General features: G+C 46.7%; 2 protein-coding genes across 3 annotated transcripts; both read right to left on the reverse strand.

Annotated features, from left to right (window-relative positions):
* Nucleotides 1–3940: 3940 nt before the first annotated feature.
* On the reverse strand, nt 3941–63254 carry LOC121062149 (neuronal acetylcholine receptor subunit alpha-7-like). Its single transcript, XM_040541812.1, has 11 exons — nt 62649–63254; nt 62447–62550; nt 45120–45259; nt 32025–32069; nt 30751–30860; nt 27684–27763; nt 25304–25471; nt 24085–24279; nt 22684–22770; nt 9875–9984; nt 3941–5004 (listed from the first exon to the last, which is right to left on the reverse strand). The coding sequence occupies exons 2-11, from the start codon at nt 62523–62525 to the stop codon at nt 4483–4485; spliced, it is 1536 nt and encodes a 511-aa protein (XP_040397746.1). The 5' UTR covers nt 62526–62550; nt 62649–63254; the 3' UTR covers nt 3941–4482.
* Nucleotides 63255–100399: 37145 nt separating this feature from the next.
* SLC49A3 (solute carrier family 49 member 3) lies at nt 100400–120135 on the reverse strand. 2 transcript variants are annotated; one of them, XM_040540197.1, is made up of 10 exons: nt 119892–120135; nt 113671–113829; nt 112527–112746; nt 108274–108350; nt 108019–108156; nt 107333–107449; nt 106244–106396; nt 104986–105143; nt 103850–103962; nt 100400–102370 (listed from the first exon to the last, which is right to left on the reverse strand). In XM_040540197.1, exons 1-10 carry the CDS (start codon nt 120018–120020, stop codon nt 102219–102221), a joined length of 1416 nt encoding a protein of 471 aa, XP_040396131.1. In that variant the 5' UTR covers nt 120021–120135; the 3' UTR covers nt 100400–102218. The 2 variants fall into 2 exon arrangements, with proteins under 2 accessions (XP_040396131.1, XP_040396132.1); XM_040540198.1 differs by lacking the exon at nt 119892–120135 and adding an exon at nt 116769–117369.
* Between the last annotated feature and the right edge of the window lie 23408 nt (nt 120136–143543).

Raw genomic sequence — 143543 nt, forward strand, 5'->3', positions numbered from 1 at the left:
TAAATTCAAGAGACATTTCTACTCTTTCCTGCGCAAAACCTGCGCAAAAGCACAGTAGACACATAGCGGCCTCCAGCCTGTTCAACATGAGAGAAAGGGAGCCAGTTTTCTGAACATATGCATTTTTACTAAATTGAAATGGGGAATTTTGTATGTTTTCGGTACTTTCTCCCTTACTCTGCATGCAATCAAGAGGAAAAATTATAAGAAACCCTTGTTTTGCTAATAATTCCAAACTGGATGTGTAATTCTGGTAAGGGGAGGTGTTCCAGGAAAATTTTCTTTGCTGAGCCCTTAACACAGACATATTCTCAATAAAAGTTTTACAGAGGTTCAAAATATTCTTCCAAATTCCAGCAAGAGGAGATTGACAGAAGAGATTTTAATTGAATCATAGAATATCTGAGATGGAAGGGACCCACAAGAATCATCTAATGGCCTGGGTTGAAAAGGACCTTAAAGATCATCTAGTTTCACCCCCCCGGCTCTGGGCAGGGTTGCCAACCACAAGAGCAGTGGTTCTAACTAGTTCCCTGAGCAGTCTGAAGTCTGCTGTCCCCAAATCCAGGGTTGAAGTTTTGGCAGCTGTTTTCCTTCTATCACCAAATATTATGAATTCAACTACCTTGTGGTCGCTATGGCCAAGGCAGCTACCAATGCCACTTCACCCACAAGACACTCCCTGTTCACAAGCAACAGGCATAAGAGGGCACCTTTCCTAGTCAGCTGGATTCACTTCTATTTATTTCTGTGGTGGTTTCACAATATTTGACACTCTTGCAGTATAAACCCCCCAATTAGCCATGTTCTTCAACAATATTCAGCTGATTTAAACAACTCTCTTACTCAGGGAGTGTGGTAACTTAGTATAAGAAAATGTTTTTAGCTCAAAATCCTCTACTTCTTTATTATTATCAATACTAAAAAGTTAATGTTAGTTCTAAAGAACTATATGGTTTTACTGTAGTAAATACATTCTTGATATTCACTGATAGAAGTTATACAGCCACACTTCCCATGGTGGTAGGCAAAATAGCAGATTTCAAGGGTGACTGCCAGTGTTCTAAGAAGACTGAAAAACTCATTATTCCAGGTATACTAGGTATTTGAGTCAAGATAGTTAAGACACTTCAGAAAACACTGTAACCCATGAGTCAAAGTGAAAACTAGGCATTGATGGTATCTATTGTTTTTTATGCTTCATGAACAAATCAGGGCAGACTCTCATCTTCTTATGCTGAATACCACCATACCAGAAACCTACCATGCCTTCTAAGAAATAAGGCTCTCTCTTTAGCAAGAGACAATGCATAAGGGCCTTTACTGCCATGTTTCTGTGTTACCTGGGAACGGTAAGAGGATCAATGCTCTTCATGTATCACTTGTGTAAGTGCCTCGACATTGTAAGGGACATTGTGGGCTAGTTCCTTGTTGCCATTTACCCTTCGTAGTCATCTTGGGATTTTTTCCATCTCTTAGAATTATGTAGTACTTTGGCAGATACTCTGTGACACTATCTAGCCATGTCACGAAGGGCTGTGAATCAGTATATACAGATAATGCATCAGCCTTTCCAAGGGTGCTGTGGTTCTCAGAAAAATCTTAAATGTATTGGCACTTTATTCTGCATTGCCTTGCGTGTATAGTAACTATTTTCTGGGCCATTTTAAACTAGGTCATTCTACAAATTCTGTGCTGATGGTGCTATTACCTTCCAAAAGGTTAAGTGACTACTGAATATCAAAAGGATCTGCTCTACTTTGTCATCTTAACAAGTAAGCAGAATGCAGTTTCAGTCTAGTATAAAAATTTGTAAACTGCATAGAGCTAATATAATTTGAGTTTTAGAACACTTCTGTAAGAGACAGTCCAGCCCTGCTATATAACAGTATTAGATAGTAAACTGTAAATTGGAGTTTTTATTTGCACTGACTTAATAAAACAAAAATGATTGAAATTAATTTCCTGTTGCTGTTTTCAGACAGTTTCTGTCCTTTCTCTGATCCTAACATATACACATCCAGTTAAAAATACTCTTATACAACAAATCTACATTTCTTGTAAAAAAAACGTGCTTTGCATTGGAATGCTAAGCTATTCTGTGTGCTTTAACTTTAGCTTTTATCTTTTTATCCTGTCACTGGAGATTACTTTCAAAATGGAGATCTTCAAGCAAAAATATTAGTGGTCCTTGAGCAAGTGTTCCAAAGGTCATTTAGCATCCTGCATCATCAGCGGCAGAAGTAAATGATATTTAGGCTTTTTATTTGTCTATTGTCCCTGTAACTAAAGCAGTAATCTACAGTGAGCACTTCAGCTGTAGTCCAGGAGCAGAGCCTGATGTGACTAACCCAAAGCCCCAGACCAGTACAGCAGTTCAGTTAAGATATTTCTATTAGGTAAACTGCTCTTGAATTGCATTTTGCAAGGTCAATTTCATAAGTAGAAGCAACAAAATGGGCAGGAGAAAGAATCAGAGATTCAATTTCATAAGTAGAAGCAACAAAATGGGCAGGAGAAAGAATCAGAGATTATGGCAGTTTTGTCTTGCTGACCCAGAAAGAATTACTTAGAGCACTAGAGCTCCTGTGGAGGAGGAGAACAAGATCTCAGAAATATGGATTGAATTTTCAGTGGAGGTTTTTACCATAAGTCATTGTTACCCCTCTGAGCTGCACCCAGAACTGAAGAAACTTCCGTAAGTACAGAGCACAAAAGCTACATGAAATACTGAACAGGCAGCTGTGGTCAGAACCATCAGGGTGCTTTTTTGAACATAACTCCAAGTGGTGTGATAGCTCCATTGGTGTGATGATCTAATTTCAAAGCTACTGAGGTAGCATTCATAACAGTGAAGTCTCTATCTGAAGGGAGCCATCACACCCGTAATAAAGAGCAATAGAGGAGAAGCTCAAGAACCATATCCCAAAGGAAATAGTTGCATGTTCCTTCAGTCTGTATAGCTATCAGCTTCACCGTCACCTTTAAATTAAATGCTTTCTCTTGAATAATAGCTCTCTTGCTAATTTCCTTTTTTTCTTCAATACTGATAGTGAGAAGGATCCATCAAGCAGATATGGGATATGTTAATTCTGGTGCACTAACACTTGGAAGAAAAGGAAGGTGTAGGCTAACCATAGAAAACAGTAAGTTGTTGTTTTCTTTTAGTGAACACTCAGAAAAATGCTATGTTACCCCACAGAGGGAAGATGCCTCAATCAGATCATATCCTTTTGCAGGTCTGTGGTGATCAGTTGGCAAAAAAAGTCATACCAAGAAAGGTGCATTGCCACTATACCAGTGAATGGAAAGGTGCTATTGAGAAGAGGGTTTTATTGCCAATATCTTCCAGCCAAATGTCATGATAGAAATATTTTTTTATTAATTGATACTTTGATACTTTAATTGAAACATTGCTGCATAAAAATTTAGCAAAATAAAAATAACCTTTTACACAATCTTTTTAACAAAGTCATATTGACCAAGCTTGCAAGTGGACAGTACTAAAAGAATTTGCAAAAAATATTGCTTAAGTGTGGTATAGACCAAGGACAATAAATATGGAATCTGACACCAGTGAAATCATTGGCAAATTTGCTACAGATTATGCAAAGCCAATATTTTTGCCCTAATTACACAGAGTTAATCACTCTACGTTGGCAACTGTGGCCCAAGAAATCAGAGATATCTCAGATTAAGTAAAGATGACAGCTACAGTTAAGCGGCAAGAGCACCGGGGGTGTTGTGTTAATGGTATGTATGATTGTCAGCATGAATTTTCTTTCCATCCTCAACAGCCAACATTTCCTACATTAGAAACAAACTAACAAACAGATAATATCCTGGCAAAAAATAAAAATAATATATATATATATATATATATTAATAATTAAAATCTGAAAACATATTTACTGATAAAACATTCCAGACACTGTAGAGGTAAGAGCTAACAAGATGATAGTTTATTTTCTTATATGCAATATGCAGGATCGTAAAAGTGCAGAGAGATGTCTGTCAAATGTGAGGAGTAAATTTCACAACCACACTAAACAAAAACGATAAAACATAAAGATATTGAAAACATTAAAATGCTGCAAATTTTACAGTCATGAATGTATCATTTAACTTACTAACAATATTTAAAAGTTCACGAATACATAGTAACATGTTGACACTACTGTTAACTTGTAATAAATGTATTGTGCACTTGAATTCTTGTCTATTATTTGTAACAGATGATGACATAATTACGTGTGGAATTAGTCTAGGAAATAAGTAACAGAGCTCAATATGTATACTATTCAGTAACTACAATTACTAACATCAGTAATAATTATCTCCTAAAATTAATTTTATCCCCATCAGTGTATGTTAGCACATAAAAGTACATTTCTCTCTTTTCAGTTAAATTACTTAGCAGAATTACTGGTAATATACACTTTTAAGTTACCTTTCTGCTCTTTGTGTTTATCTTTGAAATCCTTATGTAAAATCCTTTGAAACAGCTTCTATGAAGTTTGGAGCAGACATGAGTATTGTAAATGTGCAAATGATGGCAAAAAGGGTAAATGCAACCAGGCATAATCTGTCTATAACTGCAGCTGCAAACTTCCACTCACTGCAGATCTCTTCACCCTCGTCTTGCTTCCTGAAGCGCGTTGCTATGAACTGAACTTCCTCCAGGATCTTCACAATCACTGGGATAGTATCCATTAAAGCTTTCTTTTGAACAAGCTCATTATCTTCTGGCAAGGGGCAAGAGATCTTTCCACTCTTGCTACCCAGATCATTGTTCTGGGGGCAGCATGGATTCTCCATTGCATGGTAGCTGTAGATCATGTTGCCATTGCTGGACTGATGCCCAGGCAGGACATTCATCTCCATGCTCTTCATGCTTGGATGGTGCTTGGGGTAGCTATATTTGCAAGAGAGGGGCTTTAGGTTTTCCCCGGGTTTTTTCATACGTAAAAACCAAGCACACCAATTCAGCAGAACGACACGGACCTGAAAGAAAGTGATCATAACATAAAAAAAAGGGAACTTTACTGCAATTTATCAGGTTTTGAAATATTCAGTGACTGTTATAGTCAGTCTGTATGTTCTGCTAGAATGACTGCCTGCTGTTTCTCCAGCTATCTGCTTTCAAATGTAGTGGTTTTGGCTCTGGCTTATTCCCAAGATATACTTTTTTTGGATATGTTTTAAAGATGTCTACCTAGTGTAGAAAGCAAAAGAGATGTAAGATCTTATTTTAAAAAATGATTTTTGAACTCCTGTATTTTGCAAACAACCCTGCATCTCTGTAATTGAACGCAGTGGATAAAGTTGGCTGCATTGTTTTACAACCACTTCCCAGGTAACATGGAAGGAGACAGAGTTAAGGATCTGAGGAGCAAAGTTTCAGATTACGCTGAAAAAAAATAATACATATACGCAGCAAAACAACAGCTGTTTTAGCACTATCCTCACCCATATTGTTTAAACCTAAATAACCTTTTTTTTCCTTTTTTTTTTTTTTTTTTTTTCACTTGAGTAATCTTAATAATCCTGTGAAGTTTAGCTGCATAATACAGAAGACCTTTTTCTAACGAATAACAGCAAATCAGTTAGACTGGGCAGTTCAAATCCAAATGTTGTTGTCAGCTGCCGTTGGCTCCCCATGGTCTGGTGTACAACTGCTTGGAGCATTGTGAGAATGCTCTATCCTGCACCTGGCAGACTGTGGAGTGTACATTTCTTGTCAGGGTCATCAGCTGAGCCAAATGCAGAGAGTACATCCAGCTCTTTTTCCTTGTGAATTGGTCTTCTGATGTTCTGTCTGAAATCTGAGCCTCCAATGATTCCTGGAGTTGATATGTTGCAAACTAAATCAGTAAATCTTGTAACTGTAAAGTCCTTCAAGCAGTATGTATACAGAATGGACATTTGCAAGGTGCTCATGGGTCACTCCAGGGAGAGAGAGGGCCTCTGTAATGACTTTGTCATTCTGGCTGCAAGTCAAATAATCTGCTGTTTGGTAAAGAGCAGAAGTGACCACTGGTTTCAGGAAAAACAGGACTCTTTCTGCATTTCTGCTGCAGTCACTTCAGCCACACAGAGCTCAGCACCACCCTCTGCCTCTGTGGTTGTTTTAGATACAGGTTGAGTTGTCTCCTGTGTTTGCACAGTGCAGATGCAGGGATGGGGAAGTTACAGCAAGCACATCAAGTTGCTGCTGTAATGACAAGCATAATTTCAGAAAGGAGAAACCATTAATTACCACAGCTGGGAATAATACTAATAAAAACCCCAAGCAGTAGCAAGTGGAAGATGGTTACACAACTGAAATTCTACAGTAAGTGTTCTTCTGGTTTGCAGTCTCGTACTGTTTTCTGTGAGCTTTTCTGCTTCTCTCCTACTAATGAATCACTTACTCCTCATCCTGGAAGAATATTTCCTGTGTTTCAAATTGTTGTGCTTTTCCCTGTTTCATTATTTCCTCCATGGTCACCACAGACAAACAGAAAACTGTAATGTAGCAGCTTAAAAAAATCCATCCTCGATTTAATTGAACTTACTTAATTATAATGTCCTCTGATAGCCTTTAGACAGAAAATGAAACATCATTGAACAAAATAAGGTCTTAATTACTAACAGTATTTTAACAGTGTTTGTGGCAAAGGGGAGAAAGATAAACTTATTCTCCAGTACCATGAAATTCCAAAATACTGCTCCAGGCAAACTTTCCTATTAGAAAATGTTAATATGTCTCTTAGCTCTGGAAGGAGACATGAGGTGAAAAAGCTTTACTCTACAGGAATGTTACTTTTCCTCTCAAGACAAAGTGTTTGCTCCCTAGGGAAATTAGATTTATAAATATAGCCAAGCCCATTTCCCATAGGAAAATAAATATGTGCAAGAAAGCAACACAGCTTGTAATTTGCTTGAACTTTAAAATACAATATTTCTTTGAAAACAGAGATGTTCAGGCATCAAAATGGTCTGTCATGCCAATTAATTCAGGAGACAGATACAGCACAGGAGCTGTCAGAAAACAGCCCGGATATGATGGTATGAAACTACATTCTCATCTGTACTGTCATTTATGGGTTTCTGTGGAGGAAGGGCACAGGTATGCCACCCTCAGAAGTTAGCAGCCTGCCGCTGTTGCGACCCTGCCACCACTGCAGCCTTTCTGCTCTCTGTGCTTGATCTTCCTATATCTGTCACCTATCCAATCGTTTTGGTTGTCAGCAGAGGTGGGTTGGTGGAGTCGTACCTCACACCTGATATCATCCACTCCCAAATTGTCAGCTAGCTGGACTTTGCCTCGTGCTATTTCAGCAGATGTTTTAAAAAGTGCCACATTGCCATCAGATCCCACTTCTGAGCTGAGTAACCAGTAAATACCATGACTGAACACCTCAGATTTAAGCTTCTCTCTTGGAAAGATGTAGGCTTTACTAAATCATCAAAGATTAATAGAAAGGAAGGCACAATTCTCGTCTGTGGAGTAAGGGAAGAAGCAAGAACTTGCAGAGAGCTTAAAAACTAACACTCATATCTCCTCTCTCGTCTGGCCCAAAGGCCAAACACCAAGCCCTTGAGAGACAGGCAGGGAAAAGAAACTGCTCAGTTGTGAAAAGTTTAGAAAGCAGATGTTTTGGCAGTGCAGTCAGTTATACCCTCTAGGTTTGAAGCTGCTTCCACACAAACCCAGTGCCTTCCCCTGGAACTTACCCCAGCACTAATTGCATCGGAGCAGGAGGCGAAAATAATTGTGTAACGTTATCCAGTCAACTAGGGCAAGAGCTCTGCAGTACACTGATGTCTGGCTTTGTGAGGAGGAGGAGAGTGTGGGGAGAGAGTAGCTGGTAGGGGAATCTGATGAGACTGGAATTGCAGAGGAAAAAAAAAACAGTATTTCCTACTTTCTGCAGACAGATGTAGTATATCCCAGTTTTTCATTGAGCAAAAGTCTGTAAGGCTGTCTGCGACAGAAAAATGTAGCATGCCCTGAAATAGGTGGACAGGAAAAAATGAAAATAGAGAAAGTGCCATGAATCCTAGTGACTGAGCCTTGGCCATGTATTGCAGAGGACTAATGCCCAATTTTGTGGAGTTAGCCTCTTCCATGCATACCTGGCATTCACTTTTTTTTTTTTTTTCTCTTGAGATCTCACAGCCCTGTCAGCTTGCGTGTTCTGCAGATTTCAGTCTTATCATCTGCTCTTCCCAGCAGTCCGTTAAAGAGTTTTTGCTTCATAATTGATTTTTGTTTGTTTGTTTTTATTGTTTTTTTGTTTGTTTGTTTTAATGCATGCCATTTCAGCAGTTCAGCAGTCAGGGCACTGAACCATGTTCATCTGGAGTGATAATTCTTTATACTCAGTGTTTCCAGACGAGAGGGTGGACCTCAGCAGCTCTTGTGAACATATTTAATATTAGCTATTTTGTCCAGGCTCCTCAAAAAGCAAGATGAATAATAAAATTGCTCATGGGAGCTGTTATGCTGCTACATACTCTGTCCAGGTACATATCTGAAGCATGTTTGCCCAAATTTGTGCCCTCAAGTCTTGCTTGCATGGAGGCTTATCCACAATTCCCATGCTCTGGTGTCTTGAAAGTAAGGTGATCTTAAATGATATGGCACTTTAAGAAATAGTTATTAGAAGGCTTATTAGCTATTGGACTTCTTTTTTATTTATTTATTTTTTAATTTGCACTGATGCTGCAGTTTATTTTTAGAGAAGCCAAATTAGAAAGCATTTCTGTTCTCAGGCTGACATTGGTAAGCATAGGACATTTAACATTGTGTCAGGATAATTGTCTAGCATGACAAATGTGGTGAATGAGGTATTAGAGGATGCTATAGGAGCAGACATCTGCAAAACCAAGGTAGGCAGATGACTATTTGTATCTGCTTATGCTTTCATTGTTTTTCTTTTTGCAATAGCAAAGCACAACCTTCTTATTCTAAAACCTATTCTTAGGGAAGGGAGAGAGGAAAAAGCATACTTTTGTTTTATCTGGAAAATCTAAAATAAACACATTCCTCCTGAAAGGCATCTGGGAGAGGTGCCAGACCTCAGTGGGAAAACAGTCTTCTGCTGTAGAGAAAAGAGGGTCCACATGCTAGCTGAACTGAGAAGTGATCAGACGGAAACAGACAGAATTAATTTTCCACTCAGAGCAGTGGAACCTTCAGCAAAGGGCAGATATTTGAGCCAGTGATGTCCGGGGATCTACCTGATGCCAGAGCAAGCCCAACAGTATTGCCTTTCTGTTTCTGCTGATGGTGCATTAGGAGCCGGATCCAAGCTGTGAGAAGTGTAGCTGTGCTCAGTGTTCAGTTATGAGTTGTTGCTGTTCCTGGTTTTCCAGCAGCTCTGGGAGCCAGCTCCTAATTGGGGCAGTTGCAAGACAAGATAAGCAAATTGGCTTCACCTCCTGCCTTTGTTCTGGAGGATTACAGCTCTGCTGCTAAATTCATTGAGAATCTATGAGGGAGCAGAGCAGACAAACTGCCCAGCAGAGACCAGTAAATGTTTGCTGGTGCTTTGTAATGTCACGTTTTATTGGTGTCTGCTGGATAAGAAATCAAAGGTGCTGCCCACAGGGTTAGCGCTTGCAAAGCAGGTGCTGAGAGAGATTACTCTTACCTACCCCTGTTTAAAGTTTAAATAAAAAACCTAAATAACAGATGTTTTTAATGGAAACCCCAGTTTAGTATGTTTGTTCTTTCACTCCAACAACAAATGTAACAGTGTAAAACAGTGTCCCTATTTGACACTTGGGGTTAATGGGGAACAACTTCTTCCCCTCATCAGTTTGCCACCACATTTAGATTTTTCCATCAGTAGGCTGTTGAATATTTACCACCAGAGCTACTTACCCATCTGGGCATCTTTCCGGCTTGTGGGTCATGATGGTGAAACTGCAGAACCAGCACCGTTACAACCACAGACAGCCCAACAATGACCATGATGCTAGCGAAATACTGAGCTGCAATTAGAAGGAGGATTTGGTTAGGAGGGAAAAAATAATAATAATAATAATATTCCTTGGCCAGGCCCTGAGAGCTACATTTGAGAAGCACTGCATCTTATCCAAATATCCTCTTCTCTGATCTTCCACATTGGAGCATCTGAGGCCTTTTAGGTTTTCAGTCTACCTGCTCAGTTCCCTCGTCTCCACCAAGGAAAGGCCAGAACTGGTGAAGGGCTTATGTTGATCAGCTTTTATTCCCAGAGAGGAACATACAGCCCCATGCCAGGGACCTGCTCCGTGTCTGCTGCCAGGACAGCAAGGTGCCTGCAGAGCTCACCAGCACACCATCACCCCTTGCCCTGGACCTCCCTGCCATGCAAGCAGAGGTGCTGGAGAGAAAAGCTGTCTTTGTGGCACCAGTGGACACCCCAGGAAGAGTGGTTGTGTCACCCCTTTCTCCTCCTTCATGCCATCATTGCCCACGAGGGGTTAGGTGCATTTTTTCAACACCCTCCTCAGCCCTTAGGGCCACCTCTCTTGGTTTCTTTGAGAACAAACTACACACTTGCCTAAGTGCTAAATTTAAACCTTCCATGCAGGAAAGAAATCAAGATCCTGAAAGCCAGAACTAGGACCTGAAACCGAACCTCAGTGTCAGTAGAGCCTCCTCATGCCAGCAGTGGGGTTGATGCACCAGGGCGTACAGAAGAATTATCCACAGGGCTAATGACATTTGAGGGCATCTGTGTCAAAACACCAGGGACCATTACAGCTGGGTGATAGGGAGAGTTGTGGGAGAGAACGTGACACCACCACAGGCTGCAGCGTCCTTCCATCATCACCCCTCCCTCCTGCAGCTTGCAGAAAAAAGTGAGAATCTAATTAAGACTCCGAGGCAAGTTTTTCTATCTCAATTTCTTAATGTTGCTTCCACTGCCTCAGCAGAAAAAAAAAAAAAAAAAAAAAAAGCTTGTTCGTAATAATGAGGTTCTGAAACCTTTCTGAAACCAACGCTGCTATTGCTTCAAGAGGCAGGTGTGGGTTTCTGAGGCAAGACGAATTTCACAGCTGAATGCTCCTGAGAGTGAGGTGAATTGAGAGGTCTTTGCTGCACCTACTCATAAGAGAGCAGACCCAACAGCCAGGCAGAAGAACAGCAAACCACAAACTCGAGGTTGAAAGAAGATGTCTGATTTGATTCCAGCATGCCTCTTGCCAGAGAAATGCAACAGTGTTGATATCACTGTTTTAATTACTGCCATAAATCACTAAATCCTACAATAAATTCCGTGCATTTTGATGCCTCCTGTAAGACTACCTGACCTGAAGTGATCCACTTAAAAGAGCTTTGGCTTGGATTTTTTCATAGAATCTTACAGAATTACCTGCCTTGTTGAATTTGAAAAGTACTTGGTATTACCTGACACTATCAACGTCCAAGCTAATGATTAAGATAGGAAATCAGTCTTAACTTTGTGTGCCGGAAACCCAGGAATTGAGGTCAGGAAATTGCTGTAGAGATCTACTGATAAACAAGGAAAGCAGTTCTCTCAGGAACAGACTGGGAATTGTAGGGGACCTGTGGAGCCATAAAGAAAGATGTTTTTTGTTTTTGCCTGCCTAATGATAGACAAAAGAAGATAGATAAGAAGAAATGGCTGGGTGAGCATCATCTGTATTTGTCAGGAGGCTTCAGTTCAAGGTACAGTTAAGTTTTCAGTTGGAAAGTAAGGATGGAGGAAATAGGGAATTGTACTTCAGCCCTGTTGCCAGGGTCAGGCAATGAAATGTCACAAGAGTACCTATGAGATGAAAATTGGCAAAATTGGCATGGGTAAACCCATGCAGCCCAGGTGCTGAGTTCATCTCAGGGGAAGAAAGCCCCAAATCCCTGGAGCAGCCCAGACCTGAAGAACCAGCACTGAAAGGGGTGGAAGGAAGTATCAGCTGGTGGCACATTTTGCGTGTTAGCCTTTCACAGCTCCAGTATGCAACATGATGAAGGCTGTTGCCTGCTCTCCTGTGGCAAGACGAGTTAGATGAGTCATTGTTCACGAATAAATTGCTAGATCTTCTGCCCATGTCTATCTTTGATCAAAAACATGATTCTACCTACAATCCAAGTCCTGCACTGGGACAGAGACGCAGGTAGAGATGGCCAAGACCAAGCTGGGCCTGGGTTCAGTGACAGTTCATGTGGAAGGGAAGGAAAGACCCCAGGATGCAATGTTAAATTCTGCAAGGCAAACAGATGCTGACTCTGAAAAAATATGTGTACTCACTCTGCATTTCCTAATATTACCTTCCAGAGTTTAATCTTGCATCCTTCTCTTTCCTTGCTGAAAAACATGATCCTTCTGCAATAGTCAGGAGAACTGGTGAGGAAGACTCCTATGCTGTCTCCCATGCACCTCCCCAAAAGCATTGCTTAATGGTTTGAGAACGTTACAGCCTGCTGACTTGGCATCTCTGCCCAGCAGGTTTTAGCCCTCACAACAGATGGATGAACTCCCATCACCTGGTGAAAGCAACAAGGGCTGATATGCCATTTCACACCTAGCACACCCTCTGCTATGACTGTGACTTTCTCACCTTTCTTCAGCCACCCTGCGAGGAGAGGACTGCAGTCTGCAGTCACCCCCCACTTGTCCCACACGGGCCCAAATTAGTGAACCCTATTCCTGGGGCACCACCCATGTTGCTGAGCACTGCCACTGAAATAGAGATGCTCTCCTATGAAATGTGGCACAGGAAACAAGTGACACTCACGGGCTTAGGGCTTTGAAGCTGCTGCTCTCACCAGCCCCCTACGCCTGTGTGTGCCTGTTGGCAGGAATAAATGTGAATCTGATTTCACAAAACCTCATCCCCTCTCACTGAAACAGCAGAAGGGAAGTGCTCAATCTCTCCCACTAAGTATCTCTCTGTATCCTTCTTAAGAGCTCCTGCTTACTGAGATCTTCCCTCATATAAATGGGTCATCCTGGAGGCTTTAACAAATCACCTCCCAGTGGGTAGTGTCAGCCCTCGGATTAACAAAGAGCAATCCCAGACCAGAGTGTGTTAGAAAGAGCATGGGACCAAGTGCTGTACGTCAGCTGCTCTGGGGCACACCTGGGAAATGACTGACCCATTCTGGAAGGCAACTGCTTCGTTTGCATTCTCTGCCCTGGGCAGCTGCCACAGTCCAGGGAAGGGAGATACCCACGTCTCCAGCTCCACCATATACCTGCCTTACACAGTGGCATTTCCCAGGAACACCAACGCCTGCTAGATGCTTTCCATTGATTTCAGAGCTGCATGCCGCTCTCTTTAGCAGTTGCATGTGACAAGGAAAGCTGTTTAAGATTGTTGGCTGAGCTCTTTCAAGCATGAAATATTTGCTCTCCTACAGCTGGTATTATTCCCTTTGCCAAAGGAGGCATGATGTAACACGCTACCTGGGCAGCTGTTCTAACATCTGGGTGTTGTCAGTCCCTGTCTCAGCACTGTCAGAAGAAGATCAGGTGCTGCTGTCATAGCAAATACAGATCTAATATAGGCACAGAGGCCCAGAAGCTCTTTAAAATATCAGTGACAACAGCTATTTGTTCTTACAGACATCCTCTGAAATTGCCTATATCAAAAGGACGGCACTGACTTGCAATTCATAACTCGAGGAGCTTCCAGCATGATTTATGGACCTTCTGTGCCCTTATCTGATGTCAGGAAAGCACCTTAGGATTATTTTAGAAATTATTTGGATCTGCTGCTTGAGTGGAACTGGATTAACTTTAAGGGCTGATTAGGAGCAGGGTAAATAAAACAGAAACCCTGAGGGGCAAAATGATTCCAGATGGATGCTTCACTTTGTTGATTTTATCACTGAACACTGACTCAGAAAGCAGTATATTACCCAGATTTATTAACACAGCTAATCATAGGAAAGAAAGAGGTTCTCCATTGTGGCCAGTCTTGCTGTTACTATGGAAGAGGGGGGACAAAAGAGAGTGTCGTGGTCAAGTATTTACAATGATGAAGTTGGATACTTCTCACTACCTTTTCTGTTTGTATTCCTTCTTTCATGGATGCACCAGTTTGTGCAACTGAAATGCGGGACTGGTTTAGAGCTTCTTTAAGTCAGGTCATTTCAATCATTTAGTGCTGAGCACTTCTGGTGAACTCTCATGAAATGGCAGAAACATCCCAGAGAGAGCATGCACAGAATGAGATAGACACTGCTCTTCCCTCTGCAATGGCTCCAGGTTAATAAACTGAAGCCTGTGGAAGGTGCAGAAAACCTCAGATGTCAGCACAAGGACTTCCAGCCATCCTCCTTCTTTCCTTCTACGGCATGGAGCAGGACTGGTGCTGGTCTAACACTGTCGCAATCTATGGCAGGTGATGGCTGTTCACGGGCAGAGTTTCTTGGAGACCAGGGAAATCAGAAGGTGGAGGACAGACTGCCTTGCTGGCTGACTTACTGTTGTACTCAGACATCAAAGAGACAGGAACGATGACAAGGGCAAGAAAAAGTTGTCCATCATTAAGATTTACTGTATCTGGGACACCTTGTGTTAACCTATTAGGTCTCACTGGCAGTAGAAGGCAAAAAAAAAAAAAAATTGTTACTGGTGCCTCACAAACATGAAATATCTTAAAAGACTGAGAGACTTCAGGATTAGACCCTATGTTGACCTTCTGATTATGGTATTTGTAAAGGGCATAGATTTTCTATCTCTTTTTCCTCCCACATGCTGTTGAAACAAGTGTTTGAGGAATAAAACCGTTCTTATTTTTTTTTTCTTTTTTTTTTTTTTTCTTTTAAACAAAGTGCATCCAAGAGTCATGGATTTCTGCAAAGCACCATTGATCACTGTAAAGAACTGCTGCAAATAAGAATTTCTGTTGGGTGGAAGAGGATGAAAGGAGACCTGGCATCAGCAGGTCACCAGGAAGGACCATGAAAAGGGAAGGAGAAAATCATTCCACAAAACTGGAAAGAGACAGGGAAAAATGAAATGGCAGCAGCTGAAGACATGCAGGCAGATGTCAAAAGATGCAATAGATTACTCTCATTTTCTCTCTCTAGTCAGAACCATTAATAATATCTTATGCTCATAGCTTAAACAATCTGTAACTCCTGGAGGTGGCAAAGCACCACATTGCTTCCTTGTCTTAGCAATTTGCAGTCTCATTTGCTGTATGACTAACTGCAAGAGTTCACCCCAAGCATCTGCTGCAAACATACTTACCCACAGCTTACAACCTTGATTTGTATTGAGATAACGTTGGCAAGATAATGAATGGCAAGGAGGGGAGAAGGCTGAAAACAGGTTAGCACAGCAGAGCCCTGAGCTGCAAATTCAACTGTTGTGGATTTAGAATAAGCAAGCAGATGAAGAAGACAGAGGAAAATGCAGTTATGTTATCTGGAGATGAAGGTAACTTGAGGGTTTTTATGCAGCATTTGACACATCCAGCCAAGGTGTCAGGCAGCATGTGGATGTTGATCATAGGAAGTGACAGTTCCTTATCTTCACAAGCCCTGCTGTCCACTTCCAAATGCTCTCTGCACATGTTAGCTTTGAGGTGTTTCACACCTTCTGCAATAAGAGTCCTTTCATAGAAAATACAGATTTGGTTGTGTTGTTGTGGAGAGAGAAATAGTGATTTGCAGCATTTTGGAGATATTTGGCTGTGGGGAAAAAATCTGACATGATTGAGGACTTCTCCTGAGCAACAGGATGCTCTCTGACTGGTTTCAGAACATTTCACCTGAGGATTTCCCTTTTGGGCAATCTGATCTGACTTCCTCAGAGCAGTGGCTAAGACGGAGGGAGCGCAGCCGACTCACAGCTTATTGCAGATTTGGTTTCAAGCTAAAGCTGTCCTGCTGTGAGTGCCCCCAGCTGTTGCTCTGCATAACTGTACTTCTCTGCCACCCAGGACCTGACCTCAAAGGCTCCTGGTCTGCTGTGAGCTGTGGACCAACAGGAGAGTAAACAGCCAGATGAATTGCAAAGTGATCATTTTAGGGTCTGTTTCTCCACTGCATTGCCCTGTTCTCACAGTAGTGGGACAACACTGCAGTAAAACAAAGGTGGGCTCAAGGCAGATGCAGGAAGGTGGCAGAGAAACCTTCTGAAATTGGTGTTTTTATCTGTTGCTGGAAGCAGCCAGCATCATGGAGTGAGAGGGAAGAGTGGCAACAGCTACAAAACTTTTCAGTGCTTCAGGGTTTCTCCCCTCTGGAGGTGATGTCCGAGGTGGGGAGGAAGGAGGTCAGGAAGCTGGTCCTGATCATGCCCACAGCCGTGTTGCTCTGAATTTTCCAGTGCAATGGGTTTGGGGTTTGTCCGACTTTAACAAGGGTTGTGGACTGATCTGTCTTTCTGAAAGACTGGTTGGTATTTGTAGTACCTAAACATTACATTAGAAGCTACATTTTTTATGGTTTATAGATCCAAACCAGAAGCTTAAATTGAGACACTGATTTTTGAAGACATGCCTACAGCAGTATAAGATTAATTAGATTCTGGTCACTGTTTTAGCAGGTACTGCTGGATGTGTGTAGGCATGGTCAACAGCTGTGACATCTTAAGGAGTCTCTACTCAAAGGACAGTCATGAAGGGACAGAGCTACAGTCAGGAATCTGTCTTGACATAGGGGAACTTGTTCCTCAGTGACTTCTTAATGCATGGTTTACTAGCCTTAATTACAAGGTTGCTTCCAAATGGGAAACACAGCTTAACAAAACAGATCAGAGATATGGAGACTGTAAGTAGGGAGGCACAGAGCTCTTTAAAAAAGAGAATTCAGTCATATGTCTATTGCCAGAGGAAGGAACTGATCCTATCTCCAGAGATGGTCATAAAAATATTATCAAAAAATGGACTTGATTATCCATCCCTGTTTATCTGAATAAATTTATCTTTATAGTGATTAAAAAAAAAAAAAAAAAGACACTTCCAGTTTACATCTGAATGACTCAAATGTAGTTCTCAGATGAATTACCTAAGCCTTTAGTTTCAGTGGATAGGACCTGAGCTTGTACAAAAGATCTAATTGAAATAAGTGCATTTGCTTAATTTCAGTGTGGTCACTGAACTGGGAAATCAGCACAGTGGAATGCACATCCATGTAGATATACCTTCTTATATAATGCAGTAGGCTGGGTGCAATGGTAGGGACATGAAACCCCTTTGAAATTACTGGCTTTCATTGTGTGAGACAAATCTATGCATAACTGCATAGGTTTTGAGAAGTGGAAAGAACAGTTGATGTATACGTGGGCTGTATCACACAGGCTTCAGGATTTTAGCCAGTGATCAGCACACTCAGACCAGCCATTTCAGATGCGCAACACATCTGGAGTACTTTGCATTTCTTCATGTTCCTTCTTCAAGTAATGACATCCGTCTCTCTCTACTTACATAGACTCTTCATAAAATATTGTCAAAGAGAGAAATCAAAAGTCAAAGCATGTGTGCAGCCAGACACATTGCCCATGAGGAATGACTAAGCTACACCAGGGAGGGAAAGTTTAGGACACAGCTGCTGCTGTATGGACGTGGTCTGAAAGTCTTTTAAGGAGCTACACTCCAGAGCTTTGAGTGCCAGGAGGGACCTCCAGGACCCAGAAGTGAAACAAGCCTTGTGTATAGCGTTGACTTGTGTTGGGCTCTGGCCAAACCATTGTGTTTGTAGATGTCATGGGACTAAAATGCTCTTCATCCAAATGGCTGAGCTGGTTTCTGTTGCTAGGGGTAGTTAATTTTTTAAGCAGAAACAGAGGCATCCTTGCTCTGGTTCCCAGGCTTCTTTCTTTGGCATCACAAATGACTTTGCAGAAGGGCAGCATACAACTTTTGAATGGTCTCTGTGCCTTGCTTGGCACGTACTCATGCTGCTGAAAATTGTGTTTTGGAAATATTTTTTTTCCACCAAACATGGATGCTCTCCTGGAGAAGGATGGGAGCAGATGTGCTGCTATTCAAGGAGAAACTAGCTTCTGATATGAATGCAGGCCCCCAGGAAGGCTGGGCGAGAGCAGGGACCAAATGTCATCATTCAGACTACCCAGACAGAACATTTGGCAGGGAAATAGACTGATCATTGTGGAAAAGAAAGTTCCTGTAAACATAACCCTGCAGTGCAGTGGAGCATCAGGATTCTGGTGTTGAAAAGTGCTGAGCAGCCTGCTGCTTATATCTAGGCCAAGCTTTGCTGCCTGCTCTTTGCAGAAAAGATGTTTGCTTGTTTTTAATGTGTATTAACACAGCATTTAGAGGGCTGTATAGAAATGGGCATCCATTGTGAGGGGAATTTGAACATGATGAAGAACAGCTCTGGGCAGCTTTATAAGCAGACAAAGAAAGGGCACACACACCAAGGAACCAGGGAGCAGCTTCGTGCAGAGGTAGGAAAAAGCAAATGTCTTGCCCTGCCTGTTTTCTTGTGTCTATTTAGGCTGAGTGGTGCTTTATTCACTGTAAATATAAGTTGAGGACACAATGGAAGTGGCCTCAGCTAAGAAGAACCAGACTATAATTTCCACATTTCCTTTCAAACAGACCAGACCTGAGAAGCTAGTTCATTCCCAGGTGTCGTATTAGAGCAGCATTCCTTTGTCTCCTCAACAGAGACACTCCAAACAGCAGCCATGAGAATTTCCAGCATTATTATCTACTATTATTTAAGTAGTTAAAGCTGAGGTCAGATGGTGGAGAAAAGTAAAATGTACAGCATGTTTGGGTTTAGTGTTTATACGCTAGCAAAGGCCAGAAGTGTTCAGCCATGTCCAGGTAGCAGTGGGTGCATGGCTGTTTGAAAAATAAAAATAAAAACATTCTAGGAATAAATTCAGATTTTCCAAAGCACGTGGGGTCATGTTTTCCCACAGCAACAGTGGCTTTTCTGCAGACTAGCAATGGATTTTTTCAGCTGTTGGTGACTTTGATAAGAGGATAAGTGTGCTCTTCATAGAGTCATTTAGGTTGGATAAGACCCTTAAGATTATCAAGTCCAATCATCAACCTAACACTGCCAAGTCCACCACTAAACCATGTCCCCAAGTGCCTTGACTTCATATCTCTTAAACATCTCCAGGGATGGTGACTCCACCACTTCACTGTGCAACCTTTTCCAATGCTTCAACACCCCTTCATGAAGAAATTCTTCCTGACTTCCAAACTAAACATCCCCTGGCACAACTTGGTGCTGTTTCTATCACTTGTCACCTGAGAAAGAGACCAACACCCACCTCGCTACAACCTCCTTTTGGGTAGTTGTAGGGATTGATGAGGTCTCCCAGACCGGGGAGACGAATTAATACCTACAAGGCTGAACTATTTGGAGGAAGGGCTGACTGAGGCAGCATGCAATTCAGGCCAGGGCTATAGGCAGCCCTGGCCCTAGGCAAGCAGAGCCCATCAGGGGTCCAGAGGGCAGCTCTGGGAGATGGCACAGGGGGCACAGGGCTGCACAGGGGCCAGCCATGTGCTGGGGCAGAGTGGACATTGGGTGAGGAGCCAGGAGGCCCAGGGGGATCCTTCCCTTCAGCAACAGCCAGGCCTCATCTAGGTGCTCCTTTCTGGGGCCCTGGGCAGGGCGGATGATGGCAGACTTTCAGAGAATGATGCCTGAGTGGACCCCACCATGTGGATGGGTTGGTTTGATTTTAGGCTGTTACAGGGGAGCATCAGATGAGAGTAATCATGGGGTTGTTTTAGGCAACCCTCATCTGGATACCTAAAGTCAGTCTCCAGTGTCTTACAAAGTATTTGTGTGCTGGCATAATTATATTATAATGTTTCACAATGCAAAATTTGACTAATGAACGGATGAAAGAAACGGACTGCATTTGACCTACATGACAACTTTGAGATTCCAATATATTTAATATGCTCTAATTATTTAGGCATTAGGAAAAACTTGTAACAATATGTGCAGCCAATGAGGCATATTTAGTGTATTAGTTGTGAGAAGAGACTCCTTCATCATCTCCCTGTCTTTGTGATCTAAAAAGGATGAAAAGTTGTGAGAGGTCCTAATATAACATTTACCTGGAGAAACGGGCTGTTGCATAGTCAACCTCCTTCTCCACAGGTAGATCTGATTTTTTTCGCCTTGAAGTTAGATAATGAGATGTCTGAGTAAATGTTCTTTTGTTATTTTTATGATACAATTCATGTTAGCCTTTAATTTTACAATGACGAAGTGCACCTTCTGTCAGCACTTAGATACAATGTCGAATGTTTTGTTTATTTCAACTGTCTGGAATGTGTACCTTAGTCATGATTTATATGCAAATATTGACCTTAGCTCACAGGAGAGGATAATTTAACAATTTCTGAGCTTTCCTTTGGTGTTCATACTTATTTCTTTTGCAATCCAGAACAGCTTTATTTTTCCCACCCTGTTATGAGGTCAGGACGTTATGCTTTACCCAGTTTATAGGAGAGAAACTGAGTCCTCATGAGATCAAGATAGAGTGATGATCCTATGAAAATAAAAGTAATAATACCTGTCTGGATCACTCAAATCAACTTCAGGATAGAAATGACTTAAATAGCCATGCAGCAGGTGTTGTTAGCTGGGTCTTGCAGAACAGCAGAGTCCCAGCCTCATTTTCTCCTTTTAAAAGCCAGCTCCAAATTTAGCAAAAGGAGGACCAGGAGATAAGGGACTGCACTGCACAGGTCACTTAGTCCCAGTGAAAAAGACAACTACTGGTTGCTTTGCCTGTGCCCACAGGGTGACTGTCATCAGCTTCTCCTTCAGCAGGTGCTGGTAGTAACTCAGGCTCTGCACCCAGGTACATGTGCATCCAACAGAAAGACAACAAAAATACATGTGTCTTCACTGATCACAACTTGCCACCCAGCCTTCTGCCTCTCCCATCCAATTTAGCCATCACAGCTCTGCTGGGTTTCTGCCTCCTCAGCCCAAGAGAGGTGGAGAGCCACCTGAATCTGCTGGCCTTCTGACCAGCTTCAAGGCATTCCCTTCTGCCTCTGCTTCTCTGAAGGCACAAGGGAGCTTCTCGCTGCTTCTCCTTCTTGTGCTGCCAGTGACGATGCAGCTGGCAGAGAAATGTGCAGCACACAGAGGTGACTTTCCCTTCCTGTAGTTTATGTCACATGCAGCCTCAGAAACAAGATGCCATCAAGTCCATCTTTCTTACTTTTTCTGTTAAGGTTCATAATATCCACGTCTTTGTGTGTTAGCACCTTGATATGACAGTCCCATAACAAACAAGCCATCTCTCCTCCCACATCAATTTACCTCGTAGAATAAAAGTGAATCCCTCACCTGACTTGTTATTTGACACTCCAGAAAGAACAAATAAATAAAAAATGATTACAGCCCTCTGTCTTTCTTGTATGACCTTGGGCAAATCATTTAATCCTTCATAGTGTCTTCACTCCTTGTCTGCAAAAATGGGAAAATGTCATTCCTTCCAGCTGTTTCTTTATACTTCCCATCCATTGTGTGCTTTGTGTGCCTAACCTACTGATCTGGAGACTTCTGATACCACAACAGTGACAACGTGAGTAACAAACTACCATGTTAAACCCACATAAGATATTTTTTAGAAGTTTCCATGGCTATTTGCTAACTCATAATAAAAATATTTATCTAGTATAAGTTTCTATTTCTCGTATTGTCTTTGGAGGTATTTAACATCGGTCAATGCCAGAAAGAGAATTGCCTAGAAGGATCCTGGTTTGGATTTTAGAGGGCTATATCTAGCTTTGGAGATTTTAAGCCAGTTATGATTGTGGGCTTTTTGCTCTCAGTCTGTGCAGTCTCACAAGCATTTCCCCCAGAGGGTGATATCCTATCCATTTTGTGTCCGTGTTAACTTCTCTATCTGTAGGTTGAGTCTTGCTGTTCAGACAGTGGTGGGAATTTCTTGAGTCGTTTGTGCAAGCCTCACCACTCTGTTCTTACCTTCATTCCTTGGTAAGGACAAGCTCCCCTGCAACAGCATGGCAATTTAACTCACACTGGTTATTTCAAAAGAACAACTCATGATTGCACCTATGGGAGTTCTGTGTGTAGCTTGGTGGGGATGACCACAAAGAGAAACTGAGACTTCAGTGAGGTTTAAAGGCTCATGACACAGACTCCCTGTAGATCTGCATATGGTGGAAGGACTCTGTCCAGTGCATTGTTCATTAAACTTTTTTCATATTTAAGCAAAAAGATGTGTTTAATTTACATCAGGTAGTACAATAAATTCCCAACAATGCATAAAAGGATGGAGAGCAGGTGACGTGGAAGAGGAAAGGATTTTCTTCAGACAGCAGCACTGACATCTTCAAATGGGCCCAGCTTCATCCAGAGAGATGTCAGAGTAACTGTACCAGCAGACCCAATGAGCCCAGCACCAGGGCCAAGTAATATTCCTGTATCCCACCCACATCCATGTACTGGTGGTGCTGTCCTTTGTAGTCTGCCTACCCAAACCTCCACACCGTGTATTGATTCTTTGTCCCCTGAATCATTCCAATTACCAGCTTATACGATACTTCCAGAGCCCCTTTCTATCCCTCATGCAGGCTCTCTCTGCATCTACTCAGACAGCAAAACCCAGACAGGGATTTACTTCTGACGTTGCTGAAATGTAAAAGTGTGGTAAGACAAAGAGTCAAACCTCCAGCATGCATTGAAGAACTCTTGGAAAGCATTGTACTTTATGCACAGAGCAGAGAAAATCAACCTACCTATTAGTGGGACTGAGTCAGAAGTTGCAGGCATGATCTCGGCCACAAGCAGCATGAATACTGTCAGGGAAAGCAGAACAGTGATACCTGCAGGGAGTGAACATGTAGGGGAAAGATGAGGAACATGATCACTGCAGCTCCTCCTATGATGTCTTTGCTGTTAAATATAACTTTGTCCTGATCTATGGGTAAGCCAAAACCATGACTTAGTGCTTGTCAGAGCAGGTGAGAACTTCTACCAAGTGAGAGCATCTTTGGATGCACCTTTATCTGCTCCCTTTCCACTTCTCAATTGCACCCAAACCTTTGCTCCTCTGAAAATAATGGATAAATCTTTGCAGGTCAGTAAAATGGAGCTTGCAGATCTCATGAAATACACTGTTCTTGCAAAACAGAACTCATACAAAACCCAGACAATTATTAAGTGCTAGGAGACACTTGAAGAGTTTCGGCTATTGCATGTTATATAACACCCTCCACAGAGATGCATGCCTGTTTCAAAAGGAGCTCTTTGTTATCTTGTTCTCTCTGGAAAGGCTGTTTGCAAAACCTAACTACCCTAAGCTGAGAAATTGCTTTTTATTTCGCATGTTTAATGTATGAACATTACATCCCATTTTTGTGACAATATTGTACTTTAGCTCAGATAATCCTTTTCCCTGCCTGTTTTTCACAGGCAGCAGTCATATCCCTCACAGCCGGTGTTTTGCTTCTTGTAAGACTGGCTGCTCAGTAGAACCCTGATGGTTCTACCAACCAAGTGCATTTGCATAATTTAAAGGTTTCTATCCTGATTGCATCTGTGCACAATTGACTCTAAAGGTCTCAGTTGGGTCACTCTTACATATTTACTTTACTTTTATTTATTTTACATTTTATTTTCCCTGTCTTTTCTTGGAAGCGCCCCTCCTGTCTTTATTGGTACACATGACAGTAAATCTTGTTTAGCTATTCCTTGGCTGTTGCTACTTTGCATTGCTTGGGAACTCATGGTTTGGAGGTTTGGGAGCTGTACTTGGAAGGCAAAAATAAAGTGCCCAGCTGTTGCTGCTCATGACTCTTCACTCTCTGTATGTCAGCATGTTCTATCTGAAAGAGAGAGTTAATCGGCCGTGAAATCCAGTGAGACTTGCTGAGGAACAGGACGACAGGGAAGACAGAGTACTATCACTGCTGCCTCTGCCAGAGATGAGTTCTGCCTCATCCCAGGGTAAATGCAAGTAGAAGTACTTAGCACAGCGTGTGTGAATGCTGTACAGAAAGCTGTCATACAAGTTTCTGCAACCAAACAAGTGCTTCTGTTGTTCCTCCAGGGAAATCTTTATTTATCAAGCACCATGAGGCATTATTTGCCATTTTATGGGAATCCCTAATGAAGTAAATGAATTCTTGAGCACTTACCTAAAGAAATCTTCTCTCCTGAATCAGCTGGCAAGAGGAAAACAAGCAGAGCCAAGCCAGATATGAGGACACAGGGAATCAGTAGGTTCAAGCCATAGTAGAGGGTGCGTCGGCGCATGGTGATGGTGTACGTCACATCTGGGTAGGGTTCTTTACAGCACTCATAGTACATCTCATTCCTTTTTCCTGGGACACCTACAGAAAGGGAGGTCAGAGCAGTGGGGAGAGGTGCAGGACTGCCCAGCATCCATCCCCTTGGAAGGGGCCAAGAACAGATGTCTTATGAGCCAGTGTGTGGCTCATAAGGGCCTCTCACTGGCACCAAAAGGTTCTCCAGAGACCCTCTAGTCTGTCCCCCAGCCACAAGCAGATCCAGCTTTCTGTGCAGAAAAATGTTTCTTATTTCATGTTCTTATGAACGAAATGTTTCTTATTTCATGTTTCTTATTTTATTGTTTCTCAGATGCCCTGTCTGGTAGAAATACTGTCATCAGTTGTTCTGGGTCAGTTTTTCCTTGGCTACATATCTGGATTAGAAGACAAAATGTCCTGCTTGCAAGTTCTCATTAAAGTGGTCTAAAACCTGTCCATTTCTACAGCATTACTTCTGATTTACCCCTACTTAAATGAGTTCAAAATATCTCACTGAGATCAAGCTACGAATAACCAATTCTGGACATGGGTTCTGCTTTTAAAAATGCAGGTACCTTCTGAAGCACAGAAAAGGAGAGAGACATAGTGAGCTGCAGTTATTTGCAGATATTACTGACTGGAGAACACTTTCATGGTTTTCTGGGTGAGAGGGATTCTTTGCAAAAGCTCATTTCAGTTTTGCTGAAATAGTGTTTTTTGCACCAATCATTTTTTGGCTGATGTGTTAGAGTAGATGTGACAGTAGTGCTCAGTGTGTCTACATGAGGCACATCTAAGTATAGTATTGGCACACTGCTCAGATGCATCAGCACCAGTAGATTTCATCTATGCACTTAGATTTAGGCAATTGCTTCAGAACACAGTGTTTTCAGACACATTTCAAAGAATGCATTTGAAAAGTTGTTTCTGAACTCTTTTTTTTTTTTTTAATGCTGTTGTTTTCATGGAAACTTTTAATATCTGTATTTCAAATGTCTCAACAGGATTGATCATTTCTATATATTTGGGTTTTGCCTTTGAAAATTAGACTACTGAAAAAAAAAAAAATTTAGGCCAGACAATTTACCCACTAAATCCCACTCTCCATTTGAGATGTAGTTGGAAATATCAGCGTCAAGCATCTGTAGGTCAATCAACCAGCCGCTGTGAGTCCAGGAGCCAAACTTCAAATCACACTTCTGTACATCGAAGGGGAACCAGCGGACATCAATGTAGCAGGTGCTCTTCAAGATGCCTGTGGATAGAAATCAACCAGAATCAATCGTGTGCAGGGTGCAGTTCAGCTCCACCCTTATCTGTCCAGTTGATTGTGAGCACCTTTCTTCTGCAAAAGCCTGTGTGATGTAGTCGTGGGGTAACCAAACAACTAGCACAGGTGGAAGATGTTGGCATGTGTGGAATATCATCCCCTCCTGGGGCACCAAGGAAGAGCAGAGAAGATGACCTGTGCAGCCCATGCCACCAGCAGCTGGTGGCAAAGCACAGATGTCATCCCTGCAAACCCTCACCCCTGCAGGCCTGTGGCTCTTCAGCCCTCACCTTACCTCCCCACCTCCCCTGGGCCAGCAGCCATCTCAGAGGTGCTGTGCGATGGAGAAGCAGCTCCTGCTTCATTAGAAAGTTATCTCCAATGCTGTGCCGAGGTGACCTGTTTGCAGTAATTGTTTCTGTGTGCTCCCTAAAACACCAGCTAACACGAATCCTACCTCTGATTCATCTAAACAGAGTCTGATGCTTTGCTGTAAGTACTCAGGCTGTGACTTTTCAAGATTAAAATCCCCAAAACAGAGTTACTGTGTTGCTGTTTCTGCCTGCTGTTGCAGAGGCTGAGGGCATTCTGGCATAACTGCGTAGTATGTGCACAATTACTTATTTCCCTGCACAAACACTGATGCTCTGCAGAGGCTAGACTCCCTCCTTTTGCTCCGTCACCTTCTGGTTGGTCTGCCTCCCACTGTCACAGCCATTGTGGGGTTGGTTTCATGGGCGTTTTCTCCTGGCTTCTCCCGAATCTTGGCTCTGCTCTCTTCCTTCTCTACAGACAGCTGGCTCCTGCTTGTCCCCTCTCTCCACTCCTCCACCAAGCCATATGTAACAGATCTTGTTTCTCTAATGGAGAGCAGTAGCGGGTACAGCCTGCTCTCAGTCATGGGAAATAAAACTTTCATGAAGCCTTGGAAACAACATCTTTTCCTCCTTTCCATGTTTTCCAGTCTCTTGATTAATCTAGCTGTTTCTGTGAGCACTTGTTGCATTAAGTAGGCTGATTATCAACATTTACCTTCTAAATTGGGTTGGGCAAAGCAGTTTAGCAGCAGTTAAATTCATTTAAGGAATTATTTCCTGTGCTTTGCATGAGACATTTCTATTACTCCTTATTCTCTCTTTTCAATTTCCTTGGAGTCTTAAGTAACCAATTCTTCACCACGGAGTTTGTAGCTCACCATAGATGTACTCTGCTTGTGTGGTATGCCTTCTCCTCTGTTAGGTGAAAAGAGACTGGCAGAGCACCAGATCTGCCCACACAGACACCTTTTCCATCACCTACTTGTGCAGACCATTGAGGAATGAAGAAGGCTCTGCTCTGGTGCATCCTGATTTAATTCCTGTCATCTGTTTCTCCCTGGAGAGCAACCATTCCCATGGTCTGCCGCAGAAAAAAACATAAAGTTCATAAAGATTTTTGTTTGTTTGTTTGTTTTTTCATTTGCTTGTTTGTTTTGTTTTGTGTGTTTTTAAAGAGGTCTCAGAGGTAGGGATCAGTTGGGGATCAGCCACCAGGGAAGACCCATTTGTTTCCTGGTGTCCCCTGTGGATGCGCTGGCATCAACAGGCCAGCAGCTGTGGCACAAGGTTTGGACTTTTCTTGCCCACCAAAGGGAGTGACTGCGGAGCTAGCCTGTGTGTCTTCTGGCAGGTCCTGGCTGCTCGGCCCTCTGGGCACAGAATCAGCAATACAGACAGAAAGCGGGATGTGTTCTGGGTCTGGCTGGCCAGCACTGGCCTCAGTTCAACTTTTCACCTGAATCTGGAGGTTCAGCCTCACGAGATGGACTTGGCTGCAGAAGGACTGCTGCTTCTGGGTGCCTCCTCTGGTCACAGCTCTTCTCACTCTTAGGAAAGAGCTAGTTGGTTGACATGAGAAACTTCCCTCTGTGGTAATGTGACCTGTGGTGCGTATCACCTTGCTTTGGGCAATACCTCAACTGGGCCTCTGAATGATCAAACTGTTCAGGAGAGAGACTTACTGATTTATGAAGTGGAAATATGCTACTAATAATGGACCTAATTTACTTCACTGGGTCTGTCTAATAATTAAATTACACAGCTTGCAAAATTTCTGCAGACTGCTTCTAAACACTTTGAATTCGTTTATGAAGGAAAACTGCTTGTAGTTATTCGAAGCTACACATTCACTTAAAACAAACAAACACACTGCATCCTACCTGGAGGAATATATTGGCAGGATCCAGAGTAATTCACCAGCACATTTGTGTGAAATGCTGCATCAAATCTTTCATCCGCACTATAACACGATATAAAGAAAACAAAAGAAAAGAAAGAAAATGTAGGCTGATGTTTGAGTTAAGATGTAGCAACTTCCTACAGAAAAAATAATCTTTTGTGAGAATTCAGTGCACAGAATCAAGGTCTGGCTTACACCTAAGTTAAGAGCACACACTTCATTAGTATCTTGCCTTCTGATAGACATTATTGGCCTGCTCCCAGACATGCTGGTGACTTTCTTAAAGTCCTCAGAGAATCAGAGAATCATATCATAGAATGGTTTGGGTTGGAAGGGACCTAAAAGAGCATCCAGTTCCAACCCCCTGCCATGGGCAGGGACACCTCCCACCAGACCAGGTTGCCCAAAGCCCCATCCAGCCTGGCCTTGAACACTTCCAGGGATGGGGCATCCACAGCTTCTCTGGGCAACCTGTGCCAGTGCCTCACCACCCTCTGGATAAAGAATTTCCTCCTAACCTCTAATGTAAATCTCCCCTCTTTTAGTTTAAAACCATTCCCCGTTTTCCTATCATTATCTACCCAAGCAAAAAGATGCTCTCCATCTTTTTTAATAAATCCCCTTTGAGTAGTGAAAAGCTGCAATGAGGTCTCCCCAAAGACTTTTCTTCTTCAGTCTCAACACCGGATGTCACAGGGCAAAGGCAGAAGGGAAAGGAGCAGAAGTATCATAGTTTTTGACGTTTCTAAGTGGTTTTCAAAGACTGGACTGTAGGCAGGATGATTTTTTTTTTTTTTTTTCTGGGGCTGCTGTCAGAATCAGGCAGCTCATGGTGTAAATCAAGTTATTTTTTACCTATATATCTGTTGTGAGAGAAAAGGTTTCCTGAGGCTATAATTCTGCAGTCTCTTAGGATACATGGGGGCCAAAGGTTTGCTTCAGGCAATGGAAGAAGACACTGGAGAGAAGCTGTTTCAGATCTGGGGTTCATAGGACAGTACTGATTGAGACTGTAAGAGCAGAAACCATGCAAAAGGGACCAAGAAAAGAGAATTTATTTAAGATTCCAGCAGTTCTGAGAAAAAGAAGGGAATAGTGAATATCACTAAGAAAGGAATTGGGAATATCACATTCTATGATAGCGTGCTGAGCAAAGGCGAGCATTCTCCAAGGGAGCAGGCATGGGGACCTGCTCCAGGTTAAATACAGAAGGTTCCCCGTGCTGGTGCTACAAACCCTTGCCTGTCATGGCTACGTGCAGGTCTTTGTTGCATGACTCCACCATCTTACACACCCTGTCATACAACCAAACAAGTAAAATTCACATCCCCCGTTCCTCTTATGACCTGCTCTCTGTTCTGGTCTGAGGAGTCCTCAGGCAAGACATGCTGGAGGAGACTACATACAGGACACACAGACAGCCTACTCTGATGGGAAAAAGTAAATCACAGTGTCTGCTGCTTCAGGATCCTCTGCATCGGGGCTTGGAAATCAAGGCATGAGCATTGAAAACATGGGAGCAAGATCATATGCCTCAGGATAAGATTAATGAAACAGAACAAACCAATGGGGATGAAATTGAAAAGACCAAGGTGCAGGACAAGTGATGACATAAAAAAGGCTTTCATTAATAGAAGAAAACAAGGAAAAGTCAAACAGGACAAGTCAGACAGGATAGACCCACTGCTTGCTGTGGTACAGAGAGCTGCAGTGTCCTGTACCCTCTGCACTTCACTCTTCACAAATTGTGGCTCACCCCAATTAATTCTCACACAGTGCCAGGAGTCCAGGGCAGGAGAGGGGAGGAATAGGTTAAAGAAGTGTAGATAAGAGAGATTCCAGTTGGCAGCACTGATGAAATTTACTCTCAAGTACTGAAGGGACTGGCCGAAATACCCTCTGAAGCATTAACAATTATCTGTGAGAGCTCAGGGAGAACAGGGAAGGGCTCAGTGAATTAGAGAAGATCAAACAGAATTCTGACTTTTTTTTTTCTTTTTTTTTTTTTTTTGTAAAAAGGTGAAATTACAGACACATCAGTCTAACTTCAAAGATAATGAGGTGAAAACAGCTGGCACAGATTTGTCAAGGGCCAACTGGATCAAATCAATCTAATTTTCTTACTGACTAAATGAATAAGAGGAGGTAGGAGATATATCTGAACTTCAGAAAGCCTTTTCCATGTCATGCTCTTATAAATAAACTAGAGTGATATGGACCATACTGTATGCTTCATTTTTGGTGACTGAAAATGAGTAGAGAGACTGTAAGTAGTAAAGCTGGAGTAAAGAATTATACTTTAAAAATTTCCAGGTCACTCCAAGTCTCCTTCAGATATAGTGGGGACTTGGAATGGAAAATGGATCTTGGTAGACAGTGAAAAAGAACAGAATGAAATTCAACCCAGATAATTAGAAAATATTTGCATAAAACTGACAGAAAAAGACAGATCAGTAAAAATCTAGCCAGACAGCAAGACTGGAGAACAAAATTAGTCCAAAAGTAAGATGTTAGAGCAAAAATAAAATCTCTCCATCCTGGAAAGAATTAAAGAAAAGTGTCTAGAGAACTTTCACTCCAACCAAAACTGCAGAAGTACTGTCCAGAGTACTGGACTCTCATGGAAAAGAAAAAAAATAATCTAGAGTGTTAAGAGGAGACAAGGAGTGACAAAAAGGAATTTAGAAAATGTGGGTGATGGGTAATGTGCAAAGAAACACAGATTGTTCAGTTCAGGCAGGAAGACTGTGGCAGTGGTAATTTTCTAGCACAGTTGTGTTAATTATGAGGAGAGTATGGATTGTTTGCTCTGCACATTCACTGGGATAAGGCAAATAAGACACCTGCAAAACAACAGCAAGATTTAAACTGGCTATTAGAAAAATCTGTTAGCTGTTGCTTGTTTTCTTTTTTTTTTTTTTTTTTTTTTAAAGTGTAGGAGAAGTCCTGGATGGAAAAAGCCCTGAAATATCAGTGAAGCAATGTTGTTTTCCATCACCTAGTGCTCTAGTGTTAGGCTCTCACTGGGTATTGCGCACCTTGCTTACCTGTTATACAGAAGAATGTCTGGTACCCAAATCTGGTCAGCTGGAAATCGTAAGTTCTGCACTCCTGGGTATTCGTACTGATCCCAAGACAAGTAAATATCAACCCAGTACTGTTGGAAAATACATACATTACATTATACAAGCTGGCAAAAGACTTTTAAGGTATCTGGAATATTTAGGGAACAGAATGGATGTTGTCAATAGCAATAGCAGTAGTATGATAGTATGGCTAAAAAGGTGTTACGTGTGCTATAACTGAAGACACCCTCTGCAAGTGACAAGATACACATAGGCTGTGCCCTGACAGTCCTGTAGTCCCGTGGGTTGGTTTGTGTTAGTTTTTCCAGTAGACTTAAACCCATTCTTTCTGCAAATAGCAGCAGGTAGCTGCAGAAGAAGCAGCCTGTTTAGTTGCACCCATTAACTTGACATAGTGTTCAGCTGCTTAAGTCAAAGCAGAATTAGCTCAATCATTCAAGTCTCCCGCAGGCTTTCCCCTGCAGAGCTGCATCTTTGTCGAGCACAAACCATTAAGGAGATCGGTTTATGATCCATAAGAATAGATCATATCTCTCACCATATGCCACCAGCAGCAGACGTGGTGGGACGCTCTCTCCACCGCAGCCCTAAGTGAAGATCAGTTTTGCTTATCCTGCATGGCCAGCACTGGTCACTGCTCAGCTGGAGAGGTTTGCAGGAAAGGGAGGAGGTGCATTTAGGGATGAGGTTGTTCAATTGGGAGGGAAGGCAGTGCTCCTAGGAAGCTGTCCCACCAATGAGCCTGGGCACTGCTGACAACAGTGCAGCACAGGACTGCACGTGGTCCTCTGCATTTGGGAGTGCGTGCTGGGGGGTTCTTGTACAAGCCATGAGAGCAGGGCACCCAGGTCTTACTGTGCCTTACTTCACCACAGGTCCTCATCTCTGCCCTTGGAGGGGCCCTGAGCCCCTTAAAGAGTCTCTCCTTCACTTGTGGTGGGAGTCTAGCTTTGGGCTCTCCATTGCAAGACCCCTATGCCCAGTGGTCTAACTATATAGGTTGGTATTACCTCCTGAAGCCAACAGGTCTGCCCAATAGATTAACTCAGTCTCCTTCTCTTTGTTTCAAATGCTAAAAGGAACATCAGAAAAATTTCAGAGGACTCAGAACATGCACTAATTTCACACTGCAGACAAATTAAAAGGCAGCAATCTTGCTTTCCAGGTAAGAAAATGCATCCAGTAGTTTGCTATTAGGAAGGGGGGGTTGTTCTTTATTGACACAGGTTACTCACCATCTGCAGCCAAGCGTTTGTGATCAACACCTGGTTCTTCTCATCCTTTGAATGAAAGGGGAAAGGAAAAAGGGAAAGGGAAGAGAAAAACAGATGAACCACAAATTACAGATAAATTACAAGTGGAAGAGTTCTTGTTCTGTTTCTTTGAAAACCCATGCTCTTGGGGTAAACAAGAACAAATGGTATGGAGTAGACTGTGAGCTCAGCACAGAACCACCCAGCTGCTTTGCATGGCTCAGACAATAATGGCTCTTTCTACCCTTTAAAACTACAGACCTCCTGAATTTATCATAACAAATCACTATCAAAAGTGAAAATAATAGACAACAGCTGTTATTTTGCTGGAGACAATTGAAGAGCTTACCAAATGCACAAGCTTTTCCTTTTGGCTAGCTGGGCAGAACAAGTTATTTCTAATACCATGAAGCATGTGGTAATTGGAGCAGGTTTATGTCTTCTCTGCTGCCACTGCAAAACCGTAGTGAAACGGCACTGGAAGCACTCTTCTTTTGGAGTCTGCAGAACCCCAGATCCACGTCCATGCTTTGCATAGCTTCAGATACTGCCACAGGTGTGCCCTGCACTTATGGGGAGCTAAGGCTGGGTACTCAGTGGTGCTGGCTCACTGTATGCACAGTCCTGTCCAGCTTGAACTGAGGTGGATCCTTAGGCTTGGGTTTGATGCTGTGCCTGGGGGCAGGTCTGACCAACGTAGCCACTTTCCAAGTAAATTACGTTCTTGGCCAAAAGGCATGCCAGAAGCCAGCACTTGTCCTCTCTGCTTCAGCTCAGATCTCTTGGAAGGAACAGCCATGGCCTGGCCAATGTGACTCACTTGTCCGCAGCAAAGTGGGAATGCTTTCAACCTGTCATACCCCATAGTGCATTGACTTGCCTACCCCTCCTACAGGTAAGTTAGTATAAAGTACAGCTTGGGCTCCTGAGACATGACTCTTCTTTAATTAGAGACAGTTTTTATGATTGATTGTGTTTTTTCCTATTCTACCATAGCCAAAGAGAAACATCAGACAGAACTCATGCAGAGACTAGAGCGATTAGCGATATTACAAGGAAGATGTGGAGATCTCTGAAGGAGAGCTAGATGTTTTATCATCAGACAAAGCTGCTGTGAAACTCTGCAGAAAACCCTGTGACTTCACTGCAGTGATCAAACCTCAGGGCCCAGCAGAGCAGCAAATACTCATGGACAGTATGCAGTAAGAGCAGACAGACAGAGAACTTCACCAAAATGCAAGATGATGTGTTGTCCTAGCAAATTTCTGAGGAGAAACACCCATTAGTCCTGGCTGTCACCTAATCAAGTTACTTCCCAGGCTCATGGTGACGACCACGTGGTGCCAGTGCTCTGGACTCCTGAGCTACCAATTAATGTGTCTGTGTGCGTGTGCACGCCCTACGAAGCATCTGTTCTGTAGTGTTTGGAGTGGGACACACTGCAATTGCAGACTGCTCCAGCAGGCATTAAAACCCTACAGAGCATTCCCTGATCATGTTCTTAATGTTGAAGATAAGTGAGCGTGTGTCTGTCATAGTTCTCCATGCAAAATTGTCTGTCACACCACTGCCTCTCCTGCTCCCCTCAAGTCCATGCCACTTGTACTTTTCATTGGCAGTCAGCATCCAAAAATGCTTGGTCTCCAAAATTACAAGGTAAACCACAGTTCTGAAGTAGCCTGGGCTTTTTGGTTAGCCCTGATCCATAATTACACTTACTGGTTAACATAGGTAGTGAAAACAGAACTGCCTTAATCACTTTGGAAAAAATACCAGTCTGCTCATTTTACCTCATGGGGAAAGTGAGGAAAGTACCTTACACTTTTTGTTGGCTACCCGAAAGCCACAGTGGGATGCAGTAAAGGGTAGTGTGGATCTGGAAGGCCTGTAAGTTTACTCCATGTGGAGATGTCTCTGCTCAGGAGCCTTTAACTCTTGACAAGCAAACTTCCTTTCACTTGACCTAGTAAGTTTATTCTCAATAAACTCCATGATTGCAAAGAAAAACACCTAGGGCGGACCTCTGTACTTCACAGAACTGCCTGTGGCGCTTAGCTGCTCGCCCTTTATGAGGTCCTTATTCAGAGTGAGGTGCTAATGACCTTGGCAATCAGCTTTGTCTTCAAGCAATTCATCAGCCACCGCACAGCATGTGGATATTTCATGTAGCATTAAACACATTACCGTGGGTACAATTTGCCTCCTTGTCACAAGGCCACAGTGTTCACCGTGTTTGTTCTGCTTCTCAGTTTTGTTTTGCAGTCAAAGTTGAACTTTTCTATTAGAGTTGTCACACATTCATCTGGAGCGTAAGCACGCCCTGCATGGTCTTCCTGCCTTGCTTTTTGATAACCACCGTCAGAGAGAGCACAAAGTCTAACCAGAGCTTTGGGCTGCTTATGACTCGTTCAGCCTTGGGGGAAAAAATGTCACTTCGGGCTCTTTTCATGGCCATTCAGAGTCTGTCTATTCTCATCCTCGCCTCCAGGCTGCTAAGCTTTCAAAGGCTTTATAGACAGCAAATGCTATTTCCGTATTTAGCACTGATCAAAAGAAGCAACCTGATGGGTCCTTCTTATCACAGGATGGAACAGAAAGTTTTCTAAACAAGGATCTGAGTTTGGAAAAAAAAAAAAAAAGAAAAAACAAAAGCCTGTTCTGGGGAGCAGAGGAGGACAATCGCCTCCCTCCACCTGCTGGCCACCCCTCTGTTGATGCAGCCCAGGATGCAGTTGGCCTTCTGGGCTGCAAGCACACACTGCTGGCTCAGGTTGAGATTTTCATCCACCAGCACCCCCAAGTCCTTCTCTGCAGGGCTGCTCTCGATGAGCTCTTCTCCCAGTCTGTCCTCATGTCTGGGATTGCCCTGACCCAGGTGCAGTACCTTGCACTTGGACTTGTTGAACCTCATTAGGTTCACATGGGCCCACTTCTCCAGCTTGTCCAGGTCCCTTTGGATGGCATCCCTCAGAAGACCCCTCCTCAGAAGGACCCCAAGGAGCCAGGCTTTCCAAGAATGCATCCTGAGGCTGCCCAGGAGGTGAGGGCTGTGGAAGTCTGGAAGTCTGAATCTATCATATCATGTTAGTGCAAGGGGCTTTTAAGGCCTGAGATATTTATGGAGCTTTCCATCTTTGCAAGTTTGTTGTTTTACTGGGCTGTGCAGCTTTGTAACCTGTAAGGAAATAGTTTGGCCTTTGGAGTGGGCTGGTTGCCTGGCCTTTCCAGAGCTCAGGAGGGATCAGGAAATATGGACAGAAGTCATCGCTGAGATACCTGGGCATAGGAGGGACCATATTTGTCTGCTACAAAGGTACTTACAGGTAACCAAGAGTATGTATGCCTTACCTAGTCCCAGGAGGTCAATGGCAGGCACTGTTTTGCCTAGATGAAATACAATTCTCCCACTTTGGAAGCACTGGAAACAGTTCCCTCATTGCATGTTGTGGATTTGTGCAGAGGGATCAGTTGTGAAGGTGCCTTTCCTTCAGGAGAAAGCTTGAATAACCCAGCCCTTTGCTTTGCCTGTGCATGGTCTATACCTCGCTTGGCACTGTCAGCCCTGGGAATGACCTTCCCTCTGCTTTTCACTCTCAGCTCTCCCTATAGCAAAGCAACCAAAGCAGCCCAGCCAAGATCCCATGTGAGACTGGAGAAGACAAGCACCCAGAGATGCTTTTTCAGCACTCCTCAGGCTGTTCCCCTGGGCTGCAAATGTTCAGCTCAAACAAATCAGTTTGCTTCTGGTTATTTAAAAATGCTGGGAAAGCTATTTCTGTGGTCAGTAGCCAGTGCAACAGTTGCCCTCTAAATCCTTTATTTCTTTATCTGGGTCACATTCTCCCCTTTCTATCTTCAGACTCACCCCAGTTAATCCTCTCTCTTGGACATCTGATTATTCCTTTAGCCTTTGACCCATTGATGTTTCCTCCAGTTCACGTGCTAGGACATGTGTGAGTTTTATTTTTATTTATTTATTTTTCCCTGCTGCCAACTCAAAGCTCACAATATGCGTAGGTCTGCCTTTCTTTTGCACCAATGCCTATCAGTAGACTCCCTTGCCAGGCCAACATCCAGGCAAACTATGCCTGCCTTCAACTACATAATTATATGGGTCATTACACCTGGATGGAAAAATCCAAAGGCCTTCCTGGTTTAGTAGCCACATCCTATGGTGATGTGTCACCTCTGTAACGAGGCATTTACTAACAGGTGACTGACTGACCTCATTAATCTTTGCACTTTTGCAGAGGGAGTTAATTCTGCCATTGATTTATCACAAGATACTGAGCAGAAAAGTCCTAAATTGCACAGGTAACTCTTAGCAGTGACCAAAGGCCATATGGGGCTACTTTGGTTAATTTCTTTTCTTTTTTTTTTAATGCTGCTTTTGTGTCTGAATATGTAGGAGGGTAATGGTCAAGAGAGAACACCATTGACCTTGAGACTCAGCTTTGTTAGCAGAGGCATCATTCTCCACACTGGATTTTGATCAAGAGAATCAAAAGGAAACAGTAAAGCTTTCAAATGCTCTTAGGCTCTCTCTATGTCTGCAGCAGGCAGTCCTTTCCACTGCCGAAAAACGCTACTACCCACTACCTTGGGATGATTAAGTAAAAGAGCTTTAATGCATTGTATGAATGAAGCCCCACAAAACCAGACAGCTTGGGGAAAGCCTGGGTTGCCCTGGCAACAGTCATTAAGCATAGCTGGAGAGCCTTTATACTTTTTTTCAGTGTTTGTTAACTATAAGTACTCGTACATCTACAATTTGCCTTCTGAAAGAGCATTTAAAACGTTGGAATGAACGTTGCCATAGTAACATCAAAATTGAGGAGATAACTGATGTTTAAGTACTTCATCTCCGTACTTTCAAGAAGGCACTTTCAAGAGGAAATGGGAATGGGGTGATATCCTGGGGTCAAGAGGAAGGGATAATGAGGGACACAAATATACACTGGAACAACAAAGATGAACAAGCATCTACTGATGTCTGCTGAGCATTTCTGTGCACATCAAGATGGAGACATGGTGAAGTTTGTCAAGCCAAAGATATAGTTAAGAGCTCATAGCTGAATATCCACTCCCTCATGCTTTTCTCATTTTACCACCTTGGGCCTTTACTCCTATGTACAGTTAAAGGTGTTTTCTTTAACACCCATGGGATGCAGACTTAGTCTCACACCTTTCATAATGCATGGCATTCAACGACAGACTGTGGCTGTAGGTGCCTCGCTGGTGAATATCTTTAATTTTTTGCTGCAATGCAGCCACTCACCAGTGCCTGAAGACTTGGACTTCTGGGAAGAGTGCCATATTAGAGACTCCAGAGCTGGTTTGATGGCCATTTGGCCTCAAGCCCTTCAGCAGAGACCTGCACATTCAAGGTACTCCATCCCCACACTGTGGCAGGGTGCTGGGAAGAGTGAGGGTTCCTGCTTTGTCCTGCCACTTCACAGACATTTCCCTGGGAAGCCCCAGGAGCTGGGACAACAGGCCTCACGTGGCTTTCCAGCACAGGGCTGCTCTCTCATGACTGCTTGGATGAACTGACATGCCTGCCCAGTTCCTGAGGGAAAGGATGTTATGTCACAGCCTAAAATCAGCCAGCCCTCCGCTGAAATACCAAGCCATCCACACACAGCATGTAGGTGGTTTGTGTAATCTCCAGGGTGGGTTCCTCATCCTGAAATAGCCCTCTGTGTGTTTTGTGCACAGTTGGCAGGTGTTTTGATAAACAGGACTCGACAAAAATAATGTTATTCCAGCGTATTCATTATTCATTGCCTTTTTCAGAATTTGAAATCACAGGAAAAGCAGTGGGAGGGGGGCAGAGAAAGGTCACAAACAGGCCAGCCCTGAGAACTCACCAAAGTCTCACTCCCAGGACACCTGCAAGGGTGCCTTTGCATTTCCTCCTCTATCTACATGCTGTCGTGACGGGACGTAAGTCTGTTCTGAAACACAAGCAAGCACTTAAAACCTTTTGTGAGGGATGGGAAACAGGGGAAGAGGATTTTACTTAAGAACTGAAGTGACTCTCAGGAGTTACGCTCAAGGATACAGCACTAAGATACTAACCTTCCAAACACTAACAAACTAAGAAATGGACAAGGACACGCTGACAGCTTTGGTTTAAATGCTTTATTGCAACTTGTGGATTTAGAAACGTGACCATTTGCAGTACCCCTGTCCTGTGCCAGTTTCCACAGCCCCTGGGCAATGGTGAGGCATGGCCAGAAGTCTGATTTGTGAGGACTCTGCTACCTTTACCGGAGGAAAGTGTCATGCATTTCAAGCAGTTGAGTGCTTCTCCAAAGGACAAGTTTCTTTCCCTGCCACTGCTACCAGGCTCCTGAGTGATAATCAGGCAAATCTCACCTTAAATAATTTTTGCTCCTTTGCACCTTGTCGAGCTGAAGTAAAAAATGATAGGGACTCCTAAGAATCCTAGATGACTCAAATAAGATTAAGGAGTATCCATGGGTTCAAAATCTAAATTCACCTGTCCTCAAATGGGATAGTACAGGCCTTTTTGCTACACAGGCAGAAGACTGGGTAGTTATTGTGAAATGCCCAATCTGGATCAACATCACAGGAAAAATAAAAATAAAAATAAAATAAAATAAAATAAAATAAAATAATATAAAATAAAATAATATAAAATAAAATAAAATAAAAATCAGTGTATTTCTTGTTAAAACCACAGCCACCAAGCACAGCTTGGAGACCCATGCCGAATAACAGAGAGCAAACAAGCTGTTGGATTGCTTCTTACTAGGTGAACCCCATCCACTCCTTACCCTGAGCCATGCAGAAGCCAATGAAGAAAAGCTTTAGGTTAAGAGGCGGGTAATTAAGACTTCGTGACAATGGTTAATGCAAGTGTGTGGGCAAAGATGTATCAGACAGGAAGCCATAATTCCCATGGTGCCTGACTTCATTGTGCTAGCAAACTCAAGCGTTGCGTGTTTAATTGGCTTAGTAAGACTGACATTTTGATAATACCTGACACTTATAAGGAAGCCAAAATACTAATTCATGACTCAATTAGCCCTGCCATTCCCACTGTTGAAGCTTCAACCATGCTAATGAAGAGGCCAATTTATTTAATTTTTCTTCCCAGAGTTCAAAATTGGTCACAGTAAGTGAGCTTTATGACCAGGAGAGAGTTGTTGGGATTTAACTTTAATGAATCTATTGATCTATCAACCTTTCCATAATTTTCTGCTTGGAATTTTAATGACTACTTTTCATGATCACTAATTACTGATTTTCAGCTTTTATAATGATGTCCACTCTGATTTCCTTCTCAGTTACACAGTTTTGAATCAGTCTTACTGCACTGGTCTCCATGAATTTGCTCTTGCAAGATGAGAATGCAGTTTTTGGTGGAGAAAAATCTTTCTAGAAGGAGATGGGTTTTTGGAGGGTAGGGCTGTACAAGGAGAAATGGAGCAGATATAGCTCACAAAGACTATGTAGGAAGCCCAAAGATAAATAATAAATGCAAAGACTTGAATAGGGAACAATAACAAAAATAAAAATATTTAAATGCAGAAGAACTGAAAGGCTGAAAGAGTTTTTCTTCCTACCTTTTTTCAATGTTTTGTAAATAAATAAAATACAAAATATCTGCTTAATAAATATTTCCTTATGGTATCTCTTTCTTTTATATACTCTGTGTTTCAATCTTGAGTAGTCAAGCTTACACTTTTCAAGTTATCTATTCTGAAAAGATTTGTACAGGATGTACTATCAGGATTACGGTTTAATCTAGTGAATACTGATGCTATATTGGGAATAATATGTGAATGGGTGCTTATGTGTTTGACGTATTTATATTTATTTCATTGAATCATTTGTGAATTGACCTGGGTTTGCTGTGCAGATATGTGGACACATGGCAGTGCCAGGAGGTAGGGTGGGAGGGAATGACTTAGCCACTATAAAGTAAATTTAGGAATGGAGAGGAGAATTAGAGCTAGAAAGATAATATTTGAATTTTCTGATTGTTTGGTTCACTTGCAGAACCAGTGTGCCGGGCTGCCACCCTGCTCAGCACCGCTGGCAGGACCAGCACCACCACCAGCAACACCAGCAACACCAGTACCACCAGCAGCTCTTGTCCTCAGCCAACTTTGGAAAAGGGGAAAACAGCACCTTCACCGCGTTAATGTTTTCAGGAGGGAATAAACACATTTTCAGATTAGAAAGCAGAGCTTCTTTCATAAATCATCCGAGTTTACAGCTTATGAAACACAAGCACTTAAAAACAAGGGGATGACTGCTAAAGACGTTCAGATCTGACAGAGGGTTTGCAAGTACACTGCCACTAGGAGGTCTGCTTCAGATAGCAGGTGCCACACAGCTGGCCTTCATCATCTTCCTCCTGCCTTTTTACCTTCACCTTGTGGCACGGTCTACTTACGGGCAGCCTTGCACTTCAGCAATTTTCAGGTGAATGCAGCAAGCACCAGCAAAGAGTTCATCCTATACCAGCTCTTGGGGGCAGAATTTGAGGGTCCTGCTAACTGAGGAACAGATCACCGAGGAACTGAGCCAGCAGTTGAGGACATCCTTCCTATAAAAGCTGTCTGCAAGGTAAAATTGTTATCCCACCAAGCACTTCCTTAAAAAAAATAAAAAAATAAAAAAATAAATAAAAAAATAAAGACTTTTTGGGGCTGCAATCAGATTTAGAGTGAAAACAACGTGAACTAAATCTTGAATCTGGAAGTCTGATAAGTTTCTGGTAGATAAAGCTAAAACTGCTGTGTTGCCAAGCTAGCACACTGCTTATAGCAGTAATAAATGCATCTGAGTACTCAGGGAAAACATGCACATATTTTCACCATAATTTCCCTGCCCAGCAACGCACTATATGCACAGTTCCAGTTTTCAGGATACAAACTGCATATTGGCTCTTTACTGCCCCATTAAACTCTTCTGTGATCTTGTCTTGCTACTTTACACACCAATCAAGAGCTTTGAGAAGCACCCAAATCTGCAGTTTAAGTGGGATTGTTTGCAAGCATGTGATCCGGTTTGGGATGATCCTGCAATCTGTAGAATGGACAATCATTCTACACACTGTTCAATCAAATCAAAACATCTTACAGTAAATTTTCCATATATAATGTTTGTTTGGGGTTTATAGCTACAGCAAAATGATGGATTTTTTCGCTTCCAGAAGTTGCTCTTGGGTGGCAAGATTGGTTTTAATATTTTTGTTCCTTCCTAGTGGGGGCTTGCAATCCCTTTTTCTTATTATTTTTCTTATTGTACTTCCTCTGAAACAGGAGGCTATTGCCACAAAAGCAGTAACAAGACTGTGGTGTTACAAACTTGGGCAGCCTTGCTACTCCTGGTGTGGTTTTCTGGATCAATAGCAACTGGAAGAGTGAACACAGAGGAGAAAAGCACTACAGGACTTTGCCACACACGGGGAGCTGTGCAGCCAGACCTTCAGGGTGGCTCTGCAGAAGACGACAATGTCAGAGACAGAGTGATGGCAGGGCCCGCCCTTCCTTCTTGCATGAGGCTAATGAGCGTGCTTAGCAGTGTGTAGCCTCTGAAAGGAAACAATGCACTTACTGGAAACCTCAGAGCTGTGTTTGCTTTTAGAAAGGACTTTTGAGTCATTTATTACTTCTGCAGCTTTATGCCACCTTGCAGCACTCTTCTTAGAATGTGGCTCTTTAAATCACTTTTTTTATTAAGTCTGTGAGAATTGCTGCAGTTTTAGTCATGATACACTTCTATTGGTTGTCTGTCTGGTTTCTTTTTCTCTTTATACATTTAACCTCACAGTTTGGAGAAACATGTGGCCTAGAAAGCTAATCAAACAAGGTTTTCCTGTGGACAACCAAAAGCAGTGTGTCTATTGTTGCAGTGGCATTGATGCACTGACCCAGAGATAACGATAAATAGTATCATTAGCAGAAGGAAAGCTAAAAAAAAATACTGCATTTTTTTAAAATGTCTCACCAGGGCTTCATCATAAAGGATGTAGACCCCCTCAGGTAAGGTCTCCTGCAGATGCCAGCAGGAGCAATCAAAACCACTATTCACGATGACAAATATTTTCTACTTAGCAGGCTCCTATCACAGTGAGCCAAAGGGAAAATGCCAGCACTTCCTTTGCTGTGAAAATGCCTTATTTCTTAATTTGTCTAGCCTGGCTGACAAGCTGGGCTTTTAGGCAAATTAAGAAGAGGAATCTCATTCCAGGTACTCTTGGATGTGCTGTACACTTGCTTGGGCTGTCAGGGTCTGCCTGTGCTCCTGGGAGAGTTCACCACTCAATTTCCCCACTGGTTGTGCCAGGGAAGTGCCCAGCTCCTCTGGGAAAGAGTGTGGGACAGGCCCCAGGCAAAAGTGACCCCAGGATGTTGTCCTTATACATTTAGGACATGGCAATTTAAACTGAGTCCTGATGCTAAACAGGGAGTGCAACAGCTCCCCTTCCTACTCATTCATTTCCTGGATGTGAGAGGTCTGGCTTGGCTGTAGATGTGAATTAAGACCACTTTGGAAAAATCCTAACCCTAATGACAGGATGTTCTCCAAATCATGCATTTGTCTACTGGTCTATTTGTTGTCTATTCGTACAACTGTGAAAAGCAAAGAACATGTTCTTCAAGGCTTTGAGTATGGCAACTGGCTTTGGGCTTTGAGTGTTAAAAAAAAAAAAAAAAAAAAGGTAAATAAATGTTGGTGGCTGCAGAAAATTCAGTCCAAGCGAGTCATGCTATGAAATTCTCTGAATGGATGAGAGAAGAGAAGGTGATACTTTAAGTCATCACTATTTGGCAAACTACAGGGATCTCAGAGCTGTCTTTCCTCTCTGCATAGCAAATTGTCATCAATGCTGTTCTTAGAAGCCTGGCTGCAAAAGATGAATTTAGATTTGATTGTATTACTGTACAGTTTGTGTAGGGAACAGACTTCAGGAGGCAATCCCTGTAAACATGTGGTAGATATGATGCCAGGCCTTGGCAAGGGTGAAGAGTGAATTTTTGTACCAGTGACACGCCCTTACTCCTTCCATGCAAATATAAAACATGGAACTTTATCTCTTCTTCTTTACATTGCTTTCTCTCATATGGAAACCAGTCTCGTGCACACTACCTCGACTGTGGTGACAGTACTCCACTGGCACTGTCCCTGGCACGGAGTCTTCATACAGGCTGCTACTGTATGGTGTGAATGAAGAAATTTTAGCCCCTCTACAAAGGATTTTCTGTTCTTCCCTGAGGGAGACAGGCACCTTTTTTACATTGTGTAAGATACACATTTCGGGTCAGTACAGATGTTTTTTGAAAACACCATTACTGAAGGTTGCAAGACCATGAGCCTAGGACAAGTCAATAATGCTCTGAGCTTAGCTTCTAGTATCTGTAGTGTGTGCTGAGACAGAGGGAAGCAAAGCTGTGTTTATATGTAGGCATGACCATTTAGATGACCTCTTTCTTATTGCAGAACACCAAAAAGAAACAGAGGAATTAAATGTGTTGCAATGGACATATACATAAGGTAGATAGAGCACTTAAAGAAATGTCTGCTGAAAAGATATATTTCACTTGCAAATGTGAAACCCAGCTGAAAAAAGGTTTTATGTAACTCTTCCCTCCTCCTGACTGAGTGACTTTGAAAATGTACAGTCACAGCCGGAAGGCTAAAAAGTCCTCTCTTCTACCCTCAACCTTCAAATTACTGCATGAAATACCAGCGGAAAAAGAAGGTTTGAAGCAAGATCTTTGGAGCTAAGATTCCTCTGCTAAACCTGGAACTGCTCGCTGAAATTTACTTGAAAGTAGCTGGAGGATTTCTCTGCTCTTTCGTTCATGAAGAGGACTGTGAGCTCCTGCTGTGAATGAGTGACTTCAGCTAAGGGTACTGATCTCCTCTCCCAGCTCAGTGCAGTCACTAATGTGTCAAAGGAGAAAGCTGCTTATCCTGCCTGAGTGGTTGCTGCCTGCCCTGGGGGAACCACAACTGGCTGGTCCTGCCACTGGTGCTGCACTGTGCTGGGGGGCTAGGCCTCCAGGGGCTCACTTGTCCCTCCAGAAGGAGCACATGGTGCACCACACATTTCCACAAAAATTATGGGTACTATAAGAACTTTAAATATTTGAGACCTCTATCAAATTAGTCTGCAGTTACACCAATGTTTGCAAGTTTCTCTCTCTCCTCTTCATTCCCTCCTCACAATCACAGTGTGTTGGAAACCAGCCCATACTACTGGAAATAGTAGGATGAAGGGAGAAGCACTGATGTGTTCAGCTGTTTGTTGCACTGACCTAAGTGAAGGCGGTCAACAATTTTTTCTTGTCTGTTTTTTTTTTTGTTTGTTTGTTTGTTTGTTTTCCATGCACGTGAAAGAAATTCTCCCCATACAGCATAGCTTATCATAGAGAATCATCCTCGGGATGAAAAAGAGATTCAGGTTTAGATTATAGTATTAAAATATTCCATGGCTCAAATCTCCAGTTCTGGAAAAGTATGTTGTGGAGAGATTGGTAAAGACAATTAGAGTGCTGTGCCTCCAGGTTTTGTTTTTATGTATATCTAACCTCGTCTCAAGACAGGCTCCTTCAACTGTCTGGTAAAGACGTGGTTGGAGAAGAGGTCAACACCATTATAATGTCTAAAGAAAAAGTGTAAATGCAGTGATGCTAGCTCTTAATGCTTCACATTCTCTTCAGTTATTGCATCCTGCATGACACTGAGAAGAAGAAATCATTAATAATTTGTAGTGACACATAGCTTCTGAACTATTTAATTATTTTTTTCTGTTTAAAACAGAATTATTTTCTCTGTTTAAAACAAATGGAAAAACTACGTAATCTTGCAGCTCATATTGTATCAGAGATGACTGTGATTCTAGAATGACATTCACTCTTTCAAAGTGTAAAAGCATGTACTCAAGCATTTTTTGAGGGTGCTCATCCAAAGACAGTACGCTTTCATCTCTGATAGCCTGATTAAGAGGAAATGTGTGGTACCTACATGAGAGATAAGATTAGTTATGCTGAACGAGTGCCGTAGAGAACAGAGCAGCCAGTGACTTACCACGTCGATTATCTGCAGCAAAGAAAGCTGAAGCTCAACTACAAGGGGCTGGGAGTCGTTCATGACCGGTCGCTCAAGACGATTGTAGTTTCTCAGCAGCTCTCTGTACAAGCGCCTCTGGCTTTCACCCTGCAGAGAGACTAGGGGAAAAGAAAGAAGGCAGCTGTCACTGAGGCTGGTCCCATTGTCCTCATCGGTTGTCTGTTTAGCTGAAAAATCCCTCTTAATATGTTGGTAATTTGAAAGCAGTTTTCCAAAAACTAACTTCCCCCAAACTCTGCATGTAGGTGTGACAGACACAGTTTTTCTACATATGTGACTGATGAGCTCCTAAAGAAAAAGAAAAGAAAAAGAAAAAAAAAAAAGGAAAAAAAAAAGACTATTAACACTTTAACTGGTTACTAACACTCAGAAACTACCAAACTGCCTTTTGGACTCAGAGTAAAAGTTCCCCACTGCTCGGCCCCCTCCTGATGATGATCAGGACTCCAGAAGTGCCAGACAGCTTGCTGGAAGGCAGTCAGAGCACTTTCATTTGCTTGTGCTTATTCCCTAGAGACGGGCTGCTGTGTGCCAGTGCTGGTATTACTTGGACACATTGGGTGTTTACTCAGCATGAGTAACAGGTAGCCTCATAACTCAGGGCTGATGCATCAGCCCTTCTCTGAGTGTGCTCAGGAAGCAGGAAAAAGCCTTCTAAATACCCTCCTTGGTTTCGTGTGGAAGCCTGTACAGGCTTTGGGTTGACATTTTTCCTTCAGATGGCAGCACGCTTTGCTGGCACCAAATGAGGTGGTGGTTTGAAGGCCAGAATGTTTGGCAGGTATGTGTAACAGTGAAACTGAGCTCATGGTGTCAGATGCTTAACTTGTTTTCCTGGGGGAATGGTCCCAACACAGTGGCTGCCACGCAGACACAAAAGCTTGTGAAAGACTAGCAGGACTTCTGTCTGTGCTTAAACTGAACCATGCTCCTGTGTCCTGTCACCCTGGCTTTGTGATGGGCATGGAGCACGTTCGTGTACCTGGTGTTGCAGTGTTTCCAGGCCACAGCAAGCATGGTTGAGGCCCTGCAGCAGTGATTTCCCCAGTTTCTTCCTATGGTAACGCCAGCACCTCACTGGGATTTGCTGCCCAGGAGCTTGGGTCCCCTAGGACCATGCAGGTGTTGGTGCTCTGCCCGGTGGCAGCCTGAGCTCGACCCAGAGTGGCATCAAACAGAGCGTGGGCCACGGGCTGCAGGTTCCCTCAGGCCAAACCAGTCCTGTCTACACCAGTGCACAACCCCTACGCTGTAGAAATGCAACGCCTGGCAGGGAATCTCCACACTAAATTGTTATTACTTGGGGCTGAGGCATTTTTAATCCACTGCAGCTCCTGCTCTGTGTGACTCTTTTTAACTCTTGGGCAGAGGTCTTCACACTGAGACCAGGAATCCTCTCACAGTGGTTGTGATGAACACCTTTTTGACAGTCCAAGCAAACTCTAACAACTAATTCTCCTTTCCCCAGCATTTTACTGTACTCAGCAAGCCCTGCAAGCCTGGAACAGGTATCTCCAACACAGCAGCCATGACTTTTAAAGCTGATAATGTTGCTCAGTTAAAAAATCTGTTTAATTCATGTTTGTTTCCATTTTCCTGATGCTGAGGGGAGTTTTGTGGCTTACCAGTATGGCAGTGCCTCGTGAACAAGGAGAAAGAGTATTTTTGTTTATTTTGGTGAGTTACACTGACTCATCATCTTCATGGACCCTCTCTTCTCTTGAATAAAACATAGCATGTTCATGGGGGTCCAGGGGAGCAGATGCTGTAGGGCTGCTCCAGTAGCCCTTGCTGAGACGCTGGACACTATGCTTTATCATTTGCAATGACAAGCTCTGGCCACAGTTTCTCAATTCAACAGCTTAAGCAAGCTTCATTGCAAGTCAGTGATTAAAGTTCTCTTAATATATTGATTTCCAGTGCCTCAGCAGGCCCCAATTCCCTTTTAAGATTCTTCTGTGGGAAGGAAACCAGTGAAAATCACAAGACATTGTTCTACGCAAAGAGGCTCTGTGTTTTCAGCAAATCTGCTGTCCTTTGACTCACCTAACACACTCCGCCTGCTCCCCTCTCCTGTTCCTGTGCTTTAGGGAAGGAATGACTGCCTGCACTGTTGCCCTCATTCTGAGTGCTTATGTAATGGTTGCCTTTAACATCCCTTTTAAACTGTCTACCTCAGCTTTTTGCAGCAGAGAAGTGCCCTTCACCAGGCTCGGGAAGTTGGCTGGGCTGCAGGAGTGCCCTGGTACCATCACTGTCATGGTGCATTAACACAGTTCACCGAGGGAGGTCTGACTTGGAGAGATCTCAGCACAACCCTTTGCGGTTTGCTCCATGAAAATGTCTTTGTACTGTGAGCTGAAGTAACCCAGCAGTGCACTTTTCATACCTGGTTTTTCACCCGATCTTCAACTCTCCCCTCTGCAATGGGGTCCTACTGCTTTGCAACCTCTTGTATCCAAAGTTGTTAACATAACCTTAGCTGATCTATACTTAGCCTGCTGAGTCAGCAAGAGTAGCCTCATGTTTGTGTGCTGTCTGGTTATGTTGACAAAATTACACAGATTCAGAAGCAGAAGAGCTTTTGGGTTCTCTCGGCATGTTATCTTGGCGGCTATTGGTATCACAAAGAACTGGTAAGTCTAATCAAACCACCTTCTCTCTGCTATATTTTGGAGAAGAAACTGAGCAGGCTGAGAAGTCAGACTTGTGTTTTCATATATTTTTTCTTTAAATTGTAATTTTCAAATACTGAATGTTTCCTACTCCAGAGAGATTGCTGCTTTTTTTCCCTCTGATGCTTGTGCTAATGCATTGTGACACTACAAATCTGAGTGCTAAATGGAGTGTTTTCTGGAGATGGGGAAATCTGCATCTCTCAGGAATAATGGTAGAATAAGCTTTACCATTGCCTACCCCTCAGCTGCAGAAATCTCGCCAAAAGCAGTGTCACTGTGAGCTCACTGGTCCCTAACACAAAGTTTCATCTTTTAAACTAGGCTGGAAGTTGAGCGTCAAAACTTCAGGTTACAAGGTCAGTCTCCCAAATGCCAGACTTGCTTGGCTATGTATGTTACAGGGAAAGTACAAGCAATGGTCATTAAGGATGATGCTTGCTAGATGCAACAACTTTGAATAAAAGAGAGCTTTGTGTGTCACACTGCCTCAGCCAGTGTCCCCCGTGTTGCTGAATTATCTTTGAAGTAGTAGCAAAACATGCTGTCTTCACTAAAATTTGAGGGAAGCATGCCCAGCGGATGATGTTTATCTTGAACTTAGCAAGGCTTTTGACACTATTTCTCAGATCATCCTCAGAGACAAGCAGATGCTTTTCAGGCTAGATAAGTGAACAGTGAGGTGGACTGTCAGGTTCAGAGGGCTGTAATCAGCAACATGAAGTCCAGCTGAAGGCCAGTCAGCATCAGAGTACCCCAGGGTTGGATACTAGGGATACTAGCTAGTTAACATCATTGATGTTAATGTCTGCACACTCAGCGAGTTTCCAGGTGACACAAAACTGAATGGCTGATGCACTACATATTTGTGCTGCCTTTCACAGGGACAGATTAGAGAACTGGCTGACAGAAACTTCAGAAACTTCATGAAGTTCAGTTAAAGGAGGTGCAAAGTTCTGCATCTGCAGATGAACAACCTCAGGCTGGCAGCCCATTGTTTGCAAAGCAGGTTGGCAGAAAAACCTTGGTGGGCTTTGTGGACACCAGGTGACCATGAGCCAGAAATCCACCCTTGCAACAAAGAAGGCCACCAGCACCTTGAGCTGTATCAAGCAAAGTCTCACCAGCAGGTCAAGGGAGGTTGTCCTTGCTCTCTATTCAGCACTGGTGAGATAAGCCTGGAGTGGTGGGTCTGGTTCTGGCCTCCCCAGTACAAAGGAGATGTGGGCTTTCTAGAACAAATCCACCAAAAGGCCATAAAGGTGATGAAGGGACTGGAACACCTCTCCAGTGAGGAAAAGCTGAGACAGTGTTCTTCTGTTCAGCCTAGAGAAGAGAAGACTCAGGATCTTATCAATGGCTACCTGATGGGCAGAAGTAAAGAAAAGAGAATAGGGGAAGGGGAAGGGGAAGCGGAAGGGGAAGGGGAAGGGGAAGGGGAAGAAAAAAGGGGAAGGGGGAGGGGAGGGAAGGGGAATAAAGGGTTATGGGATTATGAAGTGAAATGCAATATTTGAGGTAGGCAGAATTTTGGAGTGGGTTATTGCCTAAGTTTTACTCTCTGAGTAACTTAAATTGGTTCTCTAAACTGTTCCTGCAATTTGCAGACATTTGGAAAGCACAAGACAATTAATCCATGGAAGAGATAGAGTCCCTTTATGGTTTTGTGAAAAGCTTTATGGATAGCAGGGGTATTCATGGACTACGTTCATCTCTTCAGTACCTCTCTGAATCTCCTCCTATACAGCTGCATGTGGAAAGAAGTCTGCAAAAAGCCCGTACTGTGATGTTCACTGATTGATCAACACGATCTATAAACTGCTACCAAATCTTTTGGGAATACATGTTATAATGGGATTGCATCTTTCTTTCTAGGACAGAGTTGCTGAGAACTGCACTGCAAGGTAACCTGCCCTGGAACTATTTCTCTATTGCAGCATGCTACCATCTCCTCCCGCAGGAGGTGTGAGAAAATATGGGTCTCTCTAAATGCATTACCAAGAGATCGGGGAAAACCCCTGTGGAGGTATGGTGTCCTCTCTGCTGGATCAGTGAGTCCTGTGATGTGAAGGAAGAGCCTGTACCAAGGAAACAGAAGATGGCAGCCTCCCTATGGGCTCATTTCTGAAATGCCTCTGAACAGCTGTCTTTCTCCTCCTTCATTCCCCTACAACATGCTCGCCTTGAATTATTTCTGCCGGAGATAAAGCAAGACGCCTTGGTGTTATTTCACAGTCTGGGCTCTGTCTTTCTTTGCACACACAGAGTCTGCATGTAAGATTTCATCATTGTTAAGTGCAGACATGTTGTAATGCCCCAGATAGGTTAGGCAGAGACACTAAGGGTGAAACATGGGATAATTGGATATCAAATAAACATCTGCAGAGCTTTAGTAGCTAAACAGCAGAGATCTCTTCAGGGCAAATCTAGAAGCAAGAACATCCAGGTATTTGGATAATGTGTGGCTTAATAGCTACAGGGGGAGAGGCATGTTTGATGTGGCCAGCACAGATGGTGTCTAATACTGACTGTATGGTATCTATAAAGGGTTTTGAATTCTCTGAGACGTTGCAATTAAATTAGATCAAGCTGGTGCTGGATGATGTCAGCTCCAAGTCAGCAACTGTGTATGCTTAAGCTCAAGTTCAGAATGAACTCCGCATGTCTTGTTGCCAATGATGGCAAAGAGAGCTGCCTCAGTTGGCATGCATGCTTTGTGGTAACTTAAGACACGCTGATCTTACTGTGTCTCAGATATCTGTGAGTGCAGCAAAACTAAAGATAAATGTTTAAACAACCCCAAACCACTGCAAAGAGAGGAAAAAAATTAAAAAATAATAATTAAAAAATAAAGAAAGAAAAAGACATAAACCTGACTAAAACTGGTGAAGCCATTTCCCCTGACCTGTGTGCTGCATGTGGTTTGTTGGGTTGCACTGGTTTCCTCACTTAACATTTTGCTTGGCCTGCTGAAGAAACAGAGCTCCTGACATGTGGCTGTGGGCTGACCACAGACCTCTTCCACTTTCTGTCTGCTTGGGTTCCTCTGGGCTTGACTTGTCTCTTCTATGTTTGAGTGGCAGCCTGATGTCCCCAGTGTGTCCTTGCACCTTCTGTGGGTTTGGGTTCAGATCTGGTTAAGAGTTTGTTGGGTCTGGAGGCTGTTCAGTGTTGTCTGGTAAGAATGGCTGTCAAAATTGCAGCTATCTCTGGCCAGACTGTCCATATGCTATCCCCAGGAAGACCAGATGCTCCCTCCTTTCCTAAGAGTAGTGCTGTCATATCTTGGCTCATAGATCCTACTGCTCTGCTTTGCATGCAGAGCTCCCTGAGCTCCAAGGCAAGAGCCCAGCCTTGCCAGCTTCCCAGGTTTGCTCCAAAAGGGGTCAGCTTCTTGACCAAGCATCCCTGGTGTGGGCGATAGGTTGGCTTGCTATGTACAGTAAAGAATAAATATTAAAGCGTAAATATTAACAAGAGAGTAAGTGGACTAACAGAGATTTCAAAGCTGGTCTGAGACATATTGTTTGTGTTTATTGATCACTCCTCCTATTTTTAATGTTGTTCCCTGGATTTATTTTGATAATTTCTTGACTTTTTTGTTTATATTGTGCCAGCTTCTAGCTAAATGCTTTCTAGTTGTTGCTCATTTCTTTTGGCACAGGCCTGAGTCTTACACACAAGCTATTACTTTATTCATAGAAGTTTATAGTAATTTGTACCTAAATAATTTCAGTTCAAATGTCATATTTTTCCTACATCACTTTTCTTGACACATATGCATGCTAATATGTTTCTGAATTACAAAATATGCCTTTATTTCTTCCTTTTTCAAAAACAGTTCATAGAAGTATTTGCATATAAACAGCACAGTAAGTTAAAGTCAACTGCGTGTTCCTCATTCATCACTGTTGCTTTCACATATTTCGTCCCCTGCTACTTTCAGAAAGGGTCCAAAACTGCAGCAATATTGTGGCTGTGGTGTTTATTCAACATCCTTGCACTTTCTGCAGGTATTTAACACCAATTTTTGCAGTTTTTTTTCCTCTTTGTTTCTTTGTATACTGTGTTTTTTTGTTGTTCGTTTGATTGATTGATTGATTTTTTGCCACATTCCTTGTTTGGTTTTTGGGTGTTTATGTTTGGTTTGGTTTGTACTGTTTTGCAAAAGAAATTGCGTGGAGTTCTGGCCTTTTTTGAAAATCAGTGTCATTATACTGGTAGGTATTTTTATATTTCATTGTTCATTGCCTACAATGTCGGTGTGATTGGAACATTTACACAGCAAAAGACATTAGGAAAACATTTGTGCAGCAGAACTAACTCCCAGAACTTTCACATACTTTCCTAACAACCTGCAAACTCTTCTGGAGTACCTCATCTTCTACTAGTTATTTTCTCTTTAGTTTATCGTGGCATGGTTGCAGGGGTTTTAGCTATTTCCGAGTGAACACAAATAGAATGATCACATGAAGATGCATACTGTACACAGTTAGGAATTATGGGGGAAGTAACAGAAGTAGTATCAGAGAAAAAAACAACATGCAACTTCACTGATATAAATAATTAGAATGACAACAGCACTTGTTAAAATGTGGTATGTTCTACTGCTTTGGTAGCTATAAAAAAGCATCTGCCTAATTTTGTATATTTTGCAGATTTCTGAGAATGTAAAGCATCCCACTGCCATATGTCACTTAATCCCCAGAGACACAGATGTGTCCCATCCGCTTTTGTTCTTATGTGCAGCATTTTCACTTTTGTCTGTGGCTGCAAAAGCATTATTTCTTTCAATGTCTTTTGATTTAAAATGCACACCATCACACCTTCAGGGAAGAGTACTCACATGCTAGACAATGGAATCATATCAGCTGCCTCAACCCTCTGTGTGTTTGTGTGAGAGAGTACTGTGTATTTGAATACGTCTGTCATTTAAAATCTCTTTTTAATCTGCTTCCCTTCTGGGTAATGTTTGACTCTTATCTTCAGCTCTCGCTACGCAGATTGTTTTTGCATCTTACACTCAAAACTCATTAGATATCCAGAGGAATGTGAGAAATGCCTGGTTCTCCTATGCAAAAAAAAAAAAAAGAAAAAAAAAAAAAAAAGGACCTAATCTTCCTGATACTGGTCATTTCTGCTCTTTTATACCAGATAAAGAGCTCCCAGCAGAGATGGGTATTAAAGGGTATGTGAGGAAAGGTTTCAACTCAAAGACTTTAGGCACATGACAACATGCTAAAAAGAGTATATAGGCCATTATATAATGAAAGGACGGGATTATTTTTTTTCAGTGGTCCTGGTGGCTTGGTGCAGATGTTTTAAAGGCTGAGATATGTGTGTAAGGTGAAGAGACATGCGTTAGGATATTAACAGTGGGATACCTCTCAAATTCATGGCAGTTATCTAAACTACCTCCTTGCTCCAGATCAGAAACATAACTGGCTGCAGCCAGAAAGGAAAAAAAAAGCTGTATTCTTAGTGTTATGCTAGTTTACGTCAGCTCCGTGCAACATAAGTGTAGTTATTACAATCATAGATGTGGAGGAGCACAGGCAGAGGGAGTTGGAGCAGGGGTGAGGACTGGGACTCCCTTGCCAAGACGTATTACAGAGAGCTGTGGTTGTGCAAAGGTGACTCCTGATGGCCTTCCAGAGATCACTGGGGTCGAGCGGTGGTGGACGCCAACGGAAACAAATAAAATCATACAATAAAAGTGAGGCACTGGGGACACAGCCATCAGCATGCTGGAGCAGGCTTCTGAATTCCCCACTCACACTGGCTCGCAGAGCAGCATTCTTCCACATCCCTTCACCTCAACACAGTCCAGTACCCAAGCCAGTAAATGAAGGGAAAGCCCTCTTCAGGAAAGCACTATGTACCTCACTAATCGAGTGCTGCTAATAAGGTAGCCATGGCAATCTGCACCACATTCACAGATGTCTCTAAAAAGGAGCCCACTCAAGCCCACAAAATACCATTGCTACTGACCATAACCACTGCAACATGTTTGGGCACACAGAGTGGTTCATTTTCACAACACGATGGTTGTGTGCAACATTTTTCACTCTGACTTGTCCTCTGCATCATCCAGAGCAGTTAGATTGTCACTGTTGCTTCAGCAAAATCACGTCAAGGCAATGGTTTTGAGGCAAGGTCCCTCTGTCACCCCTGAGCTGTGAAAAAAAAAAAAAAAAGGAACAGCTTTCTCTGCCTAGTAGAGGTAAGTTTGTGACTAAGGAATAACACCTGGGAGAGTGATGCCTGATTTTCATCTTTGCTTTCTTCACATCTTGGGAACTTTTTGTCGTCCTGGGAGATCAACTCATTTTTCTCTTCTTCTTCTTCCAGGGTCCTGCTGATCCTGGATTGGGCTTATTCTATTTACATTGTGATATTTTTAGTGTAGGAAGTGGAGACTGAACAACTGGTTTGCACAATAAGCTGAATATGTCATTGCAGCCTCCAGCACTGTTATTATCTACAATGGGTTTAGAAAAAAAATCTCTTCCTAACTATCATCTCCTCAGCCCTCAGCAGATTTACTTATTTGTTTCCTTTTCTGAAATCATATTACACCTGCCTGTCCACCGAGGTTTTCCCAGATCTGAGCAACAAATGATGAACTTTTGCCCTTTCAGCCTGCAAACTGCACTTGCATAGCAATTCTAACCAGCAAAGGTACTGAGGATGCAAAAGGCAAATTCAGTGATGGCTTCTTCTGCCTTCTTCCTGCGTCGCTCAAGACTCAGCTGTGGCCTTGGAGCACAGTGGGAGGGCTGCACTGCCATGGGCAAGGGCACTAACGGTTGAAGTCAACATGGACCTGGGAATGTAGAGAAAGTTGCAAGCATGTGTTAGGACCCTGTGTCAGAAACTCAAATGGTGGATGACAAGAAACATGATGTCAGGGCCCCGTGAAAGGGTTGTGGGCTTCCCTGCCGGGAATTTTGACAGCACCTTGAACAGATGCTCATTTCTCATCCTTTTCAGTGCTGCACACCTGAACCAGGAAATATGAATATACATCTTTTCAAGATCCAAAATAGTTTACTGTGAGGGAACCAAAACTTACATAAAACATCTGTGGATGAGAATCGCCCCTGTTTTAAGCTGTGCTGCTCAGGTTTCACTAGGCCAGGCTAAACTTGCTGCCCATCTATATGAACGATGCTGTATTGCTAGATAGCTGGTTGTAGTTTGGAAGTTTGGGCAGCCACAGTGGCTGCAGTCAAGCAGCTTTGCTGAGGGAAAGAAGCCTAAGTCTTTAGTGGTCCAGGTCTTCAAAGGCAAATGGAGCTGTAAATACAGGCATGAATATTCCTAGCAGGGAGTCTGAATCTATTTTGCGCTGAAGACAAAAGCTGCCTCTAGGAGTGTCTTGGTGAGGGAAGTGGCTGATTCTTAGCAAATTAGACTTGTGACCAATCAAACAAAGGGTCTGTGGAGATCTGGCCTAGGACACTTGAAATTGTAAGATGTGCTTTGATTTGGCTCATTTCAGCACAGATTTGCTTTTGCTTATATCAAGTGGCTGAACTCAGGCTGTATCACGAAGGATACAGCTGTTTTCTTCCATACTCTGAGTGTCACAAGGTCTCAGTGGCACATGTATGTTTATTAGCTTTGATCTGTCTCCATTTCCAGGATGGTAAATACTTTTGTCTTTCTCTCATGTCCTGTTTTTTAGGGGATCAACAGGAAGATGAAATGTTTTCATTGCTGCCTTCTGCCAACCAAAATTGCTTCAGCTGACTAACTCTGATTCTGAGTAAGAGGAATGAACTACAGTGAAAATGAGGTACTCCCAGGCAATGTTGGTCTGGGAGCCTGATTTTGACATGATTTTATGTGCCGATTTTAAAGGCTTGGTAACCTCAATGTATTGTTCCTGAGTTATGTCAGTGCAATCGCGTGTCCAGGTGGAGCAAGGCAGTCATCTTGTGATACAGTAGCAGACACCTGAAGATGTTGGGATGCTCGATCTCTGAGAGACCACAACTAACTTGAAAAGCAGAAAGTGAGCCTATGTATGCTGCCTTGCCTGACCTCTTTCATGCCCCAGCATAAAGACTTCCTGAGTCTGTTAGAGCATTTTGACCTAAAGGGAAAACTATTTTCCCAGTTGGAAGGAGGCTTCCTCTGGGGAAGGATGGCTCCTCTCCTTACCCACACACATGTTCCCAGTTAATCCATCCTTTCCATTAGCCTGATCTCTCATTGGCATTTTTAGCGTATATGAAGTACTTCAACTTCTTATTGCAATATCAGCTAGAAGGTCCCCATTGAGGTCAGACACCTCTACTGTAGTAGACTTTGAACAGACACTTGGTGAGAAGGTGCTATATACTAAAATGGGCAAGAGGTGAGAGGGAAACTGAATATGTAATCATGAATGTAAGCACCAATATCACATCTGTTAGAAGGCTGGGAAGGTAACCTGGTCTGGAGAGGAGGGAAAAAATCTGCTTCACAGGTAGTTTGCAAGGATCTTGCAGCTTTCAAGCATGGCTAATGCTTTTTCTTTTAGCTTGGGGTGGGCTAGTTAAAATTTCATTGATAACCTGTGGTTCCTTCAACCCAGTGCCTGCTGAGGTGGAGAGAATCTGTAGCTCTGAGAGATGATTTTAGCCCTGTGGTTTGACAATTCCTGTTTACTGGAATGCATGAGCAAACCAGGCTTTTGTTTTGTTGGGAATCCATAAGTAGGTTGACTTTGGAGAGCGTTTTTTAATTAGCTTTCTAGCTGACAGCTGTGGAAACAAGCCATTGTAACAAATTATTATTACAATTATTACAAAGACAGACATCCAGTGATTTGCCCCGTATCATTCATGTCTGTCTAAGCAATGCTTGTGTGAGGGGATTCTTCCTCTCCAGCATGGGGTTGCCTGTGGAGTGTCTGACCTACTAAATTCTTGGTCTCTTCTATAATTTGGGGATGAAGCCTAAACAAGAATGGATACAATTCAAAGTCACTGCCTGGGTGAAAGCTGAAGCACTGACAACAGAAAACCATCTAACAAATAGTTTTTTTATTTTTTCTCTCTTCTTGCTGTTCTTACAGCTGCTCCTTCTCAAGCTAGATATCAGTGTGCTGATGACTTTTCTAAAGTGGAGCAATATTCAGAAGATATACCCCTTCCTGTGTCATGACCTGCTCTGCCACTTTGCAGGCCCAGGGCAAGAAAGTTCTTCAAAAAGAGCGAAGGATGGGTAAGAACTGTAGAATGTTTTTTCCACATCATTATACACCAACAACAAAAAAAAGCTTTTTTTTTTTTTCCCTAAACTTACTCAGAGATGAAAACAATAAGTAGCATCCTACTCTACAGCCAGCCTATATTCATCATCAGTGAGGCCCACTGTATGACACAGTTAGCTTTGTGCCTAACGAAGCCTCCCTAGCGCAACTGAAGACACTGACCCTATGGAGTGAGTCCAGTGGGTGTCACTGAGAGGAAGGGCTGCTGGAGCACAGCACATCCAGTGAGAGGTGGAGTGAAATTGGCTTTGTGATGAGAAATCAACAGGGAGCTCTTCTGGCTGCCCCCATCTCTTGCAGGGGAGGGCTGTATCATGATGGAGTCAGAGTCTCCTGTGAGGTGCTCAGGCACAGCATCAGTCAGACAAAAGTCACATCATGGGGCTTTTCCAGGAGACCAGTGCAGCTTTTTTTCTCTGAAAGATGCTCACCATAAAGGAGGCCACCATCCCTGAAAATCTTCCCAGACTGACTGCACTAGGATCAACTTAATTGAGCTCCTCTGAGAAGGGGTATTGGATTGGGCAACCTTTGGAGGTCCTTTTCAGCTGAATTACTCTATAAGTCCGTAATCTACAAGTCTATTACTCTATAGATCAAATCCTCTTACCCCAACAGCCACAAATATATCTTTTCCAATTTACAGATTATATTTTTTCTCTTGCCATTGTGGAGATCAAAGTGACCTAGAAACTTTTTTACCTAGTCACAGTTGAAGTTCAGGGAACACAGGGCACAGTTTTGTCAAACCAACCTGCAAATTATGGCTTTAGGTTGTTTAAGCAACAACAGACTTCCCATCTACCATTATATGGTCTTCAAATTACCTGCTAATAAGAATATCATGGTTCCCTGTCTTTGGTCAAAGGGAGGGGAACACAGTCCCTCTTGTCCTAAGTGGTGGTGTAAGACAGAAGGCTTAATGTGTCTCTAAGAGGGAAGGAGGAAGGATGAACTCCTCCCTAACCTCAATGTGAAATGAGATCTCAAGCCTACACCTTCCCTCCAAGTCCTTTGTTTGTCTAAATCTATGCTGCGTTAAAGAGATAAATAGGGACTTTGGCTTTCTCTGTTAACTAACCTGTCCTCATGCAACATCCTGGAAGACAATAAGGAATGTAGACATCTATTTCTGGAAGTCAGTAAGTACTGCAGACATCCATTTTAGTTCTCTGGTAACCACAGTTTCTCTTAGCTGAGAAAGGCCAGTAGATAGCAAGGCAGGACAGGGCCACCTGCATCTCGCTGTCGACAAGCATAAGTACTCATGCTCATTATGTTATTTTTCTATTGCAATTCACTGACTTAATTGTGAGCCATAGGCAGGAAGACTGTTATTTCCACTTACATCATCTGGTTCAGGTCTCTGCCTTGTTACCAGCAGCTTTGCTCAACACAGAAAGTACTTGATAAGCAACACATTTTCTTCAAGCTATATTTGCTCAGCAATAAACTCCTGCCTACCTGTTTCACTCCCTTGGGTGCTGCTGATTGCCACTGCTAGCTCTACCTGTCTAAGGCAGCTCTGCTCTCTTCCTTTATTAGATTACGCAGGCAGTAGGTGTCCTTGAACAACCATGCCAGGAGTGATGCAAAGATTTTGATCTACTTTAATCACACCCTAGAGCTGAGGAAACTTTCTCTCTCCCTCCTTGATTACCACATACAACATCCAATACGTTACTGCCATTACTAACTCATCCTCTCCTCCATCTCTCTTTGGAGAACAAACCAGAGGGAGAAAAAAAGGTCTGAATCTCTCTTTAGAACCTGAATCTTTTGCCTGAAATGGGAATTTCTGCTCTGAGGTCATCAGATGTCCTCCTGTGCTGGAGCAAGGCTGAATGCTCTTGAGGCACCATCGGTCATTCTCCCAAAGAACACTTGGAAGACACTTTCTTGTGCACTGTACTAACTGCTGGAATGATGCAACTCAGAGAGGGTCAGCTCAGAAGACCTGGGGAACTGGGCTGAATGTGACATTCAGATCTCAAATTAAGAGCATGAAAAACTCTAAATAATCTGATTTTCATACCTGGTTCTAGTTGGGTAAATTATGAGATCTAAAGTTGAAGATCTTCCACTGACCACCCAAACTACCATGAAAATACACCATATTCTGTTAAGGCTCAGGACTTCTAGCATCTATTCAAAAATGCCTCCTTGGGCTAAACCAGTTTGATCTTCACAGCTCACAACTTTTCATCAGTCCTATGCAACTGAGGCCCAAAGTTTAGACTTCATATATAAACATTTAAATACCAGCCTTGATTCCTCCTGCTACAGAGATCTCTAAACTCCCTTCGCTTCCATTTAACTAGTTCACATTAACGAAATTGTAGCTTGGCAGCAGAATCTGGCCTTTTGAGACTGTCTTGCCAATGATTTTGCTGCTGCAGAAACAGCACCTGCTTACATGGAAGTGAACCAAAACCAGTATCCTAGTGAGGATTTGCTCCTAGAGATCACCAGCTGTTTTCTGATGTGATCACCAGAGCTCATCTAAATCAGCAGAGCCATGAAAAAACAAAAAAGGGGTAGAGCGTAAGAATTCAACTCTGTACTGTAAGTGAGACAAAGAAAAGTTGTTTTTTTTTGCACCAGCTCAGTAAGCCAAGTCAGGTTAAATTACTTCATCATTTACATCTTCTAGGTGGTAATCTTGTTTGCAGCATCCTCTGCCATAGGTTTTGTCCAACCCAGCTTAGCCCTCCATTCCCACTGGATCGCAGGGTATGAGCTCAACCCTTACTTTGCGTTTGGCTTGGCTGAGCTTTTCAAAACACACAGCCAGAGTAGGGCCCTGATGTCAGCCTGGACGGAGCAAAGAAACTAAGAGGTCTGACTCTGCTCTGTGTGGTGTGTGTGGCACTTTTATGCCTTCACTTTAAAAAAATGTACATAAAAGTACAGTAGTTAAAATACATGGGTTAGCTGGAGACTTTCAGCTCAATGTGTAGCAAAGCGTGTGTTTAACTCCTGGGTTGTTCAAAGCCAGCAGGTGCCCAAGCACTGCGCTGAAGGTAATGCTCTTTGGGGAGGCTAGGTGCCTGTATGGTCAGTGAGGTACATTTCTTGGGAGGAGAACTCCCTTACAAAGTCATTTCCAGCCTGGCTCCCCAACTGTGCCATGCCTGAGGAAAGCAGAAAGGTCTGATCCCTCCCTTCCCATCCTTCTCTAGAACAACGTTTTCTAGTCACTCTGCTTGAGATTACTGCGAATCTGATGGACTCACAGGGGACTTCCATCCTCTGGACGCTCCTTCAGGAAGCTGATGACCATTTTGCCTAATTTCACTAGGGCATATATCCCAAGGAAGCATCACTAGCTCCAGGTGCTTTGGGAAGGAGGGATGCAGTGACCTAACAATAAGGGCACAGCTCCCAGCAGTAGCACCAGCAGAGCCAGGACGAGGTTGCTGAAATGAAAATTCATGGGAAAAAAAAAAGACTTCTTGTGGTTTTTTGGTTGTTTTGCATTTTGTATTTCTTTTTCTAGTCCTTTTAACAACTTCCCTGTCAATCAGCCCTACAGGAATTTTCAGTAGTTGAGAAACTGCTGTGAATTCTGTTGAAACAACTCAGCACCACCTGAGAGTGATGTTAGTTATGACAGGCTTGCTGTGAATTCCACGAGTAGTTTTGTGGGAGTCCATTTGAAGCTTACTACTAAGAAGGCTCCACTATTGACAACATGTTAAGATCATCTTGGTTTTTCTTCTGTTCTGCCCCAACTGCCCAATTTCTGTGAATTTTCTCTTTTCTAGAAATAAAAATATATATATACCCATAGAGCAGAGGGTAAATATGGAGCACCTTCATTACAGGTTCATTTTATTCTGTATTAGCTGTTGTCTATAAAAGCATATACTTGTAAACTTCTGGTAAAAGCACCTAACAAAAAATCCTCTGAATTATTTATAAAAGATGTTTGAGTCTTCATGTGCTACTCAGAGAAACTGAACATCCTCCTTGGTGAATTAGTGATTACTCAGTATTCAAAAGGCCATATTTTAAGTGTTTGAAATAGGACTGCACGTAAGCTGAGTTATATCAATAACTAGCAGCCATCACTTCGATGTTAGTTCAGCTCTGAAGTAGCACAGAAATGTCTTACCAACAAAGATAACAAGGTTCTTAATTAAAATGGGGGGGGGGGGGGGGGGCAAAATTTTCTGCAATACCACTGCTACATCAGGCAACTGAAATGTGGAGCTGTAATAATGGCATGCATAGTTGTTTTGAGGGTTCAGATAAACTAATGAGGAATTATCAGGGTGACTTGTATAGTCCAGTGCAACAACACAAATATGTAACTTTCCAGTGCACCTGCATGTCTGAAGTATGTGGACTACATTCTCTGTTTAAAAAGGCAATCCTCCTTTCTCTATGTAGAAACCATGGCTAACAAAACATGGTCCAACACACCTGCAATACTCCATTTTAAAATTCGTATTTGCTGCAGGCAGGAATGTTTCACATAAAAAGCTGTTAGGGAGCAATAACAGTGTATTTTGTGTAAAACCCAGAACATCTTTCAGGACTATGGCTATTTCAATCTCCCTTCTCATTTAAAAAATCTTTGTCATTAGCCTTGCATTCCTCCATGTTTCGAAAGAGTCACACAGGTACTAGTTTTGTTTGTAACATGACAAAACTTCAGAAGACAGCTTGGTCACATATGACAGCTTAGACTACAGCAGCCCATTAATATTTTTATTAGATATTTCCAGCTTACACCTGTCACTGCCTGGAAGGACTCTTTTTAAACAAACTCAAAGGTAGAAGAGAGAAACCTTAAACCACAAATAGTAAAGTCATATGTTCATGCACCTGCATATCTTACCAAATAATGCACAGAAAGTAAACAGTTACTAATTTTCTTCTGGTCATATTTTCTTTGTAGAACAACATAATTTCAGCATCACACCTACAGGGTTCTCACAGCCATCCTGTCCAGTCTGGAGTTATAATTTCTTATTCCCAAAATAAACGCTGATAGAATAAAATTATAAATGAGAGAAAGAATATTTTCCTCTCCAAGTGCAATCATTTCTATTCATTTCTGAAAGTGAAAATGGCTCAGCTTTCATTAAAAAAGCATACCTTTCCCTTCTTAAGAAAAGGTGCACAGTAGTATAAGATACACAGACTTAATCAAACTTATTACAAAACTTTTCTTAACATCAGTACTGCATTCTGATGAAGTTTAAACTACATGCAGATACAAGTCCTGAAAAAGAGCTGGGGTGAGTGTGACTGGTGTTTATGAAAGAAATAAAAAGAAAAAAAAAAGGGGGGGGGGGGGGGCGGGGGTGGAACGGAACAACCACAGATGAACTTACCTTTAAAGAAAGACAGGAAGAAGGATGCCCAGAGGCATAGTCCAGAGTAAAAAAATCCCAAGCACTTTTCTGTGAGCATTGTCGAAACTGGCTGGCTATCGCTCCTGAGCAGAAGGTGAAATAGGATCAAGTCTTGGCGAGAGCCTGCAATGACTGATGGATTTGGCAATTACAGTAATAAGGCATCAAACCAGCTTCCTACCAGGAGAGAGAAGAGTATTTGCCTGTGTGCTTCTCCAGTCCCCAGGAGCCAAATCAGCTCAGTGCTGGGTCAGTAAATCCAAACACAAAGGAGCTGGCTACTTTGCTTGGGACTCACATTCCCAGGCACTCTGAGCCTTTCCTTGATCAGAAGCAAATGCCAGCAATCCCTGCACACAGCTGTGTGTGTGTTGCAAGGAGGGGGAGCAGTGCTGCCTGGGAGTTGCTTTCCATATCCCCAGATTGTACCTAACTCGAGACAGCACGTCTGCAGCACTTCCAGTGCTTGCACTCGAGTGCCTCTAGAGCTGCTTCCCAGAAAAATGAGTTTGTGTCCCTCTCTGCTCTCTCTCAGCTGCCAGTGTGACTTGCAGCATGCACCTGTGGCATGGTGTTCCTGCAATCCACCTGCCCTATCTCACAGGAGAAATGATCCAGGTGCAGAAGCTGGAGATAGTGACCCTGGACTGTCTCATGCCCTCTTCAATTTTCCCCTTTCCTATGAGCACATCCACTGAAGGCAGGCAGCTGCCCTCAGTGCCCCTTGCCCAGCTGCCCACTGCTTCTGGCTCTGCACTGGGGACTTTTGCACACGTCGTGGCTCCCCTGGGACAGTTTCTCTATTTCTCCACTTCACTTGGGCAAGACAGAGAAGCATCTAGTAGTTCTCGGGCAATTTTGCCAGCCTGTGGTCTGCGCTGGATTTCAGCAGTCACTACCTTCATCCTGGCTTGCTTGGGGGTAGGAAGGTTGTCTTGCACTTTTCTGTCCATTTTAACCAATACCAGCTGGGCGTTGTGGCTGAGATTGAGATTTGTGCCCCCTCCCCCTGTCCTCAATTCTACTATGGGGCGACGAGTCTCTCCTGAATGCACACCCAGTCCCTGCTTGTCTCTGCCCACCTCTGAATTGTATTAGGTTTGGGACGCAGATGGAAAGGAAGAGGGTTACATCTTCCATGCTCTGTGTTGCCTAGACGGAAAGAGCAGTTGCACCCGCATATGTTGCTGTCTGTTAGCACTCTGTCCCCTTTTCTTCTGTCCAGCAGACCTCCTAAGAAAATCCCACGCTGACACCTCAAAGCAATACAGCTCTGTCATATCCTAGAGTAAGGCATGGCAGGGATATGCAGATGTAGAGATTTCCATTGGGCAGATTTGGACTACCCATAAAGACAGATAACAGGAGCCTCCAGGGCCTGCCTTAATTAAAGACCTCACCTATTCACTAAGCTCTCTGCTGGTACTGAATGACTTACACAAAACACAGCCTACCCCTTAGTGCTACACCTGTAACTAAGATGGGATTTGTCAGAGAGTCAAAGGATCAAACAATGGTTGAGGTTGGAAGGGATCTCTAGAGGTCATCAGGTAAAAACTCCCTGCCCAATCAGGGCCACCTAGACCATGTTGCTGAGTATCATATCCAGATGACTTTTGAAGGAGGGAGACTCCACAGCCTCTCTGGGCAACCTGTGCAAGTGCTTGGACACTGGCACAGTAAAGAAGTTCATAGAATAATCAAGTCTGGAAAAAGACCTTAAAGATCATCAAGTTCTCGCTGACATGCAAGAGGAACCTCTTGTGTTCCTGTTTTCACCCATTGCCTCCTGTCCTGGCACTGGGCACCACTAAAAAGAACCTGGCTCCACCCATTTTGCACATTATTTTCAGGTATTTACTGATGTTGATCAGATCCCCACGAGTTTTGTTTTCTGCAGGCTGAACAGTCCCAGCTCTCTCAGCCTTTCCTCAGAGGAGAGGTGCTCCAGGCCCTTCATCACCTTGGTGGCCCTATGTTGACACCCCCCAGTGTACCCATCTCTCACACTGGGAAGACTAGTCCTGGACACAGTACTTCAGCTGTGGAGTGCTGGGCAGAGGGGAACGATACCCTCCCTATTGGCAATGCAACCCAGGCTTAATGCAACCCAGGACACCATTAGCATTCCCTGTAGCAAGGGCGGATTTGTGGCTCACATTCGATGTGGGGTCCACTAGTAATCCAGGACCTTCTTTGCAAAGCTGTTTTCCAGCTGGGCAGCCCCAGCAGCTCCTGGTGCCTGGGGCTGTTCCTGCCCAGGCGCAGAGATTTGCCTTTCCCCCTGTTGAAGTGCTTGGGGTTCCTGTGTGGGCAGGGCACAGCCTGGCTTCCTGCAGCCAGCAGCAGCACCAGGCCGTGACTCTGCGCACCGGGTATCTGGGCGCCACCATGGCCAGGCCATGCCCAGCAGGCCAGGCTGGCAGGAGGACAGAGCCCCGAGGCGCAGGGGCACAGGGGGCGCTGAGCAGGAGGCCAGGCCTGGGGCGATGGGCGTGGGCACGGGCTGGCCCCGGGCACTCCCTGGCACCAAACGTCTCCCTGGGAGCAGCGGCAGAGCACGCGCTTTCAGGGGGAGCACGGCAGTGGTGCCGGGCACCTGGGGAGGGAAGCACCCAGACGAACACCCCAGCCCTCCTGGCAAAGGGCGGCCTCGCCGTGCCCCAATCCCCCCAGACCTCACTGCGGGCATGCGACGACGCGGTGGGCACAGCAGCAGGAAGAGGGGGAGACGGCAGCAGGGCTGGGGATGGCGACACCACATAAATTGTTAGCTACACTGAGACTTTTTATATTTATAAAATGGCTTTATTTCCTACGTTGTATAGATTTATTTGCTGAGGGCCTTCCGGTGCTCCTAGGTGCCGGCGTGTGCCCCGTCTGCTGGCCGGGCCCTGTTTTTGCCAGCTCCTGGGGCACTGCCCTAGCGTTGCCGGCGGGGTGGCCTCTTCTTGGATGGCGATGCAGAGGCCTGGGAGGTGGGGGCCGTCCTCTTCGGGGCTCGCCGGGGCCCCCTTTGTGGATGGTCCCTGCTCTGCTCTGCTGTGGAGGGTCCCGCCACAGCCTCCGGAGGCTCCTCCTGGGGCTCTTCTTGGTTCCTGGGGACAGGAACCGGGCTGGATGGGGGGTGGCCGGGACCCCCTTGAAGGGCAGCAGTGGAGGGGCCCGGGAGGTCCTCCGCGCTGGTTCCACTGGGGCTGCTGGAGGGCTCTGGGCTGTGGGCAGGAGTCCCTGCTGGGGAGGCTGCAGGGCCTGGGGCTGCTGCGGGGTTGCCCTCCTGTTCCCCAGCAGCACGGGAGCTCCCCAGGCCCAGCAGGCGGTGGGCCTCCCTGCTGCATCGCTGCACGGTGACGGCAATGAGACGCCGCACAAAGCTGGGTGCGTGGCTTTGCAGGGAGGTGCGCATGAGCAGGGTCAGGGCCCCCTGGTCGAGGCCAAGGAAGCACAGGCCGGAGATGACCAAGTTCAGCGCTGCAGAGGCTTCCCTGCCGTCAGCCCCCAAGAGCTGTCCCAGCTCCTGGCACACCCAGGGCAGCAGGGGCTGCAGCATCTCTGGGTGCAGGCGGAAGAGGGAGGCCCAGATGTAGGGGTGGAGGTCGCCCGCAGGAGCTGTAGGCACCGGTCCTGCAGCCTGTGGTCGGGAGGCTGCTGGGCGACGGAGTCTGCGGGTGGCTGGGCGGCCGTGAACTCTCTGTGCCTGCTGGGCGATGACCGGTGCCTCTGCAGGTGGTGGGATGACGAGCTCCTCGAAGCTGTCATCGGCCCGCACCGAGTGCACGATGGAGCTGACTCTCCTCTTGCAGAGGGGGCACTCGGGCTTGTTGTCCACCCACTGCTGGATGCATCGGAAGCAAAACTGGTGGAGACATGGCATCACATAGCTGGCGTTGTCCCAGGTGTCAAGACAAATGGTGCAGCGACCGTCCAGCGCCGTGGCCATGCTCTCCAGCTGCGGCAGCGGGCTGGGTGGAGCAGGGGATGAGGGGCTGCTCCTCCTCACTGGCGCTGCAGCAGCAGGTGTCACGCTGCAGAAGGCAGAGAAGAGGCCGTGGTCATGGGCTGATGTGGGGGCTGCTGGAAGAGCTGTGCAGGTCCCTCAGGGAGGAAACCCTTGCAGCTGCCCAGGGGGAGGTGTCCCTGCAGTGCTCACCTCTGCTGCTGCGAGCGCTCCTCTTGGGTCTCCTGACGGCCCGAACGAGGCAGGGCCGCGGAAGAAGCTCTGATGGCTCTGGGAAGGGCACCGAGAGCTGCTTCAGCAACTCCCAGGGCACGACACCAGCACCAAGGCCAACCTTGCTCCTCACTCCAGACCTCACGTAAACGCTCAGCCGGAGTGCGGGCACTAGCCGGCGGGGTGGGACTCTGCGCCTGCATATAAGCAGTGAGGGCCACGCAGTCACAATCCATTGCACACAGACATCACAGTCCGTCGCTCGGAGACGCCACCAGCCACCCGTAGGAGATATCATAATGGGCCACCCTCACCCCGGCAGCTCTCTGGCCCCACATTCTGAGGCCTCCTGTAATGTTCGTGTCCACTCCATGCCCCCCAGCTTTTGTCTTGTCCTCGGCATCGGTGCTCCCCAGCAGTCAGGGGGGCCTTGGCTGTGCCTTCCCAGGGCCCCATCCAGGTCACCTTGGCTACGGCATACATCTTCAAGCACATACAGCAAGAGTGTCCATTCGATAAAAGCTCGGGCCTGCCTTCGAGGCTGCACCACACGGTCCCTCCAGTCGTCCTCACGCTCCAGCACTGCTGGCCAGCCCTCTGGGCTCCCATGCTTCCTCCCACGCTGGCTGGAAGTCAGCCCTCTGCTTGCTGCCAGGGATTTTCTCCGGTCTGTCTTTACTCGCTGGGGAGAGCAGGGGTGATGCTGCCCTCTGCTCAGCACCCGTCATGCCTCATCCAGGCACTGCACCCTTTGTAGGGTCCCGGGCAGGAGACGCACGGGGAAGCTGGAGGGGCCCTGTGGGGAAGGTCTGTGCAGCCCGGGCTGGGTCAGCGTGGGTCAGAAGAGGTTTAGGGGCACCTAACAGCACGCTCTGGTGCCTTTGGGGAAGGGGCCTAGGAAACGGGGCCTGGCTCTTCCCAGCAGTGCCTGGTGAGAGAGGGGGGGGCAGTGGCATCAGATGACACCGGACAGGTTCAGGCTGGACATCAGGGAAACAAAATCGCAAGGATCATTAAGCACTGGAGGGAGTGGCTGTCCAGCAAGGCTGCGGGACCCCTGGGCTCAGAGGATTTCAAGACCGGAGTGAGCCCGAGCCCGAGCCTCCAGGTCTAACTTCAGTGCCGACCATGTGGCGAGCCAGTGGGGTGGAGCAGAGACCTCCTCAAGCCTCTTGCAGTGGGAGCGCTTCTGGGCTTTGGTGATTGCTATGAAACATGAAAGGTAACAGCTGTGTGTGGAAGCCTCTGGAAGGACTGGCAGAGAAAGCCCCACGAGGACGAGGACGGCAGGTATTGGTGGCACCCACACTACAACTTCATCGAGATCACAGCACACCTGTGTGCAGCTTCTCAGGACGCCCCATCAGGGAAATAAAAGCACAGACGAACACACAGGCAGAAAAGAGTGTGACTAAAGCAAGGGGAAACTGAGGCCTGTTGCTGACTAGAAGCTACATGCTGGAGCAACCGGTGAGCCAGCCAAGGAGATGGAGAAACTGCCAGTGAAGCAGAAATGTTGTCTGATGACCACAACCACTGGCAGGTTGTCAAGTGTACAAAAGGCACATCTGTCAACCAGCTCAGACTTCCACCTAAGATCCAGGAGATCTGAAGGGACCTCCAAAGCTTAGGCCTCTTGGCCTTACGTGATTCTGTCCAGACCAGGAGGAAATACACTTTGTGCTGCTTGCAAATATGGCACCGGTGCCGTTTAACATCGTTGTCGGTGACATGAACAGTGGCATTGAGTGCACCCTCAGCAAGTTTGCTGACGACAACAAGCTGTGTGGGAAGGGATGACAAGGTGGAGGGAAGGGATGCCATCCAGGAGTCCTGAGGACAGCCACAAAGATGATCAGTGGGGTCTGTGAGGTGCTGGACATCCATGTGCTTTCCCTCTGTGGCAAATGTTGACCAGTGCCACTGCAGGTGGACCAGCTCAACACAGTTGTCATCTGCCTGCACTGAGTGCAAGATGGAAATCCATCTCCTATTGCAGAGGGGACACTTGGTCTTCTACAAACTTCCTGAGGGCACACTCTGCCCCATCATCCAGATCTGTACTGAAGATTTTCAACAGGACTGGACAAAGCATTATCACATGGGGGTATACTGCTGGTTTCTAGCTTCCAGTGAGACTTTCACCACCGATCACCGCCCTCTGGGCTTGGCCATTCAGGCAGTTTTAAAGCCACCACACACTCAGCCCCTCCATACAATTCATTCATTCAATAAGCCATCTAGCCCGGGACATCATAGGCCTTCCCTCTGGCAAGGGCTCGCTGCTGGCTCACATTCAACTTGGCGTCCATCAGAATGCCCAGGACTTTCTTAGCAAAGCTGTTTTCCAGCTGGGCAGCCCCAGCAGCTCCTGGTGCCTGGGGCTGTTCCTGCCCAGGCGCAGAGATTTGCCTTTCCCCCTGTTGAAGTGCTTGGGGTTCCTGTGTGGGCAGGGCACAGCCTGGCTTCCTGCAGCCAGCAGCAGCACCAGGCCGTGACTCTGCGCACCGGGTATCTGGGCGCCACCATGGCCAGGCCATGCCCAGCAGGCCAGGCTGGCAGGAGGACAGAGCCCCGAGGCGCAGGGGCACAGGGGGCGCTGAGCAGGAGGCCAGGCCTGGGGCGATGGGCGTGGGCACGGGCTGGCCCCGGGCACTCCCTGGCACCAAACGTCTCCCTGGGAGCAGCGGCAGAGCACGCGCTTTCAGGGGGAGCACGGCAGTGGTGCCGGGCACCTGGGGAGGGAAGCACCCAGACGAACACCCCAGCCCTCCTGGCAAAGGGCAGCCTCGCCGTGCCCCAATCCTCCCAGACCTCACTGCGGGCATGCGACGACGCGGTGGGCACAGCAGCAGGAAGAGGGGGAGACGGCTGCAGGGCTGGGGATGGCGACACCACATAAATTGTTAGCTACACTGAGACTTTTTATATTTATAAAATGGCTTTATTTCCTACGTTGTATAGATTTATTTGCTGAGGGCCTTCCGGTGCTCCTAGGTGCCGGCGTGTGCCCCGTCTGCTGGCCGGGTCCTGTTTTTGCCAGCTCCTGGGGCACTGCCCTAGCGTTGCCGGCGGGGTGGCCTCTTCTTGGATGGCGATGCAGAGGCCTGGGAGGTGGGGGCCGTCCTCTTCGGGGCTCGCCGGGGCCCCCTTTGTGGATGGTCCCTGCTCTGCTCTGCTGTGGAGGGTCCCGCCACAGCCTCCGGAGGCTCCTCCTGGGGCTCTTCTTGGTTCCTGGGGACAGGAACCGGGCTGGATGGGGGGTGGCCGGGACCCCCTTGAAGGGCAGCAGTGGAGGGGCCCGGGAGGTCCTCCGCGCTGGTTCCACTGGGGCTGCTGGAGGGCTCTGGGCTGTGGGCAGGAGTCCCTGCTGGGGAGGCTGCAGGGCCTGGGGCTGCTGCGGGGTTGCCCTCCTGTTCCCCAGCAGCACGGGAGCTCCCCAGGCCCAGCAGGCGGTGGGCCTCCCTGCTGCATCGCTGCACGGTGACGGCAATGAGACGCCGCACAAAGCTGGGTGCGTGGCTTTGCAGGGAGGTGCGCATGAGCAGGGTCAGGGCCCCCTGGTCGAGGCCAAGGAAGCACAGGCCGGAGATGACCAAGTTCAGCGCTGCAGAGGCTTCCCTGCCGTCAGCCCCCAAGAGCTGTCCCAGCTCCTGGCACACCCAGGGCAGCAGGGGCTGCAGCATCTCTGGGTGCAGGCGGAAGAGGGAGGCCCAGATGTAGGGGTGGAGGTCGCCCGCAGGAGCTGTAGGCACCGGTCCTGCAGCCTGTGGTCGGGAGGCTGCTGGGCGACGGAGTCTGCGGGTGGCTGGGCGGCCGTGAACTCTCTGTGCCTGCTGGGCGATGACCGGTGCCTCTGCAGGTGGTGGGATGACGAGCTCCTCGAAGCTGTCATCGGCCCGCACCGAGTGCACGATGGAGCTGACTCTCCTCTTGCAGAGGGGGCACTCGGGCTTGTTGTCCACCCACTGCTGGATGCATCGGAAGCAAAACTGGTGGAGACATGGCATCACATAGCTGGCGTTGTCCCAGGTGTCAAGACAAATGGTGCAGCGACCGTCCAGCGCCGTGGCCATGCTCTCCAGCTGCGGCAGCGGGCTGGGTGGAGCAGGGGATGAGGGGCTGCTCCTCCTCACTGGCGCTGCAGCAGCAGGTGTCACGCTGCAAAAGGCAGAGAAGAGGCCATGGTCATGGGCTGATGTGGGGGCTGCTGGAAGAGCTGTGCAGGTCCCTCAGGGAGGAAACCCTTGCAGCTGCCCAGGGGGAGGTGTCCCTGCAGTGCTCACCTCTGCTGCTGCGAGCGCTCCTCTTGGGTCTCCTGACGGCCCGAACGAGGCAGGGCCGCGGAAGAAGCTCTGATGGCTCTGGGAAGGGCACCGAGAGCTGCTTCAGCAACTCCCAGGGCACGACACCAGCACCAAGGCCAACCTTGCTCCTCACTCCAGACCTCACGTAAACGCTCAGCCGGAGTGCGGGCACTAGCCGGCGGGGTGGGACTCTGCGCCTGCATATAAGCAGTGAGGGCCACGCAGTCACAATCCATTGCACACAGACATCACAGTCCGTCGCTCGGAGACGCCACCAGCCACCCGTAGGAGACATCATAATGGGCCACCCTCACCCCGGCAGCTCTCTGGCCCCACATTCTGAGGCCTCCTGTAATGTTCGTGTCCACTCCATGCCCCCCAGCTTTTGTCTTGTCCTCGGCATCGGTGCTCCCCAGCAGTCAGGGGGGCCTTGGCTGTGCCTTCCCAGGGCCCCATCCAGGTCACCTTGGCTACGGCATACATCTTCAAGCACATACAGCAAGAGTGTCCATTCGATAAAAGCTCGGGCCTGCCTTCGAGGCTGCACCACACGGTCCCTCCAGTCGTCCTCACGCTCCAGCACTGCTGGCCAGCCCTCTGGGCTCCCATGCTTCCTCCCACGCTGGCTGGAAGTCAGCCCTCTGCTTGCTGCCAGGGATTTTCTCCGGTCTGTCTTTACTCGCTGGGGAGAGCAGGGGTGATGCTGCCCTCTGCTCAGCACCCGTCATGCCTCATCCAGGCACTGCATCCTTTGTAGGGTCCCGGGCAGGAGACGCACGGGGAAGCTGGAGGGGCCCTGTGGGGAAGGTCTGTGCAGCCCGGGCTGGGTCAGCGTGGGTCAGAAGAGGTTTAGGGGCACCTAACAGCACGCTCTGGTGCCTTTGGGGAAGGGGCCTAGGAAACGGGGCCTGGCTCTTCCCAGCAGTGCCTGGTGAGAGAGGGGGGGGCAGTGGCATCAGATGACACCGGACAGGTTCAGGCTGGACATCAGGGAAACAAAATCGCAAGGATCATTAAGCACTGGAGGGAGTGGCTGTCCAGCAAGGCTGCGGGACCCCTGGGCTCAGAGGATTTCAAGACCGGAGTGAGCCCGAGCCCGAGCCTCCAGGTCTAACTTCAGTGCCGACCATGTGGCGAGCCAGTGGGGTGGAGCAGAGACCTCCTCAAGCCTCTTGCAGTGGGAGCGCTTCTGGGCTTTGGTGATTGCTATGAAACATGAAAGGTAACAGCTGTGTGTGGAAGCCTCTGGAAGGACTGGCAGAGAAAGCCCCACGAGGACGAGGACGGCAGGTATTGGTGGCACCCACACTACAACTTCATCGAGATCACAGCACACCTGTGTGCAGCTTCTCAGGACGCCCCATCAGGGAAATAAAAGCACAGACGAACACACAGGCAGAAAAGAGTGTGACTAAAGCAAGGGGAAACTGAGGCCTGTTGCTGACTAGAAGCTACATGCTGGAGCAACCGGTGAGCCAGCCAAGGAGATGGAGAAACTGCCAGTGAAGCAGAAATGTTGTCTGATGACCACAACCACTGGCAGGTTGTCAAGTGTACAAAAGGCACATCTGTCAACCAGCTCAGACTTCCACCTAAGATCCAGGAGATCTGAAGGGACCTCCAAAGCTTAGGCCTCTTGGCCTTACGTGATTCTGTCCAGACCAGGAGGAAATACACTTTGTGCTGCTTGCAAATATGGCACCGGTGCCGTTTAACATCGTTGTCGGTGACATGAACAGTGGCATTGAGTGCACCCTCAGCAAGTTTGCTGACGACAACAAGCTGTGTGGGAAGGGATGACAAGGTGGAGGGAAGGGATGCCATCCAGGAGTCCTGAGGACAGCCACAAAGATGATCAGTGGGGTCTGTGAGGTGCTGGACATCCATGTGCTTTCCCTCTGTGGCAAATGTTGACCAGTGCCACTGCAGGTGGACCAGCTCAACACAGTTGTCATCTGCCTGCACTGAGTGCAAGATGGAAATCCATCTCCTATTGCAGAGGGGACACTTGGTCTTCTACAAACTTCCTGAGGGCACACTCTGCCCCATCATCCAGATCTGTACTGAAGATTTTCAACAGGACTGGACAAAGCATTATCACATGGGGGTATACTCCTGGTTTCTAGCTTCCAGTGAGACTTTCACCACCGATCACCGCCCTCTGGGCTTGGCCATTCAGGCAGTTTTAAAGCCACCACACACTCAGCCCCTCCATACAATTCATTCATTCAATAAGCCATCTAGCCCGGGACATCATAGGCCTTCCCTCTGGCAAGGGCTCGCTGCTGGCTCACATTCAACTTGGCGTCCATCAGAATGCCCAGGACTTTCTTAGCAAAGCTGTTTTCCAGCTGGGCAGCCCCAGCAGCTCCTGGTGCCTGGGGCTGTTCCTGCCCAGGCGCAGAGATTTGCCTTTCCCCCTGTTGAAGTGCTTGGGGTTCCTGTGTGGGCAGGGCACAGCCTGGCTTCCTGCAGCCAGCAGCAGCACCAGGCCGTGACTCTGCGCACCGGGTATCTGGGCGCCACCATGGCCAGGCCATGCCCAGCAGGCCAGGCTGGCAGGAGGACAGAGCCCCGAGGCGCAGGGGCACAGGGGGCGCTGAGCAGGAGGCCAGGCCTGGGGCGATGGGCGTGGGCACGGGCTGGCCCCGGGCACTCCCTGGCACCAAACGTCTCCCTGGGAGCAGCGGCAGAGCACGCGCTTTCAGGGGGAGCACGGCAGTGGTGCCGGGCACCTGGGGAGGGAAGCACCCAGACGAACACCCCAGCCCTCCTGGCAAAGGGCAGCCTCGCCGTGCCCCAATCCTCCCAGACCTCACTGCGGGCATGCGACGACGCGGTGGGCACAGCAGCAGGAAGAGGGGGAGACGGCTGCAGGGCTGGGGATGGCGACACCACATAAATTGTTAGCTACACTGAGACTTTTTATATTTATAAAATGGCTTTATTTCCTACGTTGTATAGATTTATTTGCTGAGGGCCTTCCGGTGCTCCTAGGTGCCGGCGTGTGCCCCGTCTGCTGGCCGGGTCCTGTTTTTGCCAGCTCCTGGGGCACTGCCCTAGCGTTGCCGGCGGGGTGGCCTCTTCTTGGATGGCGATGCAGAGGCCTGGGAGGTGGGGGCCGTCCTCTTCGGGGCTCGCCGGGGCCCCCTTTGTGGATGGTCCCTGCTCTGCTCTGCTGTGGAGGGTCCCGCCACAGCCTCCGGAGGCTCCTCCTGGGGCTCTTCTTGGTTCCTGGGGACAGGAACCGGGCTGGATGGGGGGTGGCCGGGACCCCCTTGAAGGGCAGCAGTGGAGGGGCCCGGGAGGTCCTCCGCGCTGGTTCCACTGGGGCTGCTGGAGGGCTCTGGGCTGTGGGCAGGAGTCCCTGCTGGGGAGGCTGCAGGGCCTGGGGCTGCTGCGGGGTTGCCCTCCTGTTCCCCAGCAGCACGGGAGCTCCCCAGGCCCAGCAGGCGGTGGGCCTCCCTGCTGCATCGCTGCACGGTGACGGCAATGAGACGCCGCACAAAGCTGGGTGCGTGGCTTTGCAGGGAGGTGCGCATGAGCAGGGTCAGGGCCCCCTGGTCGAGGCCAAGGAAGCACAGGCTGGAGATGACCAAGTTCAGCGCTGCAGAGGCTTCCCTGCCGTCAGCCCCCAAGAGCTGTCCCAGCTCCTGGCACACCCAGGGCAGCAGGGGCTGCAGCATCTCTGGGTGCAGGCGGAAGAGGGAGGCCCAGATGTAGGGGTGGAGGTCGCCCGCAGGAGCTGTAGGCACCGGTCCTGCAGCCTGTGGTCGGGAGGCTGCTGGGCGACGGAGTCTGCGGGTGGCTGGGCAGCCGTGAACTCTCTGTGCCTGCTGGGCGATGACCGGTGCCTCTGCAGGTGGTGGGATGACGAGCTCCTCGAAGCTGTCATCGGCCCGCACCGAGTGCACGATGGAGCTGACTCTCCTCTTGCAGAGGGGGCACTCGGGCTTGTTGTCCACCCACTGCTGGATGCATCGGAAGCAAAACTGGTGGAGACATGGCATCACATAGCTGGCGTTGTCCCAGGTGTCAAGACAAATGGTGCAGCGACCGTCCAGCGCCGTGGCCATGCTCTCCAGCTGCGGCAGCGGGCTGGGTGGAGCAGGGGATGAGGGGCTGCTCCTCCTCACTGGCGCTGCAGCAGCAGGTGTCACGCTGCAAAAGGCAGAGAAGAGGCCATGGTCATGGGCTGATGTGGGGGCTGCTGGAAGAGCTGTGCAGGTCCCTCAGGGAGGGAACCCTTGCAGCTGCCCAGGGGGAGGTGTCCCTGCAGTGCTCACCTCTGCTGCTGCGAGCGCTCCTCTTGGGTCTCCTGACGGCCCGAACGAGGCAGGGCCGCGGAAGAAGCTCTGATGGCTCTGGGAAGGGCACCGAGAGCTGCTTCAGCAACTCCCAGGGCACGACACCAGCACCAAGGCCAACCTTGCTCCTCACTCCAGACCTCACGTAAACGCTCAGCCGGAGTGCGGGCACTAGCCGGCGGGGTGGGACTCTGCGCCTGCATATAAGCAGTGAGGGCCACGCAGTCACAATCCATTGCACACAGACATCACAGTCCGTCGCTCGGAGACGCCACCAGCCACCCGTAGGAGATATCATAATGGGCCACCCTCACCCCGGCAGCTCTCTGGCCCCACATTCTGAGGCCTCCTGTAATGTTCGTGTCCACTCCATGCCCCCCAGCTTTTGTCTTGTCCTCGGCATCGGTGCTCCCCAGCAGTCAGGGGGGCCTTGGCTGTGCCTTCCCAGGGCCCCATCCAGGTCACCTTGGCTACGGCATACATCTTCAAGCACATACAGCAAGAGTGTCCATTCGATAAAAGCTCGGGCCTGCCTTCGAGGCTGCACCACACGGTCCCTCCAGTCGTCCTCACGCTCCAGCACTGCTGGCCAGCCCCTGGGCTCCCATGCTTCCTCCCACGCTGGCTGGAAGTCAGCCCTCTGCTTGCTGCCAGGGATTTTCTCCGGTCTGTCTTTACTCGCTGGGGAGAGCAGGGGTGATGCTGCCCTCTGCTCAGCACCCGTCATGCCTCATCCAGGCACTGCACCCTTTGTAGGGTCCCGGGCAGGAGACGCACGGGGAAGCTGGAGGGGCCCTGTGGGGAAGGTCTGTGCAGCCCGGGCTGGGTCAGCGTGGGTCAGAAGAGGTTTAGGGGCACCTAACAGCACGCTCTGGTGCCTTTGGGGAAGGGGCCTAGGAAACGGGGCCTGGCTCTTCCCAGCGGTGCCTGGTGAGAGGGGGGGGGGCAGTGGCATCAGATGAAACCGGACAGGTTCAGGCTGGACATCAGGGAAACAAAATCGCAAGGATCATTAAGCACTGGAGGGAGTGGCTGTCCAGCAAGGCTGCGGGACCCCTGGGCTCAGAGGATTTCAAGACCGGAGTGAGCCCGAGCCCGAGCCTCCAGGTCTAACTTCAGTGCCGACCATGTGGCGAGCCAGTGGGGTGGAGCAGAGACCTCCTCAAGCCTCTTGCAGTGGGAGCGCTTCTGGGCTTTGGTGATTGCTATGAAACATGAAAGGTAACAGCTGTGTGTGGAAGCCTCTGGAAGGACTGGCAGAGAAAGCCCCACGAGGACGAGGACGGCAGGTATTGGTGGCACCCACACTACAACTTCATCGAGATCACAGCACACCTGTGTGCAGCTTCTCAGGACGCCCCATCAGGGAAATAAAAGCACAGACGAACACACAGGCAGAAAAGAGTGTGACTAAAGCAAGGGGAAACTGAGGCCTGTTGCTGACTAGAAGCTACATGCTGGAGCAACCGGTGAGCCAGCCAAGGAGATGGAGAAACTGCCAGTGAAGCAGAAATGTTGTCTGATGACCACAACCACTGGCAGGTTGTCAAGTGTACAAAAGGCACATCTGTCAACCAGCTCAGACTTCCACCTAAGATCCAGGAGATCTGAAGGGACCTCCAAAGCTTAGGCCTCTTGGCCTTACGTGATTCTGTCCAGACCAGGAGGAAATACACTTTGTGCTGCTTGCAAATATGGCACCGGTGCCGTTTAACATCGTTGTCGGTGACATGAACAGTGGCATTGAGTGCACCCTCAGCAAGTTTGCTGACGACAACAAGCTGTGTGGGAAGGGATGACAAGGTGGAGGGAAGGGATGCCATCCAGGAGTCCAGAGGAGAACTCCAGGTGAGATTCTCTCGTGCCTTTGGGGAAGGGGCCTAGGAAACGGGGCCTGGCTCTTCCCAGCAGTGCCTGGTGAGAGGGGGGGGGCAGTGGCATCAGATGAAACTGGACAGGTTCAGGCTGGACATCAGGGAAACAAAATCACAAGTATCATTAACCATGGAATCATTGAACGGCTTGGGTTGGAAGGGACCTTAAAGTTCACCTTGTTCCAACCCCCCTGACATAGGCAGGGATTCCACCCACTAGATCGCATTTGCCAGAGTCCCATCCAGCCTGTCGTTGAACACCTCCAGGGATGGGGCATCCACAACCTCTCTTGTCAATCTGTTCCAGTGCCTCACCACCCTCTGAGTGAAGAATATCCTCCTAACATCTAATCTAAATCTCCCCTCTTTCAGTTTAAAACCAATACCCCTTGTCCTATCATTATGTACACAAGTAAAGAGTCCCTCTCCATCCCTTTTATAAGAAAATTATAATTTATATTGTCCTTTGTGAAGCCGTGCTGGCTGTCTTAGATCACCTCCGTGTCCTGCATGTGCCTTGACATTGCTTCCAGGAGGATCTGTTCCATGATCTTGTCAGGCACAGAGCTGAGACTCACCAGTCTGTAGTTCCCCCAGGTCCTCATTTCTACCCTTTTTAAAAATGACAGTGGTGTTTCCCTTTTTCCAGTCACCAGGGACTTCACCTGACTGCCAGAACTTTCCAAATGCAATGGAGAGAGGCTTGGCAGCTCCACCAGCCAGTTCCCTCAGGACCCTGGGATGCATGGCACCGGCCCCACAGACCTGTACCTGTCCTGTTTCATCCTGTTTCATCAACCTGCTCTTCACTTACAGTGGGAGGGACTTTGCTCCCCCAGCCCTCGCCTACAGGGTCAGGGACTGGAGACGTGGGAAATGAATGGCAGTGAAGGCTGAGGCAGAGAAGTTGTTGAGTACCTCAGCCTTCTCCATGTCTGTCATTACTAGTTCTCCCTCCTCATCCATCAGAGGAGGTATGCTCTCCTTGGCCTTTCTTTTTTGAGCAATGTGCCTGTGGAATCCCTCCTTGTTATTCTTTGCATCCCTTGCCAGGCTCAGTTCCATCTGTGCCTTGGCTTCCTGATCCCATCCCTGCACATCCAAACAGCATCCCTGTACTCTTCAGCCATCCTGTTTTTCTGCCCTCCCTTCTTGCTTTCTTACACAGGGGGAGGGAGAGCTCTAGTGCTCTAAGAAAAGCATCCTGAAGAGTTGCCAGCTCTGTTCAGCTCCTTTGTCCCTAAGGCAGTGGTCCAGGGAATCTCATCCACTAAGTCTTTAAATGGTTCCAAGTTTGAGTATTGTTAAATGGCGGAGCAGAAAAGCAATCCAGATATTCCCAGGGATTCACTTTTAGGATAATTTTGTAAATTGAGGAGATGAGGAGTACAGAAAGCAGCTGGATCATAAAGCCCCAGGATCCTGGCTGCCTCTGTGTGTGCCCAGCAGCACCCTGCACCCTCCCTACCCTCACCAAGCTGCCTGTCTTTGCTGCCCACCTCTCCATGCAGTCCCTGGGGCTCATCACCTCCCTGCCCACCCCAGAGACCAGAAGCCTGTATTTGCAGCTCCTCTAACACATAGAGGGTCATTCCTGCCCCCTCAGAGCCCACAAGCAGGTGACACCCCCACACTCTCATTTTCAGGATTTTCAGGCAGCTGTGCCTGGATCACAGGGTGAAGATGTCATATGTGGTGGCTCTAAATGTGGAAGGGATGTGATGCTCCACAGCTGTGTTTTTATGTCTTCTTGTGGCTTGAGGGTACCTAGCCCAGGGTCAGGATGATGCTGAGGCTGTCCTCTTTGAGCCAGAGGGAGCTGCCTTTTCTGCTTCTGCTTTTCCTCCAAGCTCTGGGAGCCCCCAGGGACCTGAGTTAATGCAGGGCCTGCCTGCTTGCCCCCTCCAGCCACAGCATAAGACCTCTTAGGGGTCAAGATGTACAAGCTGATTGGCAGGTAATTGCAGGTAATTAATAAAACAGTAAATGACTTTGATTCTAGTTGTTTGTAAGCCATGTGAGTTGAGCACTGTTACCGTGAGAGAGCAGAGGAATCAGAATTAGGGACCAGCCCTGGGGAGGGGTGACAGCTCAGTTAGCATCTTCTCGTGGAGCAGCATGAGAGATTAGAGTCACCCCAGGGAGAACACATGCCCTGGTCTGTAACCATGATTCTGTGAATTTTGGCTTGGCTTAGGCGGCACTTTACCCTGTCACTACTACAGTGACAGTCCTGGTAAAGGAGGGGCTTTGAAGGGTTGTGTTTGTGACCAGGCATGTGTCAGTTTACAACATCTCCAAGTGATCAACACCCAAGGACCAGGTTGGTATCTTTATGCACAAGGAAGACCTCTCATTCCACAGTGGTTGTCCCCAAAATGTGTATTGTCTAAGGCTGCTTGTTAAATGCATGGTTTTCTGTCCTGAGATATGGAGTCACTGAAAAAGGAATAGACGAGGAAGCCCAAGATGAAAACAGGTGAAATCAATCATCTAAGAGTACCTGATAGCATAGCTTTTGGCCAACTTATTGCTCAGCTTCAAGTGCTAAAATAAGCCACAGATTCATGACACCATCAGGAAACACCTCCCAGCCTCTTTGGGAGGCGATATGCTGCACATTTGCACCATTCACCCCATTCAGCAACTCAAAGGTTAGTTACAAAGTTGTGAGGAAGGAAATTTGGCTTTGTCCAAAGTACTAGTTAGAAGCCAAATATGCTTCTGGAGTCCCAGCTAGATCAACAGTGCCGGTTGTCTCTCTTTGAGTAGCAAAAATCCTTTTTCTTCCATCTGCATGAGCAGAATTGGGATTGCTCAGTGTGTTGCATTGCAAAGGAATGCCTTCCCTCCAGTTGCTGACGCAGGGAAAAATGCACTGTGATCCATTCAGCATTCAGACTTTTTTTTTTTTTTTTTTTTATGTCATGGTTCAAAAAACTGTCTTGTTACTCAGCAGTCTGATGGAAATGGAATTTGGTTTTCAGCTCTCTCTGGATTTGACCCCTACACATGCTGGTTTTTTCCCCTTTTGAGGGGTTGCTGTAAACAACCACACAAGAGCATTGTCCAGAGTGCATGGTTACTCCTGCTGTGGCACTATTGTGTAACTGGAGAGTCCGTGACATGCTGAAACTTGGTTTTAAATAGTCTTATGAAAAATCAAGGCTGCCCATCTGGTACATTTGCCTGCAGGCAGAGCGAATGTCCTCCTCTGTCATGACTCCTGCAATTTATAGGCATTTTGAGTTCAGCTGGTGCTGGATGTACATAAAAGTAGTGACTTAAACTAAATAGGGTCTGTCAAAGCAAGTGATTATTCTTCAAAGGAGGCAAGTAAACCACAGGAATCAGTCAAATTACAATTTTCTAATTAAGACTTCTGAGAACGTTTGTATGGAAAACTGCCTTTCAGTGGCTCCATCAGCCCTTCGTTTTTATTTCTCTTCCACCTTGCAGTTCACAGATGATCCAGATTGGTATAGCTTCTTAGAACCAAGAAGTGGGACACTCTAAAATGTCTTGCAGAGTAAAGGGGAAATGACAGGATGTCTCTGAACTAGACTCAGTGGAGGAAGAGGAAGAAGTTTCTGAAGTTTCTGGTCATAAGGTGTTTTACAACAAATAATACAATTATTTAATTACAACAATATTAATATTTATAATTAATAATGATTAATATTAATAATACAATTCAATAATTATGAACAAACAATAATCCTCATTGTGTTTACAAGAAAAATCTCCAGAGGAAGTAGAACGTGAATCTACAATGGGTAACATACCTAAGGCTGAGCTAAGAAGCAATTAGTGACACCCAGTTTTACTGATGTGGCTTCTTGGGTTTGCTTTACATGGAATGTGAGAGGATCAGCAGTGACTTTAGTGTCAATGGGTATTGCCTTCACCTTTTTTATTTTCATTTTTTTCCTTTTTATGACAGCATTCTGCATGGTTTACCAAACTGCTAATATTGCAATTGGCCTACTGGATAAAACTAGATAAAGCTGTTTATCAACACAGTGCATTTAGTTTTAAAAATAGACATTATGAATATCCTTGTGGCAAGGTCTTCCTTTTCTAGGGGAGTTTACTAGTAAGTTTGGATGTGATTCCCTGCAATCTTTTGTCTCTCCTTCACACAGACTCTGCAATGACAGCCGGCCCAGTGGTGTGGCTGTGGATGGTCTCAGCATGCTTGGAGCAAACACACAGCCAGGTGCTGGGCTAGTGATGGTCCCACTGAGTGTCTATTGCCGTACAAAGCTGTGCTCAGGGCAAAGAAAACTTACAGAAATATACAAAACATATATATAATTCTTCAATGTATGCAATGTACAACACTCTTCAGTGCAGAATGCCAGGCATATCCCCTTTACAGAATGGGTCCCCCCTCTGGGGCAGCCTGCTCATCCTGAATGCCAAATGAGTTTTGGGGAGCACAGCCCGGCAGCAGAGAGCTCTGCCTGCGAGCAGTGGTAGCACTCAGGGCCTGAGCAGCGGCGGCACTCACGGCCTGCTCGCTGCTGGCACGGCTGGCCCTGCCGTGGGCACCGGCACCCATGGGTGCACAGTTGCCAGTGCACCACTGAAGTCACGGCTCTGAGCAGCAGCGGGTGGTGAAACGCTGTGGTTTCTTCTTTCTCTGAGATTGTATTGCTACACAGTCTCATTTAAAGCACCTCAAATGTGGGGAAAGAGGGGGTGGTTTTCCTAGGCTGAAGACATGCACAGGCCTGGGGTCTCATATGGAGCAGTAGCAGCACACCGTGAGCTCAGCTCAGCCCTGTGGCTGCTCCCGTGTGGGTCCTCTCCATGGAGTACAGTCCTTCAGGAACAGACTGCTCCAGTGTGGGACCCCACAGGCCACAGTTCCTGCCACGAGCCTGCTCATGGCAGGGCTCTCCGTGGGCTGCGGCTTTCTTCAGACCACATCCACCTGCACCAGTGAGGGGGTTCTTCATGGGCTGCAGCATGATCTGCTCAAAGAGTGTCCTCCGCGGCCCACAAGGGGGAGATGTGCTCAAAGACAGTCCTCCATGGCTCACAAGGGCTTAACCTGCTCAGCCATGGTCTTCTCCACAGGCTACAGGCTAATCTTTGCTCTGATGCCTGGACCACTTCCTGCCCTCCTTCTTCACTGACCTTGGTGTCTGCAAGGTTGTTTCTCTCATATTTTTCTCACTCCTCCATCACAGAAGCTGTGCAGTGTTCTTTTCCCTTTCTTAACTCTGTTATCACATAGTTAATATAAGGGACACGATTTAGTGGGTGATGGTGGTGGTAGGGCGATGGTTGGACCAGATGATCTTGGAGGTCTTTTCAAACATTAATGATTCTGTGATTCTATGGTCACAGAGGTGCCACCAGTGTCGCTGATGCACTTGACTTTGGCCAGTGGCAGGTCCATTTTGGAGCTGGGTGGAACTGGCTCTTGTCCAACACAGGGGCAGACACATCTCTTGTCACAGAGGCCACCTCTTTAGCTCCCCACGCTATCAAAATTTTGCCACATAAACCCATTACAGCATGTTGGCTTTGCTGCACACGAAGAGCCACTTGTGCCAACTCCAAAATCTCATACTTCTAATGTAGCATCTTGTTAGAAGTCCTGATGCATCAGAGTCTCCTGCAGTCACTTGTAGTTGTCTGAAACAGGGACAACGACACATTTAAATGTAAGAATATCCATTGCCAGAACCCTGGTGTCTCTGGGCTAAGAGGGACAAACATGCATGTGGATTAAGAAAACACAGGACCTTTGAGGAAATCTTACATGTCTTCAGGTAGGGCAGAAGTTTGTGTCAGAACAGAGATGGGGACGAGAGCAGTGGAGCGATGTGATGAACTGGAACAGTTAGAACTAAAGTGTCTACCCAGCTATTCTGCTTTCTAATATATATATATATATATATATATATATATATATACATATATATATTTCCTCCTGCACAGTAGGAATCTCAAGTCATTTTAAAGTGCATAAATAAGCACAGCCAGAGAAGAAACAGCAATGAGGTGTGTGTCCAGATGGTCAACCTGAGAAAGGATCAAGATCTACCCTGACTGTGCACCCTTGAGGTGAAAAAGGAACAGAGCACATCTAAATCTGCCCTTGTCTTGCTGTCAGGGCCTGCCTGTATATTTTCCTCTCTTTTCCAAAGACGCTTGTCCTCAGGCAAGCATTCAAGGATGCTTTCATTATTACCTGAAAGACTGCAGGGTGTACTTTGCCAAACCTGTGTCTCAGCAGCACTGCCAATGTAAGCAGCCCTTTGTCTTCATCCTACAACTACTCTGTCTTCCTCCTCAGAAGAATTCTCCTGCTAATCAATTTGAATAAATAAATAAATAAATAAATACATACATACATACATACATAAAAAGCAACTGTGTGTGTTTCAGCCAGTCTCCCCACAACCATTGCTTCTCTTATGAACAGGACCAAGAAGGCAGGGGTGTTACCTAAGGTAAGGTGTAAGGGGTGTTAGGTAAGGATGAGGCAGAAAGCTTCTTTCCTCTCCTCCCCACTAACTCCTGTGCTGCGGTGTGCAGCTGAACATTCCTGGCACCACAATGACACCTCTTCTGTCCTCCTCCTTCTCTAGACCTAGAGATGTTCAAGGGACATGCAGTGAGCCATTTCTCCCCACAGGTCTGCAGAGAGAGCAAGTGCCAGTATTTGAGCTTTAGGTGCTCCCAGGCTGCTCTCCGCAGTGTGTGCCTGCCCATGCAGGTGGGAGTACCCCATGGGCTGGCTCCGCATGTCACACTCCATCTGGCAGGGAGCTTCAGGGCGAGCTGCTTGTGGCATTGATGGGGAGGCTGCTTCATCAGGGTAGAGGGTGCAATCCCATAGGCTCCACTTCTGGCACTGCCAAATGACATGACTGCTTCTCTCTTTACTGCTTTCCTTCCCCGCCATCACAAAGGTTCATGCTTCTTTCCTACTTATTTTCAAGCTGACTCCTTGTTTGTGTCAAAAGTGTTTTTGTGAATCCTCTGTTACTGTTTAATCCAGCTAATGGTCACCTGCCTCTTTAGCACAGTCACTCTGGGGCCTCTCAGCACCTGGGGCTTCTTAGCACAGTTTTGTATATCCCATTCATGCACACACTGTTCAAATTACATGCCTTTCTAATCAGGTGCTATTTTCCATGCCATTTTGCAAAAATATATGCATATGCATCCTCACACCTCTCTGTTCCTCTTTCAGAGCATCTAAACCTCAATGGCACCTTCTCCAGTACTGACATATGTTTCCTCCCCACACACTCGTCAAAGTGCATGCCATCAGCTTCCCCACTTGTAACACTAAAAGTCTACAAGACTCACACTTCATGCTGTTTCTTTACCAGTTGTAATCTGTTAGACTTCTGTGATTTGAAGTTTATCTCCTAACAGCAGCAGCAACTTTTTTGCAGACTGCATTGCATTACTTGATACGATGCATTTGAAGACGCCTTGTTCACAACACTACGAAATTTTATTTACCTTTTCTTTACCCTATTTTAGTTCTCTAACTGGATTGCCAGTTTAATCCCTGCCTTAGAACAAAATGTGCTCTCTCATCCCCCCCTCCCCCTTTTTTTTAATTATTATTATATTATTATTATTATTATTATTAATTTATTTTTTAATTTTAGTACAATTTTGAGTCTGTAAAAAAATGTCTGAGTTTTGTCTTCTCGGTCTGGGAAAAGTGTACTCTGTTCTGGGAATGTGTGCTTTGATTCATTTCAGAAGAATTTCTCAGCAAATGTTGAAGGTTATTATTAGGAACTTACCAGATTATTTTGTTTAATCTATTTTATCTCCTTTTCAGAGCACAGTTCATTACTTTGAACTATCAATTGTTTGCCCCCTCAATTTTCTGTCCATATTAAAATGTGAAGGTTGCAGTTTTTTGTAATTCTCTGCATCAAGTTTCCTCCTGTGAAGGGTCTTTCCTACAACACCAGTCAGCATTATGGAATTACCGGCTCATCCATCCCCACACATGACCTTTAGCTTCAGCCTTATCTGTGGCATTACAAAAGTGATTGGAATGACCAAAAAGCAGCTGTTCTGATTCCTGAGGCCTGGCAGGAGCTGTCCTATCCCCTGCAAAATTCTGGCTTTAGCCTGGGTCTTGCCAGGTCATACATGGTGCCAGTTGCATTAGGGTTCACCAGTGGGGACATCTCAGAGGCTCAGATTTTAAGAACAGCTCAGATGATGAACTCAAATCAACCTAAATCCAATATACTTTGGATTCTCTAAAATGTGGTGGAGGCAATATCTTCCTTACCTGTGAGGCTGCTCAGAAGAAGAGGATCTCAGCACCAACTGCGCTCAGAAAGAAGAACATTACATCTTCAGAATTTCCTCTCCTTTAGTTAAACAACAGCTTTGGTTCTTGTTCCGCAAGACTCTTTACAATGCCACTGCCAAAAATGCAACCTCTTTCACACTGACCCAGCATTATTGTCGGGCCGTTAGACAAGCACTGCCAAGGACCAGACATCCTGCCCAGGGCTTTCTACAGATGCTCAACAACTTTTTCTAGATATAGGAGACAATCCCACATGTTAGCTCTATCCATGCATGAAAATGGCCTGGATTTACAGACTGAGACCTTTTGCTGATTGCTAACTCCATCAAAGTAAGAGTTAAGAGTGTAGCTATGACTGTACCATCAGACATTGGTCCATTTTTCCTCTTGGGAAATGCAAAGACAACTGTCCATGGAGAGAAAGCATCCTTTCAAACACAAGGAGGCTATTTACATCCTCAGGCTCTTCACTGTCCTTTCTCTTTCTCTTCATTTCTCATCCCTGGCTGCATGAGAGCTTTTTCCAGGGAGGACGCAGTCATACTTTTCCTTTGACATTGTAGTGTCAAAAGTTGCTGCCAGAAACATCACTGTGATGGCCTGAATGTGTTTTGAACACAATCCTTAGCCCCACCTTCAGGAGACCTCTTGCCTGGGTGTGTTGTTCTCAGGATATTTTCCTGCTACAGGTGTCTCTGTTTGCTCACTTACTTGCAGGCTCAGGAAAGTCTGGGCTGGCTAGCTTTGGGCCTCGCTAGTGGACAGGCATGATCAGACAGCCTGTTCTTCACTCTGACATTTGGCAAGCCCCAGAGCATTAGACAATAACAGTGAGAGGAATTTTTGTAAATAAAGAGCTGAAGTCTGACTTTACGGAGAAATTACATGACCTGGAGAGCATGCTGATGACAGCCAATGATATATCTCTGTGGTTAGTGCAGGCTGCACAAAGATGTACAGGCACTGACAGAATGAGAGCAGGATGCATACATCGCCCAGGCCATAAAGTCACAGCATCCTGCTGGCTGGTAGGGACCTCTGAAGGTCAACCAATCCAATGCTTTGCTCCGAGTGCCCACGTAACTGTTGTGTTGTGAAGAATGACCTCTTTTCAAAACTATTTCTCAGGGCAGTGAAAAGTCCTACATCATGGGAGGAAAAACCACATGAACTAGTATTTGCCAGGGCCACCAAGCTGAAAGATGTCTTTGCAGAAAAGGATGCAGATATCCTGCTGGATAAGAAGCTGTACATGAACCAGCAATGTGACCTTGCTCTAATGAAGACTAATGGTATTCTGGGCTGCACTAGTAAGCATGTTGACAGCAGGTTGAAGGAGGTGATCCTTCCCCTCTCCTCAGCACTGCTGAAGCCATACCTGGAATTCTGTGTCCAGTTCTGGGGTGCCCAGTACAAGAGAGACCTACACGTACTGGAAAGAGTCCAATGTGGGGATATCAAGATGGTCAAGGGACTGGAGCACCTCTATTGTGAGGAGAGGCTGAGGGAGTTGGGACTGTTCAGCCTGGAGAAGAGGAGGCTCCAGGGGAATCTCATCAATGGCAATAAATGCCTGAAGGGATGGTGCAAAGATAATGCAGCCAGACTCTTTTCAGTGATGCTCAGTGACAGAACAAGAGGCAATGGGCATGAACTGAAACACAGGCTGGCCACATTCCCCACAATGTCCTGTTGGGTCCCACAGAACACTTGGTAGAGAGCAGGCTACGGGTCTCTGAGGGTTTTGCAGGGACAGGAGTGTCTCTCTTAAGTTTCTGAACCAAGGCCAGGTCCTGGCCAGGTGTGCCCAGCACACATGAAAGACATGAAACCTCTCAGTGCTACCAACAGTCCTGGATGGAGAGACTGCTTTGGAGCTGTTCTGCAGAGCAGCAGCAGCAATGGAGCATGTGCAGGCCCTGAAAGCCCCTGGGGAAGCCTGGAAGAGGAGAGGTTTGGCCAGCAGCCATGGAAGGTGAGGAGGTGAAGCTGGTGCTGCTGTCCATGGAGCCAGAAGCATGGGCAGTGCTCAGCCTGGGGTCTGTATTTCTGTGGGCTAACAAACACTGTTGGAGGAATTGGGCAATAGAGTGCATCCTCTTTCCTGTCCCAAAAAGGCACTGCCTTGGTCTCCCAGACCAAACAAGTTGGACAGGGAAAAGGCGCCACCTTCTTCCAAAGTGCTGCTCCGATTGCTCAGGGCAGGCAGAGACCCTGGGGCTGAGCAGCACTGTGTGACCCCATCACCCTGCAGACACTGACCAGGGGATGCTGGGCCCCACTCAGCTCAGATCTGAGCTGGGACACGAGCATTACATCCATCCCAGCCCAAGGGACAGCAGGAACTAAACACAAAGTGTTCAGGAAAAGTGACCGTGTCCTGTGGTGTCTCCATGGTGGTATCTGGGCGCAACCCCTTTCAGCAAATGGAGACCCAAAGCTTGGGGCAGGAAGCAGCCATGTGGCTTTGCCCTGTGGGTAGCACAAAACCCCTAAGAGCAAACCAAGTGTTGCTTTTGAGCTCACCTGGGGGAGAGTTCAGAGACAATACCAAATTGGGTGGAGCTGTTGACTCCACTGAGGATGGGGAGGCCTTGCAGAGAGATCTTGACAAATGGGAGAGCTGTGCTACCACCAACAATATGAAGTTTAACAAGAGTAAGTGCCAGATTCTGCACTTGGGAAGCGGCAACCCTGGCTATACGTACAGTCTGGGGGACAAGATGCTAGAGAGCAGCCCCAAAGAAAGGGATCTGGGGGTTTTGATCGACAGCAAGCTGTTAACCCAGGGCAGTGGTCATGGCACCGAGCCTGACAGAGTTCAAGAAGTGTTAGGACAACGCTCTCAGACACACAGTCTGATTTTATTTTATCTTTTTTTGGGGTAGTCCTTTGGGGACTAGGAGTCACACTCAATGATCCTTGTGGGTCCCTTCCACCTCAGACACTCTATGATACAAACAGCTGGAGGCCACTCTCTTCTTTCAGACTCACTGCAGCACAATGTTTTCTTTTAGAAAGGCAACGTCAGCTAACCCCTGAATACCAATCTGCCTCTAAAACTCCTATGGACAAGGGCCACACAATCCAATAACTAATTTATTCTTTAATCATTTAGATCACCTTCATAGAATCATAGAATCTTGGGTTGGAAGGGATATTAAAGATCATCTAATTCCCCTCCTTTGTCTTACCACAATCAGGGACACCTCCCACCAGACCAGGTTGCTCAAAGGCCCATCCAACCTGGCCTTGAACACTTCCAGAGACGGGGCATCCGCAGCTTCTTTGGGCAACTTGTGCCAGTGCCTCACCACCCTCAGACTGAAGAATGTATTCCTTACATCTATTGTAAATCTACCCTCTGTTATGAAGTCTGCCCAGAGCCTTCTCTTCTCCAGGCTGAACATCCCCAACTCCCTCAGCCTGTCTTCGTAGGAAGGGTGCTCCAGACCCTTCATCATCTCTGTGGCCTCCTCTGGACTCATTCTAATACATCCATGTCCTTCTTGTGCTGGGGGCCTCAGAACTGAACACAGTGCTCCTGGTGGGGTCTCATGAGAGCAGAGCAGAGGGGGACAATCACCTCCCTCCAACTGCTAGCCACGCTGCTTTTGATGCAGCCAGGATACGGTGGCTTTCTGGGCTGCAAGCACACACTGCTGGCTCATCTTGAGCTCCTTGCCAACCAACACCCCCAGGTCTTTCTCCTCAGGGCTGCTCACAATCCATTCCCTGCCCAAGGTCTCTTTATCCTTGGCATTGCCTTGGCTCAGATGCAGGACCTTGCACTTGGCCTTGTTGAACACAATGATGTTCACACAGGCCACCCTCTCACTACTATCCAGGTACTTCTGGATGGCATCCCTTCCCTCCACCTTGTCATCCCTTCCCACACAGCTTGTTGTCGTCAGCAAACTTGCTGAGGGTGCACTCAATGCCACTGTTCATGTCACCGACAACGATGTTAAACGGCACCGGTGCCATATTTGCAAGCAGCACAAAGTGTATTTCCTCCTGGTCTGGACAGAATCACGTAAGGCCAAGAGGCCTAAGCTTTGGAGGTCCCTTCAGATCTCCTGGATCTTAGGTGGAAGTCTGAGCTGGTTGACAGATGTGCCTTTTGTACACTTGACAACCTGCCAGTGGTTGTGGTCATCAGACAACATTTCTGCTTCACTGGCAGTTTCTCCATCTCCTTGGCTGGCTCACCGGTTGCTCCAGCATGTAGCTTCTAGTCAGCAACAGGCCTCAGTTTCCCCTTGCTTTAGTCACACTCTTTTCTGCCTGTGTGTTCGTCTGTGCTTTTATTTCCCTGATGGGGCGTCCTGAGAAGCTGCACACAGGTGTGCTGTGATCTCGATGAAGTTGTAGTGTGGGTGCCACCAATACCTGCCGTCCTCGTGGGGCTTTCTCTGCCAGTCCTTCCAGAGGCTTCCACACACAGCTGTTACCTTTCATGTTTCATAGCAATCACCAAAGCCCAGAAGCGCTCCCACTGCAAGAGGCTTGAGGAGGTCTCTGCTCCACCCCACTGGCTCGCCACATGGTCGGCACTGAAGTTAGACCTGGAGGCTCGGGCTCGGGCTCACTCCGGTCTTGAAATCCTCTGAGCCCAGGGGTCCCGCAGCCTTGCTGGACAGCCACTCCCTCCAGTGCTTAATGATCCTTGCGATTTTGTTTCCCTGATGTCCAGCCTGAACCTGTCCGGTTTCATCTGATGCCACTGCCCCCCCCCTCTCACCAGGCACTGCTGGGAAGAGCCAGGCCCCGTTTCCTAGGCCCCTTCCCCAAAGGCACCAGAGCGTGCTGTTAGGTGCCCCTAAACCTCTTCTGACCCACGCTGACCCAGCGCTGGCTGCACAGACCTTCCCCACAGGGCCCCTCCAGCTTCCCCGTGCGTCTCCTGCCCGGGACCCTACAAAGGATGCAGTGCCTGGATGAGGCATGACGGGTGCTGAGCAGAGGGCAGCATCACCCCTGCTCTCCCCAGCGAGTAAAGACAGACCGGAGAAAATCCCTGGCAGCAAGCAGAGGGCTGACTTCCAGCCAGCGTGGGAGGAAGCATGGGAGCCCAGAGGGCTGGCCAGCAGTGCTGGAGCGTGAGGACGACTGGAGGGACCGTGTGGTGCAGCCTCGAAGGCAGGCCCGAGCTTTTATCGAACGGACACTCTTGCTGTATGTGCTTGAAGATGTATGCCGTAGCCAAGGTGACCTGGATGGGGCCCTGGGAAGGCACAGCCAAGGCCCCCCTGACTGCTGGGGAGCACCGATGCCGAGGACAAGACAAAAGTTGGGGGGCATGGAGTGGACACAAACATTACAGGAGGCCTCAGAATGTGGGGCCAGAGAGCTGCCGGGGTGAGGGTGGCCCATTATGATATCTCCTACGGGTGGCTGGTGGCGTCTCCGAGCGACGGACTGTGATGTCTGTGTGCAATGGATTGTGACTGCGTGGCCCTCACTGCTAATATGCAGGCGCAGAGTCCCACCCCGCCAGCTAGTGCCCGCACTCCGGCTGAGCGTTTACGTGAGGTCTGGAGTGAGGAGCAAGGTTGGCCTTGGTGCTGGTGTCGTGCCCTGGGAGTTGCTGAAGCAGCTCTCGGTGCCCTTCCCAGAGCCATCAGAGCTTCTTCCGCGGCCCTGCCTCATTCGGGCCGTCGCGAGACCCAAGAGGAGCGCTCGCAGCAGCAGAGGTGAGCACTGCAGGGACACCTCCCCCTGGGCAGCTGCAAGGGTTTCCTCCCTGAGGGACCTGCACAGCTCTTCCAGCAGCCCCCACATCAGCCCATGACCATGGCCTCTTCTCTGCCTTTTGCAGCGTGACACCTGCTGCTGCAGCGCCAGTGAGGAGGAGCAGCCCCTCATCCCCTGCGTCACCCAGCCCGCTGCCGCAGCTGGAGAGCATGGCCACGGCGCTGGACGGTCGCTGCACCATTTGTCTTGACACCTGGGACAACGCCAGCTATGTGATGCCATGTCTCCACCAGTTTTGCTTCCGATGCATCCAGCAGTGGGTGGACAACAAGCCCGAGTGCCCCCTCTGCAAGAGGAGAGTCAGCTCCATCGTGCACTCGGTGCGGGCCGATGACAGCTTCGAGGAGCTCGTCATCCCACCACCTGCAGAGGCACCGGTCATCGCCCAGCAGGCACAGAGAGTTCACGGCCGCCCAGCCACCCGCAGACTCCGTCGCCCAGCAGCCTCCCGACCACAGGCTGCAGGACCGGTGCCTACAGCTCCTGCGGGCGACCTCCACCCCTACATCTGGGCCTCCCTCTTCCGCCTGCACCCAGAGATGCTGCAGCCCCTGCTGCCCTGGGTGTGCCAGGAGCTGGGACAGCTCTTGGGGGCTGACGGCAGGGAAGCCTCTGCAGCGCTGAACTTGGTCATCTCCGGCCTGTGCTTCCTTGGCCTCGACCAGGGGGCCCTGACCCTGCTCATGCGCACCTCCCTGCAAAGCCACGCACCCAGCTTTGTGCGGCGTCTCATTGCCGTCACCGTGCAGCGATGCAGCAGGGAGGCCCACCGCCTGCTGGGCCTGGGGAGCTCCCGTGCTGCTGGGGAACAGGAGGGCAACCCCGCAGCAGCCCCAGGCCCTGCAGCCTCCCCAGCAGGGACTCCTGCCCACAGCCCAGAGCCCTCCAGCAGCCCCAGTGGAACCAGCGCGGAGGACCTCCCGGGCCCCTCCACTGCTGCCCTTCAAGGGGGTCCCGGCCACCCCCCATCCAGCCCGGTTCCTGTCCCCAGGAACCAAGAAGAGCCCCAGGAGGAGCCACCGGAGGCTGTGGCGGGACCCTCCACAGCAGAGCAGAGCAGGGACCATCCACAAAGGGGGCCCCGGCGAGCCCCGAAGAGGACGGCCCCCACCTCCCAGGCCTCTGCATCGCCATCCAAGAAGAGGCCACCCCGCCGGCAACGCTAGGGCAGTGCCCCAGGAGCTGGCAAAAACAGGGCCCGGCCAGCAGACGGGGCACACGCCGGCACCTAGGAGCACCGGAAGGCCCTCAGCAAATAAATCTATACAACGTAGGAAATAAAGCCATTTTATAAATATAAAAAGTCTCAGTGTAGCTAACAATTTATGTGGTGTCGCCATCCCCAGCCCTGCAGCCGTCTCCCCCTCTTCCTGCTGCTGTGCCCACCGCGTCGTCGCATGCCCGCAGTGAGGTCTGGGAGGATTGGGGCACGGCGAGGCTGCCCTTCGCCAGGAGGGCTGGGGTGTTCGTCTGGGTGCTTCCCTCCCCAGGTGCACAGCACCACTGCTTTGCTCCCCTTGAAAGCGCGTGCTGCCCAGCTGCAGGCCTGCAGCTCTGCAGCTGCTCCCAGGGAGAGGTTTGCAGCCGAGGGGTGCCCAGGTTCAACAAGTCCACGTGCAAGGTGCTGCACCTGGGTCAGGGCAATCCCAGACATGAGGACAGGCAGGCAGAAGAGCTCAGTGAGAGCAGCCCTGCAGAGAAGTTCTTGGGGGTTCCGGTTGGTGAGAAGCTCAACAGGAGCCAGCAGTGTGTGCTTGCAGCCCCAAAGGCCAACTGCGTCCTGGGCTGCATCAACAGAGGGGTGGCCAGCAGGGGAGGGAGGGGATTGTCCCCCTCTTCTCTGCCCTTGTGAGGCCCCACCTGGAGTGCTGTGTCCAGGTCTGGGGCCCCTAGCACAAGAGGTACATGGACCTGTTAGAGTGTGTCCAGATGAGATTCATGAAGATGATCAAAGGGCTGGAGCACCTCTCCTGTGAAGACAGGCTGAGGGAGCTGGGGATGTTCAGCCTGGAGAAGTCTCAGGGGTGACCTCATTGCAGCTTTTCAGTTCTTAAAGGGGGCTTGTAAAAAAGATTGAGAGCAACTTTATGCTCTGGCAGACAATGACTGAACAAAGGGAGTTGGACTTGATGATCCTTGTGGGTCCCTTCTATGATTCTAAGGGGGAATGCTTTTAAACTAAAAGAAGGAAGATTTAGATTAGATGTTAGAAAGAAATTCTTTGCTCAGAAGGTGGTGAGGCACTGGCACAGGTTGCCCAGAGAAGCTGTGGATGCTTTATCTCTGGAGGTGTTCAAGGCCAGGCTGGATGGGGCCTTGAGCTGGTCTGGTGGGAGGTGTCCCTGCCCATGGCAGGGGGGTTGGAACTGGATGGTCTTTAAGATCCCCTCCAACCCAAAGCAGTTCTGTGGTCCTGTGATTCTATGAATATCAGGTGGCAGAAGTGAGCGTGTCTTCTTACCAAATACACACCCTGGAGCTAGAAACCTTACTGAAAATCACAGTTTCAGATCCTGGTCGTGGGATGCAATGGTGGACAGGTATGTATGGGGGATTTTTGTATCACGTGCATGGGGAGAGGCAATCTGGTGACCAGGCCTGGTGCCACCAAGTCAAGCTGTGGGCCGTGATGACCAGCTTCAGCACAGGGATCCTGGTAGGCCAGGCACCCAGGGACTAAGGATAAACCACAACCCAGCTTTCTCTTTTAAAACCCAGGCAAGGTACTGGTGCTACAAAGTGCAAGTGTCTTATTTCACTTCTTAGACAGAGTCTGGTTCCTTGCTGGGCTCATTCCTCACACGGGCTTGGTCATCAGAGCAGGGCCTGGATAAGGGGTTCCCTGCTCACAGGCTGCTAACAAGGAAAGAAATAAAGGGAGGGAGCTCGTCCTGCATTGCTGCTCCTCCCTCTTGTTGCTTCTACTCTATCCTGTGCTGCCACTGAAAAAGTCTGAGAGATAATAATGCCAAACTCTTAAGGCTGAGGTCCTGTGAGAAGCATGCACAGTGCCCTGAAGCTCAGCACCTGAGGCTGGGTGTCATACAGGACTCTTGGCCACAGTCACACTTAACAGCTTAGCAAGCAGAAAGGGCTGGATCCCACATACACAGTGGGTAGTTATTTCTGAACACTGGAATTTGCAGCTGAAAAAAACAGAACCACTGCTTCCAGAAAAGCAAATGACGGAAGCACTCCTTCATTTTGTATTCATTCTCACAGTAGACAGTGGAGTAGATTATTTTCTGCTTTTGGTGAGAATACCATATACAATTCTGCTTGATTTTCACCAAATTGAGATGAGACAACCTTTTCCCTTGAAAAGCAGCTCCTCCTTATATCCACATTGGATGTGGTTTCTTCTTACTTCTGTCAGATGCTATTTGTCTGTCTGTTTGTTTGTTTGTCCACCCACACAGAAGTTGATTTTGCCTAGAGCAGGCCTGCAGTTCTATAACTAATCCGTAGTGAGATGTTTCTAGCCCTTGTTTTCAGGGCCAACCTGCACCCTATTGCTGGCTTGGCCTTCTCTTCACTGTACTGTCTGCCCTCACTTCTTGGGCTTCTGCTTTCCTGAGGTCTGCATTGTCCTTTGCTCTTGGTATCAGCTTTGTGGTAGTGTCCTAAATATGTTCTCTATACTGAATAATGAGTTTTTACAGCCATCTGTATGCACCTGTATGCTATCTGCTATGGTTGTGCCCTACCAGGATAAGCAAAACAGCAGAGCCACAGTCACCTGATCCGCAGCAAAAGCACCAAGAAAAGTGAAAGCACAGCTCCAAGCAGGCCAAGGAAAAGCTGAGGCAGCGGAAGGCTGGCCAGCCTCACCTCAGTCGCCCTGCAGACTCAGTACGAAGGCTGTCATCCACTACTAGCCTGGCGGTGTGGCACCCCTGGGCTATAGGGCCAGCGGTCGGGATGCAGGGGAAGCCCTGACGAGGGTGCTGCTACGCCACAGGGTATGGAGACAAGGAGAAGAGAAACAACAAGACTTAGATCTGTGGAAGAGCAGCAGCACGAGCCTCTCTGTGCATGATCACCGTAAAGTGCATGCGCGCTGCCCCTCCTGCCCTCAGCCCATCCTGTGAGCTCAGCCAGACGCATGCACACTGCCTCCCTGCCCTCAGGTTAACTCATGTCAAGCACAAGCACACTGACCCTCCCTCAGCGCTCACCCCAAGCAGCGCCAAGCGCCTGCGCAACGCCCCTCACCCCGCAGCACCCGGCGCAAGCCGCAGCGCATGCCCGGTGCCAGTGTCAGTGCCCCCCTTGCTTTGGGGGCCTCAACACTCCCAACCCCCACTTCAGGGCACCTGAAAGGTTCCCTGACACTCTGCGGCTTCCCCCCACTCATCCCTTCCCTGCATAAATGCCCCCAAACACCTCAGTCTCTATGCCGGGGGCCAAAAATACCCTAAAACTTGCTGCAAGGCCCCATTTATACACCCACCTCCCCACCCCCCCACACACATGGAAGTATCCCCAGTGTTCCCCAGTCCTGCCCAGGGACCCAGACATCTCCCAGACCATGCCATGGGGGCCAAAAACATTGCCCCAAAGCTTTCAACAAACTTTAAATATCCTCAAACTCCGTGCCATACTTACTGGTTCAGAGAGACCCCGTATCCTGACCAGTTTTCCTCAAAGAGCCCCAAATCCGTCCCAGCCCCCCCCTCACACCTTGCTTCAGGACCCCTAGAGACCTCCCCAAAATCCTACCACAGGGCCCTGAACCCTGCCACAAAAGCTCCCAGAAACAAGGAAAGCCACACACCCTGTCCAAGTGCTCCTGAAGACCCCAAACCTGCTTTATGCCCAAAACACCAAAAGTGTGACCCAGGAACCCAGATAGTTTCAACCAACCCCTCTACGCAGATGCCCACAGCCACCCAAGGACCTCGAACCCTGACCAAAATTCCCCAGAGATCCTCAGAACTGCACTATGTCACCCAAACACCTGATTCAGGTCCCTGAAGGATGTTTCCCAGCCCCTAATCATATTCTGACATCCCCCCAAAACCCCGAAATCATGCCAAAATGCTTCATTGAAACCTGTCAGAAAACTGCTAGGTTCCTGAAACACCCTGATAACCTGCTTCAGCCCTCAAAGACCTCAAAGTCCTCAGTCCTTATACCTCGCTCAGCTGCCATCAAAGAGCTCCAAACCCTGCCCCAGAGGTTCCCAAACACCCAGTGATCTGTCCCAAGGGACCCCACTGCCAAACACTGCCCCCTTGGTCCCAAAACACTGGCAAAATGAGAGACACCAAACACCCCCACACCTGTCCAAAAGCCCTAAATAAGCAAACCCTCCCAGCCCCCCCCAAACCATCCATCCCCAGGTGTGCAAAGGTCCCAAACCATGCACAGGTACCTCCAGAGATGCCCAAACCTGCCCTTGGTTGCTGAATGACCTCTGCCCACCCCCAAGGCCCCAAAACACTCCTGAAACTCAACCTCAATCAGCTCCAAACTTGCTTCAGGACTTCCAAACACCTCCCAGTTCTACCTCAGGGTCCCTAAAGAGCAACAAAATCTCTTCAAAACTCTCACCAGTCCCTTAACTACCTCGGGACCCTCCAACGCCTTTCTCTGATCCTGTCCAAACCCTGTCCAGCCTGTGTTTCCTGCTCTCCTGGGCCACTCACACCAACCCTGACATCCCACACCTATGTCTCCCCACAGATGCACCCCAGGAAAGGGCTCACAGCGATGGTGTGCTACCAGCCCATGGATTTGCCTCAGAGGACCAGGCCCCATGGTTCTCAGTGAAAAGGAACTAGTTGGGCACGGTCTTCATAGTCAAGAGGAGCAGCCCCCATGGCACTGAGCTCTGTGGAGCAGCCTGAGATTGGAAGTCCTGCAGCACTTGAGGGACAGGCATCAGGGGAGTGTCTAATGGTATGAAACCCAGAGCCACACTCATGTTGTGGAAGGGTGATGGAACAGCTCCCCAGGTGGCACAATGTCCCCCATCCCCACCACATTGGAAAATCAATGTGCTTTCTTGGTGCAAAGGAAGGCACCAACTCAGAAGAGGCAGAAAGTGTTGCTGCCCCTTGGTTGGGGCAGGTAAGGGCCAAGGTGATGAAGAGTGCTCGGCAGGGCAGGGAAGGGGAGGATAATCAGTGGTCATGGAAGAGCTCCCTGTTCAAACAGAGGGGGCACTGCTTTGGCCACAGGAACCATCAGCACAGAGGCAGCACAAGGGAGCCCCAGAAAGCCTGGGGACAATCAGCAGAGGAGCAGCTTTTGCCTGCCTCCCCTTCTCCTTAGGTGGTGGGACCAGTCAGGCATCCAGGGTCCCCCAGAGAACTTCAGGACACCGGCCTGCAAGTGGCATGCAGCCCCGCATCCCCATGAGGCCACCCACTGCCTCCAAGAGGGGAGGCTGTTTCAGGGAGCTGCCCAGCTGTGGGTGGACGGGCCACCTCCTCCCTGGGTGCCACCAGGAGGCTGAGGTACTTTGGCTCATGGCCTGCCCGTCTTGTGAGGTGCAGCCCACTTAAGCAGCCCCATCCTGAGTTCCCTTGGCTCGCCAGCGCTGCCACCAGGCACTGCCCCTTGGCTACCCCTCCTCTGCCCCTCCATGTCTCCCAGTTGCACACCTCATGCTCCCAGGGAAAACAGCCCCTGAAGGTGTCCCTCCCTAACACCCCACTAATTTCCTGCACGGCCCTTCACAACTTGTTTGGTGAGAGGAAAGTAGGCTGAGGTGAGGCCGTACGACAGGCTCAGTGGCACCTCTTGCACCTTCTTCCCCTCTATGTTTCCTCAGTGCCAGAGAAAACCTTCATGGAGGCCATCTGATTTCCCATTCTCTGTGGAGCACGTTGTGCAGCCACCTCCAAACAGAAGAGGCACAGAGATCTGTGAAAGAAGGAGCCAGTCAGTGAACCCAAACCGAATGTTACATCTGGGTACGTGCATGTTCATTTGTCAGTTGGGGAACAATATCTTTTCCTTAATAACACATTTCTTGTTTGTGATTAATTTCTATGCAATATTCTTCATCCTTTCTTCATTTCCCATCCTGTGGGTCTGTTGACACTGTGCTCGATGATTTGTGAGTATGACATAGCTGATGCCATCTTTTTAGCATGGCTGGCTGTGGCCCTGGGTGGCTCCTAGTCACAGAGGGGATGTTGATGAGGCTCAGAAGCTCTTTGCGAAGAGAGGTCAGGACTTTAATGGGCTTGTTTTCTCTCTTCAAAATTTCTTCACTCATGCCTGATGTTTTTATGCTATTGCCTCTCTCCCCAGACAGGGAGAGGAAGCCTTATCTGTTCCTGACACTCTTTATCTTGTTTTTGGCTTTGTCAGTCATCATTATATGCATATTCAGGAAGTTCCTTATTTGTAGTTTCTTGTGGTTATCTTCTGGCAACTTTCAGTTACTTGAATGTCTGCCTTCTGCACCTGCACCCATCTTTGCCCCTTTGCTGATCAGATTGTTCTCATGCTCAGCTACAGCAGGTCTGGCTCTGCCATCACAGCATTATAAAGGTTGTGGGTACTGCTTGTTACACTAGCTGAGTATGCTCATAATTGGGTTCAAGACAAGCTAATATTAGTTAAGTCCTGATTAGCACATTCAGAATTCATAGGTAAATCAGGCCTTTGCTTTGGTTACTTAGGTCCCTAGCTGTGTTATCCATCCCTGCATGGCAAGATATCGTGGAGGATGTGAGGCTCAAGGACTCTTGCAGGATGCCACTCCCAGGGAGCATGGATGAAAAGGTGCTCAGACCCTGACCCACCTAAAAATGACCTAGAAAGCTTCACACCCATGGTGGGGCAGGGGCAACCAGACGCCCACTGTAGGACATGTAGTGTGTCAGCTGCTAGATCCATTTGGCACCATCTGCAATCTGCAAACAACAGATACCCTAGAAGTTTGGGTCACACAGCAGTAGTGGTAGTGGCAAGAGGAAGGTTGAAATAGAGCTCAGGTTATTTGAAGTGGATCTGCCAAGATTTCTTCTTAGAAGGAAGCAATGCCAAAGGGACTAAAGAGGCTTTTAGCTCAGAAGAACAGCTGGGGAAAGGAACAGGGAGAGGTTGCATTTTTTATTTTATTTTATTTTATTTTATTTTATTTTATTTTATTTTATTTTATTTTATTTTTTTCTTCTGAGCAGAAATGAGAGCAGGTCACTGTCTAAAACAGAGAGAAGGCAGAATGGACCGGGTGAGGCAGAGCGAAGTTTCCACAGTTTCTCCCTGCAGGCATGCTGTGTTATGCCCTTTCTCCAGGGGGGGATGCTCTTGATTAAATCATCTCTTCTATTAAAGGAACATGTTATAGTAAACTAAATAATATCAGTACTGTCCATCACATGTTAATAAATCTGAGAGTTCCTGAAATAGGATCTCAGAGTGTGTACATGAGGGAAACTTACCCAGTCAGAAAGTACTGTAAAAGATGTTTTGACTAGTTAATGTTTTGCCTAGCACCTTTTGGGGTGCCTTTTCCATTAAACCTCTCAAGTAATCTAGTTTTCTTCTAGGCACTGAATGTGAACGACAGCTGAGTTATGCACCCTAAAGAAAGGTGTATCGCAGTATGCTAACTTCAGCTATGGTGGTAATTAGGCCAGCGTGCACCCATGCCCAGATTTTTTTTTTTTTTCTAAAGACAAAATGAGTTATTAGCAGAACCAGTACAAACAGCTCATGGTGCAAGCTAAGTATTTGCATGAATTACCTGGCTCCGCTGTTAGCAGTACTACAGCGCCTCTACAGCACGCTGCGAGGGTATGACAAACCCTGAAGTGGAGGAGCAACCTGCTCCTCTTCACATCAGCAGTTCAGAATTAGCCTCACACAACTGTATGCCTGTTGGTGGAGAAAAAATCTCCCCTTTCAAATCTCTTTTATATGATAGGTTAAAGAGTGGCTTAGCTGGTGTGACAGACTCTGACCAGGATGACAGATTTTGGGGATGCTTGTAGTCTGCTCTCTCCCTTAACCTGTCCTTCAGCAGAGAGCTAACTGCAGTTTAACCTGCAGCTAATTTCACGCTGCCTTTTTAGAGATCTGAGGTACCATTTATCAACATTTCAAGCACAACTTAACTGCGCATATGCCAGATCAGTGACCTTTGGCTTGTGCTGTGTAGCAGATGTGATGCACTCTTGGACCTATAAAATACTTGTTTAATATAGTGAAAAAAGATGACTCTTTTCTTAATGTTTTCTTAATCCACCCTTTATTAAAAAACATAAGCATTTGTAAATATATAAAATTATAAAGTACCAAGTGCTTTTTGCTTCCCAGTACAGTAGGACTCAGGAGTGATGGGTAAATCTGGTGTTAATCTGTTCAGTGTATTAGGTCCAGTGCTGCAGAACTGACCAATCAGTTTGCAAAAGATGGTTAATTTAATTCCTCTGACAGGTCCAAAGTTACCTTGTTTCACCTCAGTTTAAGACTTCCTTCCTGCTCCTCTTGACAGATAGCAGTGCTTATCAGGGACATCAAGGCTGTACCTGTAGGAACTAGGAGACTCCATGGAAGGATGAAGGGAGTTATTTTAAAAATAGAAAAATATCCAGTTGCTAATGGGAAGGAGAATTCAGGCATTGAGAGAGCTGTTCTTTAGTGTTTATCAGGTAAAGTGCATTCTTTGCTATGTGATTATCCCCTAACTGGACTGGAGAAAAACAGCCACTGTATTTTCAGAGGTCCAATTTGCATCAAGTTCCCTTAATCAACAAATACTGAGATCTCCTCTGCCAGCTGCATGATATGAAGCATCACCAAGTCCCACCCATCTTATTTTTTAGCACCAAAATGTCATAGGGTAAAAAGTCCTCAGGCTGTAGATTTAGACTTCAACACCAGAGCAGGACATAGGGCTCCTGTGCAAGTATCGTTGTAAAATGAAAAACAATTGTACCCGTTTCAATTCTTAGTGGAACTGAACTCCAAACAGGATCTTTTGTGTTACTAACCATCTCTTCAAACACTGAGCAACAGCTTTCCCTTGTAGAGAGAACTCCAAGGTGCTTGTTGACATTGTTTCTTACTTGGTCTTCCACCAAAATCGCCTACCACCTGCAGAAATTCGTGAAGGTGCCCTGCGTTTTCTGTGTGGTCACCTTTGCCAGGTCTTTTGCCAGCTGCTGCCACACCATTCCCCCAAAAGTGAGCTGCTTTCTCAATGTTTTTCTGTAAGAGAGCATGTCTTTGCTTGGTGCAGTACACAACTCTAACCATAAGGTTCATCTTCTTGTGAAAAGCTTGAGGCATTGGAATTGTTGGACAGATGGGGAAACACCAGGAGCCCAAAACAAACTTTTCCTGAATGTCTCAGCATATGGCAGGGGACCAGAAAGGGCAAGGAAGGCTGTTATGCTTAATTTCTGCTGCTCACTGATTTTTTCTTTTACAGTCAGCATGGCAGGGAGCGCTTTCCTTTTCCTGTTTCTGTGAGAGGACAAAGTGGACATTGCAACAGATTTGTGTTACAGATCATATACCTACACCTCCCTGCTGCAACAGACAGATGCTCTAGCTCCTACCGAATAATTATTTCCACACTTAGAGTGGAAAAGTTGCTATGCAATATGGGAACCATAGTCCTGAAAGGCAAGTTCTTTGGCAGGTTTGTGATATCAACTTTCACCTCTTCAAAAGCTTCACTCCTGATCCATGTATATGAAAACGAAAAAAAGGCTGAAATATGATGCTCCACTCTTCTGCAACATTTCTTCAGCTTGAATCATGTCAGCTAAAAACACCTGTTACCTGTGTAGTTATCCAGTTCCCCTTTGACCTCTGGCAGCACAGCCTGTATTACAGCCCAGACTCACAAATAAATACAAGACTGGGAGAAGATCAGCGAAGGTGCCCCAGTGACTGCTGTAGCCACTCTCTTCTGAAATCCAGGGTGCTTCTTGTGCAGCAGGACCCACACACCCCGGTCTGCCAGCTGAGCACTTGCAGTCGTGGTCCCTGCCCATAGGCCTGAGTCCTTCCCTAACTGGGCCCTTGGCATGCCCCTTTCAGCCTTGTTAGGCTTCAGGAACATCTGCTGATTCTGTATCTTCTGTCCTGACCAAATCGCTGTTTGTCTCAGCATGGAGCCGCTTGTAGTCTGTGTGGAAGAAGATGACGTAGAAACAAGCCATGGCACTGCAGAGGCCAGCCAGCACCAGCACTGGAGCTGCAAATAATATAGACTTTTAGAGGGTGAATCCACACATCCCAAACGGTGCAGAAGTCTAGAGGTCAGTTCCCTAACAACTGCACAGCCTGGGTGATCTGTTCCCAGAGGCTACCCTGAGGACAGCGTGCAGCTCACAGTGAGGGAGCACTAGTTTGGTAAAAGCCAAACATCATCTCACAGAATAAGGGCTTTAGAAGAGGATTTGAGTGAAAAGTGGAAAGCTTACAGGAGCCGTGTCCTGCACGGCCCACAGGTTGGAGGCCTTACACCAGTGCACACCGTGTGTTTGTGGGAGTGCATTTGCATGTACCTGTGTGTGTATGTGTGTGGACATTTGTGTGTTGGGGGCAGGTGAAGGATATTACAAGAAAGACTTAAAACACCTGGGCTTCATAAGAGAACAGGTCATCACAGGTAGCTTTGTTTTGTTATCTAAAAGCAAGGTGTAGCAAAGGTTCACTAAAGATAAACTTTAACTGAAGAAAAAACCTGTGTCTTAACAAGCTTTTCTGATAAAAAAAAAAAAAAGGAAATTTATACAATGTCTGGAAGTAGTTATGCTCTTATTCAAACAGTATCTCAAATAAACACCTCCACACGTTTCTCCACATATATGTCCCTGCATGTATCAAACCACAAATGAGTAGGGATGGGTACCTAATCATAAGCTCTGATCTGATGAGGAGGAATGTTGCAGACCTTCAGACACAAAGCAGCCAAATTGCTTTTTGGGAGCAGCTACTGTGATGACTTGTTCCCTACCAGCAAGTGGAGTGGCTTCTGGGGATTTCTGCTCAGCTGAGGATTATATACAAAGGTGTTTGGCAGCCTCTGTTATGGCATGTCCCCAGAACTTGGTGTCAGTGTTATATAAATACGAACCAGCTGAGAGATCAAGACCAGAGTTCAGCCTACAGTTCAAAAAAAAATTGTGTGTTCCTGTTTCTATCAATTGCTGCCTCTTCTCCTGACCAGCTTGGAAAGGAAGGGTAATATGGAGTAAGTCAGAACAGAGCTGTACAGGCATGTTACTGACCCAGGCAGCTGCGTGTGCAGATGCAAGGGAATTCACTTTCAGTCAGTCTGTGGTCTTGACCTGCCACACCGCACAGCAGCACAGGCTGTGTTACACACACAGGGTTGTGTATCCCATGACCCCAAGCTGTTCTTCCCCCAGGAGCAGCTGCTTGCGAGCTTGGTGAAGCTCAGGTCTCTGCAAAGTGGCTGTAAGAGGAACTGTAACCCACAGCCATCAGCAGCATTTTTGGCATCTTAGATGTCTTCCCCATTTCAACCGTTCAGGACTGTTTTAGCAGGAGCAGCAAGAGTGCACAGGCAGGTTGGAAAAGGTGGTCAAGAGATAGGCTGCGGTGGGAATCAGTCTTGCAGGCTCCCTCACAGTGAGATATGGGCAGGAGCAGGGGACATGTAGGGTGCAAGCAATTGTCCAGCATCACTTCCCAGGGATGTGCTTACTTGTCCAGTCCAGGGCTCCATCCTGGTCAAGGGCGCAGGTGGAGGATGGGTCCTCAGAAATACGCACGGTGAGGGCTTGTAGCAGAATCATTAAAATCACACCTTCAATCTGGCTGTGGGGAGAAGCCAGCATGCAGTGACTGCCCCTGACCCATTCACCAGTGCTGCAGACAAGCCCGGCTTCCCCAATGTGAAGGAAGCAAGGTCCCTTTCTGGAGTGGGGTCCTTCTTGCAGAGAATGCCATGACTGGCTGCCTCTAACCCCCATTCTTGGTTAACTGGCCTGGGGTCAGAGGGTGGCCAAGTCAGCACACCTCCAAACACGGGGCAGGCATGGCAGGACCACTGCACACTCACAGTGGAGGTGAGAAGGTGTTGAACTACAGCTGTCAAGGAGATGAGGCTTAGTCACTGGCCAGAGACTTGGAAATACCTCCTGCTGCAGGGGTGAGGATGGGAAAAAGACTTCAGCCTCTACCTCATTCACAGCTGTCTGGCAGCAGCAACAAAGTCCACAGCCAATGGGAGACAACAGCCCCTTAGGGAGGCATCTAATGCTCCTCTTTGGTGTTTCTTGCTGCTGCAGCTCCACCTGACACACACAAGTGGAACTGGGCCACGTTTATCATTGCTTAGGGCTCTCGTGAGTCTGGCAGTAGTCTAGTGCCAGCCCAAGGTATGTAAGCTGATCGTGGAAAGGACCATCACTGCCCCATCTGGTGTGACCAGTCACCCCGTAAGTGGTGAGCCCCATCTCCCTCAGCTGAGCACTGAGACCTCACATCTCCCTGTACTGCTGTGGGAATGAACACACAGACCCCTCCTTCTTTAAAGGTAGGCAGGGCATGGCTAAATCCTGTTTTAGGGAGGGATTTAATCCAGGGAGAGACCTCCAGCTTCCTTCTTGCCTTTTCTGTACCAATTTCACACTCTTACTTCCTTTAAAACCTACAGGGGAAGCTCATCAGCTCTGCAGCTCAGCCAGCTCCCTCCTTGCCGTGCTCGCATACTTGGATAGCAGGGAGGCAGTTTGGCAGCATGGCTGGCATGATGCCCACACTGTTCTAGCTGCATCCGCACACCCGTGTGCGTGAACCTAAGCTCAACGGCTGGCTGGATTTAACCAGCGTGCTTACCTTGCAACGAAAATCAGTCCTGTAGATGTGCCTTCTCCCACAGGGTAGGAGCACTCCACAGCCAGCTCCATGGCAATGGGGTAGATGGCAAAACCAAAGAAACCAAAGACTGAGCTGGCGATGGCCAAAGCGATGGCCTGACCTCTGAACCGAGATGCCTGAGGGCAGAATAACAGCACCAAGGTCTCAGTGTCAACATTGCTGCACAGAATGTCTCTGAACCCATAACCACAGGAAGTCCCAAGTGCTCCACTAGTACCACATCTCTTCTTCCTCCAACCCCCTAGTCAACCAATAGCTACAAAATGGAGATTTAGCTGTCAAACTTTATAAAGGAGAGAGACTGGATCAGCAGAATTATCTGAAAAATGTGGATGTAATTATAATACTGTGACTTGATTTCCTGGACAGTAACTTATGAAGAGTGCACTCAATTACCAAGAGGGCATCTCCAGAACCACGTGAAACACACACTTCTGTCCTGATGAAAGCTAACATTTCAGAAGTGGCATTTGCAGTGGGTTACATATGAGAATTCATTGGGTTACTACAGCTCAGTATAAACTGAAAACTATTCTTTATCATGTCAGACTCATGTTTGTAACATCGGAGTACTACCAACAAAAACCCAAAACCACTAGACAAAAACACCTGAAACATCTACAAAAGCTGGTGATCAGTTTAGTGTCAACAACAGCCTCATCCCTAGCTCTTGTGGAAAAAGCATGGCCTTGTCCCAGAGCTAGTGAAGTCAAGGGTGTAAATAGTGCAGCCACTGTGCTGCTACCTCCTTCTTTAACTATGTTTTAAATTACCACATACGAACACCAGGTGTCTCTCCTGGCACAGCTCCAGAGGCCTGGCTGGAACTGGTAAAGGCAAGGAAAACTGTCCGGAATCCAAATTCATTGATGGGTGGTTTTCATTTTACTACCCGGAACTAGTAGTTCACCCGTAAGGGATGAGGGTGAGGCAGGGAAATGGAGGAGAAGTAACGAAGAGGTGATCCAGTGTAAAGGAGTAAATTGCACCAATTTATATCCTGAAGCAGTCTGTCTGAGGGTCCACAGTTCCTCTGTGAAATCTCCAGGAAATGTTTTTTCTGTAAAAAAATCCTATCCCAGGTAGATTATCCCAAAGTAGAACATGTAACTTAACAAACGCTATTAAGTCAAATCACCCTGTTTTGAGTTGATGGTTTATTAGATGGCAACAGAAGTAAGCCCACAGGTATGGTGCAATGCAAGTGAGAACTCACCACTGCGAACACGATGCTGGCAAGCGCGCTCAGACAGAAACAGATCTTGGTGGACTCTATAAAATTCCTCGTCCGGTCAACATACAGTCCTAGCAGGAAGGCTCCCAACAAACCAAAGACTGTGAACAGTGCACCATTCAGGCCGGCAAATACCTGGAGGGCAGAAAAGCAAGCAGCCAAGAAAACAGAGTGGTTAGGAAGAGGTTTTAATGTCACTGACCCATCTGCCTGCTGCTAGTGGATCACTTTCTGAGGTAGGGCAAGTTTCCCCCAAAGGACTATGAGTAGCAAATAACTGGGCCCCGAATCACATGCTTGTGGACAACTGGGTCACAGCACCACGGTCTCAATGGACATCAAATCTTGGTACGCCTAAGAAGGAAGGCTGGGTGCAGAGCAGGCGTATAGATGTGCAGACCCATCAGCTGGAGAGTTAAGAGGACCTCCAAGGGGGTACAAGCAGCAGGACTGAAGGGGAAATGCAGGAACTGAAACAGCCCCTTGCTACTGCACAGAGACAACAGGAAGAATCTCACCTGTGCACGCCCTGTGCTCAGCTGTAAAAGCTGCACCTGGCCAGAGTCCAGGAAATGATGGGGAAACAGAGCTGTTGCAGTACCTGTGACTTCCTACTGCCTTGGCTTCGTGTAAGACTGTCCAAAGAAAAAAGGAAATTGCACCAGCCTGCCTTCCATGTCCTGCTCACTCCAGGGCCCATCGGAGCCTCCATCCCCCTTTGGGAAAGATGCCAGAAGGCTGCTTAGACATCAGTGCTCTGGAGTGCTTAAGAAAAAATGGAACACTTTTTTTTCCTAAATAGTGTTTAGGGAGAAAAAGCTTTTCATTTGTGAATGGGAGCCTGGCCAGAGGCAGTAATAGAAACACAAATCATCCATTACACTGAAAGATTGCCTGTGCTCTGCATTAATGTACTGCTTAACCTACGTTAAATAATACAAGCAAATAAGATATGAGACACTGCATCATATTCATTTTGTCTTCATTCTGTTCTAAGTCCCTTATTGGGTAAATTATCTTGATTCTATCACAGATGCTGTGGACAGTGGGGATGAAAGGAGGAAGACTCACATTTGAATAACCCTTTTCACAAAGGATTTGTTCTAGTAGAGCCGAAAAGCAGGTAAACATCCCAATTCCTCCTCCAAAGCATACTGCCAGGATGATGTACGGCTTGTTTCTCAGGAGCTAGAGGAAAAAGTTAACATATTTAAACAAGCAAAGAGGGAAGAAAGGCCAGGCTGTGACAAATACATTTGAGGATCTGAGGCTCTGACCCCTCAAAAACATTGAGGGCAAACCTGTGAGCACTAAGGGACCTTGGCTCTCTCCTGTCAGTTCAGCCAGCAGACAAGTAAAAGCAGAGACCATATAGGAAGAAGGGATCTCTTCAGTGTCCCAAATTCTTTCTTTGCTTTGCCACATGCTGTCCTACCCATTAGCACATCCGTTACCACCTCAGAAGGCTCAGGTTGTGTGGTCCTCTTGGATGAGTTCAGATGTGCCTGTTAGCCAGCTGAACAGCAGCCAGCCAGAGGCTGAACGGTCAGGTAATGTCTCTCACGGCTTTGCTGTGAGCAGCTTCCACTCCCTGAGGAAGGAAGGGAACCTGGTCTCCTTCAGGAGGCTTTCTGTGCCAGGTTTGGTGGAGAGCTATTCAGAGTCTGCTTTGTCAGCAGATTCCGCAGCGCGTCCCTGTCTGGCAGGGCTACATCCCTCACTTCAGCACTGTTTTCTCTCTGTGCTGCAGCACTTACCATTTTGAGCCCTGTGAGGAATGGCTGAGAGGTGGAGTTGGTGGCGCTGGCCGAAGGAGGTGTCGGAGGAACTTTCTCATGAATCCCCACAGTTGCTAGAGCACAGGCTGTTAGCGCTGGGATGGCATAAACACCCAGCTACACAACACAAAGCAAAGACATGTTACCAGTCTTTCCAGCTCCACTGCTTCCAAATATATAAACAAGCTGGACCCCAATCAGCCCAGCTGGCTGATTAAGCCAGTTTTCATTTACCATTAATGGGATGTGCTTTCCTTCAGGAACTAGTATAGGTGACAGCACGTTTGCTATGAGAATACCCAAGGGATTGGCTGAAAGAAAATAAAAGAAAAATATGTTATTCATGCAAGCAGTCATAATCACCTGTCAATCCCTACTACCAAGTCAGCATCAGAGTTGCAGTATGTAGCAGAGCAACAAGCATGGACAGACCAAGGTATATATATGGAGAAACCAGGAGGTCTCACTGTTGCCACATCTGTTCCCCCACACTCAGGAAGTCCATTGTATAAACCCATTTTCCTACAACACCTAACCCGTGTAACAGGAACCTGGTTTTCATTTACGAATTATGCTGTCTTCATCCTTGTAAGGCTGGTCCAGTAAACGCTAATCAGAGGGGACAAAATGAGGATGGCCAATCCACGTCATCTGTCCTGATGTTATACAGCAGCAGTAACAAATAGAGATGCTCCCCCCAGGCAATCTTAGACTCCGACCTGAATCTGGAGCTAGAAGAGTATGCATCCTAGCACTAGCTGGGACATTTCTGAATGCAGTGTGATGCCCTCATGTGTCACCTCCTCAGCCTTCCTCCAAGTTCAATGTCTCCTGACTACTTCACTGCCACCATGGTTTCCCCATTCTCCTCACACATTCCTGCAATATGATTATCCATTGTCACTGCTATCCAGCCTTAAAACAGAAAGATTAATTTTTCACAGTAAGCAGAAAAACAGCATGCTATAAGCACTTGCAGTTCAGGAGAAGGAGCCAAGTCACAGTTGGTCCATCTTAACCTTCCCCCACAAGTAGAGCAAGTATACCAATAAAGTAGTAGGCATCAAGGAGAATGCCTGGCCACCTTTCTGCGCTTGATGTGTTTGTGAATTTCATTCTCAAAAGTAACAAACATGCCATGATCTGGTAGCTCTGAGAACATACGGACATTTAGTTCAGAAAAAAAAAAATCAGCAAAACATCCCTTTTAAAACAAAGAGAACCCTTGTTACTGCTGGGCTGTGCATTGCGTTTTGAGAAGACTGGCCATCCAATGCACAGCGTGTGTCCTGTGTACACCTTCCACCAGTCCTCAGCAGGAGGGTATTAATGATGTGCAGGACAGCCCAGAGCTCAACCACTGTAAATGAAGGACTGTGCTGAATTACATCAATGCGGAACAAAATTCCATTGTGTGTGGAACAAAAGTAGTTCTTCCAAAGGCAAAAGTGCACACAGAATCACCAAAACAAAGAATCAATGAGGTTGGCAGGTGCCTCTTAAGATCATCTAGTCCAATCCCTCCTGCTTAGACCAGGGTCAGCTACAGCCAGTTGCTCAAGACCATGTTCAGATGGCTTCTAAATATCCACGAGAGACTCTGCAGCCTCTCTGGGCAGCCTGTGCCTGTGCGGACTATCCCAAGGGATGCCTTAGAGCCTCCTCTGTTCTGTGGTTCTGTTGAGGCATCATTAACACTGCCATAGCACACAACAGTCACAGCACTTCTGCTCTACATTTGGGAAAGTACCAGTTCATGTAACATGACCTGGGTGAAATGTTATCTGCTCCAAACTAACATTAAGTGGACACGGTTAAACAACAGTTTCCAAGGAGATGGATTTAAACAGCTGCGTTTCGGTAAAATAAATGTGGGCATTGTAAGGGACTGACTAAAAAGTATGATCATGTGTATGACCATGAGCTATTTGTATAGTGAAGCAGATCTGAGGGAGGAGATGGGGAGATGGAAATGTAAGCATTGAGCTAAATTTGAAAAGACTAAGTGAGCCTACCCAAGTCATTACAGGGTTTCAGCCTTCTCCTCCTGGGAAGGGAAACGATACAGGCCTAGACTGAGAAAGAATGGGAAGGAGATCACTGGAGCTAATCAACAGTACATAATGGTGCAGGAGTTTTGGCTGGATTAGCTTGGACTACTCCACTGTGGGACTGTGTGTTTTGTGGACGGTGATGCTGGTGCAATAAGACTGTACAGGGTGCAGAAAATGAGATGCTGACAGACCACGGAAAGCAAAGAATCCAGCAGATGAAGCAGAGACCACTTCAGTGGACTCGCCAAGTCTTTCTTCTTGCACGGAAGAATTTCTCACCATCTTCACAGGGATCCATTCTCGGCCTGGTTCTGCTTCTGTGTGAGTAAGTCTCTAGCAGTGATAGGAGGACTGAGTCTGGTAAATACCAATGAGCACAGATGAGTCACAGTGATCTCAGCTGCTCAGCTGGATCCTGTCTGCAGGGTCTGTTTTCATCTGCATGCAAACACAGCAAATCCTACTCAGACGTACTAACAGAAGCTGTGGGGATACTGGCAGGGCCAGTTTCTGTGTGCAACACTGAGTGCTGCTTTGGCATTAACACAGGAAACAGGGAGTGATAAACTGGAGCGAGCTCAGAGAAAAAGCTGATGTGAGCAACAGGCAGACATGGAGATATGTGGGAAGAGGAAGAGGGAAACGTGCCTGTGAAGTGATTGCATTGGAGCAGTTCAGTCTTTCTAGACAAAGGAGAGATGAGGTGACTGTCCATAACTACTTGCCAAACAGGTGCAACGAGACTCAGTGGCTGGGGGATAAGGAGCATCAAGATGAGAAGTAACATGTAGGCATTTGCCGGTGAGGTAATTAACCACTGAAGTAAACGACTGGGCTGTGGCTGATGCTCCTTCTAGGCAATATTCAAACTTTTTAAAAATGAAATCCTGATTTTGTACAGTAATGGGTGTAACCAGAAACCATTAATGGATGCTTGCTAAACAACAATATGCAAGCATTGCAGCAGATAATAATAACAGCCCTTTCAGTCCTCACGCTGGTATCTCAACATGCCACAGATTGAACAGCTTCAGATCTTGGGTATCTGCTGTCCCGTGCTCTTCAGTTGTATTTGTTCTCATAGTTAAATCCATTTATTCTTGTAGGGGCTGAGGTCACTGTATCAGTGAAATACTATTTGGCTGCTCTGGCTGCTCTCTCACTTAAAAAAAAAAAAAAAAAGTTTTTTGGAGGCTGTGATCCTTCACACTGTGGAGAAGGACGGCAGTGCCCGGTGGTCCCCACCAGCGACTTCTGTACTCCTCTGGTAGTACCTGTATCGCACCCCACTGACAACAGAGATCCTTCTCCAGCAGGGAAGGTGAAGATCTACTTCAGCCCTAGGAAAGAAGGTGAGCTATCAGGTGCACCCTACTCTAGGGAAGGCAGTACAAAAAGGAATTGCTTTGTTCTGACATCACGAATCCATTCTTGCTAAATAATAGCACCCATGCTCTGGGTTTGCACCAGCACACCAACATTGGAAAGCCGTACAGGTGTCCTCCTACACTAGCTTTTTCCTCTGACTTATCCCTTCCCACACAAATCCAAGGCAGTGTGGAGGCAGGTACAGGTGGAGCTCTCCCGTACGTGCAGGTAACGTGAGATTTGCCAGCTGGAGTCAGTGGGCCAGCCTAGTTTCTGGGGCACCTTGCAAGTCCTTGGAGAGTGAAGCTGGGGAAAATGTTACACAGAGGGAGGAAAGAGGTCTATCAAGTGCAGTTCCCTCTATCTAGCAGGAAACAAGCAACCAGGAGAGGGATGGGATCAGAGCAAGCATACCTGGCGCCTCCTCTCCAGTTTCCCAGATTCCAGGCACTTTACCTCAGGGACTTCACAAGCAAGAATTGGTTTCTCTGTGAGTAGTCCTGCTGCATTTAGAACACTCAATGTGTTTGCATGGCCAGCTGAGTATGTTTAATGCAGGTATGCATGTATACCAATTTGGAATACAAGCTCAGTCTTGCTACTGGAAGAACTGGTGGATAAAATGGATGCTGCAGCCTCACCTCTACCTGGTTACAGAATCTGACAACTGTGATTACAAGCATCATTTGCAAATTGGAGACTTGCACTACAAGTTCCAGAGATAAGACCACTACAAAGACATTATATTTAATAACACTGATGGCTGTCCTCGAACACCATGATATTTGGGCAAAGATGGTTGCCTTGTTAGGGGAGAGGGTGCCTTTGCATCTGCATGTGGTTAAAGCCCACTTCTTGCTCCCCAGCGTGGAAATGCCTGTCTGTTTTCTGAGGCCTTGAAGCCACTGGTTTAATTGCACCTGTTTATGACACTCGTGCAGAGCTGTATTTGCAAGGCAAAAAAGCTGTGGTACAGAGGGTTTCCTCTGCCTCCTGTTTCTGAAAGGCAAACAAATGCTATCAAGTTCTGCAAGGCAGCAATATTACTCTGCAGCTGTCACTTACACATTGATGAGATCATGTTTGCTGTTGCTCTCTGGTGGTCCGGGAACCATAGCGCTGCCAGCTTTGTCGGTGAAAAGATGACAAGGGGCTGAGCCAGTGCGCAGAGGCACTGACCAACAAACAGGTACCAGTAATTCTGGGAGCCCAAGCTCATGAACTTCATGACACTGAACATCCGGATGATGCTACCCGTCATGTTCAGCCACGCACTCAGGATCACCTGCAGCAAGCAGAAATAGCCAGGAGTTGTGTGCTGCAGCCTAAAGGACAGAACTTAACGCAACAGGACAGCATAAACAAGTCCCAGATGCACTACAGGAGACATTGGGTTGTTAATATCTGCTGCACAGAAAGTTGCCTGCAGACTGTCCCCATCCCTCTGGGTCACTGCAGGATGCTCCTGACCCAACAGTAACCTCTTCACCAGTCCCCTTAAGGAGCAAGAAGGCTGTCTGTCCTGCTCTACACCATCATGTAGCTTACGCAAGACAACAGGTATCCTCGCGGAATTGAGGAGAAATCCAAAGTTCACTACTTTCACTCTGTTTTCAAGTTTGCACCATCACGCATATATGTTGTTGTGACAATTCAAAGACCGTGGAAATAAGTCAGGCAGTATACAGGTCCTGCTAGAGTGCTAGTGTCTCAGTGCCACAACCCCAGCATCTCTGCTTTTGGGAAGACTGTGCTGAGATCCCAAGTTGGCTTTGCACTGAGCAAGCTGTAAGATGACAAGGGTCTCTTGCTTGCTTGCACCCTGCCCTGCTACTCTTTAAAATGGCCTCGCAAGCAAAATAGTTGTGTCTTCACTAGCAAACCTTGCCTGACTCCAGCAAGCTCCTCACAGAGTCAGCTCACACCGTCTGTCCCTGTCAGTTGGCTAAGACAACAAAAACCAAAGCAGAAAAAGGCAAGTAGGGATGCAACATTATTCTGACTTTTCCTACAGCTCCCCCCCTCAGAGGTGGTGACAACTATTACTGAAATAGAACCGAGCTTTCAACACACCCATCCTCTGCTGCACTTGGCAAGACTCCCATTCACAGTACACATGCTAGTGCTTTGTGCAACTAAATCCACAGGGATGTCACCACTGCTGTCTCTGGGTGAAAAGCCCTCAGGGTAACAGAACAGTTCAACTCACGGCGCATCTGAGACCCACGCTGTCGAGAACCCATGTTGCCACCAGACCAAATGGGATCGAGATGAGCAGGTACACTATTGAGAGCCAGTTGACCATCTCCAGAGAAATGTGGAAGTAGGCAGCTGTCTTGTCAGCCACAGGAGCAAAGGTCAGCCACAGCTGCAGAAGAGAGAACAAAGGTAGGTATGCATGAACACCTTTACCAGAACAGATTTTCAGCATCCCCTCAAAATAATTACATCATGAAGAGGCTGGCTGTCTTAGTCTCTCCTTGAAATTCAGATGTTAAGGCTAGTAATTAAAACTCAGACCTTCAGTGTTTGCATGCTGGTAGTATTTTGGCACTGACACCATCATTATCTTGACCCTGAGCTCCTCATCCATTTCACTTTCTCATCCCCAATCCTCCTGCCTTGCTGCTGGAAGCTGGCTGAAGTGGAGGTCCGTACCTTTTTCTCTCCTCAGGCTGAACACATTGGCCCCCGACACACATACTTACCTGATGTAAACTACAAGCAATCCTCCTGCATTAGCATTAACAAAACAGAGGCTAACTTTTCCTCTCTGCAACTAGCAGCCTCTTAAACTCAGCCTGGCATTATTGGCTGTTATCAAGCTCTGGATGTATCCTTGTAAGAACATATTTGCTATTTGTCAGCCAAGAGGTTCACACTTGCCACATGGAGTATTTTATTTCATGCTGTCCTACACACACTCAATGGCTGGGAGAGGACGTAGAAATTTGCATACTTATCAGAACATATGACAGGGAAACACAAGAGGTACATTAATAACGATGCAACTGATCCTTCCAGTGCCTTATCTGAAAATATTCCCCTACACCCCGTTTTAGTCGCACTGGTTTCACAACATTACTGTCTGCTCCTGGTTTCTTCTGGGAATGATAAGGCCTGCTTTGATCCTGAAATCAATCCTGAGGTCATGCCCACAAGAAAGAAATAAGAGTACCATCCCAGATGTAAAGATACTTCTGCGCATCCTTTGCTAAGATGCCCTCTTCAGTGCTTTACAAAAAGACTGGCCTAACCTAAAAATGGGTTTCAATGACGTGGACATAAGCTACTCCACTGTTAGGTGATGATCATGCAGGTGATGAATACCTGAGATGATAAAGTCTGTAGAAACATGAATAAAACCCTTCAGCTTTTCTAGAAAATAACTCCAGCCCACTGCCTCTTTTCAGGTACCCCTCTCTGCCATCACAAGCTTCCCCTTCACTGCCTGCACTGTGCAGACATGAGATGCATGTTAACGCATAACTGAAAGGGCTTGGGTAACCTCAGAGGGGGGTGAGACCCGACACCCTGCTACTGGTTTTCTCCAGTGCTCCTATTGACTTCTGACGTGCCAGAGACCATAAAAGCTACCAGATTAAATGGAAACATAATGGGAAGTGGCCTTTTCTTCCTTCCTGGCATCACTGTGTGAGAGTAGCCACAAGCAAATCACTGATCATCTAAGCCCTTCTGCTAGCAGGGGTGTGATAAGTAAATGCCAGTGGCAGAGAAGCTGTGCATGTGTTATCAGTGGCCTAGCGCAGACTCTCAGCATCAGCCTTTTCTGCAGCTCTCCAGTGAGCTGAGATGCCAGATCTCCTGCGTTCAACACAAAGCTCACATCGCAGCACTGGCCTCAGACACACCTTTGTGTGATCAGCCAAGGCTCTTGCTGGGAGCGGGTTCAGTGTTTACTCACCTTCCACAATTAGGTGGATGAAGATTGTGAGTGAGGAAAGAAATTGCACGCCAATGCTTTCAGCACACAGCTGGCTGCCTGGGTATATCTATGCCCCATCAAAAGAAAAAGACAGAAATATTTTCCACCCATGGTATATTTATATTCTCAATTACAGGAGAGTCCCCTTCACACCTCCTTTGGCGATGTGGGATCACCGTGGAAAGCAAGTGCACTGAAACTCAAACTATCTGACCAATACTGATGCTGGAGAGGGCCTGGCTCCACTTTCAGCTCTGCCTCCCTTTGCTTTGACTTTCTTTTAGCTGGCATTTTGATTTTTCTTCTCCCACATCTCCTGCTACGGGGCTGCCTGCTCACTGCAGGCCTGCTTGGGCACTCCTATGCTTTTAATTTACAGCTGTTCTCATTCTGTCTAAGCTTCTTTGTTGCTCTCTCTCCCTTGTAAACTCAATTGATTCTAAGAAATTGATCCAGCCCTCTTCCTCACCCAAACCCTCTAGGTTTTCTCCTGCTCTCATGCCCTTTCCACCTCCATCTTCCCCAGGTTCTGTTCCTCTGTCCCACCGCTTTTACTTTTTTCACTCCCACACAAACCGCCCAGGGTCCATCTCACATGCAGGACCCAACTCCCCTCCACCCATTCCAAAGGTGCCAAGCATCTGCCCTCCCTCCCACTTCAGCAGCACCTCCACTCCTGCCTGGAACGGCAGCAAGGTGAGGGCAGGACAGACAGACTCACTTCGGTAAGCAACAGCTGTGAGCTGCATAGGGACACATAAACACAGCCCTAGGATTTCCAGAGCTCGGGGAGCACTTAGGGTTGATGTTGATGCATCACACACATAACCAGGCACAGCCCCGCCAGAAGGTGTAGAAAAATGTTAGTTTTCATGAAACGCAAGCTGTTTACCAATGTCTACCCCCCTCGCCAATAAATCAGGATTTTAAATGTGACAAGCAATATGATTTGTAGAACAGCAAGCACATGCAACCAGGCAGGGTGGAAGGCAGGCCATTTTGCTGGGCTAATGGCAGCACCAGCTAACACAAGCTGCCATATGGAGTGTTCGTCGCTGTCAGGCATACTGTGTATAGCTCTGCACGGCATGGCCGTGCCCCTGTAACACCTTTTCTGCGCAGCTTGAAGAGGAGGAGCCAAGGGGATGGCTTATATGAAATGGGACCTTCTGCTTTATGACAGGCACAGCTCAGCAACCCTCAGCCAGGCGCTGCCTGCAGCAGCTGTCCCAGCCTCAGCGTGCTCTCTGGATCACACCACCGTGGCTGTTCTGAAGCTGATGTTGCACGTCCCTCTGAGGCATGCAGGACTCCTCCTCTCCTGAGACCAAGCCACGAAGCTCCTACACCAGGTTCCTCACCTTCGAGCTCATTGGTCACCAAAACGGACGCAAAGACTGGAAGCAAAGAACCCCCGCAGCTGCCTAGGAAGGAAGGACAGAGGCGAGACCTCCGGATGGGTCAGATCCCCACGTGGATCTCAGTTGTAGCTTCTTACAGCTCTTGGGGAGACTGGCAGGATGTAAGGGCCAGGTGGTGGCAGCTGTGTGTGCATGCGTATCTACAAGGGCACTGCTGGGCCGGACAGGTGCGGGTGAGGAGCGTGCGCACCCTGCCCTGGAGCACGCCGTCTCCACTCGTGGGGCTCTCCTTCCTCTCCCAAGTACACCAAGTGGTGGTGTAAGTCCTCCAGGCAGGTGAGTCAGGAACCGTCCAGCCACGTGTGAGCCAGCTCCAGCCCTCGGCTCCCCTCCTCCTCTCCGGCGTGCTCACGCTGACAGGCACAGAACAAAGCAGGAAACACTCTCACTTTCATTTCTCTGTGCTTTTCTCTGTCCCTAGCATTAAGGCAAGAAGCAGTTCCTCCTGTGAAGCACAGAGTTTCCACCCTTTTAGCTCAGTAGTAAGGAGGCAAAGAGGAAGAAGGTGTTGCTAAAGCAGTCCACTGCTAGAGCAGCTGTCAGCACTCCCTGACTACTATTACACATTAAGGCTTCAAGTTAAAAAAAACACACACTGAAAACCACAGCATCAGTTTCACAAATCTGGAGAGCAACCACAGGCACAGTTAGGTCACCCCTCAACTGAAGTGGTGGCAAAAGATGTCTGGGGAGCAATCATCTAAGCTTAGCTCAGCAGTGGTCAGAAGAGCCTCTTGGCCCAGGACTTCAGGCAGGAAGTGAACATGGTAGACAGTGCCTACTTACGGACTTTTTAAGATATTTTCAGCTAGCAATTTCCAGAATAGCAGGATTTAGGAAATGAGAACCAAACTTCAGCAAGATAGTACCCACTTTGTATAAATCAGAGACAGAGGCTTTTAAACCCAGGTCAGTAACAGAGGTGGAAGAAAGAGACCATTTACCTTTGGTGTAAAAACCCTCCTTATGCCTTATCTACCCTGCTATGCTCCCTGCTTAAAGAAAGGATTTCACGTGATGGTGCAGAGCAGGAGGAAGCAGTTCCTCTCTCAGCACCACATGATCTGGCCCGGCTTTGCCCAAACACAATCCTAGCACAGAATGAACAAAGAACCATTTCTTTCTCATCCTGCCCTTGCTGCATGACTGAGCGTGCTTTCCTGCTGACAAGTTTGCTCCTACATTGCGTTCACGACACTGACGACAGCCTCTCTCTCTCAGGATTGTCTGCTGTCTGTCACTTTCAGTGACATCGAAGGCCACTAATAGAAAGCTGCATGCATGCATGGGTAAGAGTGAAGAATACACAGCATCGTCCTGGGAGCTTGGTCCACCCCACGAGGAGACTTGTTCTCCCCAATTAAGACAACTTGTAAGTCATGCATCCTCACCACAGGCATTTTGCAGACAGACTGACACAGGTATACATAGGACAAAGTACTGCATGCAACATCTGGACAGGAGTTAAGGACTCATCTTAACTTCCATGGCAATTTTCACACCGCAGAACTGGTAAATTAATCTTTCCATCTGGAACTTTTAAACAGAAACCAACCACGTGAATCTCATGTCCTTTCAACCACTCCCTCGATTTTCATGTGATTTTCATCTGGAACATTTAGGAGAAACATTAGCATCAGGAAATGTTTGGTCACAACTTTGTATGTCAGCATGCTTGCAATTCCAGACATGTGCCGCGGCTTACAAACAGTATTGCTACCCCAGGGTATTTACTGAGCACACAGTTTTGAAGTGGTCAAGTTCTGGCTCAAGTTGCTACAGTGGCAAAATAATCCAGTGGAGAGTTTGAAGTTGGCAAGAGACCAAGCAGACAGACAACTGCAGGATCATTCAGGGCTACGAAGTTTTCAGCAATGTGACCCATGTCAGGGTTGCAGACATCAAACAGGCCACTTCAAGTACCTCTCCGAGTTCACTACTAGTGTTCAGCAAAGTGCAAGTCTGCCAAGGCGGCCTGGAAAGCTTTGTGCAGCGCCCTTCACCCATGCTGCCACTATCCACACTGAGTAGGGTCAGACACCTAACCTAACAGCGGTGCCTTCCTATTACATCATGTTCTTGTGCTGTGCTGACTGAGCTGCAAGAAACAGTGCTTCCCATCGCTTTTCTGCAGGACACCTTTTTACGCTATCAAAGGATATGAACTTCCCTATGTGAGGGTATCTTCGCTTTTTTGGTGTTTCAGTATATTACTTGATTCTCACTGTATTTTTCTGTTTCTCTGCTCTGGCACTCTTGCATCACGGACGACCTACTCTTCCTTCCCAGCATTTAAGTGTTTGCAGGTTGCAGTGCCCAATATCGTGGCTGCCAGACAGCCTGCGTTCGTGGCATAGTAATCCTCAGGCGCGTGAATAATTCTGCATTGGCCTGATAATTATCATCAACGTCTTCAATGACTTGGTGAGCAGCGATTTGGGCTTCCAATTTGTTTAAGGGGAAATGAGCAACGATTTGGAAGGGGGAAACTTCATGCATCTACCTCGGTAACTACTGAACTTAGTTTTAACCAGCTCAGCGGGCGAGGTGTGTTTTGGCATCCCTTTCTTTGATGTTTTTCAGAACTGAGCACCCGTGGGTGACCAGGAGTCCCCGCGGCGGTGTTGTTTAGCACAGAAACACTCCTGCTTGTGCCGCAAACCCCAGCAAGGACACCTCGTAGCTCCTTTCCCTGCCCGGGGAACTCCTCCGGCGCAGGCCAGCAGCACAGGGAAGCCAGCTCCTGCTCCTTGCCCTCACCCCCGTGCCCACCCGAAGGCCACAACCGCTCTCCGCAGCAGCCCCCCCTGCCCTCCCGACCCCGTTTATCTCCGTCCCGGCCCTGCTCGCCTTCCTGCTGCCTTCCAGACCCACCCCGCACCCCCTCCGGCCCCAAACCCCGCGCAGGGCCACAAGCCTGCCGCCCAAACCCCACAGCCTGCCCCTTCCCTCCCTGCCCCAGCACCCCGGGGCGGCGCTGCCGGCCCCCCTCAGCCACCAGCAGCCGCCGGGGCCGCCCCGCTCCGTGGCTGGGGTCGGTGGTGCCGCCGGCCCGGGGCTCACCATGGCGTTGGAGCAGTTGAGCAGGCACACCACCACCAGCAGGAACCACCGCCGCCGGTACGCCTTGAAGCGGGACAGCCGCGACAGGCCGCGCTCCGGCAGCAGGCCGGACGCCTCGTCCTGCTCCATCGCGGCTGACACCGGATCGGATCGGGTCGGAGCGGAGGGGATCGGGTCGGGTCGGGTCGGATCGCCTCAGCACGGCCCGGCCCGGCCCGGCCCGGCGCGGCCCCGCCCCGCTGTGAGCCCTCCCCGGGGCGGGCGCGGGGCGGGAGGCCGCCCCCGGACCCGTGTGGGGTGCTCCTCCTCTGCTTGTAGGAGAAAAAGAAGGAGAGCTGACGCGTTCAGCCCGGTTCCGCTTTAGGGTCGGCCTCTTCTCACAGGTAACCAGTGATAGGACCAGAGGGAGTGGCCTCAGGTTGCGCCAGGGGAGGTTCAGGGTGGGAATGAGGAGACATTTCTTCTCAGAAAGAGCAGTCAGGCACTGGGACGGGTTGCCCAGGGAGGTGGTGGAGTCACCGTCCCTGGGGGTGTTCAAGGAAAGGTTGGACGTGGTGCTTAGGGACGTGGTCTAGTGGGTGACGTTGGTGGTAGGGGGATGGTTGGACCAGGTGATCTTGGAGGTCTCTTCCAACCTTAATGATTCTGTGATTCTGTGATTTTTGACATCAAGATCGCATGATGCACTGCTTTCTACCTGCAGTAGGGTCCAGGAGTGAGTTGTAGCAGGACAGTGGAGGAGATACTGTCTGAGAGAGCTTTGTCACCTTGGGTTCAGCCACCAGAAAGTATGTGTCAAGAGAGGCCACAGGAAGGGAAATACACAACTGCAGCAGGAGAGAACTGCTTTGCTGTTTGGGCCAGAATAATCAGATGGATCTGTGTAAATATCTTATTAAATATCACTTATATCTGGGGGTAGTCTTGGTATTTTTTCCCTCTCCTTTTCCTAGATGTATCGCACCAGTTCTTACGTCTAAGTTCAATCTGATAAGCTGGTAGGCAGCCATTCCCAAACTTTCTTTGCTTTCTTTGTGTTCTTTGCTGTATGTACCCTGAGGCTCTGGGGATGCAGGAGAGCTCAGAGCAGCTCTGTGCAACTTCGTTCCTCTGCTCTGCACCACATCTCCCATCAACAGGGCACTACTGGTTACTACACAGCAAGGACGGTGGTAGGATTAGCATTGAGGAACTGCCCCACCTGCCCTGCATCTCCTCTTTCTTTCTTGGTGCTCGGCTTCTGCCTGCACGTCTCCATCAGTCTCCTCCCCAGTGCCACCCTCTCTTCCCCACACCCCAGCACACCCCACAGGTACCCCCTCACCATCCTGGCTTTTGTTTTCAGGAACAGGCAGCTTGACCATATGTCACAGGTCCTTCCCAGTTTGGTGGTTTCTTGTTTTGTAGGTACTCGCACTGAGGCACCTTTGGTGTCTGATGTGTGAGCACATCTGATATCTGCCGAACAGACCCAACTACATAATTTGTGCACAGAACAGCCTCTGCTAGAAAAAAAACTCATTTTCAGTCAGTGGGAGAGACACTGAGGCAGCTGGTATGTGAAAGAAGGTTTTCCACAACAGGGTAGTTAAAGTCTCTGAACCTTAGTTGTGAAATGGGCGTGGAATGATTTGGGAGAGGACTGGGAGAGGATTGTGCATCCAAAGCAGTTTTCCAGTACTGATCACTCAGGATGGGAATTACAGGGTAATTCAGCTTTGAAGAGAGCTCAGGAGGTCTCTAGTCCGACCTCCTGTTCAAAGCGGAGATAGAAATGAGGTCAGAACAGGTTGCTCAGGGCTCAGTCTCATCCTGGAAGCCCCTGAGGACGGGCACTACACAACCTCTTTGGGCAACCTCATTCTGCTGCTGGACTGTCCTCATGAGGAAGAAGTTTCTCTTCCTATGCAGTCTGAACCACTCTTGTTTCAACTTGTTTGCCTTGTCTCCTACCACGTAACACTGCAGGGAGCCCAACCCCATCATGATGATCCTCCCTATAGGTTTGGGAAGGCTGATTACATCCACCAAATCCTTTTTTCCCAGGCTGAATAAGCCACATTCCTTCAGCCCTTCAGGCAACTTCACCCGTCTCTTGCCATCTTCGTGGCCCTCTGTTGGACTCGCTTCAGTTTATCGATGTCTTTCTTTTACTGGGGGATCCAGAACTGAACACAGTACACAACCTAGTAAGTACCGACTAGAAGAAAATAATCCCTTCCCTCAACCTACTAGCTGTGATCTTCTTCACACAGTCCAGGATGCTCTTGGCCTTCTCTGATGCCAGGGCACACTGCAGCCTCCTGTCTACCGGGCATGTCATGGGGGGTCTTACCAAGGCCCTTCAGTACATTTACAGCAGAAGTACTCCACAGCCAACCAGTCTATAGCCTGTAAAACTGCAACAGGTTCTTTCTGCCCTGGTGTGGGGCTTTACATTTGTCCTTGTGAAATTTCATTGGCTACTTTCTCTAGCTGGTTGAGGTCCCTTTGAATCGTAGTCCTGTCCCCATGTGTATTGAATGTTCTCCCTATTTTGGTGTCACCAGCCAACATGACAAGCAGTACTCCCTTGCATCCTCCAGGTCAGTTATGAATGAGCTAAACAGGATGGGTCCTGGGACAGATGCCTTCAGATACAGGACAACCCACTAAGCATGACCCTCTGACCCAATCCATCCAGTACTTTACCCATCCAATGTTTTGCTCATCCAGACCATAATGTCCCAACCTGAATACATTAATATTGTGGGAGATAGTGTTGAAAGTGTTGCTAAATTCATGGTAAATGACATCCGCTCCTCTCCCCTGTCCAAAAATCCAATTCATTTTAAAAAAGAAGGCAATCAGACATATCTGGAAAGTATTATTTATCTTTGATGAACCCACGCTGATATTCCCAATTGTCTTCTTCTTCATGTGTCCAGAAACATAAACCAAGATAACTTAGTTTATGTTTTTTTCTAAGGGATGAAGTGAGACTGAAAAATCTTCAGTTATCTGGCCTGTCCTTTTGGTGCTTTTTGAACATAGGCACAACATTTGCTCTTTACCAGTTGTCGGGAGTATTCATGGCCTCTCAAAGATGACCAAAATAAGCCTTGCTACGGCATCAGCCAAATCTCTCAGCATCCTTGTACGCTGTCCTTTTGGTCCCATGGGCTTGTATGTGTCAAGTTTTTTCTAGCAAACCCCAGTTTACCCACTAATGCTCATCTTTCACTTGCTTGAATCTCAGTTCTTGAGTCCTGGAGACCTTGCTAGTGAATATTAAGATAAAGAAGGCACTGAGTTTCTCAGGTTTGCCAGTGCCAACTTTCACAAAACCACCCAGCCTGTTCAGTAACAGTCCATCATTTTCCTTGATCAGCCTTTTACCACTAGCTTAGCAGTACAAGCTCTTCTCATTACCCTTGACATGCAAGTTTATACTCCAGCTGAGCTTTGGTTTTCCTGACACCATCCCTACATGCCCGGGCAATGTTTCTAAATTCCTTCTTTGTAGCCCATCCCTGCTTCCACCTCCTGTATTTTATTTTTTTTTGCATTGGAGTTCTGCCATGATTCCCTTCTTAGCCAAGCTGGTCTTCTTTTTTTTCCTGAGTACTGAAATGACCTGTTCTTTGCACTTGGTTGAGGCTTCAGAGACCTCTTCACTGCTGGAGACAGTCACAGAGTGAAAGGCTGCTTCTTCCCATGCCGTGCACTGGGAGACGCAAGGAACAAGATGTCCTGAGCTGTAGGACTAAGCAGCCAGATATCGTACGGGTGCACCTTTGGGTTGACTAGCATTGAGTAAGTTGCAACCTTTCATCACGGTTGGGGTATTTGTAATACCCCTCTGTTGCATGGATCATCTCTTTCCTGCTGACACTGTGGTTTTTCCACGCTGGAGTGCTAATAGGTTCTCTCTCTTCAACCACAGGTTTTCAAGAAAACTATGGAAACTGTGCTGGTTTTGAGAAGGCTGTCCCTCTGCTGAGTTTCGTTAAAACTCATTAACAGATAAAAAAGGGGCGAAGGTTGAGGAAGTAGACAGACTTACTAGTTTTGTTCATTACTTACTCTCTGAGGAGTTGAAAATGGTACTTGAAGGTATAATTAAAGACAATGCAGGCTCATTAAGAGCGGGGGAGGGCGATTAGGATTGCTCAAACAGTTTTTATTCTGGCATTTCCTAATGGTTAGTGTTTAAATCAGCAAGCCTGTTTTTTCTTTTTTTTTCTTCTTTTTTTTCTTTTTTCTTTTTTTTCTTTTTTTTTCTTTTTTTCTTTTTTTGTTTTTATTTTTATTTTTTTTAATTCCACAAACAACATAGTGACTAATGCTTTTGTAACATAAATGGATCCTGCCTCTGCTCCTGTTCTTTCTCTTGGCCTGATATTAGCAGCATGAGGAGAATTCCCCAAGAAACCTTGGATTTTGGCTAATCTAGACTTTTTTATGTTAATCCTCCTGTCATCAGTCTGTACTTGTACAGTTTGCGACAGAGAGGGCACCAAAGACTCATTCTGCATACCTGGAAGCCAGCATCCTGCTTGTTTCCACAGTGCACGCTGGAAGGTGCATTGGAAGAAACCAGTAAAATCTCCATGTTTGAGACCATCACAGTGCGAGTCTAAGGCCCTTTACGGAAGCAGATCATATATGTAAATATTATCTTAAAAAAAAAAAAGAGGGCATATGTTAAGCACATATAGCAAGGAAAGGATTTCCCAGATTGCAAGAGACTATTGCATATGCAAGTTCCATATTACTGACAGGTATGGAGAGGAAGCTGGAATGCAGGAGTCACCACACTGGTATGTTTGCAAACTGCTGAACCAGACGCTTTCCTCCAGACACTGAGAGTAGTTGCTCACAAGGACCAAACAGAGCAAAACATGCCAGTCAAATCAGAAAAACACCTTAGGAAACAGCAAAATGCATATCCAGCCCATTGGGTAGAGAGCCAGTTGACCCGGGGCTGAATCTCTTTACAGTGAAGCCAGTCCTGGGAAGGGCTCCTCCTGTTCCCCTTTGCACCAGATACGAGCCTGTGAGCGCAAATTCCCACAAAATTTCAGCCCAACAAAAGGACTTTTCTGGCCAAAACAAACGATGCGTGCCTTAGACACTTCTGCTTGTGGACTCTGAGAATGGGAAGAAAAATATGCTCCTGCTTGCTGTGTCTGTGCTGCCAATCCTTTCTGAAGCCCAGGGTAGCTCCGTGAAAGAATTGAAACATTACTTGACATTTCCAACTGTTTTCTTATTTTGGTATTTAATCATCCAGGTTTTCGCCATCTACATCTGTACCAAACACAGATAAGACAAGTTACTGAAATTATTGTTAGGAGCACATAAAAATTGGCTGTGCACTGTCAGCTCCATTTATGCTTTGTAAGATGAATCTTTCAAGGAGAAACATTTTATTTTATTTTATTTTATTTTATTTTAATTATTTTATTTGTTTTATTTGTTTTATTTATTTTATTTTATTTTATTTTTCCTGTGGAAAACACAATTTCATGGCTTTGCAAACATCAGTAGCTGAACCTATTTTAGAATCATTAGATCTAATGATATTTCATGTTCCATTTAAAATAAAGCAGTGCAAAATCCAACAAAGTAGGTGTTAAATTTACATTTTGAAGCAAAAGGCAATTTTAGCAATTAGCCTTAGAGGCACAGCCTTGTCTTTGTCATTATTTCTTTAAGTGTTTCACATATTACCTTTCCGAGTAATGAGTTTGTGGATGGAATTTAGCGTTGCCTACCAAGGCCGTTCAAAGTCTTTCTCGTGCTTCCCTAGGAGTCTCCCCAGCTCTGCCCAGCCCTGCATCCTTCCCTGAGCCTGCCACCAGTACAGCCAGCAGTGGCGTCCCATTCCAAGGCTGTCAGATGTCCTCGCCACACAAGCAGCTGCTGCTGTAGCACAGGCACAGTGAGAATTAGACAAGAAAAGACAGCCTTTTCTATATGCATTCCCAGATTTGTCCCTTGTCCTCCGCACAAAGAAATGAGAGCTAAAGGATAGAGTAAGGATGCACATATTTTATGCAAGGTGGGATGCCTGAAGGTCCCAGAAGTCAACTGCTTTAAGTCCAGGTACAGTATACCCAAGATGAAGCTGCAAAGAGATACTCAACGCTGGAAGCGAGCTGTCCAGGTAGAACACAGAAGGGATGTTGTTAAATTCACTTTTCAGGGATGTTGTGCAAAGGAAATATGATTATCAATCAGCACTTATCACAACATTCAGTTGTTCACAGTCCCAGACAGCAGTGTTTGCTGTGGACAGCTGCTCGTAGTTCTGCCGTTACTTCTCTCTCCCCACTTCCTCTTCCCATCCCCTTGTTTCCGCAAGAGAAAAGCAAGAGTGATTAGATGATTTATTTGTGCCTCTCTTGCACGTGTTCAGTTGTTTTAGTGAAGTTTCCAGTGTTTGGAAGGCTTGTGTTGTGTTAATTACCATTTCTCTTTTGTGCACTTTGCTATGTGACTGGGTGCATACTCCCTTTCATACTCGCTTTCAGCTGGATGTTTTCCGTGATGATTGGAATTCCCTACCCAAACGTTACTTAAAACACCAAAAAATGATGTCACCGAGTGTGATTGCTAATGTCTGCAGGCAAGTTCTCAAAAACCTTTTTTCGCCTTTCTGTAGTCAGGTTCATGGATGCATTCTTTCTGCTTTATACCACTTTGGAGACATAGAGAGCAGCTACTGTATACAGGTCAGCTGAGGCTGCTGATAGAGGATCCTGGAGCAGTTACAGCAGAGGACGTGAAGTACATCTCCCGCTCCTCTGGTTTGCCTCTACCTCTGCGCACCTGAAATCTCCAGCGTGGCACTTGATCTCTGTGCAGGAGGACAGGACACACAGCCTGTTCACATGCACACACAGCATCACACACAGGCAGGCACGGTTACGTTACTGCAGGCTTGTTCTGTCATTTTGTGTAATTCAAGACTTTTATTATGTTCTGCTTGCAGGAAGTAGCATCTGAAAAATTCAGAGAAGTTCAGAAAAATTGTCCTGTTTAAGAGCAGTTTCAATTCTTCTGTTTCTGAAATAGCTGTTGACAAGAAATGATGGTTAAACAGAAGAGGAACCAACCAGGCTTCCTAGTGAGGTGGTTTGTGCTCCATGCCGGTTGGTGTTCAAGAGGCGTTTGGATAATGCCCTTAATAACAAGCACTAACCTTTGATTAGCCCTGAAGTGGTCAGGCTGCTGGACTCGGTGATGATCTCTGTCGTTCCCTTCCAACGCCTCTCTCTCTTTTCCAAGCTCGCCACAGATCACACTGCCTTGTGACCCCCATCCACTCGACAAAAAGAGGTGGGGTCATGGGAGGCCCTCTGGTTGTTGCAGTGAGACCAAGAGGAGAGAATAATGTGGCAGACTGGATATTGGATAGAAACCCATGGAGGATACAGCTTCTGTAGAAAGAACAGGAGTTGGACTCGGTGATCCTTATGGGCCCCTTCCTACTCGGGTTATTCTACAATTCTATGAACTATTCTCAGGACTCTTATTACATCAGACCAGAATGTAAAATCCAGCAGCTTAATGCCTATTTTCAGAGTGCTTTTCTCAGTTTTAATATGTCTTGGCTCTAGTCCTGTATCACAGAGTTCCTAAAGAAGATGTACAGGATATAGTCTAGGTCTTACTTTAAATCTGTTAGACAAGGATTGTATTTTACAAAGTACCTTTTTTTATTCTCATGCTGAACTTTACACTTGCTTCTCACCCTGGGCAAATACCTAGTTCACAGTTTAATGCATAATTAACAGATCTGGAGGCAGAATTGTTTTACAGAGATACTCAGTTGTTATCATCTGAAATTCCTTTTTACTGCCCTGCCGAATCACAGGTTTCTCTTGATCCTGTAGAGCTAAACTCACATCAGAAATTAACCACGCAGAGGTTGATTTGTTTTCTCTTCTGTGCTGTCACAGATGCTAGCATAGCTGAAAATCCAACTACACAATTTAAATATTCTTAATAGTATGAGTTTTTAAAATCAGAGTGGTTACAGATAATTTTGAATATTCTTAGGCAGTAATTAGCATCTGTATAAATTATGCCTTATTTTACATCCTGTGGCTTCAGAATAGGAAGTGAGAATAAACATTGGATTTAGAAAGCCTGATAGATTGCATAGACTGTGAAACTTTTAAATGTTTGACCTGAAGACATTTTTTATTCCAGCAGAAATCTCACTCATTCAGATTTAACTGTTATTCTGGCCTTTACTCTTGCTGAGAAGAGGTATTATAGTGTTGTATAAGAACAGCATAAGGAATTGTTCATGATGTGAGCATGGGATAAACTTCATAGCACACAGGCTGGTAAGGATGTTCTGCATAGAACTGTTCGTTTGCAAAACAAACATAAACTGTGATAGCAAAGCCAATGCAGCCACCCATCCAGGCTGATGTTGCAATATATGATGCTGACTCATTAATAATGCAAAGAAATAACTACACAAAAATCATTTACTAAAGTTGTATTACCGAAATACTCTAAAATCCAGCTCTGGGTTTCCACGTGGAGCAGGCCATCAATTGCATTTCCAGGTAGACTCCCTAAGAAGAGAGCCAGTAAGAACCCATCTTTTTAATGTAAATGAGGAAATACACTCATTTCTTAAGGGTGAGGTTGCTTATTTTTCGCCTACATACTCAGGAACGAGTAACACTACCGTGGCAAAGAGCATGCCCTTATCTTTCTCACATCTGAAGTCCCATCTATCACAGTGGAAGCTTCTGTTACTCCCGAAGCTACTGTGGAAGAGACGGTTGCATGCTGACAGTAAATCAAGCTGCTCTCCTTGGTCTTCTCTCCAGGCACCATCAGTATCAACTCCACAGTAAAACTGTTTGGTCAGTTGAGTGGTTGAACAATTGACAGGACATAAGGAGATTAGTTCATCGTGGTCAGCTTTCAGTTTGGCACTGAAATCTAGAAAGAGACCCAACAAAAAACGTGAGAGAAGGCTGCAACTAACAATTAATTTTCCCTCCAATTACCTCCTTTTTTGCTTGCCACTAGCCAGGGCAGGTATGATGTCTGCAGTGATGTTCAAATACTGGTTTCTACCAGAGGCCCAGGGTTTCCCTAGACCCTGTGCATCACCATGGTGTGCTCGTGAACTTTCCATGCAGTTCATTGCTGTATAATCATGACTTCTGACAGCAGAGAAGTTTATTTAGGTCATGGAGCTGGCCTTAAGCCCTGAGCTACTGAAACCTGTTTTCTAATACATATAGGCGAGGTCTTCTGCCTTGAACCCTGCTATATCTGCAGCATTTTGTATATGCTAGTCTCTAAGCAAAGACTCCCCTCCATATTTCAAATACCTTCAAAAAGGCAAAAAGCTCTTTCTCTCCACAACTTAGTTATACAATCTTTCTCCCATATTTTCATTTTTCTAAGGGGAGGTGTCATTTGCTTATATCATTTTTAAAATCAAAAATATTCTTATGTTCAGACTTAGTTAATTTTCTTTTTTTTGGCCTCTGCCTATTTTATAGCAAAGTTGGCATCTCAAAAGCTGTCCTGTTCTGCTAATTTTATAGCAGGACATCCAAATTACTTTCCTACATTTATTTAACATCTAGGTTCATGCAGATAAAAGACTTCATAGCAAAGCAATCACTGAAGTTCTCAAGGAACTTTTCAAGCACATATTTATGTCTTATATTGCTATTTCATGTTCTTTTCTTTAATCTGGGTCTAATTTGGCAGACTAGCACCACTTCAAATGACAGCAATACTATCTAATTAGGGAAACACAAAACTAGGTAGAATGATATCACAACAGCAAGTGTGCTTGATAACCTTCAGTTAGAAGTCTAGATGTCTAGACTGTCTACAAGTCTAGAGAAACTATTTTGAAGTTAATAGTGAAAAAGCTAATGGAGATGCCTATTTTGATGACATGTAGCTCTGAAGTACATCAGAAATATCATAATTTAAGTAATCTTACTACTAACCCAGGGAAATACGTACCACACACACTGGAGGCGAACCAGTGCAGTAAAGTGCATTTGCATGAAAATGTAGGACTTTTTTCATAGTGCCAGAGTGAAAAGAGACACTGTTTTAGCATGTTTATCATAAGTTGCTAATGTGTTCCACACCTTAAAATGCCTGGAAAAAAGTATTTGATCGAATCTGCCCAATCCCCTGGATGAAAAAAACTGATACAGGTGCATTGGTTTTGACTATGCCACAGAGGCCCTGATGGGAAGCTGCATCCCTCGTGGCTGAAGCATTTTCCGTCTATCCATGTAGACGCTGGGAGCTAAGGTCTCTAAGAGCAGCCTGCCACAGGGTCACTGCTTCAGAAGTGGGGAGAAAAGCTTCCCAAACCTGCTGGTCTGTCCCCTCTGCAAGGTATGCTGAGAGGTTTGGCTTGTATTTAAAACCTGGGCAAAGGCACATTTCAAAACAGTGAATCCTTTTGTACGAGAAAGTACCTATCTCCACCCAATCCTTTTGAAAAGGGCTTCTAGCAAAGTAATTTATGTGTCTGGCAGGCGAGGGAGCAGGAAACAGAAGTGGGAAAATGGCTGTTATGAAACTGCTCTGTCCTGGGCAAATTGGTGAAAGAGCAACTTTCAGACAATAGCACATCTGGTATGACAACGTGGTTCATAAAATCCTTTTCAGGCAACGCAAAAACAGCAAAACAGGAATCAGCTTTTGGTCCAGTGATCACTACATTTGCCTGACCTAAACATTCACTAATTAAGAACAGCTAATCCCTGTTCTGCCCCGTTTTCTCCAATGTTGCCCACTTAGTCACTTGTTTAACAGAAATTAAATGGGAACTTTATCATTATTTACTGACCTCCAAGCTTTTAGGATTCCCTCATTTAATTTCCAAGTTCTTTCTAGAAGACTCTAAATTTACTGCTGCATTTTTTGAGAGATTTTTTTTTTTTACAGTGAAAAACTGACATTCACATACAGTCATTCATTTCCATAAGTAGATCTCATTGTAGAGAGACTTGATCTGCAAAAGGGTATAGAAACCCCAGTCTCCATTCACGACACAGTCTCTTCATTGTCCAGAATGTTTTCCCTTGTGGGTCTTTGTAACCATCCTCGTGCTTAGCATAAAACTTGAAAAAGTATTGTTGCCCTACCCACATCTCTAAATCACACTGTGTTCAGGAATTTCAGCTCTTCTGTCTATTTAATCTGATTCAACAGCTGAATTATGTTTGTTCAATTTCTGTGCAGCAAGAATGACTTGTTAGGCCAATATTTTTTTAAGCAGCATCCATTTGAACAGGGTTTGCATAGAGGACAGAATGACAACAAGATGTCTCTGTTGCAAGAACATTAAAGACCGTAATAAATTACATCAGACATGTTCAGGTCATTTCTGCATATGATCTGTAAAATTGCTTTGTGAAACAACTTCAGAGCAGGAATGTATATTTTTTCATATTGACAATGTCCTAAATGGTACAGAAATAGAATTGAGACTCACTTCAGCTTCTTCTAAGCCACACTGAATGGTCTGCCTCTGATAGGCAGCTTGTTTTTCCTGCTGGTGGTTCTGATGGTGGTTTGCTGTGGGTGTGTATGGGAGGATATCTGGAGTGAGGAAATGTAAATTAAAAGGGCAAGTCAGAGCCCCCGGAGCCTGTGGTGTTTTGGAGGGTTTCTCACGTTGATCACTGGCTGCACTGGTGCCTCCTGCCAGCAGTTTGCCACGGTCTGCCTGGACAGCTCAGCTTCAGGCCTGGCATCACGTTACCAGTGAGCCTGAGGGATTTTGTTTTCCCTGCATGGCCAACACATCCTATGTGCTAACTATAGCTGTTTTATCGAGGTCAGATGAAGGCTTCATCTGTACAAAGGGTTTCCTTCCATGTGCAGTGAATGTAGGAAACAAATTCCACACTGACAGCTTCTTCAGCACCAAACATAGTTTGTCTTCCTTCATAACAGTGTAAAACTACTCTCATCTCCAGCACGAGCCTCTAAGAAGCAGACAGTGTCACCTGAAAGGCACTTCTATCCCACCTCACATGGGAACCTGTGTTTTCTGAAACCTAAGCTTTCATGTCTCCTTGATCCCCCAAGGCAAGGCTGGGAAAAACATGGCACTTTAGCTTCGACAGAGCAGCTCTGTTCTCCAGCTGCGCACCTGGTGCTGCATGAAATACCTCACCGCTTTCATTTTATTGTCAGCTTTCTTTTATTTTCAGCTTTCTCTCAGCAGGTGGCTTCAGACTGGTGGGAGAAACCATGTCTTCCTCCCCTCAGCATGCAGCTGCAGCTGGTGCGGGTCTGGCAGGGGCCGGTGTGGAGCAGGAATGGCAGAGAGGCCTACCACCATGGGCCTGCCCTCTCAGCAGCTCCCGGTCGCCATGATGGGGCTGGAGCTAACGCTGCCAGCACTTGTATTAATGCCAGCCAGGGTCTGCATATTGTCTGCAATTAGAGGCCATTAGTGGCTCCCAGGCCAACCTTAAACATCTGCAGACAGCAACTCTGAGTGGTTTCTTAACTCCTCCTCGTAAGGGAATTGACTAGGTTTGCAGACAATAAGCTCTTGTCACTCAAAGTACAGGTCTTGCTTCCTCCTCCAGAGCTTACTGCGAGCACCTCCTGTCTAAAATTTATCATGGTAAGGCTGAGTTTGTAAATGGGATTTACTCATCTAAAATGGTAGACTTTAGTTTTTCAAATTTAAATCTTACTTGCACTACTAAAATGCAGGTGGAACTGATCGACCTTGAAGTCAACCTCTAAATCCAACAGCTTATTTGGGGAACATAAAATACTTTTAGATATTTTAATGTCCAAAATTGAATCTGTTTTTGAGAGAAAATCATTTTTTTAGACAGTTTTTAAACAAACTCCTGGGTTCTTAAAATAATTTGTTTGAATGGAAATTGATAGCTTCTAGATCATTGTACAGAGACAAGTTTCAGTGTACTTTCTAAAAGGTACTTAGAAGAATTTGAACTGAAAGACTGTTTTAGCAAAGTTTAAGAATTTGTGTTGTGTTTGTAGGCATCCCAAGGTGGCAGTGTTAGGCAACCTTTCAGTTGTTTTCTGTTAGATAGCGAAGCCTTCTGTCTTGGGCAGAGAGGCAGTGGAACAGCTTTCATTTTATTATGCAAGACTCTGGATCCTTGTTTCACTCAGCAGCATCTGCCAGTAATGAAAAACAAAATGAATTAGTGCAATTATTTCAGGAGTCTCGTGGCACAAAAAAAAAAAAAAAAAAAAAAAAAAAAGATGACACAAGCTTAAACCTGCAGAAACACTGACAACAGAATTGCATTATTCATATTCTCAGTGGTCACTTTTTTCCCTCTTACAGGGACAAGGAAAATCAAACTGAACTTTAGGTAAGAGTTACATTACTCCAGCACCCCTTGAGGATGGTTATCAACTGCCTTCCCCTGCAGGGCTGGTGCAGTGTTGAGGAACTAATCTACAGACCTTATTCTGTGTAATTCAGACTTTGATGTCTCCTTATGGCAAAATTCATGTCATGTGCACCCCAACCTCTGACCCAAGAATTCCTCTGCTAAATCTAGGAAAGAACCGAGGCCACTGTTTAATAACCTAATAGCTTCAGTTGCCTAAACTTGTTTCTATGCCACCTCTTTCATATGCAAGGGATCATTCCCCTTGCATTAGCACCACTGAGCCCAACCACATGTGGTGTCCTGTGTCCACTTTGGGCTCCCCAGAGCAGGACAGCCATTGACTCCATGGAACAAGGTCAACAGATGTTGATAGTGATGAATAGTGAGCTGTAACACAGCACATCTGAAAGATGTGGAGAGAAAAGGCTTTTGTTCAGCCTGGAGACAAGAAGGGAAAGAAGAGCTCTTTTGGATGTCTCCAGCGCCCTTGGGATGGAGGAAGAGAAAGGATGGATCCAGGCTGGTTCAGAGCTGCACAGGGCAGCACCAAAGGCACAAGAGACCAAAAGAGCCCCTTCTTTTCTAGGATACTTGACCTTGGAAGAGAGACCCCTCAAGGGTCCTTACCTTGGAGGAGAAATATGGGCAAGAGAAGATTATTTGTTATAAGTCTTCTTCTCCCTGAAGCTGTAGCATTGAAGACAATCACCCTGGCCTCAGGATTGCCAAATATAAGCCTATTGGTCATTCTGGCTCCCCAGATTTAACCTGTTTCCAGAAGTTATGAAGAGGCTCTTAATGTATTATATTCAATCCAGTTGATGGTCAGTCACCAGTGGTGTTCCCCAGAGCTCCGTCTTGGGGCCAGTTTTGTTTACTATTTTTATCTGTGATCTAGAGGAGGGCATGAAGGGCACCCTCAATAAGTTTGCAGGCAATACAAAGTTAGGCAGGAATGTTGATCTGCTGGAGGGCAGGAAGGTTTTACAGAGGGATCTGGATAGGCTGAATCAATGGGCTGAGTCCAATCAAATGATGTTCAACAAGGCTAAGAGCAGGGGCTGCACTTGGCTCATAACAACCCCATGCAGCAGTAGAGTCTTGGGGAAGAGTGCCTGGAAAATTGTCCAGAAGAAAAGGAGCTGGGGGTGCTGGTCAACAGATGGATGAACATGAGCCAGCTGTGTGCTCAGTTGGGCCAAAAGGCCAATGGCATCCTGGCCTGCATCAGAAATAGTGCGGCCAGCAGGACTAGGGAAATGATTGTCCCCTTGTATGTGGCTCTGATGAGGCCACACCTTGAATACTGTGTTCAGTTTTGGGTCCCTCACTAAAAGAAAGATGCTGAGTTCCTTGAGTGTGTGCAGAGAATAGCAACAAAGCTGGTGAAGAGACTCGTAAGAAAGACATATGAGGAGTGACTGAGGGAATTGGGACTGTTTAATCTGGAGAAGAGGAGGCTGAGGGGAGACCTCATTGCTCTCTACAACCACCTGAATGGAGATTGCAGTGGGGAGGGTATTGGTCTCTTTTGTGAGGTGACAAGTGATAAGACAAGAGGAAATGGCCTCAAGTTGTGTTGGGGTGATGTAGATTAGATATTAGGAAGAATTTCTTTATGGAGAGGGTAGTTAAGCATTGGAACAGGCTGCCCTGGGAAGTGGTGCAGTCCCCATCCCTGAAGGTCCCCATCTCCACTTAAGAGATATGTGGATGAAGCACTAAGGGACGTAGTTTAGTGATGGAACTCCATAGGTCAGGTTGATGGTTGGATTTGGTGTTCTTGAAGGTCTTTTCCAACCTAGATGATTCTATGATTCTGTGTTACAGACCAGCAAGTAAGGTGGGACTCATCCAGGTATGAAGATTTAAGATTTACTTCTTAAAGTAAGCTAAGATCATGCCTTCACTAATGGAAGAGGTTAAGAAATGATGACAGCAGAAACTGTAGAAGCAACAACAGGTACAAGCAGGTGGAAACTGTGAGTTGTTTACACCAGGGAGAAAAGTAGCTCAAGGAGACGTTTATGAAAGTGTTACATGTGAAAAAAACAGCTTAACAAAGAAAGGTAGAGCTGAAATCTCTTAATGTGTATATGTTTATAGTTTGTCAAAAAAGGAGAACACTATCAGCTTAGATTGCTGAGAACATGAAGGTTCTCCAGAGGAAATCGGCACAGAGGTGAAGGATAATGTGTTTCCCTTTAAAGACAGCTTTTCTAGGAAATAATGTGTGGTTTATATATAGATATGGGGCTTGGGTGTTATTTTTTATTTTCTAGGTCTATGCCTTGCGTCCCATGCTTTGCCTCGCCTTCCTTATTAACAAAACCTCAATGTGCATGCTGAAAATAAAAAAAAATAATAAATTAAAAAAAAGAGCTGTGATGTTTTCCTAGTGAGAAGCTGAAAATATAGCCTTTGTATTCCTGTGGTATCCAGCTCCACAAGCGGGCCTATTGTTTCTGCTTGTTTTCAGCCTGTAACACTAGAAATACTGAAAAACCAATGTCATAGTTGCAGAACTGTACTTGGGAATCCAAGAGCTCTCATACCTCACTTCCGAATTTCTACATCTGGAACAGTTTTTCTGATTTTATTTTTTTTCTTTGAAATCTGTATGAAACAATTTTCTTTTTCCTTTTAAAATGCACTTAGCGTCCATAAGATCTGGTTGCTTCAGGAGCCAGGGCTCCACCATTAACATCTCTTATCATCGTAGTCTGAATATGATGCTGCACTGGTCACCATAGAAATACCCTGTCACTGTGAGTCTTCCTTGCATTTCTTGTCAAAAGAAAGCATTTCTCGGTTTTCTTTTAAATCTGAACTGCAGCAAGCTAACCCACACATGTCTTGGCATGATCACACTGTATTAATCACAGTCACTGCTTTGTAGGAGCCTCTTGATTCATCCTGTGTTTGCAGCTTGTTCCCTGATACTGAGGCTAACTTGGGGGGAGAGCAGAGAGAAAGGTGGGACAGTACTTTCCCTGCCCTCAGACTCTTGCCCACTCAGGGCTGCAAAAGCCTATGGAAGTCTTACAAAATAACTCTGCAGGCTGCAGATCCTCCCCCATGCACTCTGAAATGTGGCACAGATGGAGCTGTGCTGTCAGGGGGGATTACATACCGGAGGAGTGGCTATGTACAAGAGCCCTGTCAGTGTTTAAACCCACTCTCTGGAGACTCGTGCATGGGGTGTGTGGGAGGAAGAGAACAAGGGGAAGAGCTGCGACTTGCCGGATCTGGGCTGGGTCAGGTCCCAGGCTGGTGTCTTCTGACCGTGGACAGATGAGCACCTTGGGAAACACACAGAGTCAGTGGATTTCTTAGAACCTCTGGGGAGGCTGGAAGGGGGCTGGAAAGGAAGAATTTTAATGTGGGAAGGACAGTTGGGAGAAGTCAAAATGCATGTTTCCTGCTTGCACAGGTGCCAGTGACAGCCCAGAGACCCAAAAAGGACCAGAACAGGTCAAATGGAAGTAAATTCTGTCTTTCCCTACTGTTCCCTGCAGAGCTGTTCCTTCAGAGCTCCTCTTCAGTGCATGGTGACTCCTGCACGCTGCATCACTCTGAGGCTACACATTTCCAAATCAGGATGTGCCGCAGATTTTGGCAGCAGAACATGTCTCCTCTAAAAGCAGAATCATGCACTGTCTTGTGTTTAGGAGGGTTGCAGGATTTTCAGTGTTCGTCTGGTGCTAGATACAGGGCTGATGAGGAAGAATTATTTCTGAGGCTACTTACTGAACTGTAGGTCTCTTAGCTCTTGCAGATTTTTTTTTTTATTTTTTTATTTTTTTTTTAACTGGTATGTTTTTTAAACTATTTTTGAATGCTGCATGTATTTCAGATACTGTGGTAATGGAACTGGTATTGGCCAAGCAGGCTGTTTTAATGAAGTCCTGGATGGCTGCTTATTCTGCAAACGCTGTAGTGGCACTAAACTCTGAAAAGCGAAAAGTACCCAGATGAGAACTGTATATCGTAGCAGGCAGCAAATCTTTGAATTACCCAGCATCATATAAAGCCAAGCTGAACCTTTAAATAAACGGGCACAGGTTAACCATTAGAGATTTATCTTCGGTGCTGGGTTTAGTTCTAACCTGCAGTACTCAGCAGAATTCTCTTTGCAAGAGACCTGGGGCCCCCAGTGGAACCTGTTCCTGCCTTCTCCCACACGCTGCCAAAGGGAACAGTCCCTCTGCAGGAGCCTGCATCTGTCTAAGTGAGAGGCCAGAACAGCTGGCCAGCTGTAGTCCTGTGCTTGGATGGTCCTAGCACCATCCTCAGGGCATGCAACAGCCTCCAGAGCCGGCTGCCCACTTGGGTAGACTGGAGGTAAAAGTGAAGGTTTGACTCTTTACATACAATGGAAATGTCATGTAAATATATTTAGCGTAGATTTGAATATAAAACTTTGGAATCACAAACCTATTTAGGTTGACAGTAGTGGCTAAACCCGATTTCACGGAGTGCTGGCTAGAGGAACTATATAACTGGTGTTAACTCTGTTAAGTTCTTACCTTCTCATAAGTCCTTTACCATGAACCTTTTTTTTTTTCTTTTTTTTTTTTTTTTTCTCCATGTTAACAGTAAGGACTAGCTCTCCAAAAAGATTAAAATGATGTTAATAAGCCAGCCTATGAGGTTTGAAGAAGGCAGAAAATCGTTCAGGAAAAATCCAAATTTTCAAAGCAGGTGAATATAATGATTGGTACTACAGAATAACCGTATAACAGTTTTATTCAAGTAGCCTAAGCGTTCTTTATTCTTAGGAAACATGGCACTTCATTCAAGCCAAAAAACTTTAGGGAAAGTAAAATGGGATTTAAGGCTGGAAATTGCTAACTTAATTTTGCTTCTCATTAAACAAACAAACAAACAAACAAAAACTGTTTTAAAAGGGACTAAAGGTATTGATTTAAGAAACCAAAACGAGATGCCTGACTTTCAGAGAGTGAGCATGCAATACTTCCTCTACTACACCTCTTCAAAACACCCCAAATCATTAGTCAGTGGTGAATAACATCTTCTCCAGAGTTCACAGAAGAGATAAATACGTTCCTGCCCATGACTGGGGACCTCAGCAGACTAAGATTCACTCATCAGCACTGCCTTTTCCTCAAGGAAAATGACAACACTTCTAAATTTTATCCATAGTTTTCATAACGTGGGTGATTTGGCTGACTCATTAACCTGGGGGGGAGAGGAGAGGGGGAGGGTGTTGTTAATCAGCGGATGACTGCTCTGTGTGCCACAAAGCCATGATTCAGATTTGCTCCTTTATGGGAATGCCTGATTTAAATAAATTGTATGGTTCACATTAAGCCGTAGTCCTCTCGTTTTGATCCTTGTTTCCTAAGAAACACAGCTTATGCAAACAGTCCTTGTCCTTTCTTTCCCTTCCCAAAATCTTCGCAATCCTTTTCCAACCTCCATAAAATTCATCAATAAAACTGTGGCCTGTGGCAGCTTGTGACTGGGTCAAGAAGACACCACATTACTGCAGTCCTCTTGAGAGAAGTTGTTGCAGTCCTTACGAAACCCGGATGGGAGACAGGGCATGGGGGTCCCTGTTGCTCTGAATACTGTCTGTGAGTGCGTGACAGTGGGAGGAGAGTTCTCCTCCTGCACGTGGCCTCTACAAGAGAGTTTCTAGAGACACGGTTACAGACCTCTAGGGGAATAAGTTGCATTCTTTTCCACTAAGACACTTGATTTATTTCTCTTTTTTAGCTTTGCTGTGAATAGTTTTCCACCCCAGGGTGCTGTTGCAGAGCAGGACAGGTATTGCAGGGGTAAAGGGGACTAAGAAGAGGCAGTTAACAAACCTTATACAAGCCTGATGATTCTCCAATACAAACTACTGTTGAAAAGTTATCTTAGTTATAAACCTGAAAGTACTGCAGGGCTTTGCACAGAGAGTTGGGCAAAGGCTAGCTGTGTGTCCTAACCTGGAGATTTCTTAACTGAAGCTGTTTAAAAGAAATATGGAAAAAGATTCAACCCAGAAATCCCTGGGCTTTATAGTGGATGTCTTTTAGAAGAAAGTCCAGCTGTACCTTAGTGCAGTTCCTGCTTGGAAAGCAGAAGAGAAAGTAACGAGCTAGGGTCAGTCTGGAAATACAATCCAAATCCCACAAGCTAGGTAGTTTTAGGTGAGGGAACATAACCTTGTGCCTTTGCCACATAACATTCTGGGACCTAGCCAAGCGGAAGCAGGACCAGTCACCTCATTTTGCCTACTAATGGTTTCAAGCTGAATGCAAGAAAGGGGTGTGTTTGTTGTACCGATACCTGAAGGTGATAAATGGGGAACAAACTTTTATGTATAGGTATTACATTTTCTGTAAAACTTTAAAAGCAAATTCAAACCTCATACGCTGTCTCCTCCAACTTCTCTGTTCCTTCCCTTTTTCCCCTCCCACAGACTTACAAAACAGATTGTATTAACTCTTTCCCCTCTTCTCTGCAATATTCTCTCCCTTAGTATTAATTTGTGGCTTTTCTTTTTAAACCAGTGTATTTATCTTTTCATTTTCCTACTTACTTTGTCTCACAGATTCCAGTGTATGCATCTCCCTTTGCTTCTTCTGCAAAGTCCATTCCTTTGTGCATGACCATTCCTCTTCACTTCTTTCCAGTTCATAAATGTCCTTACTTCCCCAAGGAGAATACCAGATCCAACCTACAGAGTTCTTCACTTGGGTGTATGTAGCAAGGTTTTGGTAGCTTGGGGCTGCCAGGGTGAGAAGAGACCAGGGGCTGTCCCCATCTCAGATACATCCAGTTCCAGCCAGCTTCAAAATGGACCCACCACTGGCCAAAGCTGAGCTCATCAGTGGTGCTCACAGACACCTCTATGGTAACATGTTTAAGAAAGAGTAAAAAATGCCGTGGAGCTGCTGGGAGATAGAGGAGTGAGAAAATGGGATAGGAACAGCCCTGCAGCCCCCCAGGTGAGTGCAGCAGGAGGGCAGGAGGTGCTCCAGGCAGGCAGCAGCAGTTCCCCTGCGGCCTGTGCAGGGAGAGGCCCCTGGTGGAGCAGGCTGTCCCCCTGCAGCCCACGGGTCCCACACGGAGCAGATCTCCACGCTGCAGCCCCCCCGTGGAGGAGCCCCCGCTGGAGCAGGTGGATGTGGCCTGGAGGAGGCTGCGGCCCATGGAGAGCCCCCGCCCAAGTAGGGGAAAACTGTGAGGAGGAGTGACCTCATCATCAGTATTTCACCTTCTGCAACTCCATAAACCTGATGGTCAGCTCTCTGCTATCCTGTTTTTTTTTTTTTCTTCACCATAGCTCTCCTCCCCACTTTCCTAAGGGCTATTCTCTCCCATGACCCCTGTACTTTCTGGTACTGTACTGCTTGATGGCTGACTTCCCTTTTGGGCTGTGGCACCTCGTCACAGTGCCATTCTAACCATGTGGAGATGTCTGTATGCAGCCTCTCTCCCACTGTGTTAGTTCTCTGCCCTAGCACATCCAGGAACCAGCTGCTTTATGAAATATGTTTTGAACTTCACCTTTGCCTCCTCTCTTCCTTCTTTGACACAACAAATTCCCCTTACACTTCCCCTCTCTGCTTACCGTCTACTCCTTGCAGTCCCGTGTTCACAACTCTTGCTTAACTTGCTCCTGCTCCCCTGGATGGTGGCTGCCTTACCATGCACAGAGACACTAACAAACGAGCACAAAGGAAAAGGTATTACAGGCCTTTTTCCCAGCCACGAGAGGAGGTGGCATCTATGGAAAACCCTGGCTGATGCTGACTGCTCTGTCTGGAGAAAGTAATTATGGGCAAGCTGACAGCACCCTGTGATGATAGTCTCATTCTGGTCACGACTAGGCTGGATAACCTTAGGGAAAGGGGTGAAACTGTCAGTAATCTTCTACCTTTTCCATACCACAGATATACTTAGTGGTTCTTTAGCATCAGTGAGGCAGAAGACCTAGCTCTACCCCAGCCTCTAGAGCAAAGAGTTGTCGCAGCACATCCACTCTACAAATAAGGAAAAAAAAATATCCTAGGCAAAAGGAACTTGGTTTGCTCATCCCTGAAAACAAGCTTGTTGCTTTGAACTCCTGTCTTGTGAGTTCTGCACGCGTTAGCTTGGCTAGTCCCTTGGTGCCATTACAGAACATAAGGCAATGCATCAAGGTCTATGCTGAAATGAAACATTGCACAAATTAGCTTGCCCTGCTGAGGAGAGGCAAGACTCGTCATAGCATCTTTCTAGCCAAAAAGATGTTGATGCCAGGAAAAGTGGCAAGAAGACGCTGAGATTCTGTTTTGGAGGAGGAAGGGAAGTTTGACGCAGCAAAAGAGAATTTGGGAATTGTGTCTTGTTTGGTGAAGACATGATTCCGAGAGCTCACTTGGCCACAGGTGATTAAAAGTTCTTGCTATGTATTCTATTCAGTGGTTTCCAAGCCCTTGAAAGTAACGATCTGTGAGTCTTTTCCACAGCTGTTGGTTGTATGACTGTCTTCCACCTTGTTAAGCAGATTAAATGTCTGTTCTTAGGCTGTAGTTTATATGCAAGCTTCCAGAAGTCCAGTTTCCAGATCTGTTGTTTGAGACAGGGGGGTGTCAGCTGAGGCTGTTAGTGGCTCAGAATCCATTTTAGGACACGGTGTCTGTTCCCTCTCAACCTTCGGCTTGGTTTGGCAGCTGGCTTTGTGGACTTCAACCTCTCAGAAAAGCTCCTCACAGCTGTCAATGGAAACTGATGCTTGTCTGCATAGTCATTAATAAATAAACTGTCACTGAAGCACAAGTCTTGTGGTTGTGGCATATTGTCCAGGTTACCTAGGGTATGCAGTGGATGGTTCTGGATAAATTTCTTCAGCAGCTTGAAGGTTTGGAGATACATGTGTTAAGAGGTACACCTCTTGCTGATCAACCCATTCATCTCGGGAAATGTTTAGTGTTTTACATCATCTAATATCTCACTCATAGTTGAGGCCTTACAAATTATTTTGGTTTGTCTCCTTGTCCTAATGGCAGTAACCCATCCATTTCTAAGGGAAGCCCACCTACAGTCTCCAAGACAATCCTTTTCTGTTCAACCAGAACAGCAATTCCATTTGCAGTATTGCAAAGCTGGGTCTGGGGTCTTGGAGCACAAAACCTCACAAAAATAGACCTGTTTGTTCAACCTGAAATGTATTAATCGAAAAAGATATGTCCTTCAAAGACAACGAGGATGAAAAACTTCAATTTGTGTTCTGGCCAGGAATATTTCAGTAGGATTTCATGTTCAAGAAGATAACATATAGCATCTGATCTGCAGACAATCACGCTCACATTCAAGAGCAGCAAGTGCTGGCTCTGCACTACTGCTTTTAAGCCTGAAGTTGAAGCATACTTGAGGAGCATATATGTCGGATAGAGTACATGTGGGTGCACTGTTTTGGGAGGCAGGAAAAAAAAAAAAGAAAGAAAAAAAAAATATTGCAAGGTTGAGAATAGTGGCAGTTTAATGAGAGGGAAAAAATGAATAAAAACCAACGAACCAACCACACAAACACATGCACAAACACACGCACACACCAAATAAATAGATAGATAGGTGGATAGATAGATAGATAGATAGATAAACACCAAAGGCCACATGGAATCAAAGGGAGAAAAAAAAAAATCTACTCCCCATCAGTAATAAATGTCCAGCCACCTGCTTGGAGGCAGGGCCTCGGTATGCATAGCAGCTGCTTGGGAAGACGAAGGGCTACATAAAAGAGTCCCCCTCATTCCTTCTTCCCCCCAGCTTTTATTGCTGAACCTGACACCACACAGTAAGGGACATCCCCCTTATCAGTTTAGATTAGCTTTCCTGGCTGTGTCCCTTCCCCACCTCTTGCCCACCCCAGCCTACTGGCCGTTGGAGGGATGCTGGAGAGCCAGCCCCGATGCTGTACCACACAGCTCAGCAACAGCTAAAACATTGGTGCAATATCAGCACTGTTTTACCTTCAAGTGCACAGCACAGCACTGTATTGGATGCTGTGGGGAAAGGTACATCCATCCCACCCAGAACCAATACAACATCCACTCCTCATTCCATACTATTTGTGTCATACTCAGGTTCCACATACCTGTATTTGTATTTTTCTGTGTATTTTTATCCTCATATCATATCCTCTGATCACCGTAATATTTGTCAGATCCTCTGGCATTAGCTAGCCAAGTGACTTCTGCTAAATTTTTGTCCTACTGCTTCCACGTTCGAGCACCCAACACCCTCAGCATAG

This window comes from Cygnus olor, chromosome Z, assembly GCF_009769625.2.
Source record: "Cygnus olor isolate bCygOlo1 chromosome Z, bCygOlo1.pri.v2, whole genome shotgun sequence".
NCBI classification, from domain to species: Eukaryota; Metazoa; Chordata; class Aves; order Anseriformes; family Anatidae; genus Cygnus; species Cygnus olor.

Excerpts from the sequence above, each read along its gene's own strand:
- SLC49A3 (XM_040540197.1), bottom strand. The coding sequence starts at position 120,020 with ATGGAGCAGGACGAGGCGTCCGGCCTGCTGCCGGAGCGCGGCCTGTCG. Across the intron at positions 112,747-113,670 it reads GCGTGGGTCTCAGATGCGCC|GTGATCCTGAGTGCGTGGCT; the intron begins GTGAGTTGAACT and ends TGCTTGCTGCAG. Across the intron at positions 108,351-112,526 it reads AAACATGATCTCATCAATGT|CCAATCCCTTGGGTATTCTC; the intron begins GTAAGTGACAGC and ends ATTTTCTTTCAG.
- LOC121062149 (XM_040541812.1), bottom strand. The coding sequence starts at position 62,525 with ATGCTCACAGAAAAGTGCTTGGGATTTTTTTACTCTGGACTATGCCTC. Across the intron at positions 24,280-25,303 it reads TGGAGAGTGGGATTTAGTGG|GTGTCCCAGGAAAAAGGAAT; the intron begins GTAAATTGTCTG and ends CCCTTTCTGTAG. Across the intron at positions 22,771-24,084 it reads AGGAGAGAAGATTTCTTTAG|GTATCACTGTTCTGCTTTCC; the intron begins GTAAGTGCTCAA and ends CACTCCCTGCAG.